At 52.5% G+C, this 123,959-nt stretch overlaps 1 protein-coding gene across 1 annotated transcript; it reads right to left on the reverse strand.

The window, feature by feature from the left end:
• Positions 1 to 608: 608 nt before the first annotated feature.
• Positions 609 to 88,615, reverse strand: FAM53B (family with sequence similarity 53 member B). Its single transcript, XM_009245893.4, has 4 exons — positions 88,477 to 88,615; positions 78,011 to 78,065; positions 63,535 to 64,307; positions 609 to 4,888 (listed from the first exon to the last, which is right to left on the reverse strand). Exons 1-4 carry the CDS (start codon positions 88,552 to 88,554, stop codon positions 4,526 to 4,528), a joined length of 1,269 nt encoding a protein of 422 aa, XP_009244168.2. The 5' UTR covers positions 88,555 to 88,615; the 3' UTR covers positions 609 to 4,525.
• Positions 88,616 to 123,959: the final 35,344 nt, after the last annotated feature.

Raw genomic sequence — 123,959 nt, forward strand, 5'->3', positions numbered from 1 at the left:
TCCTGAGTCCGGGTAAGCAGACGGCCATGCATGGAGACGGTGGGCCATGCTGGGCTTCGTGCTTCTGGGGCCCCCGCAACTCACGCAGCAGAAGTCTGCACTGTGCTGCCTGCAGTGGGGGCAGAAACCCGGAGCTGGTGAGCCTGTCTGTGCCACCTCAGCTACCCTGGTGGGTGGGTGGTGGTGGCCATCCCAGGCCCCTCAGGGCTGCAGGCCAGGCTAGGCCCATCTCTGCACACTGCTGTGCGGCCTCACCTCCCAGCGCTGTCAAAGGCTGAGCTGATGTGCTCAGAAGGGCAGACTCCTCCATGGCTTCTAACTCAAGTGACACAAGGAGTGTCTCCCCGCTGCTGTCCTGGGGCTCCTGGCCCTAGAAGGGCTCCCCATGATGCAGCTGTGGCCATGGGCAGCCTTCCCCCGTCCCCCGTCCCCTCCATAGCTCTATGATGTCTGCTAGCCCCATTTTATCGATTCAGACCCCGAGGCTTGGAGGGGACAGAAGGGTCCAGTCTAGGTCTCTCTGAGCCCAGAACTAATGCTCCTGTGCGCAGGGGGGGACCTGCTAGTTCACCACACCCAACAGAAACCACACAGCTGGCACCAGGCACTTGGGTATTGAACCAGGAAGCTTTATTTACACAGTAAAAGTAACAAGCAAATTCCTGAGAGACTAGAGCGGCTGGAGTGCAAGCCACAGCCTGTGCGGGGAGGCCAGGCTGCAGGGGCGGGCAGACCCTGGGCCCCGGGTCTACGCTTTCTGGTCGCCACACTTCCTGAAGCTCTGCAACACCCACAACGTCCAGCTCAGGGAAGCCCCTGCAGCCCCAGAAACAGTCTATGTGCTATCTGTCGCCCCAGCCCCCAGGACAGCTTCCCCACGCACTGAAAACACAAATCATTTGCCAAAAAGACTATGCTAGAAGGTCAGACTATCCTATCTAGGCTACAAGATCTCCACTTCGGTCTGCCACTTAAAAAAAAAATCTTTCTCTTCTTTTCTCTTTAAAGAGGCATGACAGAGGGGTTTGACCAACAGCGTGGACATGGCAAGGTGCGGCATCATTGCCAGTGTGGGGCCAGAGGGTGCCCGAGCCCCGGTGCGCGGCCAGCCTGCTGCATCCCTGCCGGCTGACGTCTGGAGTGACCATCATTCCAGTGACCACCCCCATAGCCACAGACGGCACGTCAGTGGAAACGGGGGTGCAGCAGGCATGACACCAAGGCTGAGCCCGCAGCAGAGGGCCTGGGGTTCCGCAGCTAGGGAAGCTTGCTCAGACAGGCAGCACACCCAAGGCATGGCCACTCACACCCCCGCACCAGGAGACCCATTTGGAAGTTAGTTAGGGTTTGTTTTCTTTTTAATGTGGACTTCCCCTTTATTTAAATTTTCTTTCAGTGTACAAATTCACAAAACTGGCTACAAAAATTTGGTTGAAAAGTAAGGCTTTCTGAGAATGAAAATCTGTACGTCTGGTCAGAACAAGCTCCCCAGGGCCCAGGTGCACGTCTGCCCGTGCAACTCCGGCCTCCACTGCGAGTAAGGCAAGAGGGTATGGCAACGAAAATGGCGAGGCTGCGGCCCCAGCCCCTGGGCCCCACAGGTGGACGGCAGCCCCTGGCAGTTTGGTGGCTTTGGAATGAGTGGGGTGCATGTGGTGCTAAGCCCCCCCTCCCCCCGGCTTTCCTGCAGGCTTAGCCCACTCTTCAGGGCCCCATGAGCAGGCCCTGGCACGGCTTGCTTCTGGCTCTGCCCTTCCTCAGTCTCCCCTCAGAGGCAGGGTTCGTGGGCAAGGCTGTGGCAACAGTGAGGCTCCTGCCGCTGCCCCCACCTGGGGCCATCATGCTGGTGGGGGTGAGCTGTCTGCCTGCTGCCCATGGGGACACCAATGTGGGGAGCACCTCCTAGGTGAACCTCCCTCCCAGAGGACTGAGATCAGAGGTCCTGGGGCGAGCAGGGTGGCGGCTTGGATGATAGGGTGGCACCTTATAGATAGGGTCTACTCTCTCCAGTCAAAAGACAAACAGGAAACCAGCTGAAGGCCATTTCTTTCTCTAAGCAGAAGGGATAGCCACCGTTTTCTCCCGTGACTGCTGCGTGGTGAGCTTGGGCTAGGAGCTGTGGTGAGCACAGGACAGGCAGGCGGGGGTCTGAGGAGGCTGGGTCATTTCTGCCTAAGCGCCCTGGGGCTGGGCTTGCTGGTCGATGGGACCAGCTTGCGGGGAGGTGGCTGTGACTCAGCCAGCTCCACAGCTTGTCCCTTCCTGCCACCAGGCCTGAATGGGAAGGTGGCAGGCAGGGTTTGAGGGCAGGTCACCCACACCCCAGTCCCACGACATATACCTGTCACCATGTGCCCCCCGTCCCAGCCCTAAGCAAAGGTAGCTGGGGGCTGCTGCATGCCTCAGCCTTGGCTGGCACCGTTCGCCTCCCTCACTGCCTCTGCCTTCCACGGGAAGGCCTGCTTTAGAGGCTGTGTGCCCTTGGTGGCCACACTGGGCATGTGGTGCCAGGACCCCCCATGCCCAATGGTACTCTGGGGGCAAGACATGGCCATGTGCTCTCCACATTCACCCAACAACTGCCCTGGCCGCCTCCACATTTGCTCTAAGAAGACATGGTCTCCACGACCCCCAGGCAGGGACAGGCTAAGATGTCTCTGTCTGCTCAGAGCCACCAGCTCTTGGGTTTGGGTCTGGGATCACAAGTAGATGTGCCTCCGGCAGGAGCTACAGCAACCAGAGGCGAGCTGGTTCCCCGGCTCTGGGACCTGCCCAGTGCCCGGCATACCCCATGTGTCAGCCACCCTAAGCTGGCAACACCGTCTCTCAGGGCCGTGGGGCTGGGGGCTTTCTGCCAGCTTCTTACAGCTGATTTTTAAGAAGTGCCACCCACATATTGGGAACTTGAACCACCATCCTTTTGATGTAGTAAAAAAATAAGCTTTAAACAACGTTTCCCAAAAAGCATCTTTCTTGAGGAGAAAGAAGGTGAGAAGCATCTGGACTCGACCTGCAGAAGCGAGGCGTTCACTCGTCCATGAAGACGAGCAAAAGCAAAGTGACTACAAAAGTGCTTTGAACGCGCGTGTAAGCCAATGCAAGGGAGCGCACCAGTTATTTTTAGCCTTATGGGAAAATGAGCCACTTGCTCCTAAGCCAGCCCAATTGCTATTGTCTGCAGAAGACGCCAAATTCGCTAAAAGCCAGATTCCCATAGAGCAGAGCCCATGTGGTGGTGTCTGCAAGGCGGCTGGAGAGGAGCTACAAACCCGGAGAGGAGAGCAAACCCTCAGGGGGCTAGGCTCCTCGGATGCCCCGGGGTGAGGAGCCAGGGCGGGGGAGGGGCAGGGAGTATGAATCCAGCTTTGTGCCGGTGGCTGGGCCTCACGACACGGATGTAGCCCTCAGGACTGGGCTCCCCTTAAGCTGACAAGGGCGTGGGCTTGTCTTGGGGTGGGTGGTGTGCCCTGGTTACAGCCAGCAGTCCTCAAGGACAAATGGGAGGTGCTTGGAATCCTGCAGGGGCCCCTGCAGAGTGGCCAGCGGATGCCCTTCACCCCTGAGTGTGCACAGGGCCCGCATGTGTCCACCTGCTCGCAGCTCCTGTCTCCTGAGGCCGTTTTTAAGAGGCTGCCCTAGTATCGTGCCATCCCTATACTCACCGCAACCAACCACGCTTATCGCTCAGTGACCAGTCAGCCACGGAGAAGGGCTGCCATCTGCTAACCCTGCCCCAACGGTGGCAGAGCCACGGGGTCAGGCTCTCCATGCTGTAGGAGAGGCAAGAGAGTCTGTCTTTTCAGCCAACAGATCCACCAAATTTCTACCCAACACGGGAGGCCCTAACAAGCACCCCTCCAAATTGTTCCTTGGGCCCGAGACTCTGGACATGGGCTTACCCTCCGGAGGGCCAGTCCAGCACCCCAGGGATTCTGTCTCTCACATTGGAATTAAGGCCAAATGGTTCTGGTGTTACACAAGGAAGCATCTCCCGAACCTTCCCAAGCCTGAAGCAGGGAGACCTGGGAGAGAAGGCACGGAGTAAAACAGTGAAAGAAGCTGCGGGGCCGACTCCCCAAAAGTGAACCTGAGTGAGGCCAAGAAGGGCCCTGACATAGCAGATGGCCCCTGGCCCCCACCCCAGGCCCTCCCTGACAGCCCCCACCAGGGGGATACAGAGCGCTGCCCAGCTCTGCTGTGGACAACAGAGACTGCCCAACATCCCACAGGGAAAGAGGCAGAAAAGACACAAACTTCAAAGCTGTCCTCTGGGCTGCAGTAGTTCTGTGGACCTGGTGGCTGCCACGCTCGGTGAGCCAGTGAGAGGCTGACACACCCGCTGTGTGACACGGCCAGGCCAGGCTCTCCCCCAGGCAGTAGGTGGGCTCCCTCTCTGGGACCCGACACCACTCAGAAAGCTTTCATCAGGCCCACGAGTTGGGCTCCCCTTCAAGGGCCCACCTAGTGCCCAGAGGGGGGGCTGTCGATGCCAGCGCACCCCAACCCTGCCTGGGCCCACACCCCCTCAGTTCTTCTCTATCTGCTCAATGTCCAACTCGCCGTCCAGGGAGCAGAGGCTGTTCCCAGGGGCCCCGCGGTCCCGCCAGGCTGCGGCCGGCTCCGCTCTCCTGCCACAATCCTCGTCCAGGGTGCAGCTGTCTGACTCCTCACAGGACAGGTCCTCCTGGCAGGCGAGGTGGTCGTCGAAGGAAGGGGGAAGAGGCTCAGGGACCGGGGTCCCAGCGGGGGTCCTGCCCCCTGGGCCGGAGGCTGACAGCAGGGCAGTCCAGGCCCTGGTGTTGCTCACGTGGCGGGCGAAGGGGCTCTGGGGACCGCAGTCCTCTGTCCCTGCGCTCAGGCAGCTGAGGCTGCTGAAGGTCTGACAGTTCTGTGGAGGGGCAGACACACAGGTTACTAAGGGTTACTCCCCTCCCACAGCCCCAGGATTGCACACCCCACAAAGCGACTAGACCACCAGGCTGTGGCAAGACCAATCAAGTCCCGGGTTCCTCCCATCCAGGCAAGGACAGGGGCCATGAGCAACGTACTCATGAAGATGCACCTCCAGCCAATGAGCGCTCTGTGCTCATAAAGACACGCACAATTCCACTATTCACCTACTAACTCGGCAAAGCACACAAATTTGATGCAGACCCAGTTCTGGGGGGCTGCGGTGAAACAGGAACGCTCCTAACACTTCGTCCACAGCCTTTCTGAAGCGCAACCTGGGGAAAATATATCCAATTCCCTGATCAGGTAATTTCACTACTTGGATTTTTATCTCAAGAAAACATTCTAAGATGTGTGTAAAAACTCGGCAACATACTGTTAAATGGAAAAGAAGAGAGTAACCCAAACGCCCTACAATGGTGGTGAAATCAATGTTTTTCAAGCAGGGACCTCTATGCAAACATAACTGACGCGCCGCGATACTTCCCTTGAGAAGGGATCTGACTTGGAGGAAACCCAGGCTGTAACTGCCCCACACAGGGCGACACGATGCCCGCTCTACCCACTCTCCACAACCAGAGCGGGAGCCGCAGGCTAGAAGGGGCCGAGCTGAAGTCCTGAGCCTGGTGTGTAATAGAGCTATGCAGGGAGCTGGGGAAACATGAGTTCTCTGCCTCACCTGGAGACACCGAGTCTCCAGAAGGGAGTGGTCCTGTGCCCTCCACAGGTGCTGGGGACTGGGAGGTCTGATCTGCTGAGGAGAGGCCAGGCTCCAGGTTCTGGTGCTCATCAGCTGGGGGCCTCATCTGGAAGAGGTGCACGATGCTCCCTGCCTGCCTTGCTTGGCCCTTTGAGGCCCCAGAGAGAGAGTAGGCTGCACAGAAGCTTCTCCGCTCACCAAGTGTGCTCCCTCTGTGTGGGGGCTGGCGTGGGGCAGGAGGCAGCCTTGGGCCTGCCCGAGCGGCAGGTAGAGCTTGAACAGGATTTCAAGGGTACGCAGGCCAGTTCTGCTTGGCATCAGCTGCCAGGGATGGGGGTAGGGCTGACACTGTGCACAAATGGGTGCAGTTCCACGCCTGCTCCCAGGGCAGAGCACAAAATCCAGCCTTCTCCTCAGAAGGATGCACACGCCACAGACAGGACAGAGGCCGAGACAGTGAGGGGCACTCCCGGCGCAGTCCTGGATATCCCCAACAGGACTGCAGCAACGAGGTCGCATACCAGAGGGGAGCGAGGGAAGAGCTGCACACACAGGGCAAGGAGGAATTCCAGCCTTTAGTTTCTTCCCAGCAGATGGGTGGGGACTGGGGGAGCAAAGCAGGGCCTTGGAGCACCCGCTGCCTCCCTTGCCGCACGCCTGCCGACGCCAAGACCACAGACCTGTCCCGAGGGCCTGATTCTTTCAAAGGCTGCAGTGTTTGTGTGTCTCTTTGAAATACAGGTGATCGCTGGCTGTCACAGCCAACAAGCTGTTGAACCAGCCTCAGTGAACGGGAAATAAAAGGCGCTCTCTCTGGAGGAAGGTATATGTGCCTGCCATGGGCACGCTCATTGTTCCTGAACACTCCGTGGAGGAGGCCGTTCTGATGGGTTTGCTTTTTTTGGAATCTTTTGATTAACTGAGAAAGGTGAAGCCTGAGGTGTTGGGGGGAGCTCTGCACGGGGACTCAGGAGAGGGGCAGGGGCACCCATTAGACTGGAGATGCTGGCCCATCCCTGCAGCTGGCCCCCCAAGGAGCCACAGGTCCACCCTCTGGGCCATGGTGGGATTCGATGCAGCCCAGTGTGTGCACACAGCACACTCCCCCCACCACGGCAGAGAGCTGGAGACGGCGACCCCTGCACAACAGCCCCAGGATCCTCGCCTGCTCCCGGCCAGGCCTGGACGATGGATCAGCACCCAGGATCCTCGCCTGCCCCTGGCCAGGCCTGGGTGATGGACCAGCAGCTCCCGAAGCGAACCTGCCGCTTGTGAGTTGGAGGCCCCGGTGCTTTCGAGGGGAGGGTCTCTGAGGCTCCTCCTGCTTCTCAGCCACCCTCTTGACCGGCCTAGACCTGAGCCAGGACACAAGGAGAACTGAGTAGCGGGCACAAAACAGGGGCAAGACGGCCCAGCCTGGGTGGCCTCAGCCATGTGTCCCGGGCTGTGCTGAGCCAGGCTGCCCCGACAGAGGAGGCCTAGGGTGAGGCCAGGATGCGTCAGGGCCTGAGGTCCCCAGGGAGCCAGACCCACCTTCTCCTGATCCTGGCTGAGCGGCCTGTTTCTTGGCCTGTATAGAAGCCATGGTGTGTAAGAATAAATAATCATGTCCAGTCAAGGCCAGAGCAGCCCGCATGATGTGCTGTGAACAGGTTCTAGGTGGGTGACAGGGCACTGAGGCCAACTGCCTTGGGTGTCAGCCACATCTGTTGAGACGAGTGTGCCTGATGCCCGAACGCGTGCCAGCGTTTTCTGCGAGCTGTCATGTGAGGGGCCTGGGGCGTGGCCTGCTGCGAGTGTCTTCTGTGCTCTCTCACGTGAACGCAGCAGGAGCGCAGCCTGTGCACTCGGACAGAAGCCGCACAGCGCTTGTCTGTGCTCACCCTCTCGGTCCTGCTCGGAGCTTCCCACTGACCTCCTCTGGCATAAGGCGCAGATAGCGGGGGTGCCTAACTTATGGCCACCATGATTGTGTGCGTCTCGGCACTAACCATGGTGCTACGGTCGAAATTTGTGCCCCCCTACCCCGCCATTCCTATGTTGAAATCTAAGCCTCAGTGCAAAAGGTGGGGCCTCTGGGAGGTGATGAGGTCATGTAGGGGCCTTCACGGATGGGATGAGGGCCCATAACAGAGACTGGAGGGAGCGCAGGTGCCTCTCCAGCCAGGCAAGGATGTGAGAAAGTGCCAACTATGAAGAGCGGGCCCTCACAAGACCCCGATCCTGCTGGCACCTGGATCTTGGACTTCCCAGCTTCTAAGAAATACATTTCTGCGGTTTGTAAGTTCCCCAGTCTAAGGCATCTTTGTCACAGCAGCCCAAACAAAGTAAGACATTTTATGCATTAGCCATAGCCAGGCGCGGGCACTGGGGACCCATTAGCTGGACCTTTCACAGACGTGTGGCTTTGGCCTCACTGTGCCCTGGAAGGGGCTGAGGTCAGACAGGCAATACAGAGGCAGACTCCATCCACACGGGCATCACGGCGCCAGGCAACTCTTCCACCTCTGGGCTGCGGCCAGCCTGCCTGCCGAGTCAGGGTGTTCAGGGCCGTCTGGACTAATTGGGCCCTTTCTGCTGTGAAGCAGGGGGAGTGTACAAGGAAGGGCTGGTGAATCTCATCACAAGCAAACCCCAGAATGCCACCGAGTCTCCAGTATTCTTCAAATATACCTGCTCCTTGGCCACAAAGCCAGCGAAACCTTGAGAACTCCGTTGACTCAAAACAGCCATTTCAGCACAGTAAAAGCAAGCCAAGAACCACCCACTGTTTGCCCCAGCTGGTGGCGAGCCCCACCTGTCAGGAAAGGATGTGACTGCCACAATGGGGCGGTGTGTGTTCTGCCCAGAGCCCCATCCCTCATGAGCAACCCGCATGCAGACACCCAGGGTGTGCCACACCCAGGCCCTGCAGCTGCCCTGTGCCCTCCATGCCGCAGGGCAAGGTCCTGCCCCAGCGTCTCCTACCAGCTCTAGCTACCCCATGGAAGAACATTGCACAGGCAAGTTGGAAGCCTGCAGGCCTGTGTGCCCTCAAAAATGTCTGCAAAAAGACGCAAAATGGCTAAGTTCAAAGTGCTGCATGAACACATTATTCCAAGGTGAAACTGCTGCTCCAGGACCAACTGTCCCCCGCCCGTTGACTTCTGCTCTCTTGACATCCAGCCCCAGCCCTGGGCTGGGCCACCTACTCTTGGACAGGCCTGCCCAGGTAAAAAGCTCAGTGGAAACTGTCCATATGGCCTCAGGCTAGTGGCCAGGGACATGGATCAAGACCTACTCCTAGAGTCTGCAAAAGGCAGACCACAGCAGCCTGCTAGAGAGGCAACTTTGGGATGGAGGCCCTGCCTTTTCCATCAGACCCCCTAGACCTCAGCTCTAGCCACGAAAGAGGCCCTGGCCATTCGCGCTGGCCCCAGCCGGGGTTTCCTGCTCAGTCCGCCCCAGCCGGCCTCCCCAGGGCTTCCCAGCTAGGAGCAATGACCCCTCTTCTGCAGGGCTGTTCTGTGCAGATATTTATTCCCATACTTTCTCCTGAGTCCACGGGGATACAGACAAAGGTGGCCTGGTCCTTGCCTTCTAGGTACAAGCTGAAATCCAGACCCACCTCAGGAAACTCATCGACTCAACATATCAGCTCTGTACTGCTGCCAGGCAGACCGCTACTCACTCCGTCCAGCCTCAACCCAACAAGCTCATTCCCTCTCCCAGGTGCTGCTGTTCCTGGGGCAGCAGGGTGAACACATAATAGAGACTCTACAAACATCTCCTGAGCTGAACTAAACCACATGTTTTATCAGTAGTGACCCAGAACCCACTCTGGGCTGTGAAGGGCAAGGCCTGGGGAGTGGAGGGGGAAACAGCCCCAGGATTTGTCTAGGGACTGTTATCCCTAGAACTCATGAGCTACAGCCCCACATGCAGGAGTGGGCATCCGGTGACAAAGACAAAGCTGGCTGGTCAGGTGGTATGTCTGGGAGCAGATAGTGACCACTCCCCTTTGTCCTGGTTGCCTCCTCCAAAGGAGGCCGGGGTACTCTCACCCCTTGGGCCCTGGCTCTCCACTGAACCTGGAGGGTTCCAGAGAGGAGAGTGGGAAACTAGATTCTGCAGTTGGAGGCCCTGAGCTCCTCCACTGACCAAGTGGCCTCACTTCCCATTTCCTCCCCTGGGAAGCAGAACTGCTGTCTGGCCAGGCTGCTTCACAGGGCCATTGCAAGGATCCTAAGAGGAAAGCCAGGCTGCTGGTGTCCCGCCTGGAGTCCCAAACTCACGGCAGTGCCCACTCTCCACTGCTGTGAGTGTTGGCTCTGACAGTTCATGGCTGCCCCTTCCGGAACTACTCTGGGCTGGGAGATCTAGGATAGGAAGGAGGTTACCCTTTCCCTTTGGGGTCACCCCCAGCCAATGACCGACAGGTGCAGGGACAGGAGCTGCCCCTCGTCTTGGGCGGGATCAAGTCCCATGTGCTAGTCACACTTCGCAGCTCCCAAAGCACCAGGCTGAGAAACGACTTCAGCTGAGCCCACCTCTTTGCTGGGCCTCTGCAGTACATGGGCTTCCCTCGCCTCCCTGAAGGTTCCCGCTGGGAGCATCCCTCTCTCTGTCACTGGCACAAGAATCCCCGGCTCAGGCCCTGCTTCTAGGGACCCAATCTAAAGCCACGGGTAAAAGCACCCTGGGTGTTAATGTAGTTATAGGTTATGCACCTGCTTCTTAGTACTACTATTCTTTCTAGAACAGGAATGTCAAGCCATGGTCAGAGACTGGCCACGGGGCCCTGTGGGGAGTCCAGTTCCTGGCCCCAGCCTGCCTGGCATGTGCTGGGGAGGGGTGGTTGCTGGGGACGCCTCTCCTCGGTTAGTCAGTGTCTTAAGTGTAGTGCCCACATGAGGCTTCCTCTGGGCCCCTGCCTGCGCCAAGCCCGTCTCCCGGAGGTGCTCAAGTGCCTCTCTTTTGGGCAAGCGATGACCACTTCCCTCCTGTGCCACTGCTCCTCATGGCGGGACCAGCTGCGTTTCCTCCTTTCCTTGCTCTCTCCCTCTTTTTAGTCCAGTTTTATGGTGCTCTGTGTTACAGGTCTTCATGGAGCTACCTCAAGTCCCTCTAAGAAAGGGCCATCAACAAGCCCAACTCACAAGTCACGAGCAGAGCTGGTCCCCAGCCTGGCCTGGCAGCTGCCCTGCTAAAAGCTGCAGGGGCCCCAGGCTCTGGCTGAATGGACGCACTTCCTCCCCAAACAGACGCTTGCATGAGACCAGAATTCTCCAAGTATCAAGAAAACACCAGGCTATGAGAATGGATGGCCAACAGCCTGGAAATTTTCTAAGTCCCATTTGTGCTGGAAGCTGGCACAGAAACAACCAAGACGGCAAGGCATGTGGTTTCCTAGGCTTTTTAAAAAACTATTTCAGAAAAGAAAAAAAGGCACAAGCATATTTTTGGCCCATCTTTAACCCATCTTTGGTAAATCTGGATTTTGCATGAAGGCTGTACTCTTTCTCACAGGAAGCTGCTGCCCCTGACCCTGGGGCCAGAGGGGTCAGGTGATGGCGCCTTCTTTTCCTCAGAGGTTGCAGGTGCTAGAGATGCCTCGAAGGCTGTGGGCATGGCCAACCTTTCCCTAGGGGCTGACTGCCCGGGCTCTGCAGGGCCCTTCCCCCTGGGCATCTGGTCTGCTGCTGCCCGGCCACCTCCTGTGTAGGCCAGGTCAGCTGCTCGCCCAGGGCCGTGTTGGTGCCCAGTCTTAAAAAGGGATAGCATCAGCCAAGTGGGGTGGCTCACACCTGTAATCCCACAACTTTGGGAGGCCAAGGCAGGTGGACTGCTTGAGCCCAGGAGTTTGAGATCAGCCTGGGCAACATGGCAAAACCCCACCTCTACCAAAAAAACTAAAAATTAGCCTGACATAGTGGCGCATGCCTGTGGTCCCCGCTACTCGGGAGGCTGAGGTGGGAGGATCACTGAAGCCCAGGTGGCAGAGGTTGCAGTGAGCCGAGATCGCACCACTGTACTCCAGCCTGGGCGACAGAGCAAGACCCTGTCTCTCCAAAAAAAGAAAAGTGGGGGACAGCATCATGCCCAGCCCATTTCTGTGAAATGCTTACCACCTTTGGACCCCAAAGAGGCAGCCCTTGAGTCTGGACGGCCTCCTTACCCTCAGGAATCAGGGCAACACTGGCAGCAAAACCCAGATGGGGAAGCCAGGTTGCCAGGGCCTGAAAATAGGGAAATCAAGCTGCCAGGAGCGGGAAGGTACTCCAGGGCCCTGGGAGCTCCACTGATTTGGCAATGGATACTCAAGGCTCTTCCCAGACCACAGGTTCTAGAAGCAAATGGCCCAGTGGGGGTGGTAAAAATATCTACAGGGTGGAAGGCTGGCCCTGGTCAGTTACTAGGGAAGTGCCCGCCTTCCTGTGACAGTTTCCTTAGCTCATTTCTGCAGAGGCCAACAAATGTGTACTGAGCGCCTGCCACATGCCAGCCAGATTGTGGTCACCCCGTTCCAGGAGCCAGTACAGCAGGGGACAGACTTCAGAGGCACTGTCTCAGGCTGATCAGACTCACAGGGCAGGCACCATTTTTCCTTTTCTGTGGACAAGGTATCTTGCCCCAAATCTGACATCCCCTCCAGATCTGGGAGGCCCAGGTGGTCCAGAGCCAGGTATGCTGTGTGGCGGCCAGTCCAGGACACCCTGAGTCACTTTGGGAAGGGTGGCACCAGCTTGGGGCTCTCTCCATGGTCTCCACACCCCCAGCCATCCCTTGGCCTTGCTGTCCCCGCTCTGGTGGCTCTCTTGGGGCCCCCATGCTGTGCATCCTGGGGGCACCCCTCCCACTGGATTCTTTACGCAGTGTGACCTTGCCTATGCTTACTCGAGGCCTAGGACCCAGCTGGGGACAAGGACCCTAAGGAAAATGACCTATGGCCTCCGGAGGCTGAAGGAATGGGGGAAGGAGGAGTTGATCTTGGGGACAGCCCATCCCCAGCCCAGACACCTAAAATCCCAGGCCTCTGAAGACAGACCCAGGGCCAGCAGGCCCAGCCTACTATCTCCCCTGCCAGACCCAAGGAAGGCAAGCGCGGGCTCCAGCAGGTCCCCTGTGGACTCCACTCATCCCGTGGGCTATCAGCAACAGAGTGTTCCTCATAACGGAGCCCTGGAAAGTCACTCCGTTGGCCTGGGGAGTTGTCAAGTTCACCAGAGTGGTACTCATCGGGCCAAACCCGCCAAGCAGGCCAGAGCCTGGCCACCACTCTTGGACTGGCCTTTCCCAAGGCCCCTCTTCCTCAGGCTCTGCTGCCTGGGCCCCTCCGCCCTTGCTGCTCCCACTCATGCTCTGGCTCCTTCTATAGCAAACCTCTTTCAGCCACATAAACCCTCTTTGCACCAGCCCTGGGTCAGCACCATCCTGACGGCCCCGCCCTGTCTCCCTCTTCACTGGCAGATTCCTTCTCTCCCACCAAAACCCACCTCTGCAGCAGCCACTCTGGAAGCAGGCCCAAGCTCCTGTGTGTACCCCATTTCCTGCCAAGCATGCAGGGAACCCTGACCCCACATGCCACGGCCTGGTTCACAGTGGGTGCATCGTGCAGCCTGGGGGCAGAGGGTAGGTGGGAAGGAAGGGCCCACCCCGGTCGGCCCTCCCAGCTGGGCCTCTGCACAGCTCTGGGGTCCTGAGGCCTACACCCCACAATGCTGTGGGTAAGAACAGACCTTGGAGGCCCAGAGCCACGCATGTCCTCTGAATGGTGGCCAACCCAGTGGCCCCTCTCCGAGGGCACCCCACAGGCCACACGGTGGCGACGTTTCTGCACCAGGCCCCAGATGGCAGATGGCCTGCCCGAACACAGAAGGTGTGGGAGCTGACGCCAAAGGGCCTCCCGGCGCTCTCACAATTGGAAAACAAACATTTTGTTTCTGTGGTGTACATTCCAGCCAGCACACACTCAGGACAGGACTTGTGAAACCACCTCGCTCACAGCTTGGCGTGAAGAGAATTCTTTGCCTAACAAAAGTCGAGGGACCTTTCCAAAGCACACAGGGTTCTGGCGGGGGGCTGAGGCTAACGTACTGCCTGCGCCCACAGACCTTGAACAGAGCCGACCAGCAGGGCGCACAGTTTCGGGGGTGGCTTCTGAGCAGGACTAGCGATGCAGAAGGTATATGTCCAAGGCTCTCAGAGGGGCTGGTGGGCACTCGTTCGCATTCAGCTGCCTGGGGCCACATCAGGGTGCTGAAGACAGGAATGCTGGGCACGGGGGCCTCTGGGCTCCACCCCAGCAGCTCACAGCTCTGTTCCAGATATCGTCTTCCATGGAGGGCACACTGGAGAAAGGGGAACCTTCTTGGAGAAGTGAGCAAATCACCAACTGGTTTAGCCACTCTTGCAGATGAGCAGACAGAGGCCGAGCGAGGAGAAGGGACGTGCCCCAGACTGCACAGCTGCGTGACGTGCAATCGCACCTCATCACTCTGGGCTGTGCTCAGGAAAGCGTGCGGTCCTCCAGCAGGACGGTGGGGTAGTATGGGCTGGAATCCCAGCTCGGGTGTGCCCCGAGGGAACGTGGCAAATCATTAAACTTCTGTGCCTCAGTTTCTCATGTGTACAAGGCTAATAAGAGCCTCAAAGCCTCAGAAGTGTTTGGAGGGATAAATAGAGACCACCAAGGATGCGATCCCCCCTTCCCACACCCCATCCCACAACTGTGCCTCTGGCTCTCTGTGGACACAGCAAAGCCACAGCAAAGGGGTCTGGGAGCTCTGCTTATATCCAACCGCTCTTGCTAACAACAATCTGCTCTCAAGAGCAAGAAGACACGCCAGCAACACAAACGATAAAATACCTAGGAATGAACTTATAAGAACTGGGAAAATTGATAGGAAAAAAACAAACAAAAAAAAACTTTAAAGAACAGAAAAGCAAGACTGAACAAACAGAAATAAATTCTGTGTCAGGGATAGGAAGACTCAACCTCAAAAAGGTGTAAATTCTCCCTAAATTAATTCATAAGTCTAATATGATCCCAATCTAAAATATCAACAGTACTCCCAATCTCCATGGTCTTAAGACAAACTAATTTCCAAGTTTTTAATGAAAAAATAAACAAGTGAGATTAGTCAGGAAAACTCTGTAAAGAACAGTGGGGAAGCTAACCCTCCTAGACTAGCCCATACCATAAAATATGCCAAAACACATTACTAAGCCTCCATAACTAAAACAGCATATTAGTATGAACGTACATGCATACCTACAGAGACCAATGAAACAGAACGTTCTGAAATAGACCCAGTTTAGTATATTATAAGGGTAGAATCTCAAAGCAGAGAAGAAAAGATGGCATTCTCAACAGATGGTACTGAAACAGACGGGCAGCTACATTAAAGAAAAGGCTGGCTCCATATTCACACCACATACAAGATAAACTCAACACAGACCAAACAGTGTAATATAACCCATCAAAGTACTAGAAGAAAACAGGAGACTTCCTTTATCATCTTGAGAGAAAAAAAAGCCTTTCTAAAACTCAAAATCCAGAGCCATAAAAGAAATAAGTAATAAATTTGATAAAAACATTTACATGTCAAAAAACACCAAAAGCACTGGTAGGAATGTAAGATGGTGCAGTCACTGTGGAGCAGTTTGGCAGCTTCTCAAAATGTTCAACACAGAGTTACCATCAGACCCAGCAATTCCATGTCTAAGAAATGAAAACATATGTCTACGTAGAAACTTGTACACAAACATTTACAACAGCGTTATTCAAAATATCCAAAAAGTAGAAACAGCCCAAATGTCTGTCAACTGCTGAATGGACACATAAAATGTGGTCTAGCTGTACAACAGAATATTATTTGGCCATAAAAAGAAAGGAGATACTGATACATGCTATGGTGTGGATGACCCTTGAAAGCATGATGCTAAGTGAAGGAAGCCAGACGCAAAAGGCCACATATTTCGTGGATCCATTGATATGAAATGTCCAGAATAGGGAAACCCACTGATACGGTTTGGCTGTGTCCCCACCCAAATCTCATCTTGAATTGTAGTTCCCATAATCCCCACGTTTTGTGGGAGGGACGCAGTGGAAGGTTACTGAATCATGGGGGCAGTTACCTTCATGCTACTCTCGTGATAGTGAGTGAGTTCTCACGAGATCTGATGGTTTTATAAGGGGCTTTGTTCAGCACTTCTCTCTCCTGCTGCCATGTGAAGAAGGATGTGTTTGCTTCCCCTTCTGCCATGATTTTAAGTTTCCTGAGGCTTCCCCGGCCATGCACAACTGTGAGTCAATTAAGCCTCTTTCCTTTAAAATTACCCAGTCTCAAGTATTTCCTTATGGCAACGTGAGAACGCACTAATACACCCATGGAGACAGAACACAGTTTTGTGGTTGCCAGTGGCTGGGAGTGGGGGTGGCTGAAGGGGATGGGGAGTGACTGCTAAGGGGTATGGACTTTCTTTTGAGGTGATAAAAATGTTCTAAAATTGATTGTGGTGATGGCTGTGGAACTCTGTGAATATATTCAAGACCACTAAGTTGTACACCTTAAATGGGTGAACTGTGTGGTATATGAATTATATCTCAATAAAGCTCAAATGTCAAAAGCAAAGTCAGAAAACAAAGAGCAAATTAGTAATAAATATTTGTAACTCATATCACAGGCAAAAATTAATCTCCCTGATATACAATTGAGAAGAAAACGACCAATGACACAATTATTTTATTTTTTATTTTTATTTTTGTTTTTGGAGACAGAGTCTTGCTCTGTCGCCCAGGCTGGAGTGCAGTGGCATGATCTCGGCTCACTGCAACCTCTGCCTCCTGGGTTCAAGCAATTCTCCTGCCTCAGCCTCCCGAGTAGCTGGGAAAACAGGGCCCGCCACCACACCCAGCTAACTTTTTGTATTTTTAGTAGAGACAGGGTTTCACTATATTGGCCAGGCTGGTCTCGAACTCCTGACCTTGTGATCCGCCTCGGCCTCCCAAAGTGCTGGGATTACAGATGTGAGCCACCATGCTCGGCCGACATAATTATTTTAAAAGGGCAAATGAAAAGAACACAGAAAAGGACATAAAAGTAGCCTTTAAATATACAAAAGATGTTCAATTGATTAGAAAAATGCAAACTAAAATGACAGAGAAACCGTTTACCTATCTGGTTGGGAAAATGTCAAATGCTGGACCAGCCTCTACTGAGAGGGGAGTGGCAAACAAACCACCCTGAACGTGGCCCTCTGAGATGCAGGGAGGAAGGGCTCCTACAGCGTTAACCTGGCCACATTCTCCAAGAGGCCAAAGGCACACGACGTGTGACCAAGCAATCCCGACGGGAACAGACCCTGCAGAAGACGGATCTAACATGCCCAAAGGGACTCATGCACTTGAAATTCACAGCTGAAGAAGCCCGGAAGAGTCGGCAGGGGACCCCGCAAAGTGGGCACATCTGTGCAGTGGAACACCATGCAGCCAGAAAAAGGGCATGAGAACACCTCCAGGGTTTACTATTCAAGAGAACAAGGTACAGCAAGATATGTACTGCATGCTATTATCTCCTTTGTTATAGTAAGAATTGAAATTTCTATTTGCTTGTATTGTAAAAAGGAGCACAAGAAACTAGTGGTCTGTCTGAGGGCATGGGGGATGGAAGAGATGGGGCAAGAGTTTACTCTGTATGTTGTTTTAATTTTCGAACACGTGAATGTACTATCCGAAAACGAAATGCCACGTCTATCTGTGTGTGTGTGTATTTATCTTAAGAGCAGAGAACACACTAAGTTAGAAAAGGCCAAAATCCTATTCACATGATCACTTGTTTTCCCAGCTAGAATCCCCACCCCATCTCCATATTAAAATCTCTCAGTGTTTCTCTACCAAAGTTCTTTTCTTTCCTTTTCTCTTTATTGGTAGCAACAAAGCGTATGCATTTTTTTTAATGGCACTTTGCAAAATTTGTGGACAAAAAACCTCTACCAGCCCCAGGTTCCTGCACTTAATAATCACCAAATTAAATCTGAGTTTCACACAATGGGGACATGCAAACATCAGGAGGGGCCGACCCCTGAACAGCCAGTGAGCCACCCTGTGCCAGACGCCTGCATGTGGGTGGTTAGCTGGGTGGCTTTTCACATGGCTGGTAGGTGCTTTCACAGAACAACAGGAAGAGGGAGATCCCAGGAAAACACTCACTGTTTTGCTGTTACAGAGGTTCAGGTGGCCCCCTGCCCGCCCACCCTGGGGCTGCTTTGCGCCTGCAGCCTTAGCTGCACCTGCCTTGTCCACAAAGGCCCACGTTAGCCACTGGGGGCAGCTGCCAGGCCGGGCCCCATCCTGCGGAGGTTAGAGGAGGAGGCTGCCTGTTTGTCACTAATGGTTCTGGGTGAGGAATGGCCTCTCGTGTCTGTGAGCAGCCTCGGTGGCCGCAGGACACACAGAACACGGACGCCTGGGCCAGGTGTCTGCAGTTCTGATGTTTGTGAAGCTGGAGCCCCGCTTCCACCAGCCGTGTTTTCACACCCACCAAGCAGAAGAGATGCAGAGGCAGAGTTCAGAGTCAGATGCAGCTAGATTTCCTCTCGATTTGGGGGGAGCGAGACTTCTTTCCTCCCAACATCGAAACAGAAGTCATAAGGAGAAGGCAGGCAAGCGTTGCAGAAACACAACTGATTTATCTGCCCAAAGAGGCCTCAGCACAGAAAACTCCAGAAGCAAGCAGTCACCACAACCCTCCAGAGGCTGTCCTTTCTGACTGACAAAATGCTCCCTGCTCCCACTCGAGAGGGCCCCCTTGGAAATGGGGTCTAAATGCATCTCTGGGGACCTCCATCTCTCCTCCATTCTGAGCAGGGGCTGGGTCACCCTTGCTGGTGCTGGGCCTCACAGGGTCCGCAGGTGGCAGGAGACAACCAGACATGTCATGAGGCAGCGCGGGTCCAGGACGTACCTGGCAGGACGCGGGTGCCTGGCTTTGGCTCCAGCCGCCTTGTGCTGGGCATGCCCTGGGGAAGTCTTGCTTGCTCTGGGCCCATCTGCACAATGAGGATCTTCAGCATGAGCCCCAGGTGTCCCTGCCCTACCCTGCAAAGCCACTGCACCGAGACTAGCTTCGATGCAACTTGCGACCGGGCACCAAATCCAACTCAGACCTGTACTGCTGACCACAGTGGCCCTAATGGCCACCTATAGGCCAGATCCCATCTTGAGCTCCAGACCCAATGGGCATGTCCCTGTTGATGTCCCACGGTCCTCTCAGCTCAACGTGTCTCAAACCTGATCCAGCACCTTCCTCCCCAAGCTCTCAGAATAAAAAGCAAACACCTCACTCCAGGGCTAAAGGCCTGGCATCTCCAGGCCAATCTCACTCATACTCTCCCTGCCTACTCAGGCGCCCCTGGACACATGGAGCCCCTCCCATGGAGTGCCCTCCATAGGCCAGGATCACCCGCTTCCTAAACCTCTCTCTCCCGAAAGACTCTTCCTCCCATTGCACAGCCCAGCTGAAACAGCCACCGCAGCCCTATCAAAGCCTCCGTGGAGGCTCTCTGTCCAGGCAGAGGAACTTCACTCTCCATCCTGGAGCCCCCCACACCCAGGAGCTGGTGCCCTCCCTGTCTGAGTGCCTCTGTGTGCTGCATCCCTGATGCCTGGGAAAACAGGGTCAGGTGGCTGAATGAAGGACTGAAATGATGATCCATTTGGGGTGGGATCCTGCCTCTCAACACTAGGACCGGGCCTGGCGCCGTGGTTCACACCTGTAATCCCAGCACTTTGGGAAGCCGAGGCAGGCGGATCACGAGGTCAGGAGATTGAGACCATCCTGGCTAACACGGTGAAACCCCGTCTCTACTAAAAAACACAAAAAAAGTAGCAGGGCGTGGTGGCAGGCACCCGTAGTCCCAGCTACTTGAGAGGCTGAGGCAGGAAAATGCCATGAACCCGGGAGGCGGAGCTTGCAGTGAGCCGAGATTGTGCCACTGCACTCCAGCACTCCAGCCTGGGTGACAGAGAGAGACTCCACCTCAAAAACAAAACAAAACAAAACATTAGGACTTCCTTGGGCATGTTACGCAATCTGAGTTTCTCTTTTCCCATCTGTAAAATGGGGAAATAAAACTGCCCTAGAGTGGGAGGGGCTGCATGGAGTTGAAATGAGATCACAAGCAGCTCAGGGCTCAGAGGGGTTTGAACAGCACCTGATGGTGCCAGCTGCACCACGACAGAGGGAGTGGCCCATGTTGCCCACGAGCAGCCCCAGGCAGATGCTGCACAAGGAGAACCACTGACCACCTCACCCCACCCACAGTCCATGAAAGCAGAGATCCCAGGCATGCTGGGGACAGGGGAGGCCATGCTAGCCCTCGCTGGCTACTGGAGCCCTTCAGGGGCGAGGACAAGGCGGCAGACCAGCAAGGCTTGGCCAGCACGTCCCAGCACGTCCAGCAGGGAAGCTGGCCATGGACATGCCCGCTGGTGGTGGGTGTGGCAGGGCAGGACATTCCTGGGCACATTCTGCTCCTCTGGGCTCAGCTGGCCCCACCTGCAGCGCCAGTAGTGAGTGGTGGGGACAAAGTGTGTGGGGCCCTGGTGTTCCCTGAGCCCCAGAGGACCTGCTGGAGACTGCATTTGCTAAGGCTTTTCTCACCTGGAGGCAAACCAAACACTTGCTTAGCTATTGGGTGGAGATGTGGGGAGACTCATCCCAGACCTACCCACCAGGGACCCTTCCTGGGGTGGCTCAGCCTCTTGCCTATATAAGTCCCGTCCCTCTAACCCAATGTGACGCCTGACAGGGAGCCCCTAGTTCAGGGCTTCTGGACCACAGGGATTCAGGCGTGGGCCATGGCGGGTGGGGTTCTGTATTTTCTACCAGGACTGGGCCAGACCCACCCCAGCTGGAGGTCAGGATTCTGTGCCAGGTTCAGGCACTCAGGAAATCTTTCCTTAAAGGGTACTGGAGGTGCCAGGAGATCTCCAAGAGGGCTGAAGACAGGGCCCATCCTCAGCAGTGGGCATGCAGCCTGGGGCATGCTGTTTGCCACCAAACAGATACAGAAATAGAAAATCTGCCCTGTCTAGCTGAGTGGCCTTGGGCGGGTCATGGTGGGCATCACGAGGCAGACCTCTCGAAGTGGCTGTGCAGGCTGGATCAGGAGGGGTCCTGGGAAGGCCCAGCTCAAGGCCCAGGGTGCTTGGCAGGTGGGGCTCCCACTCGGAGGCCCAACTCAGGCTCCTGAAGGGTTGGCCGGGGTGGGTCTCTGTTCTTTTGACTTTCCCAGGGACACACCTCAACATAACTATGAATTTCCTGATAGGCTTTTTCCCCCCACTTTCTATATTTTCTCCTTTTGTTCATTACTGTTTAAATGCTTGGCAGAATATACAAACACAGTGCCCGCATCCCAGAGTACCTAGCTGCGTCTGAGTGAAAGTGCTGGAGACAGATGCCTGGGGCGGGCACAAGGGGATCTCTCACCTCCATCAGCTCATCATCCAGGCACAAGGGACAGGCTCTGCCAGCCTCCTGTTTACACCTGGAGAGACAGAGGTTGGTTTGGGCAAACTCCCACCGAGAGGCAGTGGCAGGGCCAGGTTCAAATCGGATCCGTCTGTTCAAAGCCTGCACCCACCCTTAACCACCACGCTTCACCCCACTGCTACCATAAAACACCAGAATTCAGGACAGCAGAAAATCACTTTCTACCCCTAGGAACCCCCAGCAAGCCTTGCCTGCTGCTTGGTAAAAATTCCCAACTACAAGGCTGAAGGCCCTTGGGCAGAGCCACCCCAACAACTGGAGCAGCAAAGAAGGCAATTCAGGGAGCCCTGACGGCTGCCCCTTGCTACAGGTGCATTCTCGGGTGCAACCCCTGAGCCTGTCTGTGAGTGTGAGGAGCAGCACAGCCTCGGGCCCTCCACGCCTCTCCGGCCAGCACCCTCAGCCTGCACAGCTCGCACGGCAGGCTGGGGAGGGATCGTGTTCCTGAGCAGCCAAGCTTTGGCCCAGAAAAGGGCAGGCAGTGGCTGGGATAACAAGGGGAGTAGGGGGGCACATCAAGATGGCCCCTGAAGAATGTGCAGGGCTTGGAGCCGCCGTAAATCATTCTTAAATCCACATGTTTCTTCCTGTGCAGAAAACCAACCCAAAGGTGGAGATGCCATAAATCCCACCAGTCCGTCATCCCCTAGAATCTTGTCTTGTCCTGGGAACAAAGGCAGGGCATTTCTGGAGGTTCGTTCTGGTGTCCTAGCAGCTGCAGAGCCTCGAATGATGGCAGAGCTAATGTTTACTAAGAATTCACCCTGAGCTCCATGGATCGTCCCACTAAACCCTCACCTCAGCCTTGGGAGGGGCGCTACTGTCGTAAGAGGTTTGGTGAGGCCACACACAGAATGAGTGGGGAGGATCTGAGCACCAGCAGTCTGAACCTGGGATCAAGCACTGACCACCATGCAGTACGGCCCCGAGCGCAAGATGAGAGGAGGAGGAAAAAGACAGGCCTCCCTGCGGCAGAGCAGAGTGAGGCAACAGCCTGGCAAAGGCCGTGGAGGGCACGCCCCGCTGACCCCATACTAAGAAGAGCCCTCAGCCGGATGGGAGGAAGGGACAGAGGCTGTGGGTATTTTACTTTCTTCTGGAGCATACCCCGCCTAGATGATAAATGATGTGTGTGGGAGAGGCTGAAAGCACCCAGAAGACAAAACCAGTAAGACAAAACAGGAAGAAACCAGCACAGTGCCCAGAGCAGACACCCTCGGGGGCTGTCCAGAGTCCCAGGCAGCCTCCGAGGGACCCTGACTGGCTCTCATCCAGTTCCTTCTCTTAAAGGTAAATGCTCACACGTCACACACATACCTCTTCCTCGCTATGCTGGATTCACTTCAAGATGTTGCAATTTCTACAGTGACCAATAATGCTGGGGCCAGTTTAACTCTGAGCCCCCAGTGACCCTTCCAGTGCAGATGGGAAGTGTGAGCTGTGGTGGAGTAGTGAGAACGCTACCCCAAGACCAGCTTCAGGGCAGGGCCCCAGCCTCTGGCTGAGACCACCACTGGCTCAGCCCAAGTTAGGAGATGAGCTGACTCTGTCCTGGCACCAACGTCTGGTGCTTCAGAGAAAGCACAGAACCCATTGGGGAGGTGCCTCTCCTTCTATCAGCAAGTGGCTACCACAAAAAGGAACTGCCAGACACCATGTGTCATCACTGAGGCCCATGTTCACTAGAAAAGGGGAGCCGAGAGTCACAGGGAACTCAGAGATAAGATTCTAAAATCCTCGAGGGGGCCACCACTATGGCCGTAGGGGAAAAGCACCCCCAACCCCCAACACACTGGATCTGCCGTGCCTGCAAGAGGCCCCTTCCTTGGGAGCCAGAGAGGAGAGGAGCCCCTTCTTGACCCTCTGTCCCAGGTGTCGACAGGTGGGTCTTATTAAGATGGCAAGCGCTGATAAGACTTACAGGTCCCATGAACTAGACCCTAACTATGTGCTGGGCACTGCAAAAGGAACTTGGCACACCGTGACTTGCTGGTTCCTCCAGAACCCCCAGGAGGCCTGTGCCAGTGATATTTTATAGTTGAGGAAACAGAGGCCTAGAGAGGCTGAGGAGCCTGCTAAGGTCACCCAGCTGGAGAGCCGGAAGCCTAAAGCAGGTGCACAACTGAACAAATGGTGTGCGTGCATACGCGTGTGCATACATGCCCACCCTGAGAACGTGAGTGTTCCTCGAGGAAGAACAAGCCATCGGAGCCCTAACTGAAAGTCACCACAACTGCAGTCAGTGGCTGTGCCGGGCAGGCTCAGGTCACAGGGCGGCCGCTTCTGTCTCCCATCCTCAAGAAGAGTAGCCCTCCCTGCTGAGAGGCTTTACGGGCAGTCTGCCATGCCAGCAGGTCCTAGAGATCTTAACAAAGGCACGGGCTCCAGGGAAGGAGAGGACAGCCAGAGCGCCATGCATGTGAACACGTCCACAGTGACGGGTCTCACTCTCACACCAATGCCTCTCCAATGGTTGTGACAAAAGCAAGCCAGCTTCAAGGGTGGGGCAGTGAAGGCAGTGACTTTGCCAAAACAGAAGGGCAGCCCGGCATAGCCCAGATGTCGCCTTCTCAAGCCTGACGACTCCGATCTGCAGAACCTGCCCAGTGGCCCAACAGGCAGATGGGTGCTCAGGCTGGCTTGCAGGCGTCCCGCTCCGCCACAGCAGCCAGAATGGTTAACATCCTTCGGCAGCAATGTCCCTGAGTGAACACGGAACCTGAAATCCCTGTGAGTTAGGATCCCTGAGACACGGGCACATGCAACTGCCGATCACAGAAGCTTTAAGACAGTGACTCCAGGCAGAAAGGGTGGCCTTCTCTTCTTATGCACTAGAATTGGTTCTCATTGTAAAATTAAATATAAGCCAAGAATTGTCCCCATAACTGTTCCTGCAGGGTGGAGGTCGGTCTAGGAGAAACCTCTTGAAGCTGCAGCACACGGCTCTCTGGCAGTCCAGCAAGACTGCCTTTCTCCTCTCCGTATTACGTGCACTCCTCTCCTTCCTTCTTTCATCTCTACCACTGTCTCCTCTAAGTGAGACCCCACAGTGTTTTCATGAAAGCAAGAAAAACGGACATTCCTGACGGTATTGTGGGACCTGTCGAGGCAGAATCGCTCACATATGCCTTTTTTCTCACTGTTAGCTTGCGATGATCTTAAAGAAAGAAGAGAAAGAGCACGAAAAGGACACACAAAACACAAACAAAAATGTCTCTTCCTCGATAGCCGACAGGAAATAAAGCTCTCTGTCTCTGGAGAGAAACATCAATTGTTGGAACGCTCAGGTTAAGGGAGAATCACAGAATCAAGGATCGCACTCACCCAGCTCAAAGCAAGAAAGCAACTTCCAACTGATTGAGGGAAAAAAAATTAATTGCAGCTTTAGAAAAATCTCTTCTGTGAGGCTGGGCTGTGGGGCCATTGAAGCCCAGGCGGCTCGGCAGGGCCCTCAGCAGTTCTCCCTATTCACGACGCGCAGGTGGCTGATAAATTTCCCAGGGTTTCTCGGCGCGGTGATTGCGCCTGGCTCTTTCAGCGCGGCTGCAGGAATCTATACAGGTCCACTTAAATCAGTCTGAAGCTGTGAAAGGCTCCATCACTCGCCGCCTGGGCCCGGCCGCCCAAACAGAGCCCCGGGAGGGCTAGCGGGGGAGGGTGCAGGGCTGGGAGGACAGTGCCAATTAAAAATCTGAGCCTGTGGGCCTTTCTCTCTCTGGTTTTCATTCCTATAGCTACATTGTGTCCACTGGCAGCGGATTCCAAAGGCGAAGAGGCTGCATTCATGGCCCGGAGCTTTAGAGCCGCCATCCCGAACCAGGCTAATTAAAAACGTGATTTCTCCCCCAGGGCTGCCCCGCGGAGCAGTGAGGATGGAAGGCTCAGAAGATGAGGCGCAACTGTGCACGCTGGGCGGCTCCTGGAGTGGCTGGCAGGCTAGGAAGACAGGGCCTTTTCTGACCACCGCCCCATCCTCAGAGAGACACAGGGCATCCAGAGGTTGGAGATGCCCATCTGCACATGGCATCTGCCCCCAGAAAAGGCTGGTCCCTTGGGTCTCTGGAACATTCTAGTGTTTCCTACTCATGCCAGGGGCCTCCACACCTGCTCGGGAAGAAAGGGCAAAACTGGCAGGGTTGGGGAGGGTCATCTCACATAGCCTTGCTCCAACAAGGATGTGACTCAGGTAAATTCACCACCCAGTGCCTGCTCCCAGGACACCTGGTGGGCCACAAGCCACCAGGCCTTGAGCTGCTTATAGTTGGGGGAAGAGGGTACCCAGGCCTGGCCACTTGGCAGCTATTTGTCTACCGCCTGGTCACTTGGCCCCTCCGAGCCTGCCTCCTCAATTGGAAAATGCCGATAAGGAGAGCTAGTTCACCGAGTTAGCTGGGCTAGCACAGTCATGGCACACAGCCCTTACCCAGTGACAGCTAAGACCGCAACTCATAGCACTACCAGTGGCTACAGCCCCTTTACGTCCTCTGCCAGCAAACCAAGGAGCTTTGGCTCTGCAAAGGCCAATTAGAACCCCCAGAGACGGGACTGGGGCTGCTCACTGCCCGCCCTCCTTCCTTCTTTCCCTTTAGAATTCCAGGACAGCTCCTAGCCTAGAAATGGATGAAGATGTGGGTGGCAACTCTGTTCTTTCAGTGAAATGCACATCACTTCTGGCTGACCTGCCTGGCATTCAGCAACCCTTCTCCAAATTACCAGGGTTTCCTCCTGGCAGGAACAGCTCAGAAATGTACCACTCAAAGGGTTTTGCCACTGAGGGAGGCCTGAGAGGTGACCTTCCTGGGGTGCTCAGAGAAGCTTGGGATGTCAGTTTCCCAGATGGCTGTGGGTAGGGGACCTGAGAGGGCAGATGGGTCCGGGGGGTGGCAGCAGGGATGGGCATGGGGGAGGGAAGCCGAAGAGAGCCATTTGGGCTGGCTTTTCCAGCCAGAGCCTGCTCTGACAGGTAGGCTGGGAGATGGAAGGGGACGGCGCATCAATCCCTCTGCTGCAGGACTCGGTGCTGCGAGAACATCTGTCCCTAAGTGGGTGATGGTGGCCCCTCCACATCCAGAGTTCTGAGGGGCCTGCCTCTTGCTCTCCCCCTGAATGTCAGGGGGAGGAGCCACGTGACTGTCACCTGCAGGGCTGAAGCCAGGCCACAAGGCAAAGGCACCCAGCAGAGGTCACCTTGGGGACCGCAGCAAAGTCATGACCAGGTTCAGCCTCAAGCAAGGGCCCAGGGTACCTGTTGCCACAAGGAGCTGGCCAGAGCCCTCGGCATAGGATGGGGCAGCCGGGGCAACTCAGGCCCTCCCTGGAGGCCTCAGGCGCAGAGTGGGCCCTGCCATCACCGCTATTCTGTGGTAAGACCGCCTATCTGCTCTCTCAGCCTCTTCCTCAAGACAGTAACTGGGAAAATACCTTCTTCTCTTTAATTTTTTAAAATTGAAAATGGAGAACAGTAATAATTGAGAGCAATAATAAAAATAACACTAATTCTGAGTGCCCCCTCAGGCCCTGCTGAGAGATGCAAAATCTTAGCCCCTGAGACAGGCTCTAGGGGCCCAAGATGGGCCCACGCCGGCAGCATTCCCCACCCCACCCCCATTCCACCCACAGCCTTCCCAGCCTCTGCTGAAGGCAGACAGGTGAGGGTAAATTGAGTAGGGATTTTGCCAGGCAGTTGCTAAGATCACTCCAAGAATCCTGAAATCCTGATTAATGGGCAAGATGGCTCTGTGCTTTGGCAGTGGGTCTCAGGCGCCTTTTCTTATGGAAAGCAGCGACGCACACTGTTGGCGGCTGTCTGGCATAACGCCTGCTTGCCTGGCCTCATTCGAGGGGCTCAGGAGACCCCAGCATCACCCGGGAGCTGGCAGAAGTGCGCCAAGAAACCATCATGTGACCATCCTTCCCAGCTCCTGGGGACTTGGACTCAGGGATAGCCAGGATGGAAAACGTGGGGCCAATAAAGGTAAACAGCCTGTCCCAGGGGGCAGCAGGCCTCTGTGTCTACAGGTAACAGGATGCCCTGCCGCCCAGCTCCACCCCACACTGCATGGCATTTGAGCTGAGTGGGCACCGAGAAGGTGCGTCTCCTTTGCCGCTGCCCAATTCAGAAGGATCAGCTTTCCTGTCTTGAGGCCAAACAGGTAACAGGGCCTCAGGGACTGCGGCCACCAGGGAGGTCAAGGCCTTTCACTCCAGTCAGTGGTTCTCGACCACAGCAATGTTGCCCCCAGCTGAGGACCACTTGTCATGACTAGCGGAGGGGGAACAATGAGCATCTAGCGGATGGAGTCAGGGATCCTCCCATGAAGGACAGCTCTCCACAGACCCCATGTCACTCCACATCACAGCGTGTCTCCCTCTGATTGCCTGTGTGAGTGCAGCTCGCTTTCTTTAGGCATTTGCTATGTGCCTTCAAGAATGTTTCCATCGTGGCTTCAATGCAGATGGGCTATGTCTGTTCTGGCCCCGCAATGGGCTCAAACATCTTCCCCAGGCCTCTAATGCCTGACAGGAGAGAGGAGGGGAAACATGCCATTCTCCAGTCAAGCGTGTAAGGAATCCCAGAACAAACGGAACCGTTTTGTTAGCATCTACCGCAGGCCAAGGCCCTCCCATTGCTGTGCCGGCGCCTTCTGTTTCCTCCCTGGTCTTTTTGCTCCCAGCCCGGAGCCTCTGGAATACACGAGACGAGGTTCCCGATAGGTGCAGGGCTTTACGGGTCCCTCCGTATCCCTGCCCTCCAGCTCAGATGGCCACCCTGTGACGCTCTTTCGCCCAGTCTCCTCCTGCTGCTGGGAGACCTGGCCTCCACCCAACCCCCTTATGTGAACTCTGACTTCCCTTCTTATCTAACTCATGAGCCTGCAATACTGGGGTGATTCATCCCATTACTTTAAGGGGAGGCTGGAAGCAGCCATGATGGATGCCAGGGAGTCTGGGAAAACTGCTGGCATCTCTTGCCCACTGCAGAAGCACCCAAGGCAAGCAAAGAGGCAAATGTGGGTGTATGGGTGTCGACCTCTCCAGGTTCTAAGTGAGGCCCCATCCATGGAATCTCACACAGCCAGCCTCCTGGCCGGCCCATTCCTGGGCACCAAGCCCTCCCTTGGCAGACCCTGCACCAGGCGATGGGAACTGGGAGCAGAAGGAGAACAGCCTTCACCTCAGAGGAGCCCACACTCAGTGAAGAGGCAGGACTGGTGAGCAGCACATACTGGGAAGGGACGCAGAGCGAGGCATCGGGGCCACATGTGCTGATGGTCAGGCTGTGCTGGGCCCTCTGCCAAGCACATGGGAAAATATCATCTCATTTAATGTGTTATCACTGCCCTGAAGCTCTCAAGTTTATTACTAGACCCATTTCATAAATGGGGACTCTGAGCCTAAGTGACTTTAATGAACAGCGCAGAAAGCCACTGCAAATCTCCCTGTCTCTGAGGAGCAGCCCTGAGACTCCAGGCCTCAGGTGTTTCTCTTGCTCATAAACCCCACGCCCCAAGCTAGGACAATCAGATTTTTCAGGGTCTCAAGCAGAGTGTTGATCTGTACATTTTGAAGTTCCAAAGGAACTGGAAGCTCCCTGTAGACAGACAGGCAAGAGAAGAAAGGGAAAGCTGTCGCCGAGACCCCACCACATGCGGGAGCTTTCCATTAGCAGGACTGTCCTCAGAACACGTGTGAGCAGAGATGCATGTCACTAACGCACTCGTGTGGCAGCTGAGGCTCAGGGAGGAAGGTATGTGTCCAGTGTCACAGCTAGGAAGCAGCAGAGGGCAGGGAAGGCCTGTACCCTTCCCATGTCACCCACGGGGTAGGGGGGCTATGTCTCCCTCGGGGTCACCCCCTCCCCCAGGGCACCTCACTGAAGTGTTGAGGGCAGACCCAAGACGGCTGCTTGAGATGAGCCAAGGAAAATGTATTCGGCTTCACCAGACACAGGAGGAGCTTCATAGCTCAAGGGATGACCCTGGCCTGTGGTCACTGTTTCCTACAAAGCCCAGAACAGCCCCGTGTGCATGAAGCAGGTCAGTAGCCACATGGAGCTATCAGCCAGCAGAGGGCTCAGGGTGGAGCCAGGGATGGGAAAGGAAGTGGGTGTGGGCACGGGGAGAGTCAACAGGAAATGCACTGGGGACACCATGGGGCTGGCTGAGGCCTCACCACCCCCAGACTTCTGCATTCTTGGTTCTTCCTAGGATGCTGAAAATCTGCGTGGCCCTGCAGGGCACAATGGCACGCCCTGCCTCCTCCAGAAAACCCTCTCTCTGGGAACACCGCAGCAGCCAAGCTTCTGGGAGGAAACCAAGACACATCGAGGCTCCAAGGCTCTGGGAGCGTCTGTTGGAAAACCCCACGCTCAAGACCACAGGCCTGGGCATGGCAGATGGCCAAGCCTTGGGTAGGAAACCTCCAGGATGGAGAGGGACAGATGGGCAGTGGGTGCCTCCAGCCCAACGTGCCTGGTGCCCACGAGCCTGCAGTCTCCATGGAGGGGAAGGTCTGGGACGCTGGGGGAGGATGGGCTGCGGCCTGCTGTGTCCTGGCCTGGCTCTCCACCACCTGCCATAACATCATCACACATCTCCCCCCTCCTTGGGAGCCTCCCCCATCTGTAAAATGGCAATAATGACCTCGTCCTGCCTGCCTCATAGGAATGCCATGAGACCTCAAGAATAATTGCCACGGGACTTCACAAGGGAGAACCCACTAGAAATGCAACAGCAGAGCCCTCCACCATGCCCTCACAATGGGCCAGGCACTGTGCGTGCACCAACAACAAGCCCCTAAAGGTGCTCTTTTTTGCTTTGCAGATGAGCAAACAGGCTCAGAAAGGTTAAGTAACTTGCCCAAGGTCCTACAGATGAAACAGAACTCAGACCTAGTCCACCTGTCCTGCCTGTTCCGGGCTCCTCTTGCTGCTAAGGGGTCTGGCCAGGATTAGTAATTGTGGGAAGCCACCCTGAGAAGAGAAAGCACCGTCCCAGCCCTTAAGGAATGTGCAGCGTCACTGGAGAGACTGGTGGTGGAAAGTGCTTGCCACAACAAGCGAGCCACTTGCGGGAGGCAGGATGGAACTGGTGGGGGATGAGAGCTGTATCCTACTGACTTGCAGAAGCAGCTGCAGGCCTGCTGGGCAGACTGCCAAAGGCAGGCAACAGCAGCAGTGGAAGGCCAGGTCTGGTCACTGCCCCATCATCAGCTAACTTTCTACGTGACCCAGGGCAAAGGACTGCAACTCTCTAGGCCTCAGTTTCACCAGGTACATAATGACAGGTCCCTTCCAGCTCTGAAACATATAGGCTCCAGCTAGAACCTTCTGCACCTACCTCTTCAACCTCTAACCTGGGAGTAAGGACACCAGCCTGGATTATTTCGAGGTTTCCACGTCTTCCAAGAAAAAATATTGTTGTCTCAGTAGATGGCAGCAAACTAACCCTGGCAGAGGCCTTCCTGCTATTGTTGGACCAGCTTGGCACCCTCTGACCACCCATCTGACCAAGCAGAATGGCAGATGGGGTAGAGAGGGTGCTACAGGGCAGGCTGGCCCAGGCATCAAAGCCACGGTGGGAAAGAGAAACAGCAGGCCTGGCCGGCCCCACCTCCAGGCAAGTCAGCAGCTGTTTCTCCCAACATGTCTGCCCTCCGTCGCATAACACAAGGTATTGCCAAAATCCCAGCCACTGCAAGGATGTGGACAAGGCCAGTTCTAAACAAGCTTCCAGATCAAGCCTCAGTCTGCTTTCTCACAGCTGGATAAAGGCCGCCTTCCATGAAGAGTGTCCCCCTGTAAGATGGAGGCTTACTGCCAGAGAGCTGCCCTATCCAGAACTCAGGCTGGCGGTGTCCCTGGTCTCCCTCACACACTGGGAAGTGTGCACTTGATTCTTTGCACTCCTTCAGACCCCGAAAGCAACCAAATATACATAATTCCCCATAAGCAACCAAATATACGCAAGTCCCAGGAAACGTGCCATTCATTTTAAGTCCACGGTGCCTTTAGGAAGGCACTACTGTTCCCATTTTTCAGATAAGAACTCTGAGGCCCAGGGCAGTCACTTGCCCAGGCCCTCTCCTCGCAGGCTCACTCCCTCTGCACTTTGCCTGCAGATTTCCGGCCGTCTACTAGATATTTCTAGCAGTAAAAGCTAACGTCATAACAAGACGAGCTGGCGACAGGTACAGATGACATAATTATCTATCAGACGACTTATCTCCCTAATGGAGCCGGGATATTCTTAGTAATATAATTAAGTATAGGATAATTTTACAATACTGTAGGCTCTGCCCTGCTCCCAGAGTAAGCACTAAGGAGGCAGACCTCTCCCTCCAAGGAAGGACTCTCTACCAGTTGGAGGAGGCCAAAGGTAAAAGAGGCCCAGGTCATTGCGGGACAGGTGTCATCTACCCTGAATCGGAGAACCAGGCATGAGCCTGGGTCTTCTAAGTGTTCCAGTTGGACCCTCCACACTGGATGACGACAATGATGGTGATTTTGGCAGTGGTACTCATGATGCTGAAAGTAACGGTGGTTATGGTGATGACGGGGATGACAGCAGCTGCCATCTGCCAGGCACCCAGTGTGGCCAGATGTGCTAGGTGCTCTACACCCTTTGGCCTATGGGATTGCCTGTGTGATCTTCACACCAACCCTGTGAGGCAGGTTATTCTTCTCATCTCCACTTTACAAATGAGGACGCTGCGGCTCAGAGCTTACCTGGCCAGAGCACAGCGAAGCCGAGAGCTGAACCCTGACCCCAGGACTCCAGAGGCGCTGTGTTCTTCCACCTAATGCCTCCCCAAGTGAGGCATTCCTCCTCCAGAAGGAAAACTACTTCTGCAGATGACCAATTTCCAGACTATTTCCCCAGTACAAATGTCCCCAGCCCTGCTAGGAGGCCAATATTCCTTTGCCATCAGCCATTTGTTTTGAGAGAGAGATGTGTTTGAAAAGAAAGGGTTCATCCTAAAGTGGATTTTCTGTGCCCTAAACTCTGAACCCCCCTCTTGCCTTCAACAATGAGAATGAAAACAAACCTAAGACAACAAAGAAAAAAGAAATGCGAGGACTCACGGGCACCGGGTCACACCGAGAGGCTCCATGCATGTGAATTAGCCACGCCAGACACTGGGAGCCCCCCAACCTCCCTTCAGAGGCCACTTCCTGCCCAAACCACCCCAAAGCCAAAGCCACTGCAGCAAAGGTGGCAGCAAGGCAGGGCCCGCTGCACTCAGCACGGGGGCAAAGCCAAGCCTTCTGTCCTTGCCGGCCTCGGTTTCTCCCTTTGTGCCACAGGGAGACAGAGCCAGGTGGCCACCACCTTGCCCTCAGAGGCTCTGTTGTGGCCTTGCTGCCTTTTCCAGGAGCTGGGGCCCCAGGGCCCTAACTCAGTTCCCTCGTGTTCCATTTCCCTCTGCACCTTACCAAACGTGCAGAAGGAGGCTGGAGGGGCGGAGCTGAGCAGAGGGTGCTGCCTGGCATCCTCCTGAGCCTGCTCTGCTCTGTCCTCCCAGCTACACGGGACAGGCAGGGATGAAGCTGAGAGGGCTGCCAGGGGAGGCAGTATAAAGGCATGCCGTGGCCCCTCACTGCTGAACTGCAGGCACTGTAGCAGGGAGCCCAGCCACTGGACAGAATCGCAAGCCCACACACGGGCACCAGGGACCTGGACTATGCACCCCACTCCTCCTGCTGCTCTCCCCTGCCACCCCCACCCCCGAGACAGCGAGGCCCAGCGGCCTCCTCATTTCCTCCTCAGGGGAGCACTGTGGAGACTGTCAGCTGACTTCCGGCCCTGGGGCCTGCCTGCTCTGGAGGGTCAAGGTCAGCAGAGCCCCACAGATGTCTAGCCCCTGCCTCAGGTCGGCAGTGACCAGGCACTAGCACATGGCAGGGACACGCCACCCCTGCTGTCTACTATGACTGGGCCTGGAACGTTCACGCCAGCCCCAGCGTCAGGACAACTGTGACTGAGGGTGGTTCTCAGCCCAGACAGCCTTTGCTTGCTGGTTCCTTTATTTGTCCCCCATCTGTGAAGCATCTGTGGTCCACGAGGTGCTGTCCTGAGCAACGTGAACTCAGGGGCCAGGAAGCGAGGCCCCTGCCCTCCAGGAGTCCCTTTCCAAAGGGCATGCCTAGAGAATTTCAAAGCCAACATCAAAGTGTGATAAGAACGAGCATCCTTTTGAGGCTGGAATTATCCCCTCTAGTTTTTCATTTACAGTCCTCTCTTCCACTTGGGTCCCAATATTTTCCCAAGTTTGTCCCTGCCAGTGTCCAGCAATGGTTATGAAAACCCACAGAGGGAAAAGCTATCAATTCCCAACTGTTTCTACTCAGTAGGTGTCAACCATAATGCCAGGGCTTAGGACTAGCCAGGGTCAGTAGGTGTGAACCATACACCAGTGCTTAGGACTAGCCAGGGTCTTACCAGGTGCACAATACGTCCACATCCAGCTGTGCCCAGGGGTGAATTGAGCAAGCAACTCATACCCAATTCACAGATCAGGAAACTGAGGCCCCGGGCAACACCGGGATGGGCTGAGTTCATGCTGCTGTCAGGTGTCAGAGGAGGCTGTGGCCACAGCCTTGGGGAGAAGGGGCCCGGCCCACAGCTGCACTCAGATCTGGTCCCAGCCTGTCACCCATGGTGATAACCCTGGGTGACCATGGCCAGCCACTTCCCTCCTCTGGGCCTCAGTGGCTTCACCTGCAGAGGCAAGGGGTCCAAGGAGGTGACTGACATTCAGTGTTTCCTGGTGCTCACATTCCAGGGCTATAACAAACACCAGTCCCAGAGGTAGTGGGAAAGGACAGTATGTACTTTAATGACACAAGGAAGCCTTGTGGTGGAGGGCCTGAAGCAGCGGCGTTCCCCATCTGTCCTATCTGGCTCTAGTTCGGGGTCCACTTCCTTCAATATGGAAGGTAGCAAGAGTACCCAGGGAACAGCCAAGCAAACCACATAAAGGCAAAAATCTCCAAGCTGAAACCCTCAGGCTTGTCCCCAGGACAGAGGAGCCTCTTGCCTCTCCAGCCCACACAGGCAGACGACGCCCTGTGTTGGTGTATGCTCGACCAATCAAAGGAGCTGTAGACAAAATGGCCCTACCTTCCCTTGTGCACCCAGATGCCTTCGCCAGGAGGAGACTGTGCTGCCAGGCCCTAAGAGGTAGGTACCCACGTGCCCTTGAGGCCAGGACAGCATTTTTCAACCAGGTCCCCGAGGGCTCTGCAGATAAGATAACTAAGCTAAACAGAGCCTTGAGGGCTGCCTGCCTCACCTCATGTGCCCCAATGACACTGGTAGGGTCCTGCTCTTCAAAAACTATTTTGATACGATTTTTATCCCTGCTCAGTGAATGGGGAGAAGCCCACAGGCCATAGGCTTTGATATGTTTCTCTGATGAAGCCCCAAGCTCAAGGCCAGCCAGGAGGTAATGTCCTCCAGATTTCCAGAAGAGCTGTGCCTGAGGCTGGGACAACCAACTTCCTTTATGCCAGGAGGGTTGGAGTAAAGCAGAGGCTTGCCAGAAGGGCTCTGGCTTGGGGACCCTGATGCTGACTCAACAGGCGCATCTCACAGAGCTGAAAATACCCAGGCACTGCCAGGGTCCTGGATGGCCAGGCCTCACTCTCCGTGTTACACTTTCAAGAGGTCTTGCAAGAGCAAGATGGGCTGTGGGCCCCTGCCAGGGCACTGGCCCGGCTGACGGCGCTGGTCTGTAGGGCAAAGAGGCCCAGCTGGGTCTCGCTGGCACAGTGGGGTCAGACTCATGAGCCAGACAGACTTGGGTCAAAGCCCTCTCTTAACCACTATCTTCTCAGGGTAACCTTGGCCAGGACCCTCCCAGTCTGAGCCTCGCTTTCCTCATCCACATGGCCCAAGCAGAGCTTATCTCAGAGGGATCCTGCAAGGAAGAAATGAACAGGGTGCAAGAACGCACTTTGGGACCTCCAAGGTGCTGGGCAGATGGAGGAGTCCACGTGTGGCCAGGTCTGGAATACCTGCTGCCCAGTTCAGGGTTGATGCCAGCTGGATTCTCCAGCTTCTTTATACTGACCAGTGCTGTGCAGAAACTCAGCTGGAAAGCCCCAGGAGCTCGGTCCCACCTGGTAACCTTCTGGAAGCCGACCAGACAGCTCCAATCAGCACCCTTCCTGGGCCGAAGTCTGCCAGGTCGCTGAGGATGCAGGGAGGATGGGCATTCAGAGCCATTAAGGGATCTGCTGGACACCAGCCACAAGCTAGGCTGCCACATGCCTCCTTATTTGGAAGAACTGTGGCTCTGGAAACTCAGGTGCTATCCTAAAGAAAGAGGATCCTATCATTGCCAAAGGAAATAATTAGGAAGCATTAAGTGAGAAAAACGCACGTTGTGAATGAAACGCTGTGTCCAGCCATGCGAAGTACGACTGTCATCATCATGCAATGCTATGGTGCTCAGAAAAAAATCTTCAAACAAAAGACCTGGAGCCTGGGGCCTGGCCCTCCCAACCCCTGGGTCTGAGCGGACTTCCTCTCTCCACACCAGGACCGAAACTGGACCACACTGGAACATCAGCTCTGGGAAGGGCCACTTCCAGTCTGTGGCCATGCTGGCAAGGATGGGAAGGAAGGGCGCTCCCAGGGAGGGGGTGTTTGGCTCCCCAAAGGTCTGCAGGCATGGGGATGGCAGCAGGGATGGTGAGGGCTGACTTTTCACTTACAGCAGAACAAAGAAGGAGTTACTGGAAGGCAGAATCCGCCTCTGATTCATCTCCCCGTGGCCCTCCCTGCCCAGGGCCAGGGTAGAAAGCCCGACTCCAGGCATGTGCCAGGGTCCCCACCCCCAGCTCGGGTGGTAGCAGAACCCACTCCCTTCCATTACAGAGGAAGGGACAGCTCTGCGGACATGAGTGGTGTTGTGGGTAGGGCTGTGTTTGGCCTTCCTGAGGCCTGGGACCTTCTGCTCCCCCAGCTCCGAGTCCCTGGGTTTGTGAGCAGGCCCCTTCCAGAAAGAGGTAAGGAGGCCCTGGCGTGCCTCTGCTCGCCCTGTCCGTGTCTGGTCTGAGGAGCTCCACGGGGGAAGTCACACCAGGCCCCTCGGGCTCCTTTTGAAAGCAAGACAGGCAGGAAATGCACAATGATTGCTTTGCCAACAGCCAAGACTGCAGTGAGCCACAGGTCCCAAAGCAGTGCCCAGGTTACAGGAGCCCCAGGGGCACACAGGTGATGGGCTTCTGGACAATCCTCTTTTAGATGATGGCAACACAGATTTGAGCTCCAGGGCCCGGGGCTGCCTCCTCAGGCCCAGCTTAGGGGCCCATTCATAACTTCACTCCACATTGGACACTCTTGGCTGGAGAGGGTGGACTGACCACAGTGTCCCGTCACATTCAGGTGACAAGGCTAGCTTCAGGACATTCTCATCTCCCATCTCCCCACCCACACCCTGGGATTACCTCCTCGACACCACCCAGTCTCACACAGCAGAAGGCCATTCGGAGGCTCAGCATTTCCACATGAATTCAGGTCAGTGTCAGGGCCTGCTGGCCTGGGGAGGGGCCTGAAAGCCACACCCTCTTGGGTGTCAACAGGAAGACTAGGGGCTCCTTGAACTTGCTACCTCCTTGGCTTTCCCCACCAAGACATCTCATCCCATGAAGCTTCTCAGGACGATACCAGCAGGAAACACAGGATGCCGAGGAATGAGGAAGAGCTGCCCAGCGTTGGGGCTCTGGAGATGGCCTCTCCTTGGGGTGAGCGTGGCCACTCCAGGCAATGCCCACTGTCATCCAGGGACTGCTTAATGGCAGAGCTGGGGCTCCTGACTGCGGCAGGGGTTCAGCAGGCACAGATGAATATCCAGCAGCCTGTTCTCTGCTGGGGTCCCTCTGCCCCAGCCACACCAGCTCCTCCCACACACGCCAGCCTTGGAGGTCACTCATGCCATCCTTCCACGTGGAAGATCCTTCTACTTCTCTGCTCGTCGCCTCTGTCCCATTACCCATGCTCCTTGTCTTTGCAGCACTTACTTTGTCCAACATAATCTGCTTTGCTCCTAATATTGTCTATCTGTCTACACTAGATGGAAGCTGCCAGAGAGAAGGGCCCATGGCCATCCTGCTCCACACAGTCCTCAGTGCCAAGAGCAGTATGTGCACACAGTAGGTACGTACCAAACAGAACTAGCCTGAGAACGGGATCCATCCAGCAGCAGGCAATGGGGCGTTGCTTCTCTTTTTCCTGCTCTACGGTACCAGCACAGTACCCAGCACACAGTAGGTCCCAGAAAGACACATTGAACAGGTGGCAAAGAGAAACCTGAACATGGGTTCTTTATGAGTACAAAGGAAATGAAGAGGAGGCCTGGATTCTGCCCACTGGAACAGGGCAAGGCCCAAGATCTGGGAGGCGGACACACAACCAAGAAGCGTCTAGGTTTGCTCACTTAGAGCAGGCACTCCCGCTGTGGAGGCGCAGTCTGGAGGCACCCCAGGCCCCACGATAAGCATGCTCTGAATGATCAAGAGGGCCAAAGGCTCCGGGGAGCCCTGCTGTAGTGGGAGCGCAGGTGTTCCCCGATGCCATGGCCCTAATGGAGGGCTGGTTTGGGTACAATGCCACAGTGAACACAGACCCCCTGAACTCACATACAGACTATTCGTTCAGAACAAAACCAAACTAATAGTAGGGCACTGCCCCATCAGCACCCTTGCTCCAGTGTCCATGGCACAGACCAATATTAGAAACGACTCTTGTTCACGGACAGGCTGGAAACAGTTGGTCAAACTGTGCTTGGTGCAGCCAGGCCAGCCCGGCCCCTGAGGCCAGACAACACGACCCTCCCGAAGGGACAACGGGTTGATTAAATCATAGGTGATGTGCTGCCCTCCCGCTGATGGAGTGTGTTCTGTGGTGTTAAAGAGGAAACAGCATTATTACAAACTAAGGATACAAGAGCATCAACATTCACAGTCTTTGAAACTGAACCGCCTAAAATAATTCAATTCTATGTTGCCACAAGCCAGGAGTTTTTTTTAAAACTGTGACAACACTTGGAAACAGGAAGGGGAACATCACACACCGGGGCCTGTTGTGGGGTGGGGGGAGGGGGGAGGGATAGCATTAGGAGATATACCTAATGTAAATGACGAGTTAATGGGTACAGCACACCAACATGGCACATGTATACACGTGTAACAAATCTGCACGTTGTGCACAAGTACCCTAGAACTTAAAGTATAATAAAATATATATGTATATATATAAAAGAAATGGCAGTATACAGATAAAAAAAAGAAAAAAAAAACTGTCTGCTTTTCATATTGGATAGAGTAAGAAACCAGTGCTAAGCTCATATATTTTGTTTTAACTTGTGTTTCTTTCCCCCTTTTAAAGCAACAAATTAGTATTTCTTGTCATTGTTCCACACATTGGTAGATGATGATGATTTAAAATCTGTATTTGCACCTGTGGAATCCATGGACTCCTGGGGCTAGAAAGGGTGTCAAGAGTCACTTCTCAGCGTTATAACTGCTCAGAAAAAGGACTGCAAGGAACTACACCAAATATTTAAAGATCATTATCTCTGTAGGTGGATTTCAGAGGAATTTAAATTTCTGTGCTTTTACATTTCCAAACTATATTTTTTGTCTTCTGAACTTTAAACTTTTTTGCATGTATGCATTAATTTCTTAACCAGCAGAAACAGTAAATGTCAATGAATGTGAAACTGACATACTCCTGAGCTGAAATGCAAGTGTTTGTGCCCTCTACCAACAAGAATATTCCTATTTACCATGAATTGAGCATTTGTTGTGTGCCGTTAGCCCTGAGCATGAGACAGACATTTCACTTAACTCCCTCTTTTCATGCCCATTTTACGAACGAGGAAACAGGCTCAGAGAAATCCAATGACTTGCTCAAAGTCCCACAGCTAGAGCCGCAACGAGCTCCATCTACTCCAAAGGCCTTGCTCGCAGCCAGCCTATTCCACAGCTTCTCCGCAGCCAGGAAGGTTCCTTTCTACTTGCTCGCTTTTCTACGCGGCCCCTGAAAGCAGCTGTAATGATATGTAGGTCATACTAACCACAAATATTACCGAGACCACGGAACTGGGTGGGCACTTTGGCAGCATCTTGGTTGTGACTGGTGACTTTTCTCCCACAGTCAAAGAACCAAGTCAGTTCCCTGGCTCACCCAGCAGACAGTCTGGGGCAAGGACAGGGGCAGCGAGCAAGAGCCCAGGGGAGGGGCTTTGCTACGCAAGAAACTAAGGAAAACACTGGTGTGCTTGGGGATAGGGATCCCGCGTGGCAAATGCGGAGGCCTCTGGCCATATTCGGTGCTGCCATACACAGTGCCACCCAAGGAGGTTTCAGGACCAGAAGCGCCCCAGGTCACCTCAGCAGGAGTCCCAGGCTATGGACCTCTGAATAGATGTCAAGGGGGACCCTCTTGCTCACTGCCATATCCCTACCCTGGTAACATGTTACTGGTGTTTCTCAAAGGCTGCTTTGCCAAGTGGGTGGCCCCCACTCATACATGCAAAATGGGCTAAGAGGGGTATTCTTCACCCCTTCTAGGAGACACAAGCATATTCAGACCTGGAGAAGTATCACCTTAGTGAGATCTATTTAATTGTGCTGGACCTCTGATAACCATCCATACAAGTCCTGGAGAACAGCAAACTACCGTGGGAGAGACGGAGGAAGGTGCACACGGCATGTGGAGAAAGCTGAGATCCTAGGAGCAGGCCAGGTGCCTCCAGCAACATCCCTGCACTTCACCCCGGCAACCCAGGCCGCAGCTGCAGTGCAGTGAGCTAAAGGGCCACAGCCTAGGGGTGGAACACCAAGGCCACGTTCCCTGCCTCCACCCATGCGCCCCGTGTCCGCCTGTCAAAGCTTCTCCAGCCTGCTGGTCCTCAAACCCTGCTCCCAGTGCCCCCACTGAGGCTGCGCTGCATGGGCTCAGCACACAGACTGCTAGCCACACCACCCAAGTTCAAATCCCATACCTGCCTGGAACCGGCACCATGGCCCTAGGTGAGTTATTTAATTAGGTCTGTGCTTCTGTGTCTGTGGTGGTAACCTGGCATGACAATAACAGTAGCTGTGTCCCAGATACTGGGATGACGATGGTGGGGATGGGCAGGTATGGTGGCTGACGTGCACCCACCCCTTCTGCCAGCATCTTGCACATAGTGGGAGTTTGGTGTACACCGACAGGACTTGCAGAACACATACAGCCTTTGAAGCTAAACTACCCTTTGGAAAATCGTGACTCCCTCCACCTCTAGCCTTCCTGCTTTCAGCCATGATAGGCCTAAAGTCTGAGCAGAGCTGCTCACCAAAGAGGGACTAAGAGGAGCCATAAGGAGCAGCTTTATTTAAAGGGAGAGACATAACTGATCAGCAGCTTTTCCTCCTTGCTCCTCATTTTTTCATTGTCAGTTTCAAAACAGGCCAGTGCTAGGGCCAGAGCTAACAGCAGTGGTGGAAGTGTTCTTGGTTACAGTAAGAACTTTCTAACACATTTCTGGGCCCCCAAAGATGCTCCAGCCCACGCAACAGCCTCCTGGCTCCAGGCTGGCTGCTGCAGGTTTCTCAGACAATGGCAGCATCTGCCCTGGGACAGCCCCCACTGCCTAACTTTGAGGTGGGGCACAGGATAAAACCATGGCCGGCTGAGGCTTTCAAATCTGAGCCAACCATCCCCACCCTTATTTTCACAGAGTGGCTGCAAAACCACCTTGTCAGGCCAAGCTCCATTACCACAAGCTCATCTCCTCTAGCAACTTCTGAGCTGGCTGTCCATCTAAGGGGCCAGAAGATATCTGGCTGACAGAGAGTTTTCTGGGTCCCAGGCCAGAGTCAACTTTGGTTTGGTTTTGTTTTTTGAGACAGAGTCTCACTCTTGTCACCCAGGCTGGAGTGCCATGGCACAATCTGAGCTCACTGCAACCTCTGCCTCCCAAGTTCAAGCGCTTCTCCTGCCTCAGCCTCCTGAGTAGCTGGGATTACAGGTGTGCGCCACCACGCGCAGCTAATTTTTGTATTTTTAGTATCGACAGGGTTTTGCCATGTTGGCCAGGCTGGTCTCAAACTCCTGACCTCAAGTGACCCACCCGCCTTGGCCTCCCAAAGTTCTGGGATTACAGGCATGAGCCGCTGTGCCTGGCCCAGAGCGAACTTTCTAGGGGTTTGTCTTCAGTGGCAAGAAGCCCAGTGCTGCCCTCGCTGTTCAGGTTTGGGTTTTGTTCCACTATATGGAGCAGAACAGCCCCACCAAAATGCTTCAGGAGACAGAGGAAATTGAGGCAGCAAATGAAAGCAGGAGAAACGATCCATCCTCACTCTGGCCCACACTGTCTCAAGCATGAGGGCAACACAAGACAACATGGAAAAGACATCTCACTGGGACCAGACAAGCAACCCAGCTGGTACGTCCAGAGGAATGCCCCAGGGGATGCCGTTTTCATTGTAAAAATTACACTTTTGTGCACCGAGATCCGTTGAATACACAACTCGCCCTGATACTAAGGCTCCAGTTAGCCAAGCTTTACGAGCACTAAGTGCCCCTTTCCCACAGCCCCCTCGCCAGCATGCCTGCTTATCACCTGGGGAGCACAGGAAGGGCCCACGCGAGGCCAACGGTGAGCACAGCAGAGCCTGAGACAGCCAAGCCGGCTGCCTTGTAGCCCTGCCACACTCCTGGGCCCTATCGAGGGCCAGCTTTAGCTTTTGGTGAGAAATTGCCAAGCAAATCCAGTGACTTTGCAAATGGGGAAATCGAGATGTAAGTTCATCTAGATCAGGTGCCAGCAAACTTTTCTTAGAGAGCCAGAGAGTAAATATTTATGTTCTGTAAGCTATCGGGCTCTGTCATAATGACCCAGCCCTGCCACACTATACAACCCTGCGGTTGTAGCATGAAAGCAGCTGGAGACAACACATATGTACACAGGCAGAGCTGTATACCAATAAAACTTTATTTATAAAAACAGGCAATCACTACATATTGGGTACAATGTACACTACTTGAGTGACAGGTGCACTAAAATCTCAGACTTCACCACTATACAATTCAGCCATGAAACCAAAGGCCACCTGTACCCCAAAAGCTACTGAAATTTAAAAAAAGAAAAAAAACAGGCAATGGAAGGATCTGGCCTGTGGGCTATGGTGTGCTGACCCCTTCTCTGAGGTGACAGCTGTCACCACTCCTGGAAGACATGGCCATAACTGGAGTCATGAGTACAGTGAATGTCCCCCGAATCAGGAGGTTCCAGGGGTCTGTCCACTCAGCAGATCTATAGTTAGCATATTAAACGGAGGTGTGTCACATCCCACACAGAACTCAACAGACACTGGGACCTCTGTCCTCTGTGAGTGTTCCCCAGGTCATGCTGTGATGAGAATGGTCTCCAGAAGGTTGAGAGAGGCCCAGGAGGAGAAGAGCCATGGCTGCCCTCTAACCCACCTCAGAGGGCAGAGGAAAAAGACTCTGCAGAGGAAAAAGGCAGAGTCTAGCTCTCCTTGTAAGCCAGGCCTCCTGAAAGGGCCCAAACAGGATCTGACACCTGGAATAAAGGCTGCGCCTGTCCTGTGCTTTTCCTTCTCCCAGCTGGTAGGCTCTGAGACAATCTTACAGCCACTGTCCCGCACTGCGAGGTCTCTCTAGGCCTCAAGACCAGGGCAGTGGGGAGGAGGGAAGGGACCTTTTACTGTCTTCTGCCACCACCACCCCAACACCTCTGGTGCCCTGTCAAAAGCACGAGGGAGTTCCTTCAACAGGTTCCTGGGCTTTACAAAGGCCACCATTACTGCCCCCGTTTGGACACTGCCCATTGTCCCCACTTAAATTCAAGTTTCAGATTTCAGTAATGATCCAATCTTAGCCTACTTCATCCACAACAGTGACAACTGTCACCTTAGACTGTCTTAGATGGCTCTGATGGCTGGCCTAGCAGGGGCCAGAGCAAGCTCCTTAGATGACGTCATGTGAGATCCCCGCTGCCATCCCAGGTCTGGGCTCCGATCGGTGAGCCTGGCTGCTTGGCTGCCTCACACCAGGGATCCTCATGTGTCCACCATGGCAAGGCGGGAAGGCCTAGCCAACCCCTCAGCTCCATGACTCTAGCCCTCACTGGACCAGACCCCTTTGTGGACAACACCTGAGATGGGAGGGGCCTGGCACCCAGAGCCCTGCCCAGGTCCCTTCCTGGGGAGTGGAACAAGCATGGTCCTCATGGCCACAGCTGGTCCTGTGACAGTGGCTGCTACTCTGAACCTCAGCCTCTTCCGTAAAACAAGCACAACAATACCCACTTTCCAGGGCTGTAATAAAGATAATCTGCAGCTACACAAACACTTAGCACAGTGCCTGCCACACTGTCCCCAATAAACAATGGTGTCATCCTTGCTTACTAAGTATCATCAATGGAGGAGCTGATGTGCCCATTAGCAAAGAATCCAGGTATCATCAATGGAGGAGCTGATGTGCCCATTAGCAAAGAATCCAGGCCTTCTGCGTGCGTGCGTCCGTCCATCCATCCATCCATGTATTCAATAAATTTTTAGAGGGTGGGCACAATAGCTCACATCTGTAATCCCAGTGCTTTGGGAGGCTCAGGCAGGAGGATGGCTTGAGGCCAGGAGTTCAAGACTAGCCTAAGCAACATAGCAAGACCCTGTCTCTACAAAAAATTAAAAGACTTAAAAATTAGCCTGGCATACTGGCATGCATCTGTAGTCCCAGCTACTTGGGAGGCTGAGGTGGGTGGGAGGATCACTTGGGCCCAGGAGTTCAAGGTTACAGTGAGTTACGATCACACCACAGTACTCCAGCCTGGGTGACAGAGCAAGATCCTGTCAATCGATCGATTTTTGGGAAACCACTGACACCCTGGTAGGTGCTAGAGGTCTAGTTAAAGAACCAGACAGGTACAGGCCCTGGCCTCAAGGGCCAGCTGTCACCACTTGGGTGACACTTGAGGCTTGGTTACTGCACCTCAAGCCTGGACTGCCCACCTGTCTACAAGCCTAGACCAGGTGAAACAGGGTCTCACACAGAGCAGGAACAAGAAACGGTCAGAGTCCTTTGCACACTGAGGGGCAAGTCTCAAATCTAAGCCTGTTCCTTCTTGTCCTTGTCTTTCAATGTCATGTGAGTGTGGACCCCAGAAGACCACAAGGCAGGCTGCTTCTCCTCCCAGAGCCTCATCCCTGCCTCAGAGCTGCAGTGGTGGACGGCACACACACACAAAGTGTAAGCCTGTGCATGACCAAAGCCATCAGTGCTGTCATTTGTGTGTTGACCAAAGTTCCAAGGAGTGGGGCCTAGGCCAAAGGAGGTACAGAGCTCTGGCTAAGGTTCCTAACATGAACCACACTGCCCTTGTTCCTAGGAAAAGAGACAATGCGAGCAGGAGACCAACATCAGAGGCTAGAGAAAGGCCAGCACTGGAGCGGCTGCCAAGTAAGGCTCTGGCCCCACCTCTGCAGAACAGGCCCAAACCATCCCCAGCTGCAAGAGGAGCCAGAGAAGGGCTGCCCAAACCAAAGACAAACCAGAGATGGCCTCCCACAGAGGGCCCATCTCCCATATTCAGCACTTTCCATATTGAAGGAGCTCGCGATGTACTTGGTGGTCTTGTTAAAACACAGACTCTGATCCGGCAGGTCTGGGGTGGGCACCGAGGTTCTGAAGTCCCATCGTGCTGCCAGCTGATGTCTTCGTGCTGGAAAGTGAACTGCACTCTGGGAGCTGGAAGCTTTCCATGGTGATTTCTGGGCCTTTAACAAGGGTTCGTCATGGGACTTCATTCACCCCAGGGCTCATTTTCTTCCAGGGCACCTACCAGCAGCCTATATTCCCTGTACTTCTACCCTCGGGAGTCTCCAGAGACCGATGCTACCGCTCCTCACCTCCTCCCACCAACCCAGGAGGCTCTGGGCCAAATCTCCCAGGTCTCCTGAGCCAGGCACAGGACACCTCTATGCCCAGCCTCCCTGTTCGTCAGTGTACCCCATGAACACTGTGAGGTTTAAGTGAGCTGACGCCGTGCCAGGCCCTGCGGTCAGCGCTGCCTGGATGCCTCCATGCTTTCCAGGGAGCTTGGGCACCAGGTTCACACAGCACCAGGCACTGAGGAGCTTGAGGCTCAGGCCTCACCCGGCCAAGACACACCCGTGGTGAGCAGGTGCCGGTCTCCACTTGAGAAGGGATGGAACTTGCACACACTGGCACCTCCTTTAGGGCTGGCCCCCAGGGCTGCCTGACACCAGCAGATCAAGCACAAGACTTGCCAGAGAGCAGCCTCCAGCACCTCCATGGAGTCCCTGAAGGGAGGTTCAGAGCTGGGGCCCACTTACCCCAGGCAGCCTTCAAAAGCAACCCAGCACACATGACAATATTTAGCCTGCCTCCCAGGTGCTGGGTGCCTGGTGTTCATGGGAAGCGGGCAAAACCCCAGCCAAAGCAGGTCTCTGGGGCCAAAAGCCAATGGTGGCTGGTACACCCTGGCATGCTGCTCGCCTCTAGGAAACTGGTCAGCTTGGGGAGCTTCAACACTGGGCCGGGAAGGCAGAGACCTGGGATCCAAGCCCAGCTCCGCCATCACAATCTGCCTTTCTACCAGGGGCTACAAGGCCCCCAAGTCTTCAAAACCCGCAGGGCTACAGCTCTGAGGGTAGAACTCTACACAGATGGCACAAAGCTAGCCAACTCTCCGGCCCTCAGCAAGTCACCTAAGGACGGCAAAAGACAGGACCTGGCTGTGCCCAAGGCCAGGCCCTCAGTACTCATGCTCAGTGGCTACCCCAGCCATCCACAGAAATGGGATAGTCCTGTATTCCAAAACAATGATTTATTAGGCACTTGCTATATGTAGGCACTGCTTTTACCCAATTTTCAGACCAAGAAACTGAGGCACAGAGAGGTTAAGTAGCTGCCCAGGGCAGAAGTCCCCATCATCTCACTGCGTGGGGCCAGAGGGAAGTCCCAAAGCTTCTTTCTGTTGCTGCTCGATCCAGGACTGTTGCCTCTGGCTTTCTCGGCTCCTGATTTCTGACTCAGGTTGGCTCCCCAAGGACAAACTTGACAAAGCTCCTTTTTCCCTGATGAACTTTCCTTTCCTGGTAAGGTAGAGGGAGAACCCACCTGACTGGCCCTACAGAGGTCAACCCTAGCCAGTGGCCCTTGCTTGTGTGCACCAGGCGCTTGGACCCTCATTGAGAACCAGGCAAGAAATTCCCAAGGGCTTCAGGCCCAAGCAGTTCACAGCCTCCAGTGCTCTGCACAGTTCCACAGCCCCCTTCTCCACTGAAGGGTACACCAAAGGCGTGGGCATAGGCTTCTCTTACTGCCCCAAACTTGTCTACCACCTGAGTGAGGTTCAAGTCCCTGGCCACCCGCCCAGGGCTATCCTTGGCTGCCCACAGAATAAAGCCTCAACTCTCCAGGTGGCTCTCCCAACCCCAGTTCCAGCCCAACTGTCTGCTCTTGGTCTTAGGAACATCTATGTGCCTGTGTCTCCTCTCCACTCCAACTGAGGGGCAGCCCAAGCCTGTTCCCCTGACTAGAGAGCTTCTTAGCTCCCCTGCAAAGGAGCCAATGTTAGGCCCTGCACATGACAGGCAGAACCCAAAACGTGCCCCTCGCTTCCTACTCCTGGCTTCCTAGAACATCCCATATGAATACTAAGTGAGACATGGAGGCCCTGTGTCCATCATCTTATTTCGTCCTGGCAACTGCTATTATGGATCCTGCTAGATGGGTAAGAAAACCAAGGCTCAGAGGATACAGCCCTGGGCGTTGGTCACATCGGCAGGTGATATGGCCCTTTCCATGTTTCTAAGTGATGACTTATTGGTGCTGTGACCTCCAGGAGGCCAGGGCTAACTGTTCTCTCCATTGCTGCATCCCTGGTGCCTACAAGGGCCTGACTCACAGCAAATGCTAGGTAAATAAATAGTGGCCGAACAAAGAGATTAATCTAGAATTGAATCTCGATCCTCAGAGGACAAGACTAGCTCATCTTACTGTGATTCGGCTTATAGTGGGCTACATAGACACAGCTGTCTCCACCCAGCCCTGTAGCCTACACCTACCTTGCAGGTAAAGATGGGGTCTTGTACATGCTAGTCTTCCCTGAGCCCTGGCACAGGCAGTTGTATACAGCTGGTGTTCAATCAATGCATGCTGATTTGAACCAGCTTCCCAGGTTATTGGCTGCCTAGACTCTGAAGGCCCAGAAAGTTCCCCTGGTGGGCAGGGCCACGTTCCTGAAGCTCCCGGGCTGATAAGCTAGAGGCCCTGACATTCCTGTGAATCCCTCCCAGAAGGGCGGGGCAACCCAGAGCCACAAATGCAATTTTCCAGGAAAACTATGGTTAAGAGGCTGCCAAGCCCCAGAGACAGGATAGCTCTGGAACCTTCGGCTTGGTCCAAGGCCACCTCTGCCACATTCCTTCCAGTCTGGGGCCTTCTCTCCACCTGCCACTGCAACCTTTGAGGCTCACACTCACTTCCAGAGTGCTGGTAGGTGGGGGCTCACCCCGAAGAGCTCCCTGTGGATGGGGCTTGCAGTTGGCCAGCTGTGTAGAAACTGACGCGAGTGGCTCGAGCAGGGGACATGTGGGGACAAAGGCACCGCCCAGTCATGAAATGCAGGACCACGACTGTGGAAAAATGGCCCAGGGCTTGTCATGCTGCAAAGCTGTCTTCTCAGCACCCCCTGATGAGAAGCCCCCGTCTTCCTGTACCACCCTGTCTCCTGCCACCTCCCATCTCCCCCAGCCCTGCCCCGGCCACACGCTAGGAACAGCAGGCTAAGCAGGGCTGCATGGGTACAGTAGAAAAGCACGCCTCGGAGAGCAGGGCAGGATGCTCAGAGACACAGTGAACTCCCCGGGCCTCCCAGACCAGCCCCACGAGGAGGGTGGAGCAGGTGAGCCCAGGAACCTCTAGTTCCACCATGGACAGCCTGTGGGCACCAGACGCTCTGGTCCTCAGGTCTCCTGGGGCCTGCTATGCCCGAGGCAGAGGGCACAGCCCAGAGCACCTAGCACCCCAGGCAAGGGCCTCTTGCCCAGCCCCTCCTTTACCAGCTGGCATTGGGCCCTTCCAGAGGAAAAGGGTCTATGGCAGCACCAAGTGGGAACCAAGGCTGACCCCCAACCCCCCACTCTTACACCCGTACCCCAAAGCCCCACTCAGCAAAGCTACATGCAGCCACTGAATGATGGAGCAGTGGCCAGGCCAAACTGAGACCTGCTGTCACCTGACACACCAGTGGATCTCTGAAACCAGTAAGAAAAAAGAACATAAAATAGTGCATTAATGATTTACTTACACCGATGACATGTGGAAATGATAGTATTTTGGAAATACTGGGTTAAATATATTATTCAAAGTCATTTCACTTTCTTCTCTTAATAACTGGCTACTAGGAATTTTAAATTATATATGTGGCTTGAGTTCTGGTTTCACTGGACTGCTTCCTCTAAGACTCAGCCACCGCCTCTAAAATGGATAACGACGTGCCTTCCTCATGGGGCTATCTGGAGGAGAAAATACAACAGGTGAGTTTCTTCTGCAAATCGTCCCCCACCTCACCTGCCAACAGTCAGCAGCCCACAGCTGTGGCCTGGCACTCCACCTGTGTGGTCAGAGGCTGCCCTCTGAGCCTCCACATCCGCAGGGCTGAGGAGGACCGGGCAGGGCTGGGAGAGGCTCCTGTTCCTGGTGCCTGGGGTGCAAGGCACCTGACTCTCCCCATTCCCGCACTACAGCCTCCCCGCCCCGCCCGGGGTCACAGGGCAGAGGGCTGCTCCCTCCCTCACTGGACTGCCCCTCAAGCTAATGAGAATAATGCCTCCAGAGATGCCTCAAATGGAAGATTTCATAAGAAGCAGAGACCCTTCTGGAAGATCACAAGCAGCAACAAAATAAGATCAAGAACACCGTGCTGGTGCTGAGCCTCTCCAGGGGGTACTGCACAGCCGCCTGCTCTAGGAGCTCTCCCTCAACAGGCTGCTTCACTCCCACGGCATGGGGAGGATACTGAGGCCCAGGGAGGGGCAGCGACTTGCTCAGGGCTACTCGGCTGGTGAGGGGCACACCAAACCCCACACCAGGCCCACCTATCTCTGGAGCCCAGATTCCTCCTAGCAGGGGAGCCCAGGCCAGACACTGCCTTCCATTTCCTGCTGTCCTAGGTTCGTAGCAGATGCCGGCATGCGTATTTGTTCGCGGCAGATGCCGGCATGCGTATTTGTTCGCGGCAGATGCCGGCATGCGTATTTATTTGTTCGCGGCAGATGCCGGCATGCGTATTTATTTGTTCGCGGCAGATGCCGGCATGCGTATTTATTTGTTCGCGGCAGATGCCGGCATGCGTATTTATTTGTTCGCGGCAGATGCCGGCATGCGTATTTATTTGTTCGCGGCAGATGCCGGCATGCGTATTTATTTGTTCGCGGCAGATGCCGGCATGCGTATTTATTTGTTCGCGGCAGATGCCGGCATGCGTATTTATTTGTTCGCGGCAGATGCCGGCATGCGTATTTATTTGTTCGCGGCAGATGCCGGCATGCGTATTTATTTGTTCGCGGCAGATGCCGGCATGCGTATTTATTTGTTCGCGGCAGATGCCGGCATGCGTATTTATTTGTTCGCGGCAGATGCCGGCATGCGTATTTATTTGTTCGCCGCAGATGCCGGCATGCGTATTTATTTGTTCGCCGCAGATGCCGGCATGCGTATTTATTTGTTCGCCGCAGATGCCGGCATGCGTATTTATTTGTTCGCGGCAGATGCCGGCATGCGTATTTATTTGTTCGCGGCAGATGCCGGCATGCGTATTTATTTGTTCGCGGCAGATGCCGGCATGCGTATTTGTTCGCGGCAGATGCCGGCATGCGTATTTGTTCGTGGCAGATGCCGGCATGCATATTTGTTCGTGGTTTTCCCGTGGTTTTCCCTGTGTGAATCAAGCTGAAGATCTGGTGTCTCTGCTGAGTGACAATTAACCTCACACCATTTCAGATGAGATATTTTTTCTTGCCAAATAGTTAATGCTGCATAATCAGCCAACATCTGCTGAAATGCTCTCCCCAAACACACGGCCATCTCGCCCCTTGGTCTAAGCTGTTTCTGAGCAGGACCACACCCCCCACAGCAGGGTGTTTCTAGCCACCGGCTCCCCTGCCGCAGGGTGTTTATTCCCATGTTTATTTGCCATCAATTCTCAGAAAATTCTGTTGCCCAAGACTGTTCTAGATTACAGTGAGATGGAAACTCTCTAGGTGAATCAGGCTTGTTTAAAGTTGGCAACCAACTAGCAAGGGGGGTACGGGCAATGCACTTTCAGTTAGAACTGCCTGGCAGACAAGAGCACACCACTGAGCCCATCCCAGGCAGGACCTGTCCTTCCACAAGGGGACACATGGTACAGAGCCAGAAAGGCACGACAAGGCCCAGGCAACCCACAAGGGTGCTCTCCTTGTCTCATCTTTCTAGGGAGGCACAAGAGCAAAGAAGCAGATGATAAGTGGGGCCACGGGCCATGAGGCAAGAGGGGACCTCATGGAGGCTGAGTGGGCCCAGCAAGTGTGCACAGAACAGGCCTGGCGGGGCACGGTGCGGCACAGCCACCATTACAGTGAGCCCTCAAACCACCTTCCCCTTGTGTGCCAAGTTTCAAGTATGGGCACTGATAGGCCTTTTCCTTCTGGGACACAGAATGCCAGGTTTTCCTGCCACTCCTTCCCAAGGCCTGATGTGCCAGTCACTCCAAAGGCGCCCCTCAGGGAGGGAAGTGAGTGGAGGGCATCCGGTGCTGCCTCTGGAGCAGCTGCCAAGAGGCCCGAGAGCAGACGCCAGCCAGGCCCCTGGCCTGGGGAAAGTGCAGGGCTGGCTTGGACCTCCTCCCCGCCATTCAAGACAAGCCGTTTTGGGGGGTGTGGGGGGTAGAAGGCAGTGGCCAAGGGCTCAGAGGTCTTCAGCAAAGTCACCAAAAAAATGGTTCACAAAGGTTCTGCTTTGGGCAGTAAGAGGATTATTTCAAATTCTGGATGTGTCCACTTGAGGGATGTAACCCGCACTGTCCACGCACCTCCACTCAGTGTGGCAGAGCGCCAGATCACTGGGCCCTTCTCCCTCATGTCCCGGACTTGTACAACAGGACAGCTGAACCGCAGTGCCAGGCAGAACTAAAGCACTCTTCCAGAGACGCCACGGTGCTGGCCACAGAGCCTCTCTATGAGCCCCGTGCCCGGCTTTACCAACCTGCTCATAGCTCAAGAAACGCAGTCTGCTCAAGGGCTGGGAGGAGAAGTCAGGGCCACCGGGAGTCAACGATCCATCAGTTTATGGGCCCAGAGAATGTGATAAGTAACAGCCACACATTCTGAGCATGGCCTGAGTACCAGGCCCTGGGCCAAAGGCTGGGAGCAGCCCCACGTGAGGATGTCACCATCCCCACCTGACCATCAGGGAACCCAAAGCCTAGGGCAAATCCCAGACTTCCCTGGGCCCTGTGCTTCCCAAGTGGTGGGGAGCTCACCCCAGGAAGGCAGCCCTATGGAGACATGGGGGCCCACGGGCTGTCAAGGCCAAAGATGGGTGGGTCCCACTCACCGCTCTGCCAAGCAACCAGTGAGCACATGGCCTCGGCACTCCGTTTTCTTCCCTGAAAAGTAGAACAGGAGGAGCCCCTCACAGGGTGGGTGAGGACTACACACCCGAGGGAGGACGCCCTGCAAACGCCAGCCCACGGATTAGGAGTTAGTGACCCACTTCCCAGAGCCAGGGTCAGGCTGATGTGTGTGCAGATATGGGAGGGGAGAACTCAGACACCCCTGTGAGCCTCAGGCCACTCACTGCCACTGTCCAGCAACAGAGGGCGGGAAGTGACACTCATCACCATGAGAGGCACTTGCAGAGGTGCCTGACTAACTTCCTCTGAGCCTGTCCCCGACACTGGGGCCCTGCCTAAGCGTCTCTCTGGTATGCTTTCACCCTCATGTGCCTTCTTGCCATGACCTCCTTGCACCGGTTTCCCTGGGGCCGTCTGCAGTCAAACCCCCAAGGTGGAAAACAAGCATAGCAGTCAGATAAGGCAGGTAACTGAGCATCCAATCAGATCCTGGCCCCAGAGCCCTGATGGCATTCCAACCCTGCGCTCCAGGCAAAAAGCCCGCTCCTCGCCCCAGCCTGCAAGGCCGACCGTGATGGCCCTGCCGACATCTCAAGCATCCCTTGCACCCCTGACTCAGGAACCCCTGTCACCCCAGCTTCGCTGTGCCCTGCATTCACCACGCCCACTCCGAACCCAGTCACCGCAGCCTCGCCATGCCCTGCACTCACCACACCCATTCCGACCCCAGGCACCGCAGCCTCACCGTGCCCTGCACTCATCATGCCCACTCCGACCCCAGTCACCGCAGCCTCGCCATGCTCTGCACTCACCACACCCATTCCCACCTCTGGGGCTTGCCTTCCCTCTACTCAGGACCTGATTATCTTTGCAAAGCTGAACACATCTCATCATCTGTGACTTTGTGCCAATGTCACCTCCTCAACAAGGCCTCCCTGTCCCTCCAATCTAAAGCTGGCCACTTCCCATTCCACCTCCTCTCATCCTGCCTGGTGATCCAAACCACGCTGGCCTGCTGGATTCTCGTTAGCACAAATATTGCCATCAGAAAGGGCCCTGCCTGCCTGTTGCAGGCCTGCATGACATCCATCCCCCTTTCTGCATTGCAGAAACATCCCCAGGGCCTAGCTGAATGCCAGGTGGCCAGCACACTCCAGGCAAGGATCTGCTGAGTGAAGAACAAACTAGGACGGAGCCGCCGATGCGCGCTAGAAGAGATCTCCAGCCCCGCTGGAGAACGTTAGACAGCACTCAAAAGAAGGATGCTGAGCAGAGCCAGGCAGGGGGACAGAGGCGGCCGTGCATCTCCCCGTCTGCTTCCTGTGCTGTCACCATCACCCAGCCATGCTGCGTGACCTGCAGGAGCAATCTGTTCCGTTCACAGCAGTTGCTTCCCGTTTGCTGCACTTCCAACATTCACAGAACCAATTTCGTCGCCTTCCCTTTCTGCGGGACCAGCTGGTCGGCGCCCCTGCCTCTCAGGTCTTGCCCTAGCCCTGTGCGGCCAATGGACCCCACGCTGCCAAGCTTTCAGAAGTGCAGTCTCTGCCCTGGGGCCCCCTAGCCCAAGGTGGGGAGCAGCTTCCTGTAGCTGCTTCTGCATGATATTAATACTTCGTTTTCTCTTCTTGGCTTTTCAGTTTTTCAGAAACCTAGCTAACCATTGCTCACAGTGAATTCACCTGGATCTAATGGGCTGGTTTCTGTCTCCAACAGGCCCTGGCTGATCCAGGAGGCCTGCCCCACCCACTCCACCCACAGAGCTCCAGCAGGGAAACAGCGGGGGCCTCCATACTGCCACCACTACTCCATGAGGAGTAAATGCAGTCTGTGGCCCTTCAGGGAGAGGGTGGGGTGCCTGATGACCTCTGGTGACACATTACTGATGTGAGCTCGTGTTACTGCTCACAAATTAAGCCTCTGGTGGTTGCATTATATTTTGCAACCGATTGTTGCTTTTGTTTTCCAAGAGTTTTTTTTTTTAAGCCACTCCTCCCCCTCCCAAAAAGGAATTATCCAAGAGCTCTACTATGTCTAACTTTCAAAGGAGGCATTGTTAATCTTTTGGCCATAAATAGGCAATTAACACCCACTCTGAGTCTAGTCAAACCAAGTTCCCGCCAGCAAGGGGATTGCAGCAAAGGGTTTGTTCTTCGTGTGGCGTTTGCTTTCTGATTTCTTGACTGCGGCCTGAAGTTGCAAGAAAGAGTGGTAATTCCGGGTGGCTGATACCACAAAAATGGTACATAAATGGGCTCCTGTCAGCAAGAGAAATTCTCTACTGATGCAGTGCTTGGGGCGACAGAGGATCATGCTGCCAAAGGCGAAGTGGGCTAAAGTAAAGGCTTCACACTGATGGACCCACAAGGCCAGCGGCCTGCATGGTGTCGGGAAAAGGCCCAGTCAGGCACCAGCCGTGCTGGGCTCTGGGCACAGCTCCGTCTCCATCCCACACCCATCTCAGCGATGCACCTCTTTGGGCTTCCTGCTCTGGCCCTCACTGGGCTCTCAACAGCCCACAGGCACCATGCTAACCTTGGGCTGGGAGGGGCTTCCCACGAGGCGTTCTCCTGATGTCCCGGATCAGGAAGCAGGAATAAGGCAGGGAATGCCAAAATCCTCCTGGGGTTGGCCAGGCCTCCCTTTCGCTGCATCCTCTGAGGCCCAGCTGGGGATTACTCGGCTTCATTAGGAGAATCGAGGAGGCCATCACAGGCCCCTTGTTTCCCGGAGCTGCTGTCCCAGCTGTTGTAAACTGACCAGATGTGGCACAGCTGAGATAAGATCCAGCGTGACAAGCGTTAGAAACCATGAAAGAATCCTCCTGTGGCCCTAAGCTGCCCCCAGCCCTTCTCCAGCCCAGAGTTCAGAATGGACAGCCACTTTCAAATGGACAAGAACAGAGAAGCTTGGGCAAAGGAGTCAGAGGTTTGCAAACTGAGGGCTGACAGGAAAGGGTAAGGAATGGGGCCTCCCCAATGGCAAGGAGCAGCTGGGCTAGCAAATCACAGATGTGCAAGGACTGGGGGGTAAGACAGTCCCATACTTTCATACAGAGACAAAATAGGTCATGGTGATCCACTGGATTTCAGTTCTACTCAAAACAGATCAAGAAGAAATACAGTCAAAGTGAGGGCTGCAGGTTGGATAACAAGAGGGACTTATGATGAGCAAACACTAAACAGGGTAGCTTAAAGAAAGTTGCCACCTTTGGGGATTAGGATGATTGATTCTCTGCCCAGTGAAGCCTATGACTAGGGTGAGTTGGAAGCCAGCCCTGCTGCTTTTTCACCTGGAGAACATTTCTTGAGCCCCTTATGCCTATCACCACTACCACTGCCCCCACCCTCGTCTAGCCCACCTTCATGTTTGCTAATAGCCTCCTGCCTGGCCTCCCCACCTCCCCCAGAACTTACAGTCCATGCTGCTCACTGTTGCCCCAAAGGAGCTTTTTTAGGGGGTGCTATTGCTCCCCTACTTAAAACCCTCTAATGCTTCTACCCTGCACTCAGGGTTCCTGTCATTCGTTCACTCTGACGTTGCACACAAGGCAGGATATCAAACAGGGTGTGGAACTTGCTCTTAACAACCCACCCATGAGAACTTGCCTCGGAAATGTTCAACACTATATACTAGAACAGGCTTTCCAGACATTTCTGAAGCAGCGCCTTGTACTCGACTCAGCCTAAGTTAACCCCGAGCCCTCCTGCATGGGAAGTTTCAATGGCAGGCGGGGACACCATTGCTCTGCTGGGTACAGCAGCTCAGTGGGCACTTGCCCTAGGACCTGGATCCCTCCTCCAGGTCAGGCCCTTCCTAATCCAGGCTGAGCTGGTACCTCCTGACTGAGGGACCTGAACTCTCAATGCCATCTCCATATGACACAAAACTAGCCCCTGGGCATCTGTGGAGTCACTGGGCTAGGAATGTGCCCATCTCTGCTGCCCCCACAAGCCCCAGACTCACCTAGGGAGCTTCTGGGACCCCGAGGTACTGGGGCTCTGCCCCAGACCTGCTAATTCAGACTCTCTTGGACAAGGTCTAGGAACCTGCAGTGTTGGCTTCCCAGATAACCTGACGCCCATGGCTACAGCTGGGCAGATGCATGCATGGTCAGAAACCCAAGGCTCAGAGAAGCCGGGCAACCGGCTCACAGTCACCACACAGCCGGGTGGCAGAGTGCCTCTCAAACCCAGCTCTTCTGACTCCAACAGCAGCTGTGTTCCAACGACAGTGCACCTCTGTTTCCCTTAGGATATGAGAGGCCTCTACCACGTGGCAATAAGGCAAAACCCTGCCCTCAGAGTTACAGAGCCCGGGACTCATACCCCAGCAGCACCGCTCAACAACTCAGCTGCGCCCTCAGGTGAGGCCTTCCTCTGGGGAGCAGGGATGCGGCAGAGCACCTCAGCGCTGCAGAGACAAAGAATTCCTGAAGGGAGGACAGCTCACACTGGATGAGCAGCAGGCCCCTCCTTTTGCCAAATTTCTCCCTTTACTCCTAAAGTGTGACCCCCAATACGGCAGCCAACTTTTACTGAGCACGTGTCCTGGGCACACAGAACTAAGCTCCAAGCGCTTCATACAAATGAATTCATTTAATGAGACATTTAACGCAGTGAGAGAGGATGTCACCACCCTTCCTCGAGGATGGGGAAAATGAACCATGAAGAGGTTCCATCAGTTGTCCAGGATGAGGATGGGGCTGGGGCTCACTCCATGGGCAGGGCTCCAGGCTGAGGCCCCGCTCTCCCACCAGCCCTCTGTCTCATCTCAACCCATGCTCTCTGCTTCTCCTTCAGAAGCCTGGGAATGACATGAGGGTTTCTGTAAACCCTCCTCTGTGGGCCCTTGGAGTCGAACCAGTCAAAGGGGCAAGAGCCAGCTGACCCACAGGCCTTTCTTACTCTGGCTTCCATGAAGCAAGACTGGCGATGCCCTCAGATGTGGTGAGGCCTCAGCTGGTAAGGCCTTGTTCTCCCTCCGGCCCATAGGCTGTGGCCTCCCAAGGGCAGGGCCTGCTAGGGCCTCCCAAGCCTCTTTGCCAGCACCAGAGCAGGGCCTGGGAAGCCAAGAGCACTCCCAGCATGCCTGGGGCTCTCATCTGAGCAGCTGGCTTAGGAAAGGGCCCCTACTTCAGAGAGCCGGGGCCTCCCAGAGTCTCATAGCTTCTCAAACATTCTCTGCTCAGGATGACTCTCAATTGAAGCGTGGAAATCAGCAAGTGGCACTAAAAGCTGCCTCCCTAGCAGTCCCCAGATGAACTCCCATTCTCCTCTTCCCCAGGAGATCAAAGCTATTGTGTCAACACTCAGCACTGATCCCAGTGACCTTAAGCAGATTGCTTGTGCAACCTGAGGGCTGTGACTAGAGACAGAAAGGAGGGATCCGGGCAGAGGCTGCAGTGAGTCGAGATCTCACCACTGCACTCCAGCCTGGGCGACAGAGCAACACTCCGTCAAAAGAAAGGGAAGAAAGGGAGGGAAAGGAAGGGAGGGAAGCAGGGAAGACGAGGACTAGAGCTGAAACTAGTCTCCTGGAAGCCTGATGCCAGCATACGCCACAGCTGGCAGGATCCCGGCCCACCAAGAGTGGAGAGCCCAGGACACTGCCCAGAGCAGCAGAGGGTGTGGGGGGAGCTACCATGGGAGCAACAGAAGAAAGGCTGCAGCAGGCCCGGGCTTTCTTTGTTCATCAAAGCTGGCATTTGCTGAGTGCCAACCGTGTGCCAGATCCATGCCACATGATCCCTCCCACACTCATGAGCAACAGGCACTGCCATTCCCATTTTACAGACACAGACATGAGGCCTGAGGCACACAGCTCAAAAGTGGCAGAATGGGGACACACCCCCAGTTATCTGACTCCGAAGCTCCCACTTCTCACTGCCACACTCTCTATGCCCCATGTGCATCAGTCCTCTGGAAGGGTCAGCTGATTGGTCCTCACCCAGGACCAAGCACAGCAGTGGGAGCACTGAGCCTGGGGTCAAGAGGTCCCACCTTCCGGGGTGCCTCACCATGTGACTTTGGGCAAGGCCCCAACTCTTCCTGTACTCTGGAGGCTTCATCCTCAAGTGAGGGCATGGATTAGAACAGAGATGGCAGATGACTGACGTTCAATTACCCATCAATTAGCAATGGCTGCCAAGACTGCCAAGAGGAGGATTCTAAGACCTCCACGAAGTTCACTTGAAAAGGCTGCCGTGATTGATTAGCAATGTCTGTCACGAGCACGGAAGGAGGCGTGCTAGTTCAGCACCCAAAGCTGCCCCCTTGACATCCCTAAACTCTGACAGCCCAGGTCTTACAGGCTCTCTTCCTTTGTTCAAGCCTATCCTAACTATCTCTAAGTCAGAAGCAACTACTCTCGTGTGCCTGCCCACAAAAGTTTTTGCCTTTACTTGTATTTAGCATTTCTTTCATTGCAATGGGCTTTCTAGGGCTTTCCATGCCTACCTCTCTCACCGGATCTTCACACTGTCTGCAGTCCGTGTTATAAGGGGTGCTCCACCTCTGAATTCCTCTACTTGCCATCAGCACAGCTTCCCACCCTGAGAGGAAGGGTGCCGAGGGTGTACAGCGGTGGGAACCCTAAGCAGCTGAAGGTGAACGGCCACTAGCAGAGTGGACAGGAAAAGTCACAAAGGTGCAGGCAAGCTAGGCCTGCCACACAGGAACTTGGCCAAGGAAAGGCACAGCTGGCCTGCAGCGGCTGGGGGTGCCAGCACAAGAAGTCATGTAGCCAACCCCATGGCGACCAAGAAGGGCCACTGTCCCTCAAAGGTGGCCCCACCAGCACAAAAGACGGAAAGTGGAAGCTGGCTGGGGGGCTTCACCTGGGGATGACCTGTCCAGCAAAGAGCTGTGAGTCACTGGTGAGCGTATGCACAAGCTCGCCCAGCTTCCTGCAGCAACCCCTCATCCTGACCAGTCCCTGTGGCCCCGCCCACCCAGCTCTCCTGGACTCACCCCCAGGAATACGGCTCTCAGAGGCTTCCCAAAGACGTGCTGGCATGCTGGTTTCTACCTCATGCTTCTTTTCTACCCCAAACTGCCCCTGGCCAGCTTTCACGGTCCCTCAAACATCTGCTAACACAACAGTTGCTGCCTGTTCTGAGGCCTGCTCAGGGAGGTTCGGGGACTCAGTGTGTGGGCAGCTGCAATCAATCAAACCTCTGTTTCGACATCCCGACCCCTCCCCACAAACATCTTGCTTCTGTTTGAAGTACTGTTGAGAAGTACAATTTGTTGCTCTTTCAAGCTGACCAGCTTGGAGTTAAAAATACAGCAGGGACTATGACACCCAGGGGGACTGCATTCAATGGGTGATCTTTTTAATTGTTGCTTTTTTCTGAAATCTTTGCTCACACACATGTGATCCATGTCTAAATGGCCGCGTACAGCTCAAGTCTTGCTGGGAGCCAACCAATGCTGGGTGGTCAAACCAGGTCTCAAAAAAGCAGTAAGGAAAACGTCAGCAAAAGTCCTGCTAATAAACAACTCACACCCTCAGGCTGGGCGCTGCCTTCAATGGCAGACATTGTCATTGTGCAAAAGGAAGGCTGCAGCCTCACAGAGAACACCAGCCAGGAAGGCCAAAAACACCACGTAAGGAGGCCCACGGGGCCAGGCTTGCGCAGGCATCGCAGCATAGCCAGTCCTCTGAGCTGCCTTTGGGCAACTTGCTCTGTGGAACCAAGTGGTTGTAATTACAAGTACAGGGAGGGCGGCCACTGCTGGACCAGGTCCTTGCGTCATTTCCCCCATTACGGCTTTCCTCGCTACAGTCAGCCTCCCCGACTCAGAATCCAGATGGCCGGCTCACCTGCAGCCTCATTCAGCATCTCTGCCTGCTCTCTTGGCACTGGGGTTTTAAGAAGACATGAGCAAAGACAATCTGAAAGCAGTATCTACACCCCATCCTGTGTGTCTCATCCCCGACAGACAAGAGTCCCCGCTGCTATTAACTGGACAGCTGTGCCCCAGGGACATGGCTAGGAAGGGGTAGGATGGCCAGTAGGCCCCCGGGATATTTCCACCCTAGTTTCAAGGGCGACAGACAGGAGAATGCTCACACACGGCCAACTTCCTCTGGCAAGGGGGGGCGAATCCAATTGTCACCATTTCATAACCCTAGGCTCTGAACACGGAGTTGACTACAGGCTGAGCTGAGCTGCAGGGCAGGCCTCCTTCCCATTTACAAAAGAAAAGCGATGAGGCAAGAAGATGAACAAAGAAGACAAAGAAAGTGGCATGAACAGAAAAGGGAGGATGGAAACACAGGGAAAACAGTGGACAAACAAAGAAAAACAGGCATTCTTACAGCAGACTGAGGGCACCTCCCGGGAATGTCTACCCTCTGCTCCTACTTCTGCCTCTGGAGGCACCCAGAAGCAGCCCACACCTTCCCTCTAACTCCTGCGACTGTGACGATGATCATGAGTATCTGTCAGCACCCAGCCTGTGCCAGCCAATGCACTGGGGGGAGTGTGTGTACATACAGATACAGATACACACACATGCATATCAACAGATGTGGACACACACACATATATAAACACACACCCATATGGATAGTGCATTATCCACACACATTGTTTCCCTTGCTCCTCCCACAGTCCTGTGGTGGTGGTGGCATTTGCTGCACAGACATGTCAGGCAATTTGCCTAGGGCTTCCAGTCTCCGGCCCCACCTCTGGCGGCCTTCTGGTTTGTCAATGTCACCTTCTAAATGCAGATCCAAAAGTGAACACCATGCCCAGAAGAGCCCTGATGGGCATAGGGACCAAGAGAACTTCAGTTTCCTCAAGAGAGACTGGAGTGGACAAGCTCTGAGGTCACATCTCCTGACACCCTCTGCTTCTAGCAGAGTCTACACCCCAGGGCACTTGCTCCTGCTGAACTCAACTGTGGATACAGATGAGGGCAGGGCCTTGGACCTCAGAGCTTCCTGCCCTCTTACTCTCTCGGGTTCTCTCCCTGGACCCTTTCCTGCTGGCGGATTGGAGGGGCTCCAGCTACCACAGTCCATCTGGCCACACTAAATGATGGCCAGAGGGAAGCCCCCATGTGCTCACACACACCCTCAAGATCTGCTCTAGGCCCCAGTCGGGACCTCTAGGTGAGCTGGGGCTTTTCAGAATGGCCAGCTGCTCCAAAGGTCTAACTGAAAAGGCCCTCTGCAGCTTTAACCCGAGGCTCTCACACACCTGGCCTCAGAACCCACATACGAAGGGCGCCTTTACAAGAATGCACAAGTGGAGCTCTCACCCCCAAAGGCAAATGTGTAAACCAAGATCAAAAGGCCCATGAAAGAGAAGCCAGAGCCCAGCGGAAGGAAGCGTGGGCCACACCTGGGTACCAGCCTACCCTTCCAAAGATACGGAAAGCCCAACTCCAAGCCTTGCTTCCATGGGCATGCAGAGCAGACCCCAACCCCTTCTCAGTGGTCCCAAATGTTGAGTGAAGCCACAGCACGCAGGGCCAGTGGTCTCACCTCACTGACCATCTGGCAACACGTTAGTCCTTGTACACCAGCAACATGCCCAGCTCATCAGGTTCCCATGCGCAAGGCCATGCACTCGCCAGGGCTCTTGATAAATACACAGGGATATCCTAGGCCTCGTTCTCAGGGGCCCACAGAAAAGCAAGGCCCACCTCCTCAGGCTAGAAATCATCTGATGGTGGAGACAAAGCAGGCAGAGCCCCATGGAGAGAGGGCTGACCAGGGTCTAGACTCTTGGTGGGGGCATGGCTCAGCATCCACGGGCCCAGCCTCAGGGCTCTGGCCATAGGCCTTGGGCACACACGCTTTCCAGAGGCCCCTCTCTACTTTCCCTGTGCCCGAGACCCGCTGCCAAGCAGGCGGCCAAGGACAGACAGGCTGAACCAGAGCAGCCTCCTCAGGCTCCGCACACCTTCCCAGATCTGGGAGGCCTGCCCGGGGCCGATGAAGCCATCCATACAACTGGGCGCAGCCCCACTGAGCAATATATTTTTAAATAGTTTCTAACCAAACGAGGTCAAGAAATGTCTCCAATGATGCTGGTGGTGTTATTCCAACTGTGGCTAGTAAAATATAATAACATGTATGTTGTTTTTATTACCTATCTAGCTGATTAGGTAATAAAATATGCTCAGCATTAAAAATTTAGCTGAAGCCATCATCCTACCCAGAACTCGGGGCTCTGGGTTTTCCTCAGAAGTCACCCAAATCTGTCACCTTTCCAGACTTTTAACCTATTTAAATTTTTCTGGAGAAGGGAAATTCCTCTTGGTGTCCAATAAATGTGTTCAATCCCTGTCCAACTAGTAAAGTCAAAAACGTTCCACTACACAGCAAAAAGACTGGCACATGCCTGGAGCCACAATGGAAGAATGGAAACTAGCTGAGAAGGGGCAAGAGCTCTGCCCCACACCCCTTCAGGCTCTCCCCCAGGCGGATCCCACTGACACAGGGGAGGCACAAGCATACCACCATCTTGCCCTCCCATAATGCCCCAGCCAGTGCCCAGGCTCTTGAACAAAGGTGGCCAGAAAGTTTGGACTCTGGGGCCAGAAGAGAAACTGCATGTTCTTTGTAAAAGGAAAGAAGACCCAACTGAGAAAACAACATTGGGCTTAGAAGGAAGTCAGCTATGCCCGCCCGAAACACAGCGAGCGCCATGAGCCTGCCTGCCCCGGATCTGGCCATAATGCTGAGTGACCAAGGCCAATCCCTCCAACCCCTCTGAAACCATCCTCATCAACAAGAAGATCTTCACCCCTTGAAACCCAGCGAGACCAATGTTTATATAAACAAGTCCAGAAAAGATGATGGTCAGACCGTGGCATTAAGCAACTGATGGCCTCCTGGATGAACACAGAACCAACAGTGTTGTGTCCCATCACATCCGCCCATCCTCGAGTCAGAGGTCACAAGGGCCAGCACCACTTCCTCATCCCCAGCCAGAACCAGATGCAGCCAACTCTCAGGCTCAGAGATGCTCCTGACGACAGAGTATTAACTCCAAGTTCATCTCATTCAAATCAATATCCAAGATCAGTGTTAGCACAAGGCAGAGCTCCAAGACAAAGAGGATAAAGTCCAAGTGACAGGGGCGTGTGGCCAGATACTTCTTCTACAGTGAAGGGCAAGGATGATTACAGAGGCAGCTCAGAGGATACTGATCACAACATCTTGATGGCCTCACGTTTCAACAGTTTAATCAAACGAATAAGCTCCCCCCAATCACTAGCTCTTGGAAACCATTACCCACAACCCTGATCTCAGGATCAGCATAATCCAAGGGACACTGAATCCCAGTGTGTGTGAATTATCTTTTGCAGCAGCTGCAGGGGTTGCTTTCTGGGAGAGATGGCTCCAGTGAAGGGCCAGAGGGGATTACCAGTGTTTGGTCCAGTAAGTCTGCCCACCAACACCCCGCCTCTCACCATCTGCCTGCCCTCATACCCCTAGCACTGAGCTCACAGTGAAAGGGAATATTTGGTTGTAAATAGAAATAAACGCTTTTTAAAAACCAACTGGAAATAATCTTTCTTTGAATAGGATTTTAAAAAACCAGGAAATTAACCCACTCCTGGGTATTTCTGAAACTGGCGTTCTACGCTTGTCTAGGACGGCCCAGAACCAGCAGAGGCTCCAGTGAGCACCAAGGTGACTCCGGGCTGCTGGGGCTCTTACCTGTGCCATCTTGGCAAGGTCTAGAGAAGGCCTCTGCTCTTGCACTTCTTCAGGGCGCCGCCTTTTAACACCAACCTTCTTGTCGTTAAGGACACACGGCTGGGAGCGGCTGCGGGAAAGGCCGCTGGAGCGTCTCCCCAGCTCTGGCGTTGAGGCAGGTGTGCTGTTGGCTGAGGGAGGACAGTATTCCACAAAGGAAAACTGCTCATGTGAGCAAGAGAGGGACCGCTGCAGGTCCAGCCGGCCTCCTCCCACGGGGTGCAGGTCAGGGCTCCAGGTGTCACCTGCCTGTCCACACGGGGCTGAGCCTGGCACCCCTTGGCAGGGCTGCCCTCCAAATCGGTGGTGGAGTCCTGCCTGGTCGCAGGGTGAGGAGAGCACATTGGCCCGGGAAGGGAGGCTGAAGCTGGAACTCCTCTGCATGGTGCTGAAGCCATTGGAATAGCGCTGGACGCTGCCCCCGCTGTAGCAGCGTCTCTTTTCCACGGGAGTCCAGACTTTGGAGCCCAAGGGCCTCCATGATGTCCGGCAACTGGACATCTCATCGGAGAAGGACAGTGAGCGGCACTGGCGCTTGCTAGGGGGTGCTGAGGGGTTCCCGTTGTGGTCGCTGATGCTGAGGTCTTTGATCAGACTGGTCACAGCGCAGGCGGTCACTGCCTCCCGGTGCCATAGTGAGCTGTCCTTTTCAGGCAGGCATTCCCAGATGCTGGTGCTCGGTTGGTCAATCTGAAGAGGGCATTTCCTGTCCAGGTCTCGCCATCTGTCATTTTCTGGTTCATAAATGACAAGGAGAAAACAGGATTTGAGAAGACCTTCACTCCAGCCCTTTATTATCTCCACACCAACAGCCCGTTTCAAACACAGCATCTTAGAGCCAAAAGGCCCTTAGAAACCATCCAGTCCAACCTCATTTTACCGATGAGAAATTGAGGCTGAGAGAGGAGAAGTGAATCCCAAGGCTCTGAGTTGGAAGTTGGAAGCACAGCAGGGCCTAGAATCCAGATATACCCCTGGGACTCCTGATATGGTTTTCTTTCCAGTGTACCACACTCCTCCCAGGAGAAACCAAAGCAATATTTTTCATCCAAAATGTTTCTTTCTCATCTTATGGGTGGGAAACCGACTTGCCCTGAACCCTGCCCTGGCCGGTGAGAGTCGGGACAAGACATCTCTTAAGTGCCACTGGGTTCTCTGCAGCTCTCAGGACTGGGACTTGATGCCCTGGCAGAAGACCACAACCAAAGATGTCTCAACAGCTCAGATGGCCCAGGCCAAAAGATGGCTGGGGCACTGCCAGGTTAGTTCACCCCAATTCCACCTTGAAAGCCTTTGCTGATAATAGAAGCTGGAGCTTGTACTGATTTAAGTCACCTCCGTCAAAATGCTTAACATCAGCGTCACCAATGGCTGCCAATCACAGCACTTTCTCTGTGTTCACTTGATTTTTCACTTAAAGCAATTAAAATCTCTAAGAACAAGTCTTGGGCTTCACAGACTTAAGGGCACCACTTAAACTTATGTATTCAGGTCTTTACTTGAATACACAAATAAATAACCTACCCTGCTATGAAATGCTACATTTGCACTCGAACCTTTATTTTGTGAAATGATTCAAGAACTATTTATTGTTTTTCTACTGTGGAATCAGGCACCATGCTGGGAATTTTAGGAGATGCAAAGATAAATTTGACATAGTTCTTGTATTTAAGTTTATAGTATAAAACCAAAGTTACAAAATATGCCATGCTATCAGAGAACAACCTGTTAGTACTATTTTCTCGAGCCTATGTATATTTATAAATCATGCACACATGAATAGCTTGAGTCAGTCAAGAGAAGAATAGAAGTGAAACCTGAAATGATATTTGGTAGGTATTTAAACGCATGCCGGGTCTCTCAGCAATGCAGATCACTTACTGAGCATTCAGCTGGGCTGTGTAACCCACACAGCACCCTGAGTGCAGGTACCATCATGGACCAGATCAGGAGACCAAGGCTTGGGGGACATTGAGCCACTAGCCCAAGGCCACACAGCTAACACCAGACAGGATGTAAACCCAGCTTAGTCAGGCCCCAGAGCGCAGGCCCTTTTCACTACACTGCAGCACTGAGATGGACTGTGGGTGAGCCTGACTCTGGCCCTGGCCTTAAGGAGTTTATGGGTCAGGCAAGACAGGCTCAGGTGCAGAAAACTGAGATTTAACCCATGAGTGCTCAAGGCAGCAAGAACTACAAACCCATCTCCTCTATCAGTGGCCACATCTCAAAGGGCACCAAGAGACACACCCCAGCTGAGCGTCACAAGCAGCAGCTACTTGACTGACTCAACGGGAATGACCTGTGCAGACCAAAGGGAGGGCCAGGAGCCCAGAGGAAAAGCCGAGGCAGAGCTAACGGTGGTTCTCCTTCCTCTTGGGCTTCCTGCCAAGGTCATGAGACACAGACTGAGGGGCTGGACCCTGACAGGGGACACTGGTAGAAATTGTCCAGAGGCTGTATTCATGGAGGGCCTCAGAAGCTGGAGATGCAGGAGAGAAACCTTCCAAAAGCCCAGGCAAGCCAGCTGCAACAAAGCAAGACTGTCGCTAAACATCCAATTCCTTCATCATACATCGTTGATCTCATCTCTGAAATTTCCCAGGGCCTGACCACAGCAGGTCTCAGTACCTGCTCCTCCAACTGGATTGGATCAATTACTTCCAAAAATCATCCAAAGTACCTCTTCCTGCAAGCTGCATTAGGTTGTTCAAACATGCTTCACCACCAAGGAAACCATTCCCTTTGGGTATTCACCATTCTATTAAATCAGTTTCAGCTTGACACTAGTCAGCAGTTGAAAGTCCAATAAACTAATATAAAGTAAAAAAAAATTTTTTGAGACAGGACCTGCCTCTGTGGCCCAGGCTGGAGTGCAGTGGCATAATCTCAGCTCACTGCAACCTCCACCTCCCAGATTCAAGCTATTCTGGTGCCTCAGCCTCCTAAGTAGCTGGGATTACAGGCATGTACCACACGCCCAGCTAATTTTTGTATTTTTTGTAGACATGGGGTTTCACCATGTTGGCCAGGCTGGTCTCAAACTCCTGGCCTCAAGTGATCCACCCACTTTGGCCTCCCAAAGTGCTGGGATTACAGGCATGAGCCACCATGACCAGCTATAAAGTAAAATTAAAGGAAATATAAACTCTTGTTGACAGAGTCACAACTATCCCAGTTATCTGATTTAAAAGAAAACAAAGTTATCCTAAGAAAAAAGTGAAGATTTATGTATGATGATGTTCATCAAAATGATGAACGATAGCAAAATGGTAAACATAATTAAAATGTCTTACAGTAGGGGCCGGTTAAATAAATTATCAAGGAATAACATGGAGCATGAAGAAGGAGAGTTTCAAAGAATATTAAATGATGTGGGGAAATGCTAACAATATAAAGCTGAGCATAAAGAAACAGGATATAAAACTATAGAAGGTGTGATTCCTACTTAGCAAAATATGTCTGTTGTATGTGAAGGTAAGAAGGAAACCAAAATGTTAATAGTGGATTGGCAGACAGCTGGTTGGTTAATTTATTTTTTCTCTTTTGTTCTTCTATAGTCTCCAAATGTCCTATGAGAAAAAATGTATTATCGAATATGTGGGGGATGTGGCTACCAAGCCCACTGGTGCTGTGCCCTTGCTTAACTCAGGAAGTGAGCCAGGGGCGGGGCGGGGGCCCACAGCCCACCCTCTGCTGAGTTGGCTCCTCTGGGTTTTCAGGAAGTTGCCGTACAAAACGCTGGCCACTAACTTCTCTTTTGAGACAAGGCACTGAGGCACCAGATGGGCCAGGAATGTGGCCGACTGAGGAAGAAACCAATGGGCTTGGCACAGAGCAGCGAGGGTGGCCGGTGCTCACGGAGCCTGAGACATACTACAGACTGTGTCTCCGCCAGGCCTTGGGGAAACCTGTGACATGAAAAGGAGTTGATCCCACTCTCAGAGGATACCATTTTCTGTTCCATTTTTGCGCCACTGGCCTGGAATTTTCCCCATCTCTAGGGAAATCACTTCCGAAAGGGGAATCAGGAGCCAGCTAAACAGGAACACACCATCCCTCCCAGCTGCCTTCCTTTCCCATGGCCAGCCTGCAATCTTGGTGCTTCTTGAAGGGACCCCTCAGGGCCTCCCTACTCCAGGCCTACCTCCTCACTGCCTCTAGAGAACTTTCTGAAGTCCCCACCTATTGTGGCCCATTCGCTTCAGCTGTCAGCCACTGCTTCCGGGAAAGAAGACAAGCATTTCAGACTGGCACCTGGGCCCATCTCCTCATCATTCCCCACAACAAACCCTACACTCCAGGTATCAAACCTCTTATGACAGTGGAGGTCAGAAAAGAATCGTATAGAGTCAAAACCATCCTTGAAGAATTCCTGAACCAGCCCACAAAGTACAACTCCTCCTCCCAGCTTTGTGTAGACAACCCAAAAGGGTAATTCTTATGCACCAGCAATTCTTAATACAACTAAAGTTTAATAACTAGACTGCAGGAGCAAGGACAGGTAAGATCTATATGCAGAAAGGCTGGGAAGTCCAACTTGCTGGGCCTTGAGGTAACTACCAAAACCCAGGGGCATCAGAGCTGGGTGATGAATTCCTACAGGACCTACTCCTTCTGTGTTACAGAGTAAGCCTCTATGGCCTATAAGATTTCTTTGTTGTAGGGAAGATTCGAAGAGTCAGTTTTTAACTGTGAAGACAAGTTGCAGCTTTCCCCAAACATCAGCTCTTTCAATTCTTTGCAAAGAACATTCCACACCTTTGCAAAGGCCTGGACTGTTCTTTTCCTGCCTTTATCCTCCTTTCACCTCCTCATTTAAAAAGCCAACTCAAAGCTCCTCTGAAGATACACCTCTCTCCTAGCTCTATGATCGTACAGCACATATGTACCTAAACTTTAATTATTGATCTGCTTACACATCTACTTCTCCTCCTAAGCCACAGACTCTCAAGCACAGCCCCAGTGTGGCTCCCCAGTGCCTAGCAAAGAGCAGGGCACATAGCAGACCTTAGTCGGTGGTGCATGAATGAGGGAGTGGATTGCAAACTGCAGTTAAAAGCTACAAGAGGATGTGGTGTTCTCTGGGACTCACCTGTCTTTTGTCCTTGGCAAAAGTGAGTCTTCCTTGGCCAGGTAAGTCCAACCGGGACTGTGCCCTGAACCGTCTGCCCCACCTGGGCCATGTGGCCATGTGTGACTCAGCCAGGAGATGGGTTGGCAGAGTCATGTATAAGATACTTTGGAAAAGCAAAGCACTGCTATTGTGTATCAACACCAGCCAGGTGGCCACTTGTTCAGTCTGTAGGCAGATAATATTGTAATTGTTTCTATCTTTATCGCTTTGAGAAGTACAATATGAGAAAAGTAAAAACAATCAAGGCTATGTTTAGCCCTGTGTTTTCCCCATTCGCTCAGGGAACAGAAAGCGATTTGTTGGGTCAGATCACCAGACAAAAGAAACAGGAATAGAAGCTAATTTTTAATGGCAAACTGCCCCAAGCGCTAGGCCCTGACGTCACACCATACAAAGGGCCTCGGTAGGCCTCCGAGAAGAGGATACGGGGTGCCCCCGCCCCCTCCATTCAATATCACTTCTACACAAACAACTATAACTCTTTCAAGTCACAACTGCCATGGATGTAGGAGTCTACTGAGCACTAGTCACTTGGTGTAGTGGAAAGGGCAAGGACCTGGGTTCAAACCTCAGCTCTGTAAGTTACTCAGTTCCCCGTAGCTGTTATGAGAATTAAATAGGCATCTCATACAGCGCATACAGTAGGCTCTCAAAAACAGCAGTCATCATAAGGATAATTCACGGTACTGGAAAACGCTCTCCTAGCTGAGGCTTGACTCAACCAGAGCTGCAACTGGGTTCCAGCCTCTGTGGAATCCGGCTGGAATGGAAACCTGGCTTCTCTGACTAGGATTTCTCAAAGTGTGACTTCTGGGCCACCTACAGGAGCATCCTTTGGGGGTGTTTGTTAAAATGCAGGTTTCTAGACCCCGTCTCTGACTTGGTAAATCGGAGTCTCTCTGGGTAGGCATTTGCATCTTAATAAGCTCCCCAGGTTATTTCAATGCAAAAATGTTGAGAAATGCTGTTCTGGAAAGCAGATGGCATGGAGAACTGAGTTCTCAAACATCTGTCAGAATGGCGGCCCATCCAGACCATCTAGCACCACTGCCCAGAAGCTTCAGGACGGTTGACAATTCTGGTCTCTACAAATTTGAATTCATAACATCACTGAAAGTTGGTGTTTATGTTTTGGTTTGGGCTAATTCCAGGAAGAAGTATGGAGAAGGATCACTTCACCCTTCAGAGGTTCCACAGGACAGGATGGGGACCCTCAGGGCTTCCTTCTCAAGCTACACAACATGCTCTTGATGGAGAGCCACTAGCAAAGGCCTTAGAAGCTAACTCACTCCTGTGAACAAGATGAGTGTGAAGTCTCCCACTTTCTCCCTGAGAACACGCAAAGGCCCATCAGCTGCGTCCTAAAGATACGCAGAAGGGCCCCCCATCCATCTGCAGCCTGACACCAAGCACCTGGCAGACCTGAGCAGGGCGCGATGGCCCACAGCCTGAGAGCATGGCACCAGCCCATTCAGTTCTATGCTGCGCCTGTTGCTTTAGCCTTTAGGGCATGTAAAGCTTCTCCATGTGCCCACTGAGCATTATCTTCACAAGTCTGAAATGATACATACGTGAGAGCGTGTGCATTTGTGTGTAGCGTAAACACACAAGAGCCTCTGCCTGCAGATGGGAGGGTGAGCCACACAAGCATCCTTGGGCCCAGTTCTCTCACAGTCTTGGACAGACTAGGTGACCAAGGTCTCTTCCAAAGGTGAGGTTTGATGACTGAGCTTGCAGTTTCTGACTTTTGATTATGCCACAAAGAACAGGAGAATGAGTTGCCTACATATGCAGAGACAAGGACTCAAATTCCCAAATTCGCACTCACAAGGCTCTGGTCCTGTCACCGTTTGACTAAGAAGGGCAGAAGACTGCTGTGTGCACAGATCCTAGAGCTCGAAGCAAGAAAAACACTCAGAGGAATACGAATGGCATTTGACCTCAAATGTTCTTACTTCCATTTCTACCCTTAAATTTGAAGGAAAATTCCCAGGGCTCCAGATTCTTGGGGGACTATAAACCTTCATATATTCAAAAGATAGAGGAGCTTTATAGCCCTAGAGAGCTCTGTGCTATGTTTTCGATGGTGCCTTATGGCCACATAAGTATAGCAGAATGTGGTTTCCAGAAAAGGTTAAGCACCTGAAGTACAGACCAAGATACAAAATGCCCTGATTAGCAAGCCTGCAGTCAGATCACAACCAGCTGACTCATTCTTACATTTCACACCTATCTACTTGTGCTGACAATGAGTATCTCTCCCCTGCCCTGTGGGTTGGGTTGTGCTAACTTGGCCTCAGGGCCACAAAGATTCTATGCTTGGTTTGGGGAGAAGCTCACCAACCCATCAATGGGAAAATCAAGACAGCCGAGGTGTCTTTCTGAAGGCGGTTTTGCTAAACTGATCTTATGAAAAGAATATGGGGGTGGGGGGGACACAAGCAGGGCAATGACACGAGCTCCCCCACAATCGTCTCATCTGTTTTTAAATGGACTTTAGAGCCTCTGGCTCCCTGGAGAGTCTCTTTGCCTGTATGACCAGAAGGAGACTCAATTCAGAGCAGTGTCAGAAACAAAAAGTCCTCGGGCTTTGCCTGCCAGGCCTCAGCTTCAGGTCCTGCCCACGCACCTGGGATGGACTGTAAAATGGCAGCTGTGTCTTGGATTCGGGGACAGCAACACAGGACACCAAGTTCCTCACACAAGGCACAAGGAACAAGGGATTCGGATGGCTAGAAGTAACGCTCCATCAGGCCCCACATCCAAGGAAGAAGGCAGGCGGGTCTGCAGGGCTCTGGGAGGTGACAAAGAGGCTAAGGACAAAGATCGGGGTTCAGAGCCATTACCAGGGCCCTGCCCTTACCAGCAGAGTTGGGGTGGCCCATGGCAGCTGCCACTGCTTCTGGGAAGTCTTTGCTCTTACAAAAAGATGCCCAGTGAGATCCTCAAGGTTAAAAACCACACCAGATGGGGCACTGGGAAGAGGGGCCTCAATCTCACCATCTGCACAAGGCTGGGTAGACTAGGGTCTTGTGACAGCCCTTTTGGTTCTGACCAAGACTTCCTATTCTACCCCTCAGCTCCCACAGGCGTTCATAAATGTACAGGGAACAGCTAGTATTTGCATTGGCAACAAGAACTCTGAAGGGACAACAAGGTCAGTTTGGTCCATCTCTGGATTTCCATCCTGATTGTGGGTGTGCACAGAGCATGTGAAACGGGCAGCTGCTGGTGATGCATCTCTCAACTGATGCGCACAGCAAAGCGGGGTGCCATGAAACAGACGAGAGAATTGGCGACAGGCAGAGCTTTTCACGAAACTGTCAATAAATGCATATTTACTGTTAATCAGCTAACACTCCAATAGGGTCCTTGCTGAAGCTGAGAAAGAGCATGAATGTGCATCCCAAGCACGTGACTCATCTCATGGGTTGTCACAGCAATCCCCATCTGACTGATGGGGGAAACTGGGCTTCAGAACGATGTCACAGCTCTCCCATGGACACACATCCAGCAAATGACAGAGCCCAGACGTCAACCTAGTCTGTAGACCCAAGGTCATGCTCTTGCAGTTGGGCCAGGCTGCCTAACCTGACCATCTCTTCATGTGGAAGGCATGGCACCCAGACAGGCTGGCAGTGGCCATTCCCTGTCCTCTGGCACTACTGTGGTCCCCTCCCCATCAAGTCAGCCCAACCTGGGTAAGAAGGCAGCCCTGGGAAGCTCTGTCTTCACTTGTCACCGGCAACACTTATCATGTGCCAACCACATTTTATATCTACTTCCATTCTGTGCTTTATTATTCCTGAAAAACTGCCTGAAACCAACGAATGGTACAAGGAAGAATTTACATACCCTATATGGACAAACTATTTTAGAGATTTTTAAAAATCACGCATATGACCATAATAAAAATAAAAATAATAAAGCAAACCTTAAAAAATCATATATATATACACATACCTACATATGGATGTAATTTTTTTTCAATGAAAACAAATCTCATTCTAGCCTACACCGGTTAATGAGCAGTCTCTTATTGGAGGACCTGGCCCAAAGATCACATTCAAAATGGCTGTCTCTGCAAAACAGAAAAAGTGGCAGAGACCAAAAATTGGGCCTGAGAAGCTCTGATTTTGTGATTGCTGTCATTCATTTTGATTCATTCGTTTATTTGTTCTAAGAATCAAAAACACTCAAGCTCTGACGGCCACGCTTTTCCTGCAATGCGCAATCATTTTCCACTTTCCATGACAAACAGTGGCTGAGTTTAAAGACCAAAAGCTACCAAATCTCAAAGCAAAATCTCTTAGTCCTCCCCAGCTCAACACAGCCAACTGGTTTACTCTGTAGAAATTAATACAGAGAGTGCCCCAGGGAACAACCCTTTCATGTACAGAGTAGACTTTAACAGCCAAGTAATTAAACCCTGAAAGTAAGGGCTTATAATTAAAATGCGGACAAACCTGAACTGGGGCGGCACAAGGAGGGCTGCTATAATATTTTTACAATTCCTTTTTATACATAATGTATGATCCTTCTGCTCAAGTTTCCTCTATGTTCTTTGCCTGTGAAATAATTTACATTAATAAATAATTTATTACCATAACTCCTAAAGTAATTATGGGTTTCCATCCAATTTTTTTTAGCATATGAATTGTTTTGTTCTCTGTCCATTGACTCGTATTTACAAGACTTTTCCTAGTAGCCTTTTTAAAATAATTGGTATTGCCTTCGCTTTCTTACATATGATGTGATTTCCAGGTCTCCTCCTCGCCTGAGTGCTGAGGAAAATGGAATGTGTGGTGTCCATTGTCCCTGCAATACAAATGCACTGAATGGTTGCAATTAGCCAAGGGTGGTGAACGGAGACTGCGCTCACTCCACTTGCCCTGTTTCACCAAAAAAGATTAAACTAGTACACGTGTGACCCTGGGTCCCCCACTGCAAATGGGAGAAGACGTGGAGGGAGCCTTGACTGAGAGTCCACGTGTGGCCCCGCTTCTCCCCACACAGGATCTCTCAGCCACAGCCCAGGCCCCTCTTTGTACCCACTAGAAATGAGAGCCAGGAGCAAGGGCTGGCTCCCTCGCCCAGCCGGCTGACCAGTGGGTGGGCCGCACCACGGAGCTGCCACCTGACCCATGTTTCCTGTGTCGAGAGCACAAGAACCAGTCATATAAATGGCTCTTTCCCAGAGAAGCTTTGTAGAAGAAATTCCATTTCAGCAAAGAAGGTGGGCTGGGGATGCTCTGGAAGATGAGAAAGGAAGCCAAGAGTCAAAACAGCCTCCGCTGGCAGGAGCCCTGTGGTGGGGGCTGAGCTGGCACCCTAATAAGGGGCACTGAGCCCTGGTGCAGGGCTGGCTGGGCAGCACTCAGCTCTACCCTCTCTGCTTCTCCCATCCACGCTTCACACTGGCTTTGTTCTCTCTTCCATACTGAGAAGCACAAAACCACTTCTCTGTATCAAGTTCCTAAACTGGGGTAGGGGACAAGAGTGGGGAGGGGCCCAGTATCCAGCTTGCAATCACAGGGCGTGAAGTGCTTTTAATAAAAATAAATAAATAAATAAATAAATAAATAAAAAGCATAGGCCAGGCGCGGTGGCTCATGCCTGTAATCCCAGCACTTTGGGAGGCTGAGGCGGGTGGATCACCTGAGGTCAAGAGTTCAAGACCAGCCTGACCAACATGGTGAAACCCCATCTCTACTAAAAATACAAAAATTAGCCGGGCATGGTGGCAGACGCCTGTAATTCCAGCTACTCGGGAGGCTGACACAGAAGAATCGCTTGAACCCAGGAGGCGAAGGTTGCCCTGAGACAAGACTGCGCTACTGCACTCCAGCCTAGGAGACAGAGCGATACTCCATCTCAAAAAAAAAATAAAATAAAAGGCATTGTTGTGAACACTCAATTTATATTAGTTATGTGTTTTATCTAAGTGGGTGCAGAGGAGGCTGAGCTACTTGAAAGGGTGGCATTTTAAAAAGTGACCAGGGTGCTGTGCTCCTTGCTCTACTGCACTTGCCCAGATTTGCTGCAGAACATTTGTGAAACTTGAACTCATACTGGCTCCCAGCGAGGACCCTGGCATGGGGGCTCAGGAGGAAAAAATCCTGAGTCACAGGGCCAACTGTCCCCAGCTCTCATGGGAGAATTCCACTGATCAGCACCAGAACATGAGTCCCTTATCTTCAGGAGACAGGCTGGGGGTTGGTGATTATGATAATTTGGTGTTTTATCTTCGCACAGCATTGCCCAGGGCTGGAAGGGCCCAAAACCCTCTTGAAAAGTCCAGCCGGCCCCTCGGAGTATTCTCTTCCCCACTGTTGAAAAGCAGGCACACCGGGCGCGGTGGCTCACGCCTATAATCCCAGGACTTTGTGAGGCTGAGGCAGGCGGATCACGAGGTCGGGAGATCAAGACCATCCTGGCCAACATGGTGAAACCCCGTCTCTACTAAAAATACAAAAATTAGCTGGGCGTGGTGGCACACGCTTGTAATCCCAGCTATTTAGGAGGCTGAGGCAGGAGAATTGCTCAAACCCGGGAGGCGGACGTTGCAGTGGGCCAAAATCACACCACTGCACTCCAGCCTGGAGACAGTGAGACTCTGTCTCAAAAAAAAAAAAAAAAAAAGAAAAGCAGGCACACCTCAGATGAAATCTCGCTGCCTGGGTGGGGTGCACTCCCAGTTCATGGAGCACACGGAGGACTGGAGAGGTAACCTGAGCTTCCACTAGACAGAGTGCACGGGGTAAGGCTCCTGACTGCTGACCCCCTACTCTAGCAAGCGCAGGAAAGGGATAGAGGTGGGAGGGAGGATGTGTGCTAGTGTGTGGCCGTCTCCTTAAATCCCCACAACTTGCAAGCTGAGGAAACCTAGCCGGGAAGACGGGGTGGTATCCCCACAGCTCAAGGGCCTCCACATCTCACGAGAGTTGGCCTAAGCAGCACGGAATTCACTGTTCGTTGATCTTTCTCCTCCACCAGACAGAAAGCTCCCTGAGAGAAAGGGCAGGGTCTGATTCACTCTATCCCTCACCAGGTGCCTGACACACAGCAGGTGCTCAAGTCGTATCTATGACAGCAAGCCACTGAAAATGAAAACAAACTGCAGTCAGTGATGCACAGCCATGCAGGTCAGGGTTTTCCTGAATCAGAGAGGGGCCGAGCAACAGAAAGATGAGACCCATGGAGAGAGAGCAGCAGAGGAGAACAAGGGGACTCCACAGACCTCCCACCAGTACAACGGCTCCCCGCTTCTCCCTCTGCTGCCTGGCAGTGCCCTGGCACTGTCCCACAGAGCAGAAGGAAGACAGGACCCTGCTGAAGAGGAGAAGAGCCTGGGACGGAGGCACTGGGACCCAGCCAGCACTTCCTAAAGAGCCACTCTGTAAACAGGAGTCTGCAGACACAGCGTAGTGCCTCCTGGAAACCACGGCCTCCCCGGTAGAAAGCAGGTTGCTGGGCTCTGCAGCCTCCGATAGACTCTCCTGGGCCATCTGGGCTTTTTCCCACACACCTCCCGTCTCCGGAGCCTCTGCCTTGGTCTCTGGGCCTCAAGACCTGGCCCTACAAGGGCGACTCTCTCTGTCATCACAAACCCACCAGACTTCCACCTTATTATAACTTACATAGTGCAAAGACTAGAAATCCTTGAAATAAAGACCAACATCTCCACAACCCAGTTTACTGGTCTGGCCCGGTTGACAGCTAAAGCCTAGGCAGGGTTGAGGGGCTGGGCATGCCGGGGTCTCTTTCTTTCCCAGCATGACGCAGGAAGGAAGCTCAAAGGTGAGGTTGTCCCAGGAAGCAGGCGATGAGGTAGGCTTCTGAGCTATGTGTCTGGGGCCCTGAGGGTTTGCTGAAAGCTGTAAACTACCGGGGAGGTATTCAGTCCTGTGGGGATGGGCCTCCGAAGTATGTCACACGGAAGACCAGGGCCAGCTGATCTCCCTGTCTCCATCTTCTTCAGTGGCAGCATCAAGAGCACCATCAGGTGTCCCAGAGCCATGGCATGTGGTTGAGAAGAAAACAACCTCCCTTCGTCACCCACCTGAGTCCAACTCCGCCTACTGAGGGACTTTGCAGAGGGCCACCTCACTAGACCTCAGTTCTCCTGCATGTGAGTGAAGCCACTGGCAGAGCCAGCGGGGCCTGGCATGTAAGGAGCCTGGCACAGTGCTCAATCTGACACATCACCTCATCTATGGCAACTGTATCTGAAGAAGAAAAACAAAACACCACACGTGGAGGGAAGACGGAGAAGGAAAGGCAAGGGAGACTCTGACGTCTGACCAAAGTAACCTTTGAATCTGAAAGCCCACAGTCATCATCCATCATCCAAGAGTGGTTTCTGAGCCCACACAGACGTTACAGAAACTCATCCGGCAAGACGTCCCCAAAGGTGGGCAAGGACAGCCACAGAGAGACGCTGAGAGGTCAAACAATGCCCAATCATCTGAAGCATTAAGAAATCAATATAATCAATGGTCATCTTTTTTGCCCCCTATAAAAATCAGTAATTCACACTTGCACAGAAACAGAGGATCAAGGCAACCTTCTCTGCAAGGCATGTCAGCAAAATGAATCAAGAGCCTTCAAAATGTCCCTGCCCTCCAGCCTGTCTATTCCACTCCTGGAAACTATCGTAGCAAATCATCTCAAAGGCAGACAAAGAGTTAGGCACTTACATAGTCACTGTTCATCACAACAGCAAATAAAACAGCCCCTTGACCCAACAGCCTAGATGTAGTTACATCACTAAAGACATTCTGATACATTTACCACACAATGCGGTACTGTAGACCATTAAAATGCATGGCATGTACAATTTTAATGCTGTGGGAAGATGATGGTAACTACTCCAAGTGAAAAAAGCAAACTAATATAGTTTTACATAATTATATGTTCATCGTGGAGTGGGCTATATAAAAAATGCTAAGAACATAAAGATACACAAAAATATCAACAGTAACTCTCCCTGGGCATTGGGGCTACGAGAGATTTTTATTGCATACTTTACACTATTGCGCATTTTCTGAATGAAAAAAATCAACATGAATTACTTTAATCATCAGACAGAAATTCTCAATGTTGGAGTTGTAAACCACACACCAGTGCCTGTCCCTTCACTCAGGCACCGTAGGGGACCAAAATAGTTAAAACACACAGAAGAGTCCCGCTCTTTTTGAACTTGTGTCCAGAAAGTGCTTTGAGCGTCTCACCTGGAGGACTCAGACCCTGGCTGGAAGGACTAGGAGGACAGCTTCCAGGACGGCCTTGAGTACTTACCCATAATTCCACAAGAGAAAAGTGTAGGTCCTTGACTCATCTTCTTTGGCGTGTGCTGAAAACAACCAGAAAAGCTATTCACTCTTCAAATCATAGGAAGCATGTTTGCACTGACTCTCTACTGATCCCTTCTAAAGTCACAATAAAAGGGTGACTGTCCTTTGCCAATGTCAGATCAGGGAAAGGAGGAAAAGGTATTCAAAGAGAAAACATCTGCACAAAATTAGGCCCAGATTTTTTGTCCCAAGTCTCTAGTGAGTTATGGAGTCCATCGAGTTAATGGGCTTTGAAAACACACAGAAAGCCCCATGACTTCTGACACGAGGGGATTTTTCCACATAAGTGATGTGGAGGCGGCCCAGGGGCAGGATGGATGGTAAACAGTGGAACAAGCTTCCCTGAGCTGGGCTGAGAAGAGACCAAGAGAGGAGGGGACCTCCCTGGGGACACGAAGAACCTCAAGTAGGGAGCAGAGGGCCCCAGGTCTGACTCCGAGACCCCTCCCTTCCAGATCCAGGGAGAACAGCTCTCCCGCTCTGGTGAGAAGCATGGGGAGAGCTCGGAAGGGCTGGCCTCTGCTCTGCAGACTGTTTTGTGGCTACATCGAGGCCCCCTGAGGCATTTTCTCTGAACTGAAACAGAAACTCAAGGGTTATATTTGGTCTCAACATAACAGCTATGGCTTTTGAACTCCTTGGCCCTGTATTTCCACAATGGTTTCCCTTTCCACTGTAAACATTCTACATCTTCCCTGATGCCCCCCGCCTACCCTCAACTGAACGCTATGGCCACTGGGCAGAAAATAGGCCAACGAGGCCTAGAAGAACCCCAAATCCAGGGCACTTGCTCCATGGCTACGCAGTAAGCTGGGTGTGGAATATTCTGGGAGTTCCTCATGCTAGGTGATACCTAGGTCAAGAGGCTTGCTCGGTCCTCTCATGAGCAGAGACTACCCAGCCAGAGCCCCAGGAAGCAGCTCTGCCTCAAGTGCTTCAAGGCTCCCTCACTCACTCGCCCACTCGCTCAGTGGGCACGGGCTGGTGATTCTTTCTAGGCGGGCTGTGCTGGGGGTTGATCATGCAATGATGAAAGGAGTTCTCAGCCCCAGAGAAATGAGCCTGTCACAGAAGGCTCTAACTTCTGAAAGAAACCCCCAACACTCCCCATCAAAATGACACAAACAGACAAGACTTCCAGGCTGGTAAGTGGACAAGGGCCCAGGTTTTGGCTCTTTAAGGCCTGGCAGGAGGATGGGGCTGACTAGGAACTCCTGGCCCATCCAGGTAAGAAGGTGGCAAGCACCTGGCACCAGCTCCCTCACCTCATCCCCATCCACCCAATCCAGGGACCTCTGCACAAGGTCAACACTGTGTTCATCCCACAGGGTTACTAACAGTCCATCCTGACTAACCTGGGGACACAGAGGTGAAGGAGGGCTCACACTTCATGGAAGACAGTCACAGACAAACCACAGGGAGATCGGGGCTGGAGGGGATGTCCAGGGCAAGTGTGCTGGGATGAGGTTGGAGGTCGGGGCGGCCTCCTGGGGGGGATGCCTAGACTGCTGCTGAGGACCACAGGAGCTTCTAGGGCGGAAGGGGAATGGGGCAGTCCTCCTACAGGTTGCCCTCCTCAGTTTAAAATGATCTAACAGTATCATCAGGCTCGGTCACCCTCCTGGATTCCACAGTGATGTAACCATCCCCTCTACCGCCATCTGTGGAAATATCTGGGAAGAATTCAAAATGGCTGCACCTGCTTACTCCCATCCCCCAACACAATCCCAGCTGAGAGGTGCAGCTGAGACCACACCGAAGTCATCCAATGGCAAGTGGATGACAAGTGCATGAGAGCCCTGCTGCTGGGGCTGCACTGCCTGCACAGCCGAGAGCTCAGCCTGTGGACGCCAGGCAGGCGCCCAGCTCCCAGGCTCATAGAGGGAAGTCAGGCCACGGTCTTCCTTGCCAAGGAAGGCGGCTCCCAGCACTAAGGGAACACCTGGGCACAAGGAAATCACCCCCTGGGGAACCCCGGCCCCCAGCCCGTGCCTGCCAGGTGGGAGAAGGCAACCCAGGCTGGGAGGCCAGAGAGGCCACACCAGGATGGGGGCTGGGGAGAGCAGAATTGAGCAGGAACACTGGAGCACCCCGTGTGCTTCACTGGCACGCATGCAGGAGGGCTTGGGGCTTTCCACACCAAAGCAGGAAGCCACATAGTGAGCTGCCCCCTGCCTGGCCAGCAGAACAGTGCTTGCTGGCCGCCTCTCACCAAGCTGGCATGTTCTAGACCAAAGGGGACCTCAGGGCCCTCCTGACCCAGGTCTTCACAAGGAACGTTGCCAGGGATGCTGAGGTCTGTCTGCCTACTGAGGCAGCACTGGGCCAGCACACAGAGCACCCCAGGCACTCGTTCATACATTCACTCGACTTGCTCATTCATTCATTCAATGAGGACTTATCAGCATCTGCAGCAGGTCCCCAGAGTGGCCTGCCATTTCTAACCTGGAAAACAGACTCCTCACCACTCCACCATTGGCCCTGATCCCAGCCACTGCCAGCCCCAGTGAACGCCCCTCCTAACCGCTCTTACAGCCTGTACCCTCAGCCCCCATTCCCCACCCTCCACCCAGAACCCAGAGCCATCTTCTTAAAGCAGAGATCAGACCACGTCATTCTGTTCCAACAACTTCCCACCACAACCAGAATCAAATCCTGGCCACTACCTCTCCTCCACAGCCTACAGGGCCCCATATGAGCCAACCTGAGTACCCCCAACCTTGCTCTGGCCCTCCCCTCCTCACTCACACCACCCAGTGGGGCCAGGCCAGTCACTACCATCTCAGGGGCTTTGTGCCGGGATCTTCAAGCAGCAGGCTCTGCACTGTTCCTGCCCCGTGGCCTCCTCACTGGCCCTGCCGGACCATCCTGGCTGAAGCGGTGCCTCCCACCTGCTTTTCTCTCTCCCATCGCCTCATTTAATGAACATGGCAGATATTGGAACATCTGTTCCTGTACTGATTCTCTGCTCCATGGGAACGGAAGCTTCTTGAGAAAGGAGGGCTGTCTCGGTTCCAACATCCCAGCCGACAGCAGGCACCATGGCTACAGCCACCTGTCAGCGTCAGCCTGCCCCACTCCTGCAGCCACACACCCAGTGGATGTCAGGCAATGGAAATGGATTTTCACTGGGCAGAAGTCACTATCTCCCAAAATCGCTGGCCTCACGCAAAGTCAAACCTCAGTGGGGAAGGGCTGAGAGGCCAGCCTGAGTGTCAGAGCCGCCCCACAGGCTGGCCTGGCCTCCTCATGCCAGTCTCCAACACTCTACCTAAGGGTTCCCATGAACCAGCAATGGTGCACACTATGATTTTCTAACTCGAAGGAACGACTTCTCCATTTCCCCACCCCAGGCGAGCCACTGCTTGCTCCTCATTGAACAGATGAAACTGAGCAGCCCAGTGGTGCGGCCCCCTTCTTCTGTCAGCAGCACCCCAATTTTGAATTGGGATACCTTCATCCTCACTGGATCATGTCTTAGTGGGACTGTCAACCAAGGTGCCTCCACCTCCCCTGGCCCCAGGCTAGGCCCAGAACTCAGGCCTGGCTGACCAGACACTGGTTCCATGGCTGACTCCCGAACCACAGAGCTGGGGCTGATCCGCCCAGCAGGGAGGCCCTCAGCCTGCCCGTGAGGACCTGCTTCTAAAGTCCTCCCAGCTGCTCCCACCCTGCCCTTTCTGAGGCCCGACCAGCCCCCTCCTCTCCAGCCCTGCGAGCTCGCCCTGTGCTTCAGGGAGTTCTCTTTTGGGGTGAGTTAGCTGGAGATGGCCTCTGGCACTGACAAAGGAGGAACCCTGACTGATTTCGTGCTTGACCTCGAGACCAGATCAGGGCCCATCTTGCTTTCTGAGCCCCATCCGTGAGGCTAAGCCAGTGGCAGCCAGGCCAGAACGTCATGTACTGACAGCTTCCCAGGGTGCCAGGCCCCAGTGTACCCTGGTCCAACTCCACATGGGCAAACCAGCAGAGTTCCTGCTTGGCTCTAGGTTGGCCAGGGCCTTTTTTTCCCCAGGCTACCCCATATATGCTAACATTCCCACTGGTATTTACCATTCCTACACACACAGCCTTTCCAACACTTTGAACCTCCTGCACCCACAGTGGGAAGAATGAGCCAATCATGGTGTGGAGGCCCCACCAGGCCCTGAGGGAACCCCTTGGCCCTCTGAGGTTTCACAAGACACTCAGTGTCTGCACTCAGCGAGCACCCGAGCCCTAGCTGAGGTCTGCAGTGAAATAAGACCAGAGCACACTTCCCCTTTGTGTTTCTCCCACTGTGAAGCCTCTGTTCCCGAGCCCACCCCGGGGCAGGGCCTCATCTCTGTGAGACTCCTCAGATCACGAGAGAAGGTTTTTGGAATTAGATCCTCGTAGGAAAGGCAAAAGCTGGAAATCAAATGGAGGCTGCAGGGCCATCTGTCTGACTAAAGAAAGCAGCCCTGGCTTAAATAAAGACACAATTAAGGCTCCAAATGAGGAACCAGCCCTGCAGAAAATGCCAGGCCACAACCACGGTTCTTCGTAACTTTCCTCTGCACATTATCCACTAAAGCAATCAAGTCACCTTTTCCATCTCCTGTGGCTCTGTTACAGGGAGCCACAGAGCAACAGGTGGAGGCTCGCACTCATGCCCTGCGGGGGAACAAGTGGAGCACCCACACTTCCGAAATGCAACCCCGCGAGACCGCGGCAGTCGAAAGCAAAAAGGAGATCCAGGCCTGAGACAAGAAAGAGAAGCTGAGGAGGGAACAGCACCTTTGTGTGAAGACTCTCAAAGATGCTGATAGAGATACTGTGGCCCTGACTCCTGAGGCTCCAGAATTAGCCAAAGCATGGGCGGGCCCCTTGGTATCTCTGCCTGCCCAGGGTGAAAGGCATCAGGCTGCCCTGGACCCTGTGCACTCCCGCATTCTAACTTCAGGCCAGCCTGGGGCCTGCCAGAGATCCTGGCTGGGGCTGTTGAGCTCAAAGTGCCAACTTAGCATGGCCCAAAGTATGAAGAACCCCAGTGCCCACGCAACGGGGTGCAAGGCCTGACATGGCCACTAACTCCTCAGATAAGAAAAGTCATTTAGCCTTGGCATCCTAATCTGACAAGTACAGAAGGAAGTGCTTGTTCTAGCTACCAGATCAGCCCCTCCAAAGGACAAGTATTGGTTGTTACGTGGAAAGTCAGGCAGCCTGGAGCTGCATACTGCCCTCTGCCCAGGAGCAGCCAGCCGTCAGCTCCCTTTGGTCTTCAGCCTTAAGGGAGGATAGGCTGCATAAAGAAGAGCCGGCCTGGCCAAGGGAGGTGGTCACTCTGGAAACAAAAGAACAGGCCCTTGGCCTGAGCGTGGGCGTGCGGGAAGGAGCTGAGGGAGCACAGTGCTCCAAGGTCAAACGTCTGGGCTGCCTTCCAGGGGAGCAGCTAATGTTAGAACACTGGAAGGAAGAGCTCACTCGCCAGAGGAAGGCACCGGGCAGAGTGGGGGAAAGGGGAACTGGACCCAGCCATGGCTGCCGGCAGTGCAAGCGAAGCCAGGGCCATGGGCACAGCTGAGCCTCAGGGCCATCTCTCCCCAGGCAGGTGGGCCCTGTGCTGGGAAAGGCAAAATGCTGAGCACTGGTCAGTCCTTTTTTTCCTTTTTTCCCACATCTTTCTTTGAGGGAAAGACAGTTGTTTCACCAGCATTTAGTTTTTTAAAACAGGGGACAGAGAACCATGGCATGAACCCCTAAGAAGGCTGGGAGGGAGACCGAGTCCTCGCACCCCTCAACAGGCCTCAGAGTTGGCCACGAGCTCCTCCACCAGTGCCACATGACACCCAGGGTTGCGAGGACCCTGGTGACTTTCCCTTGCACGTTGAGACTTTCCCGCTCTGTGACTGAGGCCTGATTCTGGGGACCCAGGGTGAGCTGCGCCTCTGGGGCCTGCTCCCATAATTCCAAAGTGGCCTGTGCTGATACCAGTCCCGGCCTCCCCCACAGTCATGCTTTCCTTTTAAATCTTAAACCTCCACTTGTTATCTTCTTAGTCTGATTAGAAAACAAAAGAAAAATTATTTTCCATCGTTCCTGTTGTTATCTTGATGGTATTTACACGGGGATGATGTTACCAGTTTAGGAAGCTAAAGCAAAACCCCGTCAACTTCCTCTGAACCTTTGCTGGCTGTTCAAAGCAAATGCTAACATCAGCTTATCTCACATTCTGTCCCGTGGATGTCATCACTAGACTAAGATTATTTTCGGTATTTCTTCAGTTATTTACATCGTGTGTCTCTCCCCAAGGCCTGGAGGGGCTCCAAGGCGATCACAGCCTCTGGAACAGGGCCCATGCGAGAAGGTGCTGGGGGAAGCAGACAAGGGCCTGGACTTGAAATCTGTGACCGGGGCAGCCCCTCCCTGGGCTCTCTGAGCCACAGTTTCCTGTCTGTATAATGGGGTAGAAATGGGTGCACCCCTGCCCCTCAGCAGGTGGCATGAGGCTCAAGGACAGGGAGGAGGTACCTGGACCTCTGGGCATACAGTTTGGATGTTCATCCCCTCCAAATCTCATGTTGAAATGTAACCCCCAATGCTGGAGGCGGGGCCTGGTGGGGGTGTTTGGGTCATGGGAGCGGATCCCTCATGAATGGCCTGGTGGCCTCCTCATGGTGAACAGGGAGTCCTCGCTCTTCTAGTTCATGTGAGGGCTGGTAGTTTAACAGGTCTGGCACCTCCTCCCTTCCCTCTTGCTCCCTCTCTCACCTTTTGACACACTTATTCTCCCCTCACCTTCTGCCATGACTGGAAGCTTCGTGAGGCCTTACTAGAAACAGATGCAGGTGCCATACTTCTTTTTTTTTTTGGAGACAGAGTCTCACTCTGTCGCCCAGGCTGGAATGCAGTAGTGGCGCGATATCGGCTCACTGCAAGCTCTGCCTCCCAGGTTCAAGCCATTCTCCTGCCTCAGCCTCCTAAGTAGCTGGGACTACAGGCGCCCGCCCACCACCACACTCAGCTAATTTTTTGTATTTTTAGCAGAGACGGGGTTTCACCATGTTAGCCAGGATGGTCTTGATCTCCTGACCTCATGATCCGCCCCCTTTGGCCTCCCAAAGTGCTGGGATTACAGGTGTGAGCCACCGTGCCTGGCTGGTGCCATACTTCTTATACAGCCTGCAGAACCATAAGCCAAGTAAACCTCTTTTCTTTATAAATTACCCAGCCTCAGGTATTCCTTATAGCAACATGATATGAACTAACACACTTCCCAAGACCCTCGGTGTAGCCGCACCCCCAACACCTTCCTGCTGGCCCACGCTATAGGGCAGGCGGCACTGAGCCGGACCGGGCTGGGCCAGGCACTGACGCCCAGTCAATGTGTTCTGGGCGCATCAGCAAACTGAGCAATGAGAAAGCCCTCTCAACAGGGCTGCTCCCCACAACGGACCTCTCATCTGGAGCCCAGGGGAGAGAAGAGGAGGAGGAAGACCACAGATGGACCCACAGCACCGCACACTGGGTGGTTCTGGGCCCGGACAGGCCAGTAACAAAAAGCAGCAGAAAGAAGGATACTTTCCAACAAAGCAAGGGAGAGTTCGGGAAGAAAGCACAGATTCTAATGTGTGTGGCCACAAGAGAACACATGGTAGAATCCTTTCCAGCAAAGCCGCCTGCTCTCCCCTGACTGCTTTCCCTTTCTGAGATGAGTTTTCCTTCCCTGGCTAGGGCTGGGAGGCCGTGCTCCTCCTGCCAGGGGCTCAGGGCACACCTCTTGGAAGAGCAGCTCAGCTGATCTTGGGCCCACATGTCCTGGAACCAACTCTGAAGCCAACACCAGGCAGTCCCACCCTGAGAAGGGACCAAGCACAGAGGCGGCCACTGCAGCCAACAGCATAGCTGGATCCAGGTAGGGCTCCTCCCTCGGGACCTCCAGATGGCTCCTCACCCTTGAGGTCCCTTCTTTTTGGTCAGAGCTACTCTAGTCACACCCACTCAGTCGTGAACTGGAGCAGCAGCCAGAAAGAGAGTAAGACAATGGTGAATGAGAAGAGGCCAGGCAACAGGAACCTGCAAGCTCATCCATCCACAAACATCCACTGAGCACCTGCCACGCGCTGGGCCCCGTGCATTCAGCAACAAGCAAGAGAGACATCTCCTGCCTTCACAAAGCTCCCATTCTAGTATAAGGACTCGGTCAAGATCCACAGGGACATGTTTAAAAGTGCTGAGTGCCCAAGAGGGAAAAAGATAGGAAAAGAGGAGAGAAAGTGTGGTGGGGGTAAGGGGTGGGCGCTGGCACTGGGACTGAACTGTAGGTTGAGTGGCCAGAGAAGGAAGGAGGGAGGGAGCGCGTCCTACTCTGGGCAGAGAGCCAAGGAAAAAGTGTAAAGGCCTGAGGCAGGCTCACGCTTGGCATGCTGGAACAGGGAGGCCAGTGGGGACCAAGCAGAGGGGACAGAGTGGCAGAGATGAGGTCAGAGCAGTCACATGGACAAGAATATATGGGGCCATGTATATCCTAGTAAGGGCTGGGTGTTTGCTAAGCATTCAGTGTAAAGCCAGTGGAAGCTTCTACACACAGAAGGACAGCTCTGACTGGGATTCTCTCTGGCTGCTGGGTGGAGAACAGGTTAAAAAGAGCCAGAGGCAGGCGACCAGTTACCACAAGAATCCTTGCGAGAGAACAGCAGGTGGAACCAGGGTGGTGGCAGTGGGGCTGGTGAGAAGAAATCACATTACACAGCAAATGTGAACTGGAAAGGACGGGGTGGTGGCAGAAGAGCTGAATGGTCACAGCAGCTCTACTCCTTGCTGCAGTGACCAAGTCTGCCATCGAGCAAACACACCTCAGGTGCCTGCTGTCTGCCCTGCCCCCAGTAGTGCTGGGGACATGGTGAGGAGCAAAGCTGAGTCCCTGTCCTTGCAGCTGGGGGTGACACCCATGGAGTGCTCACAGGCTGAGGCCCATGAGCAGAGTGGCACCAGTGTCACACCTGGTAAGGGCTGAAGAGATCTGACTGAGGGAGGGCCACCAAGACTGGCATCCAGACACCAGGCAGCGGGCAGAGGCCTGAATGCAGGCCCAGGAAGTGGGGCTGGAGAGGCAGGAGGGAAGGGAGAGGCGGAGCCAGTGAGGCAGTTACTGCCTGCTTCAGGTTGCAGCTGCCTCATTTGTAAAACGAGGAGGCTGGACCCAACGGTTTCTAAGCCACTTCTTCTCACCCTTCAAGTCCAAATCAAGTATCCCTGCTCTGCAAGGCTTTCCCTGGCGTGCTACAACCAGGCTGGCCCTGCTCCTCTACACACCCTGGCCTTCCCATGGGCTTCAGCTGCGAGTTCTTGTTCATGGGATCCTCAAGTGTCACTGTATTCACAGCTCTCCAGACACCCTCCCTCTAGACCAGGAGCTTCTCAAGGGTGAGGAGTACAGGGCCTGGCTCCGGCTCATCCTGTTCCCCGAAATCCTCCAGCCTGGTACCCAACACACGGAAGGCGCTCTGTGAGGCCTGCGGAAAGAATACAGATCTCGGTGGCTTTCCCAAGCTCCTGCCACAGCCAGAGACCTAGGTCTATCTGCTCAAGGTCTGGTTTCACCGGCATGAGCTAGGGGAAGGGGCCCACCAAGGAGGCTTAGCGTGGGTCCTTGAGAAGAGATGTGAAGGGTGCCAGGAGGGGTCCTGGGCGAGGTGACCCTGGGCAGTTGGCCCCTTCCTGATCACGGAAGCTGCAGAGAGTTCCGAGGACTTGCCCATCTCCACAAGACTGCTTATGACTGAGTGTGGCTTCTCGCTCCCTCCGCAGGGGAGCAGCCTGCACTCACATCTGAGGAACTGGGCTTGGAAGGACAGGTCTGCTGACAGGGTTCAGCTATTGGAGGTTGTTTGGCTCGCAGTGTAAGAAGGCCGAGTTAGCTACCTCTCTGCGTTAGTCCACCACATGGTCCAGGGCGGTCCAGGGTGAACCACCTTTGGCAGAGGGTGGCTGTTGCCATAGCTCACCACACCTTCTTTCCCCATCGTCTCCCACTCTTGACGTTCCTGAGGCAGCACCACCCTTCAGAGGGATAGGCTTATCTGGGCCCCCATTCAGGGCACCACCCCCCTCTGGAAACCACCCCCTCTTAACGGGTGGAGACAGAAGGAATGTCAATCCTGGCTTGGCAGGCGGCAGAACCACACTTGCTGTTATTTACCAGGGGATGGCCTCCCCTCCTCATTCACCAGATGACCTCAAATCTGAGCTGAGTTCCTTCCTTCCAGCAAGTTCTCAGTCAAGCTCTGCTCCTGTGCCCTGTCGCACCAGCCCGGGACGCCTCACAGAGCTTTGCTCTTGGGGGCTCTGGACTCGATTTGCTAAGCCTAGGTGCTCAGTCCACAGCCCTGTCTGTACATCAGGCCTCAGAAATGGTCATGGAAAGCAGGAAGCCTGCCAGGTCCTCACCAGTTCAGGGCTGAAGGTCCCGCATGCAATGGAGTCAGCTCCCCGGGTGCTGAGGCTTTCACTTAGGACCATCACCATGATAAGGGCCTCAGGCGCTGGGCTCCATCCCAGGGTGGGTATCAGCCATCTTCACTTGGGCAGACTTGGGGTGAGTACCTCCTGGGGAATTGATGTCAGCAGAAACAGCTCCCCATTGGCCACTCACCCTTGGGGTGGGGCCCTTCCGGGAAATGGCCAAGTGTGGTCAACTCCCTGGAAAGACAAAAGAAAAGCAAAAAGATTCAGGACTAAGAAAGACCAGGGCCCTGAGAGTCACCCCTCCCACAGTACTGGAAATCCCAGGGGATTGGAACCACCTCTCTGCTAAAGGAGATGCACTCTGGGAGAGTCACCAAGGCCCAGAGTTACCTTCTCAGAGCCCCCCACACCCCTGCCATGCCAGCCTTGGGCTGCCTCACTTGTAAAATGGCCTGGTGGGTAGAACAACAAATTGGGGTCCAGCCGCATGATACCTTCAAGATCTATCTCAGGGTCTGGGTGGCTAACAATCTGCTGTCCCTGCAGCATACTCAAGTCATGTGATATCTTACCACTGAGCTGGCTCTACAGGCAGCTTCAGCACACACCAGGATGCATTAAAGTAAGCCAAGGGTCAGAACATGCCTCATCCCCGCATCCAACACCAAAGGGGTCGGCCCTCAGGCAGCCAACTGGCAGCAGGGGACCAGCAGTCAGCATGCTGGCTCCCTTCTCCACCCAGTTATGAACAGAAGCTACTGGAACAATCAGGAGGGTCCATTTAAAAAGGCATACGTTTGGCCAGGCATGGTGGCTCATGCCTGTAATCCCAGCACTTTGGGAAGCTGAGGCAGGTGGATCACCTGAGGTCAGGAGTTCGAGACCAGCCTGGTCAACATGGTGAAACCCCAGCTCTACTAAAAATACAAAAAAAACTAGCTGGGCATGGTGGCGTGCACCTATAATTGCAGCTACATGTGAGGCTGAGGCAGGAGAATCGCCTGAACCTGGGAGGCAGAGGTTGCAGTGAGCCAAGATCGCACCACTGCACTCCAGGTTGCGCAACAAGAGTGAAACTCCGTCCCCACCCCCCACCCCCCAAAAAAGGCATACATTTCTGGTCCTTGGAAGTGCCACATTTCAACATCAACATCTTTGCAACACTGGGGGCCTTCACAGCTTTGTCATCTTCCCCAGAATGAACTAAACTAAGTGAGCTTCCAGCAGTGATGGGACCCACTCAGCATCACCATTCTGCACAGCCTATCCGCAGCCCCTCTCCAATAACCCACCATCGTTTCCCACCAAACAAATGAAGAAAGAGTGCAGCCTTCAGTTCAGGTTTGAAAAATCCCTCCTTACAAACTCATGTCTCTGATTCTATTTCCCCATGTGGCTAAACCTTCAAAGAAAGTCACACAGATACAAGGAACCTGAAGATCACCATCAAAAAGTAAAAAATAATCATGATAATAGTATTAAACAGAAAAGCAGCTCCTAATCTGTAATCAAAAACAAACTGCTCAACACAGGAAAATGTTTTAGAATCTGCTGCTCTGTGTAAAAATTAATTGCACCCTGGTATTTACTTGCTGTCCAGATTGTAAATCATATTTTCCTGTTTACTTCAATTAGACTTTACAGTGGGTGTTATTGAAATTGCTCAATTACAGGCCAGCTGGCAAGCACAGGAAAATTACCTTCTACTGTTCTTCGAAAACAAGGTTCATCCAAAGTGCAAAAGCAGGGAAGGGGAGGAGGGAAATCAATACATGTTCAGGAAGGGAGCCCCGGGGAGCCTGAAGATTCCCAGGTCGCATTGAGAGACCTGATGCACAGGTTCAATACCACATCAATCTAGAAGTGACACGTTCTGACCAAGTGTGATCCGTTCAAGGAAAGAATTTCAGACCACTCCTGCAAGTTCTGGCCAGGCAGCTGAGCCAGAAATGCCTGTCAGCCCCCACTGCAGGCTTAGCTCAGGAGCAGGCCAAAGAGGTGCTCCTGGACTCGCCTTTCAAAGGGGTCTTTTGTGCCTCCTCAGTGGTGGAAGCCTAATGGCAGCCGTCATGTTTCTGTGTGTGAGCCCCAATCCAGCTCTACAGCAGCCAGCCGTCGGCACAAGGCCTGGGAGGTGAGCTGCCTGTTCCCTCCTCCCCCATTTCCAGCCTCTCTAGGAAGCCAGGTGGGCTCAGTAGCTACAGAGGCTCAGGTCCTGACTCAAGCACAACTGAGTTGGAATCCCAGCTCTTGAAATACATTGTTTGAGTGGCCTTTGCCAAGTTACTGTCCAAGCCTCAGTTTCCCTCTCTGTACAACAGGGAAAACAGTGCTTGCCTCACAAGGTTACTGTATCTGATGAAAACAGAGCCCAAGTCCTTTGCCCGGTGTCTCGCTCATCCGGGCGAGTGCTCAACCAACAGCAGCTACTGCTAGCAGTTTCATGGGGGAGGCTCGGAGTCCAGATCCTCCTCTCGGCAATAGACGCCCAAGCGGCCATCCTCTCAAATGTGTTTAAAGGGAAACAAACTAAATTCCATCAACAAGGGCCTGGCTATATGATTGCCCATCCCTCTGGTGAAGTAGGAGGCGGCCAGTAAGAATGAAACTGTGGAAGTCTGTCGCCATGGGAACACATCAGCCCATCCACACACAGCTCTGCATGAAGCAGGAAGCCAGAACGAGGCAAAGATGGGGCACCCCAGCTCTCTCTAGCTCCATCCCCAGCAAAGTCCCGACAAGGGGCCAGGGCTCAGAGAGGCAGCAGAAGCACCAAAAGCGCCTGGGTAACTGGGTGGTCAGCACACGTGGCAGGCATGGAAAGGAGAAGGCAGGTATAGCACAATCCCTGCCCTGGGGGGTCTCACAGAGAGTGCAGTGACCCAGCCAACACATTTCAGAGGCAGGCAGAAAGGGGGACGTTCATCGGAGGTAGGCCTTAAAGTGACTCCTTTGCACTGTAAAAGCCCAAGAGTGGGGACAACCTAGATGCCTACAAACAGGGCGAACTGGTTAAATAAATTACGGTGTTGTTACATAAGGGAATACCATGTGGCCTTCAAAAATATTTTAATGAGCCAGCTCAAACTGTACAGATATGAAACAAACTCCAAGAAATCCTATAAAGTGACAAAGGCAAGAAGAGCAAGTCCACTAGCCTGAGTGACAGAGTGAGTCTCCGCCTCAAAAAAAGAAAAAAAAAAAAAAAAAAAAAAAAGGAGTCCAGCATGGTCCCACACAGTGGTTGCCTGGAGAAGGGAATGACGGTTCCGGAGAGGAACCACATCCAACCCTATGTGAGGTTTGAATATTCCATCCCACACCCGCCCATGGTACTTTTGGTTCTTAAAAAACAGGCAAGATTTCATCAGGAAGGGCAGGGCACCCAAGCAGAGGGAAGGGTGTAAGCAAGGGGTGGCCGCCGGGCCGGACTTGGAGTATGGGAACGGTGAGCACGCTGGTGGCTGGCACACAGGGCACGCAGAGGGCACAGTAGCAGGATGGGAGCTAGAGAGAGACTCAAACCAGACCCAGGGCTCTGAATGCCACATTCAATGGAGACCTTATCATTGCAGCTGCGGAGGCTCCTGAAGGAGGTTAGAAGCTGGAGTTGGCTGCTTTGATCTGTTGGGAGAGCAATTTTTTCTGAACCCTTTCCAACACCTACCACAATCCCTCACATACCCTAACAGCTCAATACACATTTCCGGAATCGAGCTAAATTGCAGCAACATCTGAAATGATCTGGGCACGTTCTCCGAATTTGTGAGGTGAATCCAGACCAGCAGAGCCCAGCACGATCTGGAATTTCCTGGGATTCCTATGACCTGTGGGCCCTGGCCCGGCCAACTTCACTGGGGAATGCCAGGACCAGGCCAGAGACTTCGAGCCCAGTCTGCAAACAGGGTCAGGGTCTTCTCAAAGAGAAACCAGGGGCATGGCCAAGAAAAAGACAATAACTGGGTGATCCCACAGGGCGCAAGGTGGAAGCCTCGCAAAGCCCTCCCAGAGGCCACCTCTGGGGCACAGACCCTGCCATGGTCTAGTGGGTTTTCTCTTAACCTATATCAAGAATCACTTCTATCTACTGAACACCTACGAGGTACCAGGCGCTTTACACACATTAGCCACAAGCCAGATTGAATTATCCCCATTTTACAGCCATATACAGCAACTCACCCAGGGTCCGGGTTCAAAGCTGGGATTTGAACCCTGGTGGGCCAGCATTCAGGACTGCACTTCCCACCAGTGCCTCGCCTCTCCATCCCCCAAAAAACCCCTTCAAATGCCCATTCAAACAACTACCAGCAAGAGTTCTCCTTAGCATTTATTCCAGAGAGATTAAGATTTACATTCACACACAAATGTTTGTAACAGCCCTTTATTCATAACAGCCAAAACCAGGAAATACTCCAGAGACCCTTCGCTGGGTGAACAATTAGACAAAATGTGGCAGGGCACAGCCACACTGTGGAATACTACTCGGCAATAAGAAGGAACCAACCAGAGACACGCCGCAACCTGGATGAGCCTCCAGAGACTCATGCAGAGTGAAAGAGCCAGTCCACAAAGGCTCACTATTCTAGGAGTCCATTTATATCCCTTTCTTAAAATGACAAAATTATAGAATTAGCAAAGAGATGAATGGCTGTCAGGGGTTGGGGATGGGGCGTGGGAGCAGGAGGGAAATGGGCGTGGCTATGAAAAGGCAGCGGGACGGATCCTTGGAGACAGACATGTTCTGTGCCTTGACTGTATCCGTGACAATTTTCTGCTTGTGATGCTGCATTAGTTTGGTAGGATTTACCATTAGGGGACAGTGAGTAAGGGGTATGCGAGATTTCTCTGTATTATTTCCTGTAACTGCATGAGTGTAAATGATCTCAAAAAAAAAATTTAAAGAAATCCCAATCTATGCATTTATCAAAATTCATAGAACTAACCACCAAAAGACTATTACGCTATATATAAATTTTTAAAACCTTTTTTTAAAGCCCACTGATTATACCAGGGAGACCGTGTGATTATACCAGGGAGGGGGAGTGGGGAGGAACGTGTGTGCGCTGTGGAATTTGGCAGCCCTGGCCTTCGCCATGAAATCACTCGACTTCAGTTTCCTCATCTTTAAAATGGGGGTGAGGCTGGTCACAGTGGCTCACACCAGTGATCCCAGCATGTGAGAGGTTGAGGCAAAAGGACTGCTTGAGACCAGGAGTTCAAGACCAGCCTAGGCAACACAGCAAGACTCCACCTCTACAAAAAATAAAAACTAAAACAAAAATAGCCAGGTGTGGAAGTGTATGCCTGTAGTCCCAGCTACTCAGAAGTCTGAGGCAAGATCGCTTGAGCCCAGGAGTTTGAAGTTGCAAATGAGCTATGATCATGCTACTGCACTCCAGCCTGGTGACAGAGGGAGACCTTGTATCAAAAGAAATAATTAAGCTGGGTGCAGTGGGTCATGCCTGTAATCCCAGCACTATGGGAGGCTGACGTCAGTGGATCACTTGAAGTCAGGAGTTCAAGACCAGCCTGGCCAACATGGTGAAATCCCCAACTCTACTAAAAATACAAAAATTAGCTTGGCGTGGTGGTGCATGCCTGTGATCCCAGCTACTCAGGAGGCTGAGGCGCAGGAAACACTTGAACCTGGGAGACAGAGGCTGCAGTGAGCAAGATTACACCACTGTACCCCAGCCTGGGCCACAGAGCAATACCCTGTCTCCAAAAATAATTATTATTATTAATTAATTAAACACAATGAGGATAATACCTTTGCCCTGGGGCTGCTGTTAAGATTTAAATAAGAAAACACATATAAAAAATCTCGGCACAGAGAAGGCCAGGCATTGGTGTCCATTCCCCTTTGCACAAGTAGCAATCGTGGGCCGCAATCTCATCGGGCACCATCCTTGCATCTCAGCTGCAGTTTTCCTTGCCCTGTATTTAAGTCTTGTATTGTCACTTCCCAGTCCCCACATTCACCTCCCACCTCTCCCCCGTGACTCCCTGGGCAGTGCTCATGATAGTGGGCCCCCAGCCTGCCTCCATACACAGCTAGGGCTACCCAATATCTGCCAAAGGAGGGCTAGGTGAGGGTCTCCCCTTGGCTGGCACCCCAACCTGATCATGGAGACACAGTGCTCTCTGACTCAACCCCAGGAGCCCCTACTCAATGACTCATCTTCACCAGGACCTCCACTGAAAAGAGCAAAAGGCAAGGTCAGACTTTCCACTGATCCGTGTTTATGCTCCCTGGGTACAGACACGGTGGCAGAGGGCCCCTGCCCACCTCCCAAGTCCTTACCCCAAGAGTGCATCTGCCCAAGAACAGCCCCAAACTCGCCAGCATTGTGCCCAAAGCAAGGCCTATGGGTGGGAGGGCACACACACAGGTGGCTGCTGCCATGGTCAGCAAGACACCCCATGCCCAGAGCCCATCTCCACCCCCATGTGCCCACACAGCCACACTTCCAGCCACACCCCTCCACCCTCACCTCCATTCCCATCTCCCTGGGCATCCACCAGAGGCTGGGTCCTTCTCAGCTAATCCTCTTACATTCCTATGAACAGGCATTATGGTTGGTAGTATGCACATTTTCCAGATGGGAAGACTGAGGCTCCAAGAAAAGAAATCAAGTCATTTGCCCAATATCCTACAGCTAGCAGGGGCAAGACCAGGATTCAAATCCAGGCCTTCCTCCCCAGGCCACTCTGTCTCTGACACCGCAGAAACAGGGGGAACAGCTTTGCTCTCACACAAGTCCTTGCTAACATGAAATTTTCTTGCTTTTGTTCTACAGTCTTCAATGTGTCTTCATTTGTTTGCAACCGCTGAACACAGCTATCAGATATCACTGTGGCCTGGGACTCTCAGCTTCCAGCAAGTGGGAGCCCCACCTGGCTCATCCACTTCAAGAGGATTGCATGCTAATGAATTAATACACACAAGAAAGTGCTGCAAACTCTACAATCCTATATAAATCTTAAGAAGATTAGAAGTTTACCAAATGCTCTGTAATGCATTTTGAAGGGCTATCCCTTAAAAGAAACTGACCACATTAGAAATCAAGACAAGCTTTTACAAGCTTTTCCTTCTTCTAGTGTCTTTATTTAGCCTGTACTTACTACTTGCACACGTTAGTTTCACAGTTAATTTTACCGCCTTAAAAACAAGACTCAGATCAAAACCTAAACATGAGAACTTAGCCACTGACAGTGATTTTCCTGGTGGCTCGCGGAAGTCATTGCTCTCAGAGCTTCCATTTCCCCCTCCCATTAAGCAAAGGAAATGGGAGGGGAAGACAGCAATTCCGCAAGGTCTTTGTGCACTTTGAAACTTTCATAGCTTCAGTTGTTGGTGTGACAAAAGCAATCCGTAGGCAGAATCTAGAAGCAAGTATACGAACATTTCGGGAAGGGTGTTGCTTAGTGGGTCATGTTGTCTCCTGCCAAATTCTGTGACAACCCACAAGTGCGAGAAGGGTTCCGAGGGGAGCAGAATGCTGCATGCAGTCAAGCTTCATATCTGCCAAGACAAAGGGATTTAATTTGCTTGGGAACACTTCTGCTTGCTGATTTTATATACTAAGTCATCTTAAAAGTTGAAAGCTGCCTAAGAACTTTATCCAGGGCCTCTACTTTCCCAGACCAAGTTGATACTGGAAAGAGAGTCTGGTGTTTCACAGAGTTCAGGACCCACGAATGTGCAGCTTCTATACTATAGTGAACATTTCAACAACTCCCGCAGCCAGGGTTCCCATGTCTTCAGGTCCTACTGAGAAACAACTAACAATCCTGCCAGCACCACCCTCAACATACAGAAAAAAAGAGGCAAAGAAAACCTCCTGCCAGGCGCGGTGGCTCACTCCGGTAATCCCAGCACTTTGGGAGGCCAAGGCAGGCGGATCACAAGGTCAGGAGATCGAGACCATCCTGGCTAACACGGTGAAACCCCGTCTCTACTAAAAATACAAAAAATTAGCCAGGCATGGTGGCGCGTGCCTGTAGTCCCAGCTACTCAGGAGGCTGAGGCAGGAGAATGGCGGGAACCCGGGAGGCAGAGTTTGCAGTGAGCCAAGATCGCACCACTGCACTCCAGCCTGGGTGACAGAGCGAGACTCCATCTCAAAAAAAAAAAAAAAAAAGAAAACCTCTTTCGTCAGTACTTTGCTAGTGCAGAAGTAACAGGTGACACAGAGCCTACCTTTTAACACAGCACGAGGAAAGTATTAGCCATAGCAACAGTGCCAGCCCCTGTGCTTACTGCAACCTCAGAGTATCCCTATCAGAGGGTACTACTGTTATCCCATTTTACAGAGGGGGAATGTGAGGCCCAGGCCCAGGGTCACCTAGTTGTGAACAAGGCACAAAGACTCAACCCACATCTACTGAACTCCAAAGTCTTTGTCTTAACCCCTGGACCCCACTACTCCAGGACCTGTAAGTTTCATTGTTAATTATCCTTTAAGTACTTGATTCGTCAGCTAAATGATCAAATGCCAAAGCAGACACTAATTTTGCAATACACACACTCTCTAATACAGTCCATCCTGAGGTGTCCCAGCCAAACATCAACCTTCTGGAACTGATGTTGAAACATGGTATTAGGGGTTCCATTGTAGGCAGGAAAAATGGGCAGATGATGAGTATCTTGGAGAGGGTAGAAGTGGGACAGGAAGCCATCACTTTCCCTCCTTAACTGCATGGATGTGCAGACACGGTGGGTAACCTGCAGAGGGTGAAGTGTCTCCCAGGAAGCTGAGGGTGCTCCTGGGCCTGCAGGGAGTCACAATGGCTTCTTGCAACCCCAGCTGGAACCTGTATCCATCTGTCCCTATCTACCCAGGTCCTATACCTCCTGCCTATGCCTCCCCCACTGCCACCCTGCCCTTCTCTCAGAGTTCATTTCCAGGTTGTTTGTGGGGAGTCCCCCCCGACGTGTGCAGCCTAGGTGTGGCCCTCCCTCAGTCATCCTGTGGCCTCAGCACAGAGCCTGCCCACGGCAGCAACCAGACTGATGTCTATCTGCTAAGTCAGTATCACAGCAAGAGCACTGAACTTGAGTCCACACTCAGCCCAGCTCAGTCCCAGAGGAGCTGCAGGGCCCTGGCTGAGCTCTGTAACTTTGCTCAGCTTTCTGCCTTTGTAACATGTAAGACGTTACCCTTGTGCTGCCCACCTCAGCTATAAGTTAAGGAGGTAACGCCCTGTAGGTGGGGGCACTACAAAAATATCCCTAGAAACACTGAAATCCTTAGGTAGGCACAATTCCTAGCAGGGCATAGGCCCTTATTAAATGCTCATAAATTGGATAAAAGTATCTCGTCTTCACAGCTACAGCATAAGCTTCTAGGGGCCAAGAATATGTTTTTGAGTCCTCCAAGCACCTTGCTCCTGCAACTGGGCTGGTGGACATTCAGCAGGGCGAGTAAGAGTGGCTGGCTGCAGGCATGAAGCACCTGCTGTCCTTAGACAGAGAGGGCATACTCACCCCTCCCTCATCCCTCCCTCCACAGGAAGGTGTGTCCTCGGAGGTGCTTTCTTCAGTAACTGGGGCTAAAACATATTCCCTGATCTAGTCCTTCAGGTAATCAAAGGCCACCAAAGGCCACACTTGGGGAAGGACTGGGAGTCACACTACGCAGCTTGAAAGAGACTTGACCTGGGCCCCTGGCTGAACAAAGTAGCCCAGGCTCCCCTATGTGTCTCCTTAATGGAAGGGGGAAAAACAAAACAAGACAAAACAAAACAGTAAACTGAGCTGCTGAACCAAATCGGAACTCTGTTCTCCTGGACTTTTCAATGTTGTAGGGATTTTCTGCTTTTTAAAGCAAATAACATTTCAAGAGGAGGGGGAGGAATGACATTATTCAGGGACATAAAAGTGCTGAGATCCAAAAAGCCAAAACAAATCTGAACATGGGAATGAGACAGCCCATGTTGTTTCTTGAAACTGAAGCCAACTGCATGCATGACTTGTCAAGAGTTCATTTATCAATGAAAAATAACTGACGGACGAGCTTCCTATAGGCACTCCCGTAATTCTCACAACCGCTCATGTCCTTTTAACCCACAAACACTATGAAAGAAGAGCTTGCTATAGACTGGAAGCTGCCTGACACACTCAAAAAGGAAGGAGACGAGGGACAAGAGGCACGGAGAGAGGAGAACTCACACTTACCGAGTGGCCACAGAGCTAGATGCCGCCTTCTGCCCCAAACCAGGGGAAGAGAAAGAATGGGAAGAGAACCAGAGGACAATGAGGGGACTGCAGCAGGCCCCAAAGATAATCTACTATCATGTTAAGCCACTTAGCCTAAGACAACCATGACCTGTTCTTCAGTCGGACCTATTTATAAGTATACTGAGTTTACTCAAACCATGACTAAAAATCAACAGAAGAGGGGTGAAAAAAAAAAAGATTTAAAAACAAAAATGGAAAGACCCAAACAAAAGGCTGCGTGGCCTAGGTGGATCAAGCAGGACTTAGGGGATGGGGGCTCTGAGCCTGACAGTGCCACTTACGGGCTCTGCCCAGTTTGCCAAGTTATTTCCCTCCTCGGAGCCTTAGTTCCCTCGTGTCAAAAGGGATGCTGGGCCAGATAAGCTCCGTTTCTGACTAGTGAGACTCTAACTGTAGTCACAGATCAGCTGTGTGGCTTCAGCCAGGTCTTTAATGCCTCTCTGGGCCTCAGTTTTCTCACGTGTCATAGGCAAATGGCAACTCTGGAGAGAGCATGAAAATCAACAGATTTGAAGGTACTGAATGAACTATGAGAAAGGACAGTAAGCTGATGATGCCTGTCCTGGAACAACTGCTATGCTGGCCTTTCCAGTCCTACTCAGACCTGACCTGCAGTTGAAGGTCCCAGGAAACTGGACAAAGGCAAATCCTTACTTGCTGCCATCAAAGTGCCCTGGCTATGACCTCCCATAAAGCAGAGTCGGAGCAGGCCACAGGGACTCTTCCAATGGGTGGGACCGAGGTAGCGGGGAGGTGGTGTTGCAGAACCTGCCCCTCTCTTACATATCCATGGGGTGAGGATGGGGATGTATGTGTGATTGCCTTTTACGAGCTCAATCCTTATGCATACGGGGCATCCTGGTGTCTTTCAGTGACGCTAACAACAACCTGATTTAGAGGAGTTTCTTGGACAGCCAGGAAGTTAGCCAGTGACCAGTTTTGACATCTTCATCTTCTAGGACAATTCTCTCAGGACAAGAATCTCCTTTTCCTTTACAAAATGTTGATGGGCTCTCGGACTCTCCCCCTCCTGCAGGACAATCCACCCCCAGCCCAGGCTACACACACAGCTTTCCTACCAGTGCAGCTCCAGTCACTGAGCAGGCAGGGAGAAGCATTCCCGCTGGTGTCTACAGCTCTCACAGGACCCCCAGAGCCACTGCATGGACGGAAGGTAATCTCTCAGCAGCTGGGCCTTGGAACACAGCTGCGAGGGCAGTGATCTCTTTATCTAGGAGGCCTGCAGGCTGGTGGCCCCAACACACCGGTCTAAGACTATATCACACTGGGACATGACAGGTGATGCAAGAAGGTCCCAACAAGCTCTGTAAGAACTGCTATAGGCACGAGAGGCACAAGGTTGCCCATGTGCCACCCACTCATCAGAGGTCACATCCTAACCTCAGCTCACACCTCAGGACTTCCCCCTTCCTGATCTGACTGAGTCATATCTACCAACCTACAGGGTCTGTTGTAGAAATTAATCGGACAGGCTCATCAATCACATGGTAAGCCTTCCGCCTTCTCCCTTCTACCCCCACATCGCGCTGCAAGCTCTACCACACATTCGAGAATGCCATCATCTGCCAAAACAAAACTGGAGGGACTCTAAGCTGCCAGGCGGGTCTGTCATATGACAAGTATACCCGAGCTCTGTGGCACCTCTCAGGTCAAACAGCCAAAGCTATCTACCTGACTCCTACTGCAGAGGAGGGTTCCGGAGGGCAGGATAAATTCTGGTAAGACTACTCCCAGCACCACCAGCCACAGCACAATGGCAGGGGAGCCGCTGCATGTGTAACAACAGCCATCTGTCTATACACAGATCAAAACAGCACCAGATTCTTGCCTCTTAAGGCACAGAAAGAGATTCCTACAAAGAAGTGCTTCACCGCCAGGCGCAGTGGCTCACGCCTATAATCCCTGCACTTTGGCAGGCTGACGCAGGTGAACTGCTTGAGCCCAAGAGTTCAAGACCAGCTGGGCAACATGGAGAAATCCCCATCTGTATAAAAAATTTAAAAAATAGCCAGGCGTGGTGGCACACACCTGTGGTCCCAGCTACACAGGAGGCTGAGTAGGGAGCCAGGAAGGTCGAGGCTGCAGTGAGCTATGATAGCACCACTTCACTACAGCTTAAGTGACAGAGAAAGATCCTGTCTCACAAAAAAAAAAAAAAAAAGAAGAAGAAGAAGAAAGAAGAAGAAAGAAGGAAGAAGAAGGAAGAAGAAGAAGAAGAAAGGCTTCATGAAGTCCTAATTCAAAGCTAAGTCCAGGCATTTGGCTTTAAATTACTTAGAACCGGCCACGGAATTAATCTAAGAAGTTTGGGGGAACAGCTGCTCAACGGGTCTTGAGCTCCTTCTTTATTTTTTGGCATGCCATGGGGGTGGGGGAACAGGAGAAGAAAGGGGCACCTCATTTGCAAACACTTGCCCCACTTCCTTCTAAGCACTCTGGATATGACAATCAGGCCTCCTGACTTAGGGCAAAGACCTGGGTGGAGGAGTGTTAAAGAGGAAATGACACAGCCAACCAGACTCACCCGGCTTAAAAGCAAACACCTTGGGATGCCAAGGTGAACCCTTCCCGGCTTTTTGTTACAGATCTGAGCAAGGCTCAAAAGACTCTGGAAGAGTTAACCCAACTTCCAAAAATGAGTAATCATCTTCCTCATTAGAAATGGCCCAGGCTCCAGAAACAAAGATTCATTCTATTGTTTGTCCGCAGCACACCCCAAAATGCTTGAAAGACTGCCAAGTACACCAGCTGCGGCTATAGCTGTCACTGTCCCCCTAGTGGAGCCATCTGAACCAGGCTTCGTTGTACTTCCCTTGCTCTCAGGAAGCTCATTCACCAAGTCAGCAGCAAAACTCTAAAGCCAGGCCTCTGAGCACTCCTCCACGCACCTCCCAAACCAAATGTGGACTGGCCTTCACCTCGCTGTGGAAAAGGGTTCTTCCCCAGTGTCATCTGGATGGAGGAGTTCAAAAATGTGCGGGAGAAGGAAAAGTTACGCATCAAACCACCAACATGGCCGGGCGCGGTGGCTCATGCCTGTAATCCCAGCACTTCGGGAGGCCAAGGCAGGCGGATCACCTGAGGTCAGGAGTTCGAGACCAGCCTGGCCAACATGGTGAAACCCTGTCTCTACTAAAAATACAAAAATTAGCAGGGTGTGGTGGCGGGCGGCTGTAATCCCAGCTACTCGGGAGGCTGAGGCAGGAGAATTGCTTGAACCTGGGAGGTGGAGGTTGCAGTGAGCCGAGATCGCGCCATTGCACTCCAGCCTGGGTGACAAGAGCGAGACTTTATCTAAAAAAAAAAACAAACCACCAACACTGGCCACCTTGATCAGGAGCAGACCCAAGGGAGGTGGCATAGGTATGTTCTCAGGCTTAAAAATAATAATAATACCAGCCTAGGCAATATAGTGAGACCTCATCTTGACAAAAAATAAATTAGCCAGGCATGGTGGCATGTGCCTGCAGCCCCAGATACTCAGGAGGCGGAAGCAAGAGAATCACTTAGGCAAGCCAAGGCTGCAGTGAGCCATGATCACACCACTGCACTCCAGCCTGGGCAATAAAGTGAGGTCCTAGCTTCGAAAATAATAATTTTTTTTAAGTCACAAAATGTAAAAACAAAAAAAGAAACCCTATCAGACTGAATAACTGGATGGGATCAGAATGGATGAAATTTAACAAGTACTGGTCAGAGGTTGACATTGAAGCACCAAAACCCAGTTTCCAGTGTGCTGGATGAATAGTTAACAGCATGCCACCAGCCCTGACAAAAGCCTCCGTGGCAAGCAATTGTACTCATTCATTCAACAAACCCTTACTGAGTGACTACTTTGTGACTGCTGGGATGATGGTAGGGGCTGAAGACATGAACATACATAAGCCACAGTCCCCTCCTACGGAAGTGAAAACTATTAACAACTGATGGATAAGTGAAATAAAAACTAAATTAAAATGCACTAAATGGCAGAGGGTATTTTTTAAATATCATGATAAAAATAGCATGATAAAATAACTGGGACCGCTAAAGTTCAGAAATCTGGGCCGGGTGCAGTGGCTGACACCTATAATCCCAGCACTTTGGGAGGCCAAGGCGGGCGGATGGCTTGAGCTCAGGAGTTTGAAACCAGCCTGGGAAACATGGCAAAATCCCATCTCTACCAAAAATACAAAAAAATTAGCTGGGCATGGTGGTGCATGCCTGTGGACCCAGCTACTTGGGAGGCTGGGGTGGGAAGATCGCTTGAGTCCGAGAAGCGGAGGTTGCAGTGAGTCTGGATCATGCCGCTGCAGTCCAGCCTGGGGGACAGAGTAAGAATCCACCTCAAAAAATAAAGTTCAGAAATCTGCCTCACAACCTTCATGGGATGGGTGCAAAGTCACCCTGCAGTCTCTCCCTCCCACATCCTGGCAGGTCCTCTGCCTGGACAGACTCTTACTCACTTCAATTATTAATAAATCAACAAACTACTGACTAGAACTGTGATGTTCATGAGGCCCAAGTCTAGCAAGTGCCGGAGGTGGCATTCGCATCCACAGGGCCCCAGCATACAAGGCTGGCAGAGCCGCACTGCAGGCTTCAGTTCTGGCTGACCTTGTCCTGCAGGGCATGGCCTGAAGGTCACAGTCTGTAAGGGAGTCTCCCCGAGCAACGCAAACCACACCCCTGGGCGAACCTTGCTTCCAGACACCACACTGGGCCAGGTCTCCTTTTGCAGAGGTTACTTATGGGAGACAGTAAAGGAGTAAGACAGCTTCCCCAAGACTCGGCAGAATCCAACTTAAAAGTCGCTTGCCTTTCACGAGGGGGAACAAGTCAACCTCTAGAGAGATGAGCATAAAACATAACCTGCCCGTGTCCTCGTGCAGTTCTATCCTCCTTACTCACTCTCCCTGTGAACACGTGTGCGAGTACCAAATCAGCCTGCCCTGCAGACTGTCCTACTCACGAGCAAAACAGTACATATCGTATCGTTAGGCACAGCCAAGATGGGAAGTGGCCTAACCACCTAACAGGAAGGACAGGATAAATACACACTGCAACACCATGCAAAGAACAAAACGCAGCTTTCTAAGAGGCTACGAGAATATGTGGAAGCTTAAAAAATTTTGATCTCATAGAAGTAAAAAGCAGAACAGAGGAGACTAGAGGCTGGGAAGGGTAGGGGGAAGGCGGGGAACAGGAAGAGATTTGTTAAAGGATACAAAATTACAGCCAGATAGAGGGAGTACGTTCTAATGTTCTATAGCACCCTAGGATGACTAGAGTTAACAATATTATGTAGTTTCAAATAGTTAGAAGAAAGATATTGAACACTCCTGACACAAAGAAATGATAAATATTTGAGATGTTGGAAATGCTAATCACCCTGAGCCGATCATCATACATTATATGTGTCGCAACATCACTATGTACCCCATAAATAGGTACAATTATGTGTCAATTTAAATTTTAATTTTAAAAATTAAAAAAAAAAAAAGGCTTTGGGAGCCCAACACGTCCAAAGAGGAAACCATCTTCAGGTATAGGGCTAAGTAGAAAAGCAAAGATCAGAACAGTGGGTATATTAAGCTCCCATTTGGGTGAAACTAAATAAATAATTGTGCCAATAATACAGAAGTCCTGGAAGGATACAAAGGAAACTTAACATAAAAGCTGTCTTCAGGGAGGGGAAATGGGTAGCCGGGAACAGACATGAGAGAAGACTCTTCAAGAAATGGCTTTTTGTATGTTTTGAATTTTGAACCAAACGAGGTATTGACTTTCACAAGAAATAGGTAATACTTTCTAAAATCAAAAATATAAAAAATACTGTATCTTTATATACATATTTGTGTGTGTATATATCTGTATATTCTTGCACATGCATATGGAATATCTCTGGGAGGACAAACAAGAAAATGGCAACAGGAGTTCCCCCCCGGGAAGGAGGGAGACGTGTAGCTGGGGACAGGGATGAGGAAACTGCTTTTCACTGCTGAGTTTGTACACATGCATGTACTGCCTATTCTTAAAACATTCTGGAGTTCTCCAAATACCACATGCAGTTTCCTGCCTCCAGACCTCTGCTCATGCTGGTCTCTCGGGCTACAACTTGCCACCCACTTCCCCTGCTCCCCTCTCAGCCTCCAGACTCTCTAACCTCATCTTTTAGACTCAGCTCAGGTGTCACCACCTCCAGGAAGACCTCCACACCCCACACTGAGTCAGGTCACGCCCTCTGCCTCTGTGCAGAATGCAGAGCTTGAATCACAGGGCCATGAAATGAACCAGCGAGCTGCCGCCCCCACAGACTGTGTGCTTCTGGAGGGCATGAGCCCAGCCTCAGCCCCCTGAGTCCCCAGAACCTGGCACAAGGAGCTGCTCAGGAAATGTCTGCTGAAACAAAGAACACAATCACCACGTTAAGTCAAGTCTCAACGTTCTTGGTGCCAGAGACACTGAAATCTGTCTTGCTTGCGGGGGGTTTCCGACAGCTATCAAAATGTTGTTAACACTAATTCAAAGCACCTCCCGATTCACGGAGGGGCTGGACTCAAAGTTTTCTGGGTTCCACAGTAGCAGAGCATAACAGAAAAACACAGTGACCAGCACAAAAACCCCTGTATCTGATCATACTCACACCTCCTCAGGAACCGGCAAACACTCATCAGAGTTTCTGTGGGCGGGAGGGTGGCCAGCAGCCTTCTCACACCCAATCATGGGAAAACTGAGAGCCCACGGCCCCGCCCTAACAGCTTTGTTTTCTACGTTCTGCTTTTAGGAGGAAGAATCTTGCTGCAGTCAGGGCCTGATGTGAGGCAGGCAGCACGTGCAGGGCCAGCCCTGGGCCAGGCAGAGCCTGGACAGCCCAGGCCTCTGCAGGAACCCCAGTGGGACAGGGAGGGCCAAGGTCCTGGGAGCCTCCATAGAGAGCAAAAAGGGTCAAGGGAAGATTATATACACATGTGACGCTGCGCTCCTTAGAACAGACTTTTACTCAGAAACAAAAAGTATTTCTAGGTGACTGTAGTTGAACCGGCAAATCTCATGCACGCCCTGTGTTGTGCTTCTCTCTGGACAGTATTTCCTCCCCATATCAGTCTCGTCCCAAGTCCAACACGCACTAGGCTGGCTGTGCTAGGGACTGAGGGAAGAAGGCAGGTGATACATAACTAAGTTCACGCAAACAGCAAGTGTTCAATTAGGTTTCCCACAAGGCACAGTGTTCATATGATAATAAATCCACAAGGACAGAGAAGTGAGCCTGGAATTCCAAGTGGGGAGGTAAAGATCTGGGGAGATTTCCTAGAGGAAGTGGCACAAGTGTTGGGCAGGAGTTCAATGCCAGAGATGGGGTGAGAGTATTCTATTAGGATGCTGCTAAACGACATGTCTGACACTCCAGCAAGCTAGGGCGATGGGGCTGGGAGTGGAGGGCCCATTCCCAGCTTTTGGTGGAAGAAGCCTCAGGATGACCAGATAGGTCAGCCGCCACAATGTCGGCCAGTGCCAGCGCCCTCACAAGGCCCAGGCAGGGGGAGCTCTGCGCACCGGACAGCCACAAGCCGCCACCCTGCTCCCTGCCTCCCATCACTCTGCTTCTCTCCATCTCTCGGAGGTCTGCCCTCCCAGAGCTGTCCTGCCTGAATCGCAGGCAAACAAGCTGAGCTATGGAGGCGGGGGGGGGTGGGGTTGCACAGGCTGGTGGTTTACTCAGCTGAACAAAGCCAGGTGATCCAGGGGATTCTAAGAGGTTGTCCCAAACCTCCCTCTTTTGTAGATGGCAGCATAAAGATAGGAAGCTGCAAAATGGTTATTTCCATCCCCCAATACACCAACAGCCCCAGCCATGACCCAAGCAGCTCGCCCAGAATGCCGACAGACAATACAGTAATTGTGTTCTCCCTTGGGGAATGGGAGTGGCCACACACAGCCCCAACGAGAATGTCACGATCATCTCAGACTCCCGAGTTACAAATATGTGATCAAGGCATGTGCTGGGCACGCGCTTCCCACGTGTTTTTGTGGATATGAAAGCACAAGGGCCAATGTGCCCAGCTGCTGGGGGCTGGGAGCTGCAGAAGGCAGAGTACTGGGACAAGGAGAAAACCACACAGAAACGCTCCATTCAAAGCCATGACTGAGTTAGTGTCCCCTTGTTTCTGAGGAGTGAGAGTACAAGGGGGAATACTCCTTGACAAAACAAAACTGTGAGGAAAACTTCAAGGCCAGGCAAAGCCAATGCCTGCCCGTCACCTCCCAGTGACTACATCTGGAGCTAAAGACACAAGACCCAGCAGTGATTTCAGGTTCACTCTGGACAACTAAAACCCCCAAATGAGAGGAAACCACCACTAACCACTTAGATGTGAGCACTGGCTGACTGTATGGACTCCAACGCACCACTTCCTGGCTCTGCACCTGCTTCCCCAGATGGGTCCCAGGGTCTCTCACCTTCAGCAGCCCTGGCTGGGCTCAGGTGTCATCAGGGAAGGGAAAGAAAGGGTACAGCAGTTGATTCTGGACATGGTTAAGCACTCTATTTCCCACCACTGCACGGAGACACTGATTTCAGGGCACCTGAAACAAAGGGCGCCCAGCCTTGGACTGACGGCAGTGAGTGGGAAGCCTCGTGAAGCATTCCCGAGTACAGGGAAACCTGCTGTGTCCATGACAGCTCTGTCAGCTCGACCCAAATGCAGTCTGTCTTTGGTGAGAACGGGTAAAATCAACCTATCTGGGAAACCAAAAGCTCAAAACTCAAAATCACCAAGGCTGCCTCCGTTAGTATCTGGGTTCCAGGTGGAGGGTGGAAACCGAGATGGACAGTGGATGGTGTGTGTTAGTGATAGAATTACCTAAAGGTAGGAAATAAATGTGTCTCCAACTATCACGGTGAGAGTCTGAAGACAGCTTCCATGAAGATGGCTGAATGGAAAACAAAACACCTCTGGGAATCTAGTTTCAAGTTTCCCAGAAAATAAGATGCAGTGGGAAAATGAAAGGAAAGACGAGTCTCATATGCCAGGCAGCCAAGACCCACACAGGCCAACCCACATCCTTGCTAGGGGGAACACTGGGGTATCTGACGCCTGCTTCAGCAATGTGCACTGGTTCTCCAAGCATGGACCCCGGATCGGTAGAGAATTGCCTGAAAACTCATTAGAAAGGCAAAGTTCCAGTCCCCGACCCCAGACAAACTGAATGAAGGGTGGGACCCAGCAATTCTGTTTAGTAAGCCCTCCAGGTTGAGTCCGGTGGTCCCTAAAGTTTGAAAAACACATTTTTAGTGGATTTGGTACCTAGAACCCTAGTAACTGGGAGGACAATTTTGCAGATGAGAAAATTGGGATCCATAAAAGTTGAGTTTCTTGCAAAAGCCATGAGGTCAGAATTGGACGGGTGGCCTACTATCCACCCCCAGCACGTCCTCTGGCCAGGCCCTGGAAATCTAAATCTAGATCAAGATGATCCTTGGCCTTCAGGAGTTCCAACAGTCCCTAGAATGCACTGAAGGAGAACAGTGGCATCGTCAGAGCCTTGGGGCCCCTTCTCAAGACCCTTGGCCCAGCAGAATCAGAGGCTGAACCAACCACCCAGGTGCACGATGCCCTGACCAGTAGGTGAGAAAGAGGCAGGTGAGGATGCCATGTTTCTGCTGCAAATGAAAGGGATGGGAAGGGCTTTCAGGCAATGGATTGACGGGCTACATTTCTCAAATTCAGCAAACCATTTGGAATGAGACTAAGAATCCCAAAGGTTGACTATGCGGTGAAATACGTGTGAGAATCAGAAGGAAACAAAAAGTCACAGAACAGTTGCCACAAGAAGAGATAAAAACAAGGTTGAGTGAAAAAGATAAATGACAGGAGGGACTGCTATTAGATATTTGAAGAAATATGAAGAGAACACCTCAATTCTTTGAAAAATATTAATTACCATCTGGCGAATCTTTACTTCCACTTGCTGTATAGAGTCTCTGTCAAAAGAAAGAACTGAGATGCATGTTTCATCTACCCTAAGAAATTTCTGTCTAACACCAGAAGTTATCTACTTGGTACACAGCAGCTAGGCTGCCTGTCCCGAGAATTTAAAAATTAAATCTTTATTTGTAAAAAATTCCTTGCAATAGCTATTAAAATCCAGAAGGCATTTTTTATTTAGTTAGTTACTTATTTATATTTGGAGACAGGGTCTCACTCTGTCACCCAGGCTAGAGTGCAGTGGCACGATCTTGGCTCACTGCAACCTCCGCCTCCCAGGCTAAAGTGATCCTCCCGCCTCAGCCTCCCAGTAGCTGGGACCACAGGTGTGTGCCATAACACCAGGCTAATTTTTGTATTTTTAGTAGAGATGGGCTTTCCCTATGTTGACTAGGCTGGTCTCGAATTCCTGGGCTCAAGTGATCCGCCTGCCTCAGCCTCAGGAAGGCGCTTTTAGATAAGATTAAACTAGGTGAAGCACCTGAGTGATTGTGGGGGGTGGTGCGGGGGTACAAAATGAATCCCCAGGTCACCCAGCATCACAGGGCCATTCAGGGGGTAGAAGGGCCCCTGGCCTGAGACTAGCTTCCAAGATTTAAGGGACATATTTGTACTTTCAGAGTTTTTATTAGTGCCCTGAGGACTGGCTTATCTTTGCAAGTTTACTAGCAGGTGGAACACGAGGTAGCAGGATTATGATGGCAATGACCTTGAGCACTGCAAACAGCCTGGGCATTTCTACTAGTCACTGCCATTCACCATGGTTCGCCCTGTGCCAAAAACCTGGAGAGCCAGAAAATCTGAATCTGCCTTCCCAATGTCTTATCCACTCCAGGGATCTCAAACTCAAATGCCTTCCAGGGCCAAGCAGGAAACATAAATGAGAGAAGCATGCTGCATAGGAACCGAGATGATGTGCAGAGAACATGCCTGGTCCACCGTGGACGGCTCTGGCTATAGCTAACTGTGGTGGGTTGTTTGGGAAAGAAGACCCAGGCTACTATTAAAATTTACCTCCTGGCTTGTTAAGAGAAACTGAAAGTCAGGACTTCTTTGCACAATCTCCTTTTTATGTTCTCAAGAAATTTTAAAACTTGTAAAGCATCATATGAGACAAACAAATCACGTCTGAGGACCACATCTGGCCCCCAGACCACCAGAGTGCAGACTCCGGTCTAAATGATGCTGACAATTCAGACCCCTGAAAACACTCAAACGACTAAGTTTCATCTTGGTTTGAAGATCTCCATGGACTCACTTGGCTTAGCCATCCAGTCACACATTCTCATCGGCACCACTCCCTGGCTCATGCGGTGAGTTAGCTGGAGGCCTGAAAATGCCTAGACAGCTCAGACTGTGTGAAATTCCATGCACAACAAAGTAGACCCACAAAACTCCCAATCACAGACAGGAGAGGCCTGCCTTCCCACCCATGGACTTGGAGAGACAGTTGATCTGGTTTGTTCACTCAGCCTGGCCCCATGGGAGGCTGTGGCACCCATTCCATGGAGCAAACCATGGCATTATTTGAAGTACAGCAGAGCTTGGGGTCTGCCCTGCCCCCACCAGGAGAGCTCCCTTCTGGCCTCGCCCACGAGGTGGGGTAGGGAAAGTTTCCATGCCAAATACTTCTAACACACGCAAGTAAACCCAGCAGATGGAACAGACAATTCTGGATCCCTGACGCCTCCAGACTGCTGGCTTTGGTTGGGTCTTCATGAAGAGAACAGCTGCTTCCTCAATCACGACTACTGCACAGAACAGAGGATTCTGTTTTGATGACTTCTATGCAAGATATAGAAACAAGAGGGGAGTTTCCTGCCTTTTATTTCAAAATAGCCCAGGACAAACGAAGACTTCTTGTACCATAACAACACATTCAAAGGGAAAGCTTGATGGAGTTGGTTTTCTTAAATGTCACCCCACAGTGAGCAACCTACTTCTCTGCCCACAGGCCATGATAAAAATGTCATCAGGGAACCCATGCAGAGGAGCAAGAGATTTCTCTTTGAAACAGCAACATGTGCACAACTGGGGACAAAACTACGTGGTGAGGAGAAACTGGCTTTGGAGCAGAGGGACCTGGATTTTCAAGCCAGGCTCTAGCCCATCACAAGCCATATTCTCTAAGGGACATGGCTAAAGCTCAGCTACTGCCTAGTGGGGCTAGTCACCCTCAGGTGGCTGTGCAATGAGCAGATGATGAGAGAATGTATGCAGAGTGCTTGGCACACAGTAGGTGCTCAGAAAACGCCAGCACTCTAAAAAGATAATTTCCATGATAAATTTATTTGTGCCCGGGTTCTTTTGGGCACATGCAATTAGTCTCCCTGAGTGCTGGGACAGCAGTGAGAAATTTAGGGCACAGCCTAATCTCGAATGATCTCACCCCTCCACTGGCTGAAGAAGGAAGACACAGGACACCATCCCAGGAGTGGCTGGCTAGAGGCAAGCACAGTGTCAAAGGTGGCAGTGGGATGGGAAGGGCACACGTAATCAAGGCTGGCCTTCCAAGGCTATTCTTTTCCCTTTTAAAGCATGTAGGGGAAAAATTTTCCACGTATGACCTCTTAAACACAACTTCCTCCTTACCAGGCACTTCCTTCATGCAACTATTCTGGAGCTAAGTTCACTGGGCTTACTTAACTGGTTTTCTTCTTTTTTCACTCTTGCCCAAGGTCCTGAAAAGTCCTCCTGGTATCTTATTCTTGCATTTTATAAAGGTTTCCATCCTGATTACAGAGGGAGTGGGCATTGTTTAAAGTGTGAAGATTCGTGCAGACTGTAACCATGTAAACCAAACATGGAAAAGCCAGCCATTCCTAACAGGAGCAATGGACTGGACTCCTGACTGTACAATGCATTTCAGAGACTCCAATGTAGACAGCCTGGACTACAACCAGCCCTCTGGTAACCGGCCACACAGCTCTTCTCCACACTCAGAGTCTATCAGCATGCACAAATGTGGGGGAGATGGGTCCAGCACTGATGCGTTTATGCCTGGGTCTGATGAACTGGAGATCTATGCCCTCCATATTTGCCTTCACCCCTCAGAATGACTCTGCCCCTAGTTAGCTTCCAAACAGATTCCTATTCAGAGCATTTATGGACCAAGCAAGACAAGAGCTACAGTTCAGCCCAGCTCCAAGCTACTCAACACACGGCATCAGTGTTGGCAGTGGACAGCACTTTAAGGAGTAAGTCACATGATACTAGCTAGCTGAGGGACCTGGAACTCACCTTCCTTCCTCATGCCACACAGTAGCCATCATTTTGAATGAATGAAGTAGTTCTTTATCTGATGCCCATGGAAAACATGGTCATTTCATCAGACCATGTATTTCCCATTCCAGCACAGTAGGAACAGGCCCAAATGGCCCAGAACAGAACAGGTATGAATACATAAAAATGGGATTTCTGCAGGACCCAGCATGCAAACACACATGGGGCATTGGACATGGCAGAGTTGATGAGGCCAATGGCCCCAGTGAACCAGGAGCTGAGGTTACAGGCTGCAGAGGGGCATGGCGGGGGCCTGCCAATGGTCATAGGATTTAGGGACAGCCTCTTCACTCCAGGCCCAGGTTCCCTCTGCCACAGCAGACATTTCTGCGTCACCTCAGAGTCAACAAACTAATTTTCAATTCTGTGTTTTGGGAGCAGGAAGGTCCAGTGTCTTTTCTTTCACCAGAGTGCCTCCTCTGCACTTTTGGTTCTCCCAGATTTGGATTCTCCCTACACTGGGACACAGTCTTGTGTGCTCCTACCTGATGGAACACTCTGTAATGACAGCAACGTTCTGGGTCTGTGCTGTCCAACGTTGAGAGGTGACCACCGCATGCGGCTATTAAGCATGTGACACATAGCTAGTGCAACCAAAGAACTGAAGTCTTCATTTCATTTAGATTTAATTTAAATCGCCACATGTGGCTACAGCTAACATACTGAACAGCCCAGGTCCGGAGTGCAGAGTATTCATGTGGAGAAGAGGTCAGTACATTTTTTTTCGTAAAGGGCCAGGCAATAAATATTTTAGGCTTTGTAGACCCTGTGGTCTATAAATTCTTCGGCTGTGGTGTGAAGGTAGCCACAGACATTACCTACACAAACGGATGTGGCTGTGTCCCAATAAAACTTTATTTACAAATGTAGGCAGTGGGCCAGATTTAGTCATCAGGCTACAGTTTGCCAGTCCTAAAGTTGGGAGTTCAAAACCCAAAACTACTGCCCATGAGCTAAATGACCTTGGGCACTTTACCTTACAGAACCCTATATTCTTCATCTATAAAAAGGGAATAATAACAGCACTCACTTCTCAGGGTGGTTATATGAATTAACGGTGAAGCCTAACGCACAGTCGCATTCAAAAAGTACTTGTTGGGTGAATGAAAACAGGAAAGAACTGGGTGCTTGGACTTGCACTATCCTATTTATTCCTCCTCCTCTGTTAAGTAGGCACTATTATTCCCAGTCCACAGATGAGAACATCACAGCTCAGAGAAGTGAAGTGACTGAACCAAAGTCAAAAGCCACCAAGTGGCAGCACTAGAACCCAGGGATCCTTTTCACTGGTTCTGTGCCCTACTCTCTCTTCTCTCAGGCTTTTCTAACTGACATCGGCCCTACCCAACATTCTGTCCAACTGTCTGGGCTCATCTGTACTGCCCTGTACTATAAGAGGCTCCATTTATAAAGGAAATCATTAAGACACACAAAATCACCTTTTTTTTTTTTTTTTTTAAGGAATCTAAGACGTTGAGCTCTACTAGTTCCTGTTCCAGACACTGTTCTGGAGCCCATGTCACCACCAGTAACCCACTGGAACACCTCTCACAAGGCGGCTCCCCTCTAGCGTGCGGGGTTCCAGTGAGGTGTGGCATGCTAGACTGCTACATGAAGTTCTGGCTGTGGCCCTTCCCCGCATCACCACCAAAACTGTAAAATGCTTCCCCAACCTTGGAGATGGGGACCAGAGAGATGCTCCCTGCAGTTCTTCCCAGAGGTGCAGGGGCCTTCACATGGGCTGACGCAGCTCAAACATGAACTGAACGATGGCTCGCTTCTTCCTGCATTTGGCATGAAGATCCAGCTCCCTCCCAAGTCTTCTCCCTATCTCCTCCTGCCTATCTCCTCCTCCATGTCTGCCAGGATCAGCCCTGAGCAGAGGAGAGGGCAACCTGGGATTGCTGTCTTCTCCTCCAGGGCCCTAAGACACCAGTGGCTGTGACCACCATGCTGGCTCCAGTAGCAACCAGTGGGTAGGACAAAAATGGAGCCAAAGCTAAATCAGAGATGAGCAGCCAGCCACACAGGGAACAAGTGCCTGGGCTCCAGCTCTCGCCTGTGCCTACACTCGGGGCTAAAAATTCAGCCCTGTCTCCAACAGCGCCCAAAGCCTGACCAGGCCAATGGCTGCCTCCCATAAGGGACTCTACCCTGGTTCCCCCAGGTTCCACTGATCCACCCAGAAACCGGGCAGGATCAGCCACGCTCAGTCGTCGTCTCATAAGTGCAGGGGAAGGGCTTGGCCAGGCAGGAAGCTGGCAGACCCAGGGAGCTCCTCAGGTGAGCAGACGGACACCACCCTGGCCACGCTCCTCCATGGCAGAGGAGCATGTCACCACGCCATGTCTCAGAACTATGACTTCCTGAAATCATGTGTAACATATAAGGACTCACCTGAACCTCACACATGCTTTTAAAAATCGTTTTTTGGCCAGGGGCAGTGGCTCACGCCTGTAATCCCAGCACTCTGGGAGGCCCAGGCAGGGGCATCACCTGAGGTCTGGAGTTCAAGACCAGTCTGGCCAACATGGTGAAACCCCGTCTCTACTAAAAATACAAAAATTAGCTGGGCATAGTGGCACACGCCTATAGTTCCAGCTACTTGGGAGGCTGAGGCGAGACAATCACTTGAACCCAGGAGGCGGAGGTTGCAGTGAGCGGAGATCACGCCACTGATGCACTCCAGCCTGGGTGACAGAGTGAGACTCCATCTCAAAAAAAAAAAAAAAAAAATCGTTTTTTCCCCAAAACAAGTTAGAACTCATGTACCTGTGGACTATCACATACTCTCCTGAGCCCAGGTGTCTGATCCCCTCTCTGCTCCTACTTCTGGCCATAATGCTCTTTCACTCCAGTTTGCTGCTCAACTTTTGGCCTATGCGGACGCAGCCAGGCCAGATCCTCTTTTGCTTTCTTTTCTAACAGGTGAAGGCATGTGCTAACCTCCCCGGGAATGAGATGAACAGAGAGGTTTACTGTTAAAATCAAAACCATCTGTGGCTAACTTACTCACTTTCTTCTTCCCTCAGGAGTAAATGCAGATGAGCAAAACCCTACCAGCCTTGGAAAAGACACCCCCCAAAGCCAAGATGGGCTGCTAACTGCAGTTCCGCCTCCGCCTCTGCACAGGTTCAGTATTTTTCTTAATTCTCCTCTTCTGGGCCCAGGTCACATGCCACACAGTCAACGGGGCCTGGAATCTGGGCTGGCATCTGAGGGCTGCAGAGGCCTCAGGCGCACTGGCCGCCAGGAGTCAGGTGACTCAGGCCTGCCATTCTCGAGTATCTGTGTCAGCAGCTTCCCCCTGCCTTTGAGAACACTGGTGAGAACAGGCTATGACAGAGCCCAAGGGGCACCGAAGCTCCCTCTTCCATCGCACCAACACGGTTAGGTGCCTGTTTTCCCCTTTAAAGAAAAAATAAGGTAGTTTTACACTGAATCGCACTGTTTCAACTCACACAACGCCAGAACTTTGACTTCTTTAGTTCCAGCGCAGCACAGGCAAGACGTTCTGGAAGCTCTTGGGAATCCCAAGTGCCCCCGCTAAATGCGAGAGTTTTGTCTAAAAATAAACAAAGACCACATCACTCTGGCCAAGGCGGCACTTGATGAAAATTCTCAGAGGCTAGTCTCATGCTTCTCCAGGAAGGTCACTCCAAGGTCAAAAGGCTGGGCCCCTGGGCAGTGTCGCCCTGAAGGTGGGCTTTCTCCCAGCCCTTCGCCCTTCCCTTCACTGCCATCCTGACCCAGATCAGCTCCACTCCCCTCTGAAATCTACACTCATCTCACTCAGGCTCCAGGTCTCCCAGATTCCCTGACACAGTCTCATGCTGCTGTGACTGGGGACACCTGCTCTCCTGGTCTGGAATATCTCCTCCTCCCCGTTCTTCATCTGTCTAAACTCCTGCTCATTCCTCAAGACTCAGGTCAGCTGTCACCCCCTCCAGGAAGCCTTCCCTGCCCTCCTTTCTTCGGCTTGGTTAGACAGACCTTCTATGACTTTCAGAGGACGGTGTAACTCACCAGTACCTTGTGTAAACATATCTTCATTCATTTTTTACACTGCGTCTAGCACACAGTAGAACCTCAATAAAAACCTGCAGTCTGACTGTCCATAACACGAGCTATGAACTCCTTAAAATCAGAGATTCAGTAGATGCATCTCTGAATTCCTCGGGGCCTGACGACGTGTCTGACACACATAGTAGCTGTTACTCCATATTGATTGAACTGCACTGAGCCTGGGGACCACCGCCATGGCAGGTATGTTTTGTGCTCATCACAGGAACAGTGACACACCCAAGGAGGACACAGTGGGTGAGGATGACACGCTCCACCTGGCAGATGAGTTCTGTCACATCCATGAGACCAGAGGCAGCTGAGACACCTCAGAGACCTCCCTTATGCAGCCCTCGCTCACAAAGCTTCAGGATCTCATTGCCCTAGCAGAAGGTCTGCTTCAAGGCCACCCATGCCCAGCCACCTTGGTGGGTCCTCTGGAAAGGACGGTCTAGGGCCAGCCCCAGAGGGGAGGGGCTGTCACAGTCTGGAGTCAGGGCCGCCTCCCAGAACCTAGTAAACAGCATGAGTCTTCACACCCCATAGAAAGGGGTCTCCCTCAAAGCTACCCAAAGTACAGCAGGAAATCTCATGAGTCAAGACTGTCCATCCTGTTCACCCCACAGGATGCCAGCCAGCCCCAGACTCATGAGGCGCAATGCTCACCAGACCCAGGGAATAGGCGCGTCAGGAGTCAGAGGCCTGCACCAACAGAAGCCAGATGGCACAGCCTGGACCCTTCCCTCTGTCCTCCAAGCCAAGGGCTCCTTTCAAAGCTTCAGCAAGCTTAGATGAGCTCTTGCTCCTGCAGACTGAGGTCAGGTTCAGGTGGCAAAGGGATCTAGAAGCAGCCGGAATCACACCGCAGGCCGAGCTGGGGGCAGGCGCTCCAGCTGCAACCACATAACCCGCACCCGGAAGACGCTGACTCCAGGTGTCCAAGGCAGCTCCCCCAACATGAGAAGAAGAGCAAAAAACAAAGATGCCCACTGCAAAGCACCTAAAGAGAATCCAAAATATGGTAAGTGGGCCCCTCACTCTCAGTCTAGGTAGGGATGCAGCCATTAATTTCTTGGTTTCCAAAGAATTCATTCATAGAAGTGTCGGTCGCAGCAGAGCCAAGACGGTGAGGCCACATCATGACCCATACATGCATTTAACTTTCTATGCTTAGGAGCAAAACTAAATCACTTTTGGTAAACAAAGATTTAGTTTCCTAGAGAGAAAACTTAAAAGATTTCACCAGTCTCAACTCTTGGTAACAGACACACTGCAAACTAAACTGTAATGCATACTTTCAAGTTTTCCTCCCGAAAAAACCCTACGCTATCTGAGAGAGGAAGATGCTGGAGGAGAAAAGGCTCTATCTACCCCAGCCTGACCCATCCAGCCAAGCCCAACTCCAGTTGAAGTCCCCTCTGCTCTGTCCTTTATCTTGTCACTACTGACTGACCTCCTCAGGGCAACCTGCCTGACTCATGTCCTTCCGGCCTCCCTTCAGTCCTCGCAACAGCACACGCTTACCACAGGCTGCATGAGATACTCACTAATGTTTGGTGGGCTCTAAGTGTCCTCATGTGTGGTCTCACTCAGGGCCCCGAACCTATGGGCTGGGGGTGCTGTCAGCACTACCATACTCCAGAAGAGGGAATGGGGGCCAGAGACACAGTCGCCTGCTCAAAGGCACATGGCATGGCCGGCAAAGGGCAGACCTGGGATTTGAACCCAGGCTTCTGATTCCAAAGCTGAATGCTACTTTTGCCCTGGATGATACAGAATTGGGTTTCACCTAGACTCTGCCCAAAGTTCCTCTGTGACGCCAAACAGTCCCATTCTTCTTGCAGCCACAAGAAGCACCTGGCTGGCATGCAGCCGACCATGGGCTTTGCAGCAGAACCCCTGCCTCCCCAGTCACATTCATCTCCTACCTGGCATTGCTCTGCAAGGCACTACGCCCATTGCAAGGGGCTTCTCAAACAAGCTCTAAACTGATCTTACTAAAAATGCTGGGTGGCAGGACCAGCAAGGTGAGAAATCGGAGGCCCAGTGAGGGTTACAGGGCAAATTAGGTCCAGCAAGTAGGCAGTCTGTGCCCACTACCTTCCAGCCAGGAAACTGAATCATTTGACTGCCATACCGGGGAGAGCGGTTCCTACAGCCCGGTCCCCAGGATCATGCCACAGACGGGCTTCCCCGCATTCTGCACTCCTTCTGGAGACTCAAAACCACAGACCTCTTTTCCCCCGGGCTCAGGAGCCAGGCTCCCTCTCCTCACCCAGATCATGGAGACACCCAGCTGCAGAGAACTTAGTCTTTCCACTTCCAAACATGCAGAGAAGCTGCTCCCAGCCAGCGGACAGAACCTCCCTCCGCTCCCAGGCCCATAGCCAAGGCCAATGCCAGAGCAAGGGGAATTCCAGGCAGGGCCGAGGCCTCTCCCAGCTGGGTTTTGTCTGTCAGGGTGCTTCAGGCTTCAGCCAGAGGGCAGCCTGGAAGGGAGGGTGGCCTCCATGGGGTGGGGGCAGGCAGCAGCAACTGGAACCTGCATAAGCCGCCTCTCCTGCACAAGGCACAGTCCAGCTGCCAGAACACATAACGGCCCCAGACAGGACCTGTACAAACCCAGCTATCCAGGAGCTCGAGGGCCCACCCACGCCCCCTCCTAGAAGCTGCAGCATGGCACCCAGGCAGGAGTTGCCAGGGAACGCCCACTGGGCAATGCACATGTCTTACAGCAGGAACTCTCCTCCCCTGGTGAGCACTGGATGGAAAAGCAGCAGGGTGTGGTAGAAAGAATACAGGGCTGAGGTCAGCTGGGCCAAGTTCAAATCCCAACCTCCCCTCTCAACCTGGGGTGAGTGATTTCTGCAGGCAGCATGTCTTCAGCAATGAAATCGGGCTAGTCCCTGAGCCACAGGTTGTGCTGAGGATTAAATGAACTAATGAAGCAAAGTGCCCGGCTCCACACTGGACACCCAGCAGATGTCCAACCAATGTCTGCTAAATGAATGTGGAAATTGCAGCCCTGAGAAAAATAGCAATTCTCCTCTTCTCCCTTCACTCAGCCCAAACCCAACTCCCCACAGGGGGGAAGAGCCCTTATTCACTACTCACCACCACCCCAACACAGCCGGACAGACTGACACACTTTTGGCAAAGAGGCCAAAAGCTTTTTCATCAAGCTCACCTTTACAAGGTTTCAGCACCTTCCACTGGGACTGGGGGGTGGGGACGGGGGATGGATAGCATGTTTCACTTGGCTAACGAACTCTGTGAGCAATGATCAAGTTCACCTGCTGGTCTACGCTAACGCAGGCTGTCTTGCAAGCAGGAATTAAGGTTCCACATCAGGAGAACACAGCAGTACGGCAGGGACTCAGGAGACAGAGTCTGCACCTTTGAGAACTGGCTACGGGACCCTGGGAGAGTCACCTCGCCTCTTAAGGATCAGACCTCTCTTCCAGAAGCTTACATCAGCAGGCCCAAGAAGCTCTCACTCTCCAAGCCCCCTGGCCATTCTAAACACAATTTTATGAAATGTAATCCTGAGTATATTCACGGCAAGACAGGCTCTGAGCTGACAGAGTGACATCCACTGCAAACCTGGGTGAAAAAGACTCACCACTCACTGAGAGTTGCCAGGATATGCCCTGGAACCTAACTGCATCTTTCCTTCCCTGAGCCCCAGGGGCACACGGTGTGCCAAACCCCCAGAAGGAACAAGGCCACTAGGACCATGGGGAGGCAGGCCCTGCATGAGAACCGCCCGAAACCACAGCCTGAGTAAAATCTGCCCCCTTCAATCTGGAAAGAAGGTCGTTCAAAGGGACTCTGCTGAATCTTGGCCCAGCAGAAACAGAAATGACCTCGATGATGCCCACAGCAGACACTTCCCCTAGGGATGGGTGCCTTTCAGATGCCACTTCACCAAGACATAGCAGCAGCAGCAGCAGAAAATACCAATAGGTTTGCTCCACTCCCGAATACGAAAGCCCCCAATCTCCTGCTAAGGAATAGGGAAACTAAGGAACCGACCCCTAGGTATGCATGGGGTCTATTACAGCCCTCACTCCTCAGTCTTGGATGCACAAGACAATCGACTCAGGAACTTTAAAGATACCAACACTGGGCTGTTGCCCCCCTCTCCAAGATTGTGATGTAATTGGGCCTGAATGCAGCCTGGGCATCTGGATGATTTTTTTTTTTTTCAACCTTCCCAGGTGACTCTAATGTGCAGCCAAGATTCAGAACCATTACTCTAGCTTCTAGAAGTTCAGAGCACAGGGGCCCCAGCACTCTCCTACAAACTCTTCCGGGGCAGAAAGGACAGCACGCCCAGCCAGGCAGGCCTTGCTAGAGATGGGTCTCCTTATTCTTCCTTCAAAACACACGCACACTCACACACCCGCCAGAACCAACCTGCAAAGAGCCATCTGTCTGAGACACAATGCAGGACTGCTGCCCAGCCCTGGCTGGGGCGCACCAAGTTCAGTCACACTGGAGGATATACAATTGTGTTTGTTCAGTTATTTGATTACTTTAGGCACGTAAACAAAATATGATATTGTACAGACCTGGAGTGGCAAACACCACATCATAATTTACTTTGAGACATCTGAATTACAAATGCAAAAATAAAAAAAAGTTGGAAACGCTTTTAAGAATCTCTCTGAATGGAAAATGGAATCTGAATAAATGGTGGTGCTTCCAGTGGGCTGCCAGGTTTACTTCCTGTTTCCCCCAGAAGGTCACAGGAAATGTTTTCTTGTGAATCTGCCTTTTCTGAGATTGAAGCAAAACATCTCAGCCTCCCAAACTATGGCACTGCCTTTCGTCCTACAGTACATACAGATTTCAATCACTCCAAAAAAACAAAAAACAAAAAAACACACAGCCATAGCAGAGGGGAGTGGAGGGGAAAAGGCAGTTAAAAGTTCTAGGTTTCTCTGTGGTGTCAACAAGACTAAACAAAATTTCTGCTTTGAGATAAAACAGAACCCAGTGCCTCTATCATATGAACACACAGCACGGCATATGGAAAGCAAGCAGGCCCTGAAGGAATAGAGCTCCTTCCTGGCTTTCTGCCTTCCGGCTATGTGGCCTTGGGCCAGTTACTTGGCCTCTCTGAGCTTCAGGTATAACTGCAGGTTTGCTTTGAGAATTAGAGAGTGTATACAAAGCCCAGGGCCCAGGGTGGGCCTTCAACAACCAGTGGGTGCTGCCATTATTCTCTGAACAATCTGCACCCATTTCAGCTAAATCCTTAGGAATCATATTATACCAGCGCAAGGGAAGAATCTGTTTCTTTGTTTAATGAGAGAACAAAAACAGTGAGTGGAGAAGTCAGGAGTTAGCCTGCCACTGCATTCTGGGGTCAAATGGGCTGTTTACCAACATGATTTGCTTTCACCCTCCTGAGAGTGGCACCGTGAAAAAAGTCCTTCCCAAGACTTACAGATGCCCAAGAGGCAATGTGGTTTCCATGATATTCCAGCGTGGTCTGGCCAAGCTGTCCCCCATCCCCCATGCAAAAGCCAGCTTCCCCGTGCAGCCCCCACAGCAGGAGAGAGGGAGAACCATTAAAGAAGCGGGGGTGCCTGTCACACTTCTCTGTAACCCCTGACGTGATGTGAAATTCTACAAGGTAGACCCTTTGAAATGCAAAATCTTCCAGAGTCCTTCAAACATGTTTTTATTTTCTCGGGTTCCTAAGGCTGCTTTCAGATCCACCCATCAGCATTTCCCCCTCTCAATCAACCCACATTTAACAAAAAAAAAAAAAAAAAAAAAAAAACCAAGAAAAACCCAAGGACGTCTCTATTTTTCAGAAAAGCTCAAGTATCTCCAATCACTGTGAGGAGAAAGAAAATAAAATCTTCAGCTCCAGCCTCCTCGCATCACTCCAAGATACCCAGAAGCCAAGTTTCCTCTGGAAGATTTCCTCCCATCCTAGCCAGCACAGCACTCTGTTGCTCAGGATCTCAGAGAACTTTCTTAGATAAGAATCCGAGTTCTTCCTGACCCAAGTTCGGTGAGGTTAAGACAGGCACCACCAAAACCACAACCCGCAATACACGAAGCCCAAATCTTGCCCCAAAACCCTGTGCACAGGAGGTTTGGATTAAGCATCAAGGAAGTTACCTTAAAACAAAGTTGTTTGGCAAAGAAAAATACTTCACTGTAAGAAGAACCCTAGGGAACGGTAAATTGCTTTTGAATATGGACTTTTCAGTGGCGCAGTCATTAATCATGTTAATGTAAACTGCGCTACAACAAAAATTTTCTAAGCAAGTCTCAGGGCACATCAGCATATCTAAGCCTCTGCGTTTGTTTCCAAAGTTCACATCCCGGCAGGCAATGAAACTGCTGTTAATGGGGTCAGCTATTACAGTGCCGTCCCCAACCTTGAGCCATAATAAAGGTGACTCAGCCATCCAGAAAAAACCCTCAAAGTTAGGCAGGAAACAAACAAATTAATCAGAGAAAGAGAGTCAATGATTTTTGGAAAGTGTATTCATTGGACAAGTTTAAACAGAAACTCTCCCTGGATGATCGGACTGACATTTCAGGAAGGAGTTGAGGGAGAACAATCAACACTCCTCCCAGCACCCAAGTCCCCTGGCCAGACCCTGTTTTGTGGCGTGGAGGGGAGGGCAGCAGCCGGACGAGGCGAGGAGGAGGAGAGTCCAGCAGAGCTAAGCTTCGCTGAGCCCCGCCAGCTCCGGCCATGTGCTTCGTGTTGGCAATGAACCGGTTCTTTCAAAAAAGGAAGAGTCTGACAAAAAGGACAGCTGCAGCAAAGCAGAAGCTGAGGGTAAAAACCTCTCCAAAGCCCTGAGCTTGGGATTCTCCCCTAAAGTTAAACAAATCAAAACACCATTGGGGTTTGCAAGGACTAGTTAATCTATTAGTCTTCCCCTTGCTGGATCAATTAAAGACAGTCCCTCCACATCTGGTTTCCATCGAAAACCGAAACTTGTATTATCAGCATATTACATAACAAATTATGCCTGCAGGTTTCTTTTATTACACATCAGAGAGGTGTGCGTGGTGCTGGTAATGATGGGGGTTGTGCCGATCTGAGTATTTGCTTATTTCAGTCTTTTTATTTAAGGGCAGGAACAGAAAAGTTTTCCATACAATGCTCAACTTAACTGCAGAAAGTCATGCTGCCCAAATAAAACATCAACTGAACAATCCGAAGGTGGGCCCAGAGCTCAGTTTTCAGGGCCCAAGGCATCGAGCGGCGGGTGAGAAGACTGTGCTTTTTAAAAGAGCTCCGCAGCGTCCCCTGCTGCCAGCTCCTAATATTTAAACACAGCTCTCTCCTCTCTGGCCTCCAGAAGGGGAGGAGAGCAGGCTGGCCCTTCCTGAGCTTCAATCAAGGGTCAGACGCCTGCTCACTGGACCCGCTTAAAGGAACCCAAGCCCACTAGGCTTCTATAGGGAGGATGGGGAGACTAGCGGGGCAGTGAGAGAATATACAAGGGGGAAGAGAAAGACTAAAAGATGGAAACAGAAAGAGCCCAGGAAATACCAGGACTTCCCATAAAATGTCAATTAAGCGTAACCACCACGATGACAATAAGGTATCATAAAGCTCTTTCCAAAAGAACTTTATGTACTTCCAAAATGCTATGTGCAACATACTCCACGTTGAAAAGAGAAGAGGGAAACTTATTTAAAACATTATGAACCAAGACAGTGGAATGCTCTCTACTTTGTCCTGAGAAGACTGGAACATTCAAGTCCACTTCTGCAGCGGTGAGGTTGCTAGTTTCTATTTAAAAACTTGTCTTTGATATCAAAATGACTGCACATGAATCTCACCTTCTCAGAAGAAAATAGGAAGTCGTTGAACAACATTATTTGAATTTAAATCGCCTCGT

This window comes from Pongo abelii, chromosome 8, assembly GCF_028885655.2.
Source record: "Pongo abelii isolate AG06213 chromosome 8, NHGRI_mPonAbe1-v2.0_pri, whole genome shotgun sequence".
In the NCBI taxonomy this organism is placed as follows: domain Eukaryota; kingdom Metazoa; phylum Chordata; class Mammalia; order Primates; family Hominidae; genus Pongo; species Pongo abelii.

Excerpts from the sequence above, each read along its gene's own strand:
- FAM53B (XM_009245893.4), bottom strand. The coding sequence starts at position 88,554 with ATGGTGATGGTCCTAAGTGAAAGCCTCAGCACCCGGGGAGCTGACTCC. Across the intron at positions 78,066-88,476 it reads GGACCTTCAGCCCTGAACTG|CACACGCCAAAGAAGATGAG; the intron begins GTGAGGACCTGG and ends GGTTGTTTTCAG. Across the intron at positions 4,889-63,534 it reads ACCTTGCCAAGATGGCACAG|AACTGTCAGACCTTCAGCAG; the intron begins GTAAGAGCCCCA and ends GCCCCTCCACAG.